Source organism: Limanda limanda, chromosome 14 (genome assembly GCF_963576545.1).
Source record: "Limanda limanda chromosome 14, fLimLim1.1, whole genome shotgun sequence".
NCBI lineage: Eukaryota > Metazoa > Chordata > Actinopteri > Pleuronectiformes > Pleuronectidae > Limanda > Limanda limanda.
The window spans coordinates 19,735,749-19,842,616 of NC_083649.1; the positions used below are offsets into that span (position 1 = coordinate 19,735,749).

General features: G+C 40.6%; 2 protein-coding genes across 2 annotated transcripts; both read left to right on the forward strand.

The window, feature by feature from the left end:
- The first annotated feature begins 24,210 nt into the window (after positions 1 to 24,210).
- gabra3 (gamma-aminobutyric acid type A receptor subunit alpha3) lies at positions 24,211 to 87,518 on the forward strand. The gene is made up of 10 exons (XM_061085572.1): positions 24,211 to 24,296; positions 47,993 to 48,114; positions 51,232 to 51,299; positions 68,501 to 68,721; positions 72,880 to 72,962; positions 74,234 to 74,386; positions 77,498 to 77,650; positions 80,048 to 80,253; positions 87,017 to 87,055; positions 87,198 to 87,518. Exons 1-10 carry the CDS (start codon positions 24,211 to 24,213, stop codon positions 87,516 to 87,518), a joined length of 1,452 nt encoding a protein of 483 aa, XP_060941555.1.
- On the forward strand, positions 65,206 to 66,876 carry LOC133019172 (tripartite motif-containing protein 16-like). Its single transcript, XM_061085564.1, has one exon. It carries the CDS (start codon positions 65,206 to 65,208, stop codon positions 66,874 to 66,876), a length of 1,671 nt encoding a protein of 556 aa, XP_060941547.1.
- Positions 87,519 to 106,868: the final 19,350 nt, after the last annotated feature.

Below are 106,868 nucleotides of genomic sequence, written 5' to 3' on the forward strand. Positions count from 1 at the left end.
TTGATTTTTACATCCACCAAGGAGGTAATACACGTTTTGGTTTGTCTGTCTGCTAGATGGCAGAATTACTCAAAAACTACTGGATGGATTACCAGGAAACTTGGTGGAAGGATGTGTTATGGGTCAGGAGGGAGGAACCCATAACATTTTGGTGTGGATCAGAATGAATGGGCAGTTTCTTTCTCTGCAGTATTTACAACAAATTAGTTCAATCTATGACGGTTTTCTATGACAAGTTCTCGTGTGAGAGAGAGGAACTGCATTGCATGTCACTTGTCTCAAGATTTTAAGTTTCACCTGGCTGGAACCAGGCTGCCAGAGTAGTGTTTATTGATGTTATGTTGTATCCTGCATCAAAAATACAAACTACAAACATGAGCATCAGTTTTTTAAATGCACTAAAAACACCTGAATAAGACCTTTAGCACAGCCATGGGGCCATCTTCTGAATTCTGATCCAAGGTAATCCTTAATGGGGCTACACTTAAACTCTCTTACAGGCCCAGATGTCTTCTGCACACAAATAGCATTTCTGTCAGAGCACTATCCCTCTGATCTTGTATCTGCTCAAGAGTGCATGTTCAGCATGGTCTTTAAAAGCAAAAACAAAACTGATCTTTGAGTCTGTAACTGAGTATTTTGAGGTGCACAAATGCACAAAAATCTATTGAAGTCACAAATAGCAGTCAGACAAGAGGCAGGACGAAAGTACACGTTTGGCAATCAGCAGAGATGGCAGCCTGATGTCTCTGAGCTGGACAGCTAGACCTTGGTTTTGCCTTGATGCATATCCATGAACATCACAGACACACGAGCGGACAAGTCTGTCGCGCGCTGAGACCCACCTTGAACAAGTTTGACTGCATGCCAAGAATGTGAACACACTTATCTGGGAGGACAGGATGACTTGCAGCAGTGGCTGTCTCCCCTGTCACAGGTTAACATGGCCTTTTCCAGCTCTCCTTCAGACGGACAGAAACTCGATAATGTGATGCGTTTCTGTGACACATAACTCTGTTGTTTAAAGTCTCAACAAATATTTATAACGAGGAGAGTTTTCAACCATATTTCAGGCTAGGATTCACCCATCGCATCCTTCGTCGAGTCGGACACTTACCAGCCACTTTCCAAAAGGTGGCAATAACCACTGTCTATTTCAGGCCAACCTTGGAGACCATTGGCTACTGTCTAATAATTTATTAGCCTTTTGGGTAGGGCTGTGCAATTAACCCAAAATGTATCAAAACCGACATTTATAACCTCTAACCAACCTCACTTTGGTTAATTTGGTTGATATCTTCCCCAAAGGGTGCATTAACGACCTGTGTGGTTTCAGCTGTATCACCCTGCTGCATGTCCTCCTTCCTCACTCCCCCGCTGACCTGCACTCACGTTACACTCTACACATTTCTTATAAACACCAACACTTTCTAGTAACCGTATACTGGCCTCATTAAAATTCACTAGAATACAAAGCTTAATCATGATAAAAGAAAATTCAAATGTGCAGTTATTATTCTCCCTCGGTTTTATAACAACCTTTTTTTAATCTAGTTTCAGTGTAACAAACTTGATTTTACTTGATTTTTATTTTACCAATAAGGCAAGCACACACACACACACACACACACACACACACACACACACACACTAAAGTGAAACGAGTAGGCCCTGTTTAGTGTTGTTTGCCAGTTTTCAATAATTGATGAGGAAAGAAATGCATACAAATTTGGTTAGAAGCTGTTGTTGGAGTTTTGAAGAAAGTGCATGAAAATAAATTGTTTGTACCGTTGGCAATACTGGCCAATATTTTACAGAATGACAGAAACTATTAATCGGTTTTCCAGAAAAACTTTCATTTTACAATCTCCCCCGTATTGACTGTATCCACTGAAGCAGGAGTAAGAGTGTGAGTCTTGCCATTGTATTAAAACAGTGCCAACGGTTATTGGATAGGACAAGGGCACTCTGTTTATAATCATCAATACCTTTCAAAAGGCGTTTGCATTTAACGTATCAAGTGCCACACAGCTCACAAATATATGTTTTACAAACAGATCAAAGATACTATGAACACATTAATCCACAATGTGTAAGAAATAATCATAAATAAGTACAAATAGCTGAAATAGCTATTTTTTTTATAATTTCCATGTAAACACCTATATGTCAGGTTGGATTATCCAGCTCGTCGTATCTTTTCAGACCAGCAGTGTCTGGCATCTGTTTAGTCTGACAGTGATTGTGTTTTTTCGAGTCGATAAGCATCTTGTCTGAAGACACTGGTGACAGAAATAGATTCACAGGTCCCCGAGCTTGTTTAAAAACTAGTTTGTCACTTATCTTACACATCTATTGTTAAGATTGAAGACAGGGTTGAATGATGTAACACAGCAGTGTCAGTGGTGTGATGATGAGTGTGGTGAGTCTGATCTGTGCTCAGCTGACTGTGATGGAACACTGAGTCCTCGGCAGATGCCGGCAGGTGTGGGAGTCAGCGGCTGAATTCAGTTATCACTTACAGTTATAAATGCCCTTTAGAAAGCCCAGGATTCTACATATTGTAGGCCTGCACGTCATGTACTTATACCTGTGTTTACCATTAAATATCTTGCCTGCCATATTCCCAGTTTCATAACGAACAAAAAACACTTTAACACCTTCTTACGATAATAATAACGAGATAAAAGAGATCTTTAATTAAGTGTGGGCAGTGCTATATGCCGTGTGGTTCATAACGCTTACACTGCTCAAGCAGATAATCAGACTTCATAGTTTCAATTTAAGCTGTGCCATGCATCACAGTTCTTTCCCTCACGCTAGAACTCCCTCTTTGGTCTGTGTACCTGTCACTTGGACTCTGTTTCATGTGGGATGGATCTTTGTGCGTGTGCACTCCTGTTACCAAATTAGATTAAATTGATTATGTATACTCTAAATTATCCATATTTTATGAAAACCAATTATTTAATATCACTGATCAAGTCTGGTTTGTTGTAGTCATACCTCTGACTGCAAAGAATTTAAATTGTGTGAGGCTGCCCAGATTAGAAAGCAGAGAAACCCTCATCAGTGTGTGTGCGTGCAGATTGCAGAAGCGCTGGAGCTTATTGGCCCCACACTCCAATGGTAGCTTGAAACAGAGTGGCATGAACGCAGCTTAACTGAATCCTGCTCAGCCCAGCTGCAGTCAGTCACACTTGTTGTAGTTGTGTTCATCACAGTCTCTGCCCAACCAGCAAACTCCACCAGAGTGATAAGTTTCTGCACCAGCAGTCAAAGCTGCTTTGATCACCAGAATCACTCTCACCAGTGTGTCAGCCTGTGCAGCAGCAGCAGCAGCAGCAGCAGCCCACACAGAGCACACACAATCACTCTCGTCACAGATACTCTGTCACACTCCGATGACGCAGCCGCGGTCCAAGCAGCCGGCTGCACTCTCTGTCTGCACGGATTGGCCATAGTTGCAGCCAGAGTCGCACTCACCCTTGCTGCGTTCAGCATCGCTGTCGCCAGAGACGTGCTTAACTCAGCCACAATCCGTCATGCTCACTGGAGTGCTGCACAGCCTGAGCAGCTGGCTCTGAACGCTACATGAGACCAAGCAGCCATAGTTGGAGTCACACTTGCCAGAGGCGCCCTCACTGTTGCCATCATTCACACTAAGTGGGATCTTACTGGCCCCACAAAGAGCCCCAGTAAACATCTCATCCACAAAGACTCACAGCAGGACCCAAAGCTGATCACAGGCTTGTTCAAAGTCACGCTCACCCCAGTGGGAGGAAAGTGATTATTATCGAGGCCGAGGAAAAGATATCTGAGAACGGTGGAGGATAATGGAAAAGCTATGAATTTATTTACGTGCATGTACTGACATTCACAGATACAAATTTGAATATATCTTCTATCATCTGCGTGGTGTAATGAGAGGGTAATGAAATTTGATGTGCGTCTCTGGATTTGTGGGATCCACATTTGCAGTGTAAGGTCTTCTGCACAGTACCTGCTCTTGAGATAAGATTAGATTTTTCTTGCAAGCTTAATGTATTTCAGGCAAGACCACCATCATTGCCTGTGGCCAGCGAATGACTTGTTTGATATATAGACATCTATAATAACATCTATGACACTGAAACAGCCGCATTTTACGCTGATTCCCTATATTTCAATACATTTCAATGAATTTCATTCCAATGTCCAAATTGATCACATTTTTGGCATGTATTAAAAAATTGAAAACATGCTGTGTTTTTCACCCTTACACTGTTTAAATATTTACAGTGTTTCCGTCAAGTGTTTTTCATTTTTATCAAGGTTTTGATGCCCTCCGTGGGATCTGTGACACATTCAGATTTTTGTTTCCCCATCATCTGTCTGTATCCCGCTGGAAGCTGGAGCCTAACCACAGCCGCAGATTCAAGATTTATATCCAGAAATTAAAAAAAGGCCGTTGCTGCCGTCATCATAAAAAATTACATCACATCCATTTGGTTGTAATACACATCCTTCAATCTTTACAGTATTGGCCTGAATGAAAAAAAACAAGAAAACATATTCAACACAATTTCTACCTAAGTGCTAAAGACAATCCTATAGAGCTTCAAGGTGAACAGCAGCGTAGATGTTTGATTTATGGCTTAAATTATTCTGCAGGGCCAGTCTAGTGCATGTGCTGAACTCTGCTGCTCTATGTATGGTTATTACCAGAGAGTGGAACCTTGCATTCCAATTACATTTGGGCTATATAGCTGTCATTTATGTTAGTAATGACCAAAGCTTCTCCTGCCACTGAATAACCAGGCTGCCTGTGACTACTTTGCCTGTTAGTGTGATCGATAGCTCCTGATCAAGCCACTTCAGGTTCTAAAGTTGGATAGATTCAGTGACGTTGTGTAAAGGTCTAAGAATACATAAAGCAGGGTGTAACGCGTAAACAAACTGCGCTGTGCATTTTCTAAATTGATTTTCTATTGTACTGACCAATCTTTATCAACTTTTACCTTGAGCTACACACCAATATGTGAATGACCAATGGCCCACAGCTAAATCCATCTGATTGTGTAGATTGTACAGTAGCTTCACTCTACAGATAGCCTTGGTACTGCTGGAGAAGCCAGCAAGAGATCACACTACACTTTGAAAAAATGCAACCGATGCATTCCACCTCCATCCATTGGCCCTATTGTCAAAGAATGAAATTGGTCGTGTTTATCACAGTCCTGCGAGGCCCACAGACACCATCTTTTTTCTCCAAACAACTTTATTATGGATGGTAATTGGGCTGTTAAGAGGATTTCAACAAACCCTGAAACGACTTGCCAACCCTACCTTTAACTTTAGAATTGATACCGTAGCAATATCAATAAAACCCATGTTACTAGATACTTTGTATACTGCAGTGGTTGGCTGTCCACAATATGTTGAACTTGCTGAAAATTCTCAACTGAGTTGGTTTGAGTGGAAAAAGTGAAGGGGATGACTTCATGACAATTCACCACGAGGGGGGATATGAATGTCTGTACTAAATGTCATGGGAATCCATCTCATAGCTGCTGAGATATTTCACCAAAAATTGCAAATGTCAACCCAATGGTGGGACTGTAGGAAATGTTGGGAGATCACCGAAATCATTCGGGTTTATCATCTAGGGCACATGAATGTCTATGCAAAATTCTCGGCCAGTCTGTTTAATCGATGTTGAGATATCACACTGGATAAGTGAAAGCTGTGACATGCTGGAGCTCTGGAGCAAACCGTCACAGGCTTAATCTTTTGTCTGAGCTAAATTTAAAGGCAAACCGGGCCAATTTTTTATGGGACATTTCAGCCTGGACCAAAGTGGCAGAGTGACTCCACATTGCTCTCCATTAGTTCACCCTGCAAGCACGGAGAAATTGCTGCACAATCAGGAGCGACAGCGAATGAATGTCGGCAGAGCAGCTGACATGTTCATGCACAGATCATCTTTGTTCCAATAGTGATACGAGGTGATGTGGGAAGCGTTTGATTGATGGCAATGACATGGAAGTCCCATCGGAGGATAAACAGCCCATCTCATGTTCTCGCAGTGGAGCGTCTTTACTCGGAGAGACACCACAGGACCCGGCAGACATGATGAAGTCAGACGGATGTTTGCACTGTGCGCCCTCTTTATGTTGCTTTCCCTGTTTCTCTGGTGACTTTGGAGGATTAGCTGCCAGTATTGTGAATGGACTGCGGAATTGAAATATTTATGCTGTTACATTTTTCAGACTCACTCTATGACCTAGATATGGCTTTGATTTGAGTCAGGATGGACTAGGTTAAAGGATCACCAATAAATTGGGTTCGGGATATATTCAATTCTTTCATTTATTTCACAAATTAATTCTTTTCAGGTTCCATTTCTAAACACTACTTTTTACCATTTTGGATCAACCAGGCAGTTGATACCCTTCAAACTTAAAACCGCTACCGAAGCACAGATATTGGCTCCACAAAGGAACACGCCTCTTGTGCTTGAGATGTCTGAGTCTATCAGTATATCAAATAAATGGTTCCTTACAAGATGGAGATTGCAGAGAAGATTGGTGATGCAGTCGGAAAAAGGTATTTAGTCATTATGAATGTATTTTCCTTCAAAAGATGACTTTAATGGCAGATACTTAGTCTGAGGGTATAATGTCATTATTTGAAAGATAGTATTTTGTTGATAGCATTTTACTTCTTATTTTAGTTTCTGGATATTACGTTTCCAATTAGTAAGCTTTCTCATTGCCTATACAGCTTATTATTTTGGGTTTCTACGAATAAGGCTTTTGTCTGAATTTCTTATCAATCACATTGGCTCTAACGTCCACACTCAAACTTAACAATGAGGAGCTTTACTGGGCCAGCAGACCCCCTCTGGTCTATACCAGCCCACCAAGCAAAAACGGAACAATCGCACACTGGCGAGATCAAACGATTCTGAAAATGAATTAGGTGACCAGTCAGCAGGTTAATGAAGAAACAATTATTGCCACGGCAAACAAGTGGGACCTGCTGTTACCCATGAATAATACAGGAACCCTCAGGGTCAATTAGCGCAGGGCATCATCAATTCCAACATGATTCCACAGGTTTCCAGCAGCCTGATTTTGACAAAGGCTGGCGGAACAATGTCGTTTTGAACAGAGGGGTCCACTGTGGCCCGGCTCCAAGAGGCTTTCAACCTCATTGTTAATTTTCACCTGCGAGTTCAATCTGCCTGTGGGTACTGTGTCATCTCGTGCAGTGTACCCGCTCTCCCTTCCAAATGCATATCTCAGTACTCCATCTCAATTCCTTCCCACTGCCATTTATCCACTGCTTTGTTATTGCTTGCCGTATCTATTAGATGCATTTTTCGTGACACCCTCATTTGTATTCCCATCGCATCCTTGCAGCAGTAGGTTACCATGCTGACCCGCGATATAATTACCTGCGCCGAAACCAGGCTGAGTCAACGTCACTGCGAACTAATTGGCTAAATATGTGACTAGGCAGAGGACAGGAGAGGAGAGTCATCGTTAAGAGTGTGACAATGTTCTGCTCGGGTTATTTTGCCTTAAAGCTTCTGTATAATGTAGGAGTCACTGTCTTATTAAGTGTAATCCGACTCCAATATCCCTATTCGTACTTTTATCTAAGATACGAGTCTCGTTTCCTTTGCTTTAATCCTGCGTGATAATTAACTGTAAATGGAAAACTCAAATGCTTCCTTCTCTGAGAATGTTTTGTTCGTGGAGGCAGCTGCAGGAACGTTAACAGCCACAACAGATGTTGCCACGCAGCCAACTCCCGCTGAAATAAAACTGTTTTTTTTGCAAGTGGATCAGTTTTAAATTTTGCATGGATGACAGAGGAAGAAAAGAAAAATGTGGCAGATGTGAACTTTTTACTCTTACAGCTCCAGGTAACATTTACCCACTGCAGAGTGTGCAAACCTAACATCCCAAGCAAGAAATGCATTCTCCCCTTTATTCGGTTACATAGAAACATGCTCCTGCTGCACAAAGTCACAGGTTTTGTTCAAGGTTGTGTGTTTTCACAGCACAGGTCTCCACCCTGATGGAAATGCACCAAGAGCACTGGGCAAGTGTGTCTTTCTTCTCATTCCCTTCCTTCTCACTGTAAGCCAGCTTGGTTACCCCTGCTAATGGGCAAAGACTTTGTTCCAGCTGTAATCATAATCCATTGAGGAGATGCAGAACTTGTCACAGTATGAACGGAGATATTCATTTCCGCTCCATGTGGGACCCAGCTCTGCCGGCCATGTAATGCTATCAGCTTTGAAGGAATCTTGTCTGGTTAAGCCTCATACAAATGTGTGTCTGACATTCATTTTCTTGCTAAGAAGTGCTGAGAGGAAATGTCTTTTCGGAATAAAATCCTGGCAGTATCTTTGGGTAACTTTTGATGCAAATTATTAATCAACAAAATTAAATTAACTAATAATTGCAAAAATGTCCGAATGTGGCTTGTATATCTTGAGAGCCATTCCTCTCATCGGCTTCGCACTTGGCATTTGTATTGCTAAGGGTCCAAGAAAGTGCAGTATTGAATTTGATGTAATTTTGACAAACGATACTTTCGATATCGATAAACTATGAATAAACAGGTGAATAGCTCTTTGTGCTGCAGTGGTGGTGCAGCTTCAGGCTTTTGTTTACTGAATCCTACAGCCGGTCTGTACTCTACCGCGGTTCAATCACTTTCACAGTTTCAGAAAGAAAGCTGCTACCAGCTACACCACAGACCAATAGAATGGGCATTAGTAGTCTCTAAAGAAAAGTTGACATAAATCATAATAACTGTATTTAAACTCCAAGGAATGGAATGCTGCATTTACAGTATCAGTCCCTGAGCACTTACAATGCCAATAGATGAGTCTCTTGTTATAACTTATCATTATCAGGTAACTGCTGATTGCACAGTGTATGTTTATAGAATAATGGCACCATGGCTTTTATCTAGATTATCTCTCAGCGTGCACTGTATCTTAGTGTTAGAACAACTGCTGATTATATTATTGTTCTTTTTTTCCTTTTCTTTATAATGGTGGTGAAAGGGTGCGAGCAAAAAATAAGCTTGATAGTTTTACGCCCATTCACATGTGAGGCATTTGCACCTTTAACCTTACAATAGGCTCTAAAATTGTGAACAGGATGTGTTTTTCTTACAGTTATTGCTCACATGTGGCAGATTTACTTTGCTGCCATTAAGTGGAACGCTGCTATTTGAGAGGAGAACATTAAGATGTACCAACTTGGCCATTGAGAGAATGCCAAAGGATAAACAGTGCAAGGTCCGCAGTCAGCAGTGTTGGTTGGGATTCAAACAGAGGAACAAGACCTGAGGTGGTCCGCGTGCACAGGTGGTGAGTGCTAGAGAAGGTATTGCTCTTCACCATGAATCCCTGATGAACTCTGACGGATTTTGCCCACGAGGCAGACGCCCTGTCCCAGGTTTCAGCCGCTTTCCAGTGTTTTTTTCATTTCGTAGCTGTTGTGTGCACAAGAGCAGCTGTTTGGTCTTCTCTGTGTCTGCTTGCCGAAGTCACACTGATTTACATTATCACTCTGATAAGATCTCTTCCTCCCAGTAGCGAAATGGGTTTTATTGCTGGCAAAATCACCCCATTAAGTTCATAATTATGTCGGATTCTAGTCTGGAAACAAAGCTTAGGTATTTTCTCAGTTTCACCCTTCAAATTAGAATTATTTTAAGAAAGAGAGCTGATTAGAACCTGTGAATTATTTATGGAAAATATTGCGTGACTAATGGTTTGCGCTCTATAGAATATGGTCTGTCTTTAATCATCAGGATTATTGTGTGAACACTGTTCATCGGGCTCTGCTGGTATCAGTGACTGAGAACGCACTCCAGTCGTTTCTGTATTGTATACTTTGCAGATTTGATAAATGGTTATCAAATATTGTAGATTCAGCAGTATCTTTAGAGAATAACCCAGCTGTGTGCAAACATGCTCAACTGGGTAAATGTACAGATCTTATTCATTTGGAGCTTGACATGCGGGTGCTGTTGACGGCTTATAGAGATATTGAATCGAGGTGTTTAACAAATCTTTTTCAGTCAGACACAGAAAGGACTGGGTTCTGCTCCCCCACTTTTACATGGGAAATATGAATGAACCAGAATGGCCCTCAGTGGAGCACATGCCTTCGCCAAGGTCCGACAGTTCTCTGATTTCAATCAAGCTGCACCAAACACTCATAGAAATCAGTTCCTAAAATAACATCCATGAATTGTCCCATAGGGAAAATCTGAAAATGGTCTTGCAGTGTTAAAGAAAGGGATACAATAAAATCTGCTTCTGTTCCCTAAATGTGTCAGATTTTTACATTGGGATTCATGCATAATTCCCTATCTCGCTATATTATAGTAAGGGAAAAATAATTCCTCATCAGGATCCTAAACGACATTCTATCACCAGGTTCTGTGCCAATGCGCTCTGTTGGTTTTGTGCCTCAAATCAAACCAGCCAACCAACGAGGAAACGGACAGGGGTGAAAACATAACCTCATTACTGGAGGTAAAAATAGGTGAAATAGATCACGCAGGCCAGGGAGCACTGGGGACTTTGCCTCGGCAGTGAGATATCATGATGATAGGGGAACCGAGTTGACATGTGGATGTGTTTGAACATCCCAAGACCTGCAGGAGTTTGCCCTTCTCTGCCGTCTCTGTCACTGTTCCATCCCTCGTCTCCATTCTGCTGCTGCCCAGCCGTGATGAGAGGTTAAGCCCCCGCACGTCTCGTCTTGTCAAGTATCAAGTCGTCGTCGCCGTCACCCTCAAGTACACTTGGAACACATTTTTGTGTTTGAGTTTCCTTTTACTTTTTGAAATAAAAAGGGTTTGAGCTTCTTGCTCATATCAAATGTAACAGTTTGCAGCGCTGTGACAGCGTTTTGCTTTTAACCACTTTGGCCTCCTTTCGGAAACCACATTTCTGTTGTTCCTGCTCTACTGTTATGTAAATTTACACACACACACAGACACTCACACACAGTAAGAAAACTCCAAATCTGTCACTGTAAGAAACTCCATCTGGTATGTTTTTTTATTAATTTCGTTATGCTAATAAACAGCTCCTGTGCGTCGACAAGTTTAGCCCAGCTTTCACCCCTGAATGTGCAGCCAGTGGAGACTGAGCTTCAAAGTAGCCCAGATCTCAGCCAAACCAGCCAGTGAGGTTCGTCTGCCAAGTTTAGGGTCTTATAAAAACATTTATCAAGTCACTTCACCTTAAATTCAGAGGAGATCAAATATGTTTAGCTTTGATTAAACTGGACCATCAGGGCCACTTGGGCTTTTTCAGTCTAGTTTTATAGTTATTTCCAGTTCTTTGTTTGTATATACTCACTCCGAACATTAATTAGCAAAGCCTTGGCACAGCAAGAGGAAATTGACAGCATGAGATTTATATTGCCTCTGCCCTAAAAACAGCAACAGCTTATTGTCATGTAGTGCCGAGTTCATAATGGATCCTCTGTACTTTTATTACATATCTGAGAGGAACAAACCGAAATCTTGACAAATTATCCCTGCACTAATACAACCGTGATGGGTCCCAGTGGAAACAGTTTTGCCCGGCAGCCCGGTGGACTGATTATCTGGTAGTGATACAGCGTATAATGATCATAACAATGCACATGCCCACAGTCACAAAACAGAGAGAAAGTGTGTCCTCCCTCATTACTGGTCCACCTGTGGTCCCTGTGCAGAGCGTCACGGACAACTGTGCATCCCAACCGGTTTGGACAGAAACATATATCCAATCACGTTGATTACCTCGGCCAACAAGGTTTTGTTTTCATCCCTGTCCGTTTGCCTGCCATCAACATGTATTGACATTTTCACTGATTTCCCAAGGAATTATTCATGAATCTTGATGAGAAAGGCTCATTTATCGAACTGATATCTATGAGTGTGTGAAATTTGGTGCAGCTTGATGGCATTTAAGGGGATTACTGAGCCACGGCACAGATATGTGCTCTACTTTGTGCCGCTCTGATGTTACACTACTAATTATGTCAAACTGGATCAGTCAAATTGATTGATACACTTGGCCAATCAGTGCTAAGTTTGGATACAATTTTTTAGGAGTTTGAGAAGCCATACATAACAATATTAAAGCTGTTTCTTTTAGGTAGGCTAAGCCTGTTAACCTTATTTTTAGTCATCAGTTCCATAGCCTTACTTTCAACTGCATTATTTCAATTGTTTATCCATTCGCTTTATTTTGAGAAATTTCAATTACTTTTAACTATTTTATCATCAAATTTTTTGTTGTTTATTTCATTCATAATAAGGCCAAGCTAAATATGGTGTATTCGTTATCTATTGTTAACTCTTTCAGCTGTTTATCTATAACTTATTTCAATCCCCGGTTGGGAGCGACTGATCTCCAGTCCCTTTTCAACTGAACTCCACTGTATTTGTGATGTACATTTAAGCGTCAGTGTCAGTACGGCAACATAAAATTGTTTAAATAGAAATGACTGAACTTCTACTTACAAATATATACTGGATACAATTATGTGTTTTACACCAATATTTCAAATGAAACGTGAGATAATTTTTGAAATCCTGTTTATGCATTTAGTTGAACAATGAACTGCAAAGATCATTGGTCGACGCACACAGCATGACCGTCACATCAAACAATAGTGACAGGATTTAGGTCTATTTTTAGTTAACAGCCACTTGGATTACATGGCTATAGAGCTGTGTCCTAAATTCAACAATTACTCCAGTCGACAGTGTTTATTGGCTGATGAGGTCCCTTGCTTCACATTCTAGGGTGCACATTAAACGTAGGAGTGGGATTCGTGTTTGTTCCACGAAGCTGTATGATATTACAGTTTGAGATTGTATCTGCTCTCTCCAGTAGGGAACTGTCACATCTGGTTTAAACACATTGTTCAGGAGCATAGTTGTCCAGTCAGATTACTCAGCTAATTTGAATCAAAGGTATTTGAAGCCTTTTAATTCTGTCAAGTGATAGCATTACTCATCGCATATGCTTTCTTTCCCCCACAGACAAAAAACCAACTGACAGTAGAGCGGAAAACAAATGTTGGAAGAGCAGGAAATGGAGAGCTCTTTAGGTCTACTGTCACCTTAGGCGAGCTATTTTTAATTTGCCAACAAAAGCGCATCTATTTCTATTTGTCATTCATTCTAGTTCCGTGTTTGAAGCACAATCTGAGCCCCGGGGACTGCTGAGCCCCTGGTTTGTATGACAGGTACTGGTGAGCCGGGCGCAGAATTGTAGACAGCGGCCGGCAGCCAGTAATTTAATCCGTGTTTGTCTTATTTTTATGGAAAGAATTTGTCGGCAATTGCAAATATGCTTTCCTGATAATTCTTCACTCTGGCCCTAATTGGTGCTTGTGTTGAAGAAACACGAACGGAACAGAACAGAGATGATGTAGATGAAGTTTATAGACTGAGTAATGAGAATAATTAGATCTTTACTTTCTTCTCTTTAGTCCTTTGAAACTTAACTGTTTGTGTTTACTGAGCACATCATTACACCAGTTTGTGCTGTGTCTCTTTAATGAGAACTCATCCTCCCTTTCAACTACAACAAAGTTCTATAACTAGCAGTGGTGAAACAACTCGGTTTGAACCTGACGGAAAAGAAGATTCAATGTTTTTTAAAAGATTTGCTCATACTGGACATTCAGGGTCTTAAAAATGACACAATAATGATCCCCATCTAAGTGGAAATTACTAATATCGGAGGCAATCTATCCGGAAATTAGTAAGGCAATTTGCAGACAGACACTATAATAAGAGGAAATCATACCTCCGTCTCCAGAGGGCATCCTGCAGTTTGTAATAGGGAACATAAAGTCTTGAGATAATGAATAACAATTCAGAATTAATTCCAGCCAGTTTACAAAATGTAGAGAAGGAATTATAGTTGAAAACACTGATGCCTAATATGACACAGGGTTCCCACTACACTCATTTTGCAATAGCACGCCTGCCAACTGCTAAATTATTGCCACAGTTGCTTCAGGATTAGCGCAGACACACATTATGGACCCGGTATCTTCGTACTGCGTCGTATTACCCTGCGGCCTGTTCTCCCTCCACACTCCCCCGCTGACCTGCGCTCACTTAACACATTAACAATAAACACCAACACTAATCAGAAGTTATTAGGACCCGTTTATTACTTGTACTGTTTACTTTTGGTTCGGTTTAATTTGATTCGCTCTACAGTTTATGAGACACCTATTTACACACGAGTCGAATATTTTGTGCGCACACAGTTCCTCTGCCACACACATCACGAGATGCTGACACTCAGGACGTCAGGGTAAAAGTAACCGGTGCAATCTGGATTCATGATGAGACTCCATCGATTACTAAGTAAATAAATGTGATTGTCACAGTGTTTGTGAAGCGACGCCCCGCTGATCCAGCAACATAAATATTAGCACAACAGGTTTTCATAAAGATCATCTTTACGTGTGAGTGATTAGAAAAGAGCAGAGGAGCAGAATCACTTGTTGACCAGCGCCTCCAGGCAGGGGCGGAGCCAATGGGGGCCAGGTAGAGCCCCCCCTGATAGAGTGAAGGCTATAATCAGAGTTATTTCCTTTAAGGCTTCCCTGGAAATCCTGGAAGAAACACTGAAATGTGCAAACAGAAAAACAAGCTGTTGAAACTGCACTTTGTTTCTGTTTCCCACACTGTAAAGTCTAATTAGTTGACCTTACTTAAAAAAAGTATGCAAACTTGTTGCCTCAAAAAAATTAAGCCAAGTTATCTTAAGATTAGTGAGTTAGAAAAGCTTGTTTATTTTAAGTGTGCAGTACTAAATCAAGTAGTACAACTAACAAAAAAAAATTAAGTTCATGTAACTTAATAACCATGCGTACTGTTAATTTTTTTAATTTGTGCGGACTGCTTGATACAAATTTAACCCCGCTTAGAATTACTAAATACCTACAACTTACTACTCACTAATTTTTCAAGTTCACTTAAATTAAACAAACTAATTACCCTGAATGGGTCCTTGTCCTTTTTCTCTCTCTCTCTCCCCTATTTCTTATCTATTTTTAGCTAATAAAGGCAAAAACACCACAAAAATATACTTTAAAAGAACACTCACTAGGTTGATTCAGCTGCATTACAACATTTATTAAAAAAATATAATAATTGCATCATTTACAGATCTAGGCTGAACAATAAACATCACCATTAGCAAACCAGCATAACATGGTACAGACTTGAATGGATTTTTTTTTTTTAAATCCAGACAGGAAGAGAAACACGGGGTCATGCTGCAGCTGACATTTTGTATAAATAAAATATAACAAACATCCTAAAGTCACATTTAAAGCCTGAATCCAAGTGGTTATATTCATTGTCAATGAAATGTTTCTGTCTTTTAATCATTGTTGGACAGTTTTCTTATTCACTCTTTTGACAAGAGTGAGATTAGAGGATCAATGCCACCTTCCATTAAAATATGAAGCAGCATTTATCTTAGCTTAGCACCAAGACTGGTAACAGAGGGAAACGGTTAGCCTGGATTCCTGTGGCGTGAAAAACAGCCACATTTCAACCGTTCAGCTAGTAAAATAAGCATGTAAACAAAATGCCACACTACACCTTTAACATTAAGCCCACAAGCCGTTTGTGTGCACGTCCACTGAACCAAAACTTTCCCCTGGTGGGAATTAAACTACTAACTACGACACTGTTCCAGGGGCTGGTGCCATTCTTTCAGACATAAAAGGCCCTTGTACGTACAGACATGACATCCTTAACAGATAAGTAGAGTCCGTCAATTGAAACAAGCCAGCTCAGTTGCATGAAAGCATCAAACTTTATCTGATAACATGAGAACATTATTATAACTTGCAAATTGCTGACAGCTGATGGCTCTTTACTAGTCTAATCCAGACTGTTCTTCAGAGTTAACAGTTTTGGTGGGAGGTTTTTCTTTCCCAGTCCAAGCATCACAGTCTGAATGAAGTTGAGTGTATTTGCCATGCATTTTGGGTAATCCAAATGCAAAGCAAATGTAAGCCCAAACAACAGACAAACTGCCTGAGGCAAGTTTTTAATACGATCCATGACGATACCTCCCTCCAGAATGATGGCAGTGTAGATGGGCTGGAGGTCCACTGAACTTGGACCCTCTTGAGGACTATCTTCACTGACAACTGTCAGCACACCAACAGTGATGCATTCTAGGGCCTCGTCTCTTGCTGTATCCTACACACACACATTCTTCAGTATTGGCAATTTATGCTTTCTAAAACATTAATTTTTAGTGTTGAAAGCATTTGCTAGAGAATATGGTTTTAAATATGTGTTCACATGGATTGTCCAACAAAATAAATTTGGTATGGTTAAACTGAAGCTATGGTCCACAAGGTCCATATATTCTTGAACAGTGACACCGACCTTTCAACCTAGACTTCTGCTCCTTAGATTTAAAATGAATTAATGTACATTTTTATGTACGGGCTATTTAAATGCTTCTCATATTAGCTGTGGAGTACAAAATGTATGTTGTATATTGTCCAGATAGACTTACATCTTCTGTCAGCACAGGTATAGTTTTATATTAATGCACACCAAACTTTTACTTATGTGCAAGTACTTACAGAGCATGTCTTGAAGAATTCACTGGAGTCGTCACCAAGTAAAATCGGAATGCCTTTGAGGACAACAGAGCGAAGTACTGTCACGTCTGGTGTCTAATGATACAGAGAGAGAGAAAAGACCAGTTAACAGAGTTATTTGGCAGTTCCCTTTTTTGTTTTGAAAATTTCGATGAACCGCGGGGTGTACTGGTCCAGAGCTTCAAAGAAGTCTCCCTCAAGATTCTTACTGGCGATTCTATTAAACTCGGCAAACACCTTAAAAAGTAGAGAGAGGGGTGGGTAGGGATGGAGAGATGGCAGAGGTGTTAACATTCCAACAAGTGTGTTTGGATTTCTAGCCACACACCTTAAATTTATTTTTGACTGGCATTATTTTATTGGTTGAGAACAAAAATATCTTACCTGTCTCTCTGTGAAGAGGGCTGGCCATCGTTCAACCATGTTGTGTACAGCAGGCTCCTTTTTTACAATTTCTTGTCTGCGTAGTGGGAATGATTGGTCCATCATTTGTGAGATGAGAGTGCCATTGGGTTGTTTTTTCTTCATTTCTTCCACGAGAACCTTTCTGGCATTTTCAAGACTTGTTTCATCATGTCCTTCAGGTAAGTTAGGCAGGTAGTTTGCTTCACCTCTTTTTGGCCGTTTGATATTCTTGCTTGAGGATTCTCCTTCTGGGTTGCCTTTACTTCGTTTGCCTCCATTGATTGCTACATCCTCACATCCAGCTTTTCGAAGCTTTGTTCGATAATTGGCCATCTTAAATTTAAGGCTGTTTTTCCAGCCATACCATCTGTGTGGTCCAGGCTCAGTGAGGCAGGGGTGTTTGCTAATCAGTGCTTTTGCAACACTGCTGAAGTCATCATCTCTAGGGTAAGCCTTGAAACTGTACATCGTCTCAGCAAGCTTTTCTAATATGTCATGCTTCATATCTCGTGGTAGAGTCATACGTGTTTCATCCTTCATGAAAGCAAGATCTGCCTGTCTGAGTCTATACTCAACATCAATTGAAAAATTGGGTATGTCAAGGAACTCTGGCCACTGTTGTCTAATCGATGGTGATGCTCTTCCTGTTGACAGGATCTCAGTGTCTGCTGTGCTACACTCAGTGTCTGATGTTGTGGTGGGTGATGACAATGCGCTTAATTGGAGAGTCACAAGAGGGATGATTTTGAGCGTAGCTCTTTCAGGTAGATCGGTTATTTCTGTCAAATTGCAGAGGGAATTATGGAAGTCTTGATCTTCATACTGCAGTTTGAAGTCATACTGCAGTGACAGTTTATCCACCAGTTGCACTTTTAATTCTTCAATAGACTGTGGTCTCTCATTAAAGTTAACTTCCTTATATCATCTTCAGCGATGATGACTCTCAGCAATAACCTTTGGTCCATTTGGTCACATAGCATAAAATGTGACGTTTAAGTGTGACAAGCTGCTTGTCTCCAACTCTGTAAAGTGAAAGAGGGAAAACATCATTTTTTTTCAGGCAACTGGGTGACAGAGAAGGTGGACATATGGCTACTACAGAGCTTCTATGCTCTAAGATGCTCATTATACCATGATGTCATGAGTCTGCAGACAAATATTATGTCTGTATTGATCACCACAATCTTTGCTATTTGTCTGAAATCTGGGAGCCCTGAGCACGATCCAACGGAAATGACCATATCAGCACTGTACTTAATGCCATCTATGCAAACAGAAGCTGCTGCAAGGACTGTGTTCTGGTAGTTATTCCTGAGACAGAGAAAGTTTTTCACATTTTCAGGAAATTAAGCAACCATTACAGACTTCACTCTGTTAATTTCAACAGATGGCTTGAAAAAGGAGGTGGCCGCTAAATGGAAGGCTATCATATGCTGATGCCTGAGAGCTAAAGTAAGGGGTATGTTACAAGAAGAAAGTTTGATTGATAACTGTCAACGCAATCAAATTCACATAAATGGTAAGAATGGTGTGTAAAAGTATGGGCAAACAATGTGTCATCTTAGCTTAATTAAACATCAAGTGATCAGTATATCAATATATTTCTGGGTGCTGTAATTTCAAATTCAGGTTGGAGCTACAGGCTTGGATCATCACTGACAATCAAAACTGCAGCAAATCTGCTTTTTAACCAGCAAAAATGTATGCAAAAAGTAGTAATAATAAAATGTTGTATTGCAAAACAAACGGTGTACAATCCTTTACACATGTATGTGAAATGTTATATCCAAGCATATTGTATTATGCATATAAGTCTGATACATACCTCTTGATTAGTTGAAGTTGAAGGGTATTCATGCACCTGGAAAAAAAATAATATTACCTTTAATTCAATTGGATAAATTAACATTTTACACTTACACACACAAGCGTAAACTAAAAGTAAAAGACAAGCACTTGCTTGTCCAAAGAGGATACAAATCTATTACAGATGTGGTCACTAATTCAACAGTTTTGGAAAGTTTAGTAAGCACATTTCAGTCGGGAAAGTACTGAATACACAAGCAGCAAGAGGGAAAAAAATATAATTTAAACAGTGGCCACTGAGCAGTAAGAGCCGTGCGACACACATCCGCCAGAAGTATATAAATTAAACTAAGCTTTAAGGCAAGTGAAGGATTTTTTAGTCCACATTTTACACAGACAGAAATCCAACCAGCCGAGACTTCAGGGGACCTTGCTTGGCTCAGCACAGCGCTGAAACTCGACGTGCATCCTGGGAAGTAGCGTGTTTTCACCGGGACAGAGTCCCTCTCTCTCGCACGCCCACTCTCACAGCAGAAACCTCCGGTCAAGGGAGCTACGTGGCTAATGCTAACGTGCGTTAGATTAGCTTCCCTGCCAACTATTTATGGAACTCCACAGAAACTAAATAAAACCCGCCTGCACTGTTTCATAACCCACTCACACTGATGACAGGCCGAGTTAAACCCTTAGTTCACCGACTGAGATGTGAAAATAGACCATTAAAGGCGTTTTTCCCACACTGGCCTGCCCTACCAAGGCAAGCTAACGCTACTTAGCATCACGCTAACGCTACTTAGCATCACGCTTACTGCTCACTCATTCATTTAAATGACAATATATAATGACAAGAATACCCCCAGGATCAAATATAACTAGCAGAAAACACAAGGCAAGCCATCAACAGTATTTCCACATTTAGCAGCAGCAGGTAACAGCAACTAACTTATCATATAGAGTGAACCATCACTTACCTGAGATGCAGATGAAAGAGGCTGAGCTGAGTTGAAGCCAAGTAGTTCATGCGCAGTCAAAATGCCAGCAGCCAATCACAGTTCTCCTGTCGAAGGTGTCCAACCAGAGACACAGAGCAGGTGCTCCAAGGCTCCAACACACACTGATTAATCTGCTCACCTCTCTCTCTCTCTCTCTCTCTCTCTCTCTCTCTCTCTCTCTCTCTCTCTCTCTCTCTCTCTCTCTCTCTCTCTCTCTCTCTCTCTCTCTCTCTCTCTCTCTCTCTCTCTCATGCTCCTCTGATGTTTTCTAATCACTCACACTTAGAACTGATCTCAAACAAACACAAAGTAAACGTCAGTCCGTCAGTGAAACGTCAGTGAAAATTTCAATTAAAAACATATGAACACAAAAAGAAATACTTGAAATATTAAAAGTAAAAAGTAGCATACTCAATAGAGGAAAATGGCTCTTGTGATTATTATTGTATATCACGTATATAATTACATATGCAGTGATGTAAAACATATAATGCTTCCCTCTGAAATGTAGTGGAGTAAAAGTAGAAAGTAATATGAAAAAAAACCTCAAGTACTTAAAGTACTTTGTACTTAAATGCAGTATTGAGTAAATGTACTTAGCTACATTCCAACACAGAAAAAAAGCACAATTATCAAAAACTTACTTTTTCTAAATGAATCCAGCTCAAGCAGACTGAGCTGGTGAGATTTTCCAACCACAAATTACAAGTAACTTACTAAAAGCGAGTGTTAATAGCATTTTGATAAAACTGATTTAAGTCAATTTACTATTTTTAATTAAATACGATGTTTGCATTTAGAGTGCAGCTTTTATTGAGCCTTGCAAGATTGGTTTAATTTAACACAGTCTGGAACTTGGCCTGCCCTTCAGCATGAGACATCTGGTCCTAGGGAGATTTTGCTCTAAATGTGTCCACTTTTTGAGAGGGTGTTGGGTGAATGCATGTAGAACAACTTGGGTATTCTCGATTTTCTGGTTGAGATATCCAGGTCAGGTTACCTAGCTGGAAAATGTTTGCTTGTGGGACCATCAGTAATTCGGTTCCATGTTACAAAAGCAACCCACAGTAGTTATTGTCAGTTAAAGACAGAAGATTGATGGATGGATCTTTTATTTACGGCCAGAAGGACTCATGTCAAAGGTCAACAGAGATGACTGTAAACATCTGTGCGTCAATAACACCTTGGGGCTCTTGGGTTTACGATGCTAAATGACAATACATATTGACTCATGTCATGTACCCTGTTAGTTTACATAATAAGTGAAGTCAATGCCACTTGATCTCAACCTGGAGGCTAGCTGCAGAATAGGTTATAAACTGACGTGTTAATGTAAAGGACATGCACCAAACAAAAAAGTCAAAAGACACATCAAATACATTTTTGTGATAATAGTTCTTATCACACTAATGTATGTTAAATTGCTAATTGAAGCTATAAAAACACTGTGAAAAGTCGCGATTAACAACTTAGACCGAATCGTGATTGGTTGCGGGTTTGTATTGCACTACTTCCGGCTCCAAGACATGTGCATGATGACAACATTTGTATCTAGAATCTTTTGGCTGATTTCATGTCAGTGGGAGGAAGTGGTCAAAATATGTCAGCCATTCTGGCATTGAAGCTTTTTTTTGTTACATCTGATGCCTACGCAGAAATCAAGTCTTGTACCGATGATCAGATTATTCATTCAAATTAAGTTTGTACCCTTTGTTGCTCCCCACAAGAATCAAAAATGCAAATTGCAAGAAACTCTGCAGCCCTGGGTATCCACACGTAACAAATAATGGTACGCTAAATCAGAAGTCTTTGGCTCGCACTACTCGCTGCCAGGATCAAGACTTATGTTCTTCATTTAACTCGGTGTTGAGCTACAATCAATATTAAGATGGCTTTTGCACAGTGTTTTCATCTCGGAGCCTTCACTCCTGTGCCGAACGTGAATGGTCACAGGCTGGGGCACTATTATTGTAGCTTTTATATTCCAACATTAGGCTGAAGTGCATCTTTATGTCCGTTCATTTGTTTACTCCTCGTGCGATGATCTGTGTTCTGCAGGAACACTGAGAGCACACTGTTTCGCCCAAGGAGAGTGTTTGATCTCGTCTGTGTATGGTGCAGCAAACCATGGATGAGACTCACAAAAGCACAAGGAAAGCCTTTCAAGTGCGACACAGCTGCTACACACGTGTGTATGCTCGAGTGGCCACGCAAGTGACGTCCCTTAGTCATTTGCAGATATTTGGCTTCCTTTCCCTCATCTTGCTGGGTTTTCTTTATTTTCTTTGCTCTTCTTTTTTTCAGGCAGCATTCAATAGCAAACGTGCCAATTCTGCGTGCATGTATTTTTAATGAGAGGTCATTTAGTCCTTCTGTAAACTGCCAGATTGCAACCTCTTCATGATAATTATCAATAATTACAGTGTCAGAAATATGCAACATCCAGAGAGTGACAATATAGAGGAGGGGATCTACATGTGTACAGCTGCATGATGTTGTTTCAGAGCTTTATATTTATTCACTTGGTTTTGGTTTGGGGATATTTAGATGGGTTGTTTAATATTTAATGTATTCAGTTTGTGTAGCACTACGGACATTGCTTATCCTCATGCCTGTGAGGGTAATAGTTATAGGTATAGATAAGCTTGGGCTGATATGAAAAAAACATGATTATGAGGCTGGCTGGGCGTCACAGTATGTTTAAAAAAAACAGTTTTTGGACCCTGTCCTACACTCATGGGAAAAAAGTGCAATATTCTGCAATGTTGAAGGAGAAACAAACAGAACTGCTTTGAAAAAAACTACTGAAATAGGAAATCAGTGAAGGGTTTCTGATGTTGTAACCACACATCTTAATAAAAACATCACCAAATAACACATTGCAGATAAAATAAGGAACTGCATTTACCAAATATTCCACCCACTCTTATTTCTGAATCAAGAGCTGCTGATTGAACAGGCCTCATTTCTAAATTTCAGTTTTAACAAAAGCAGATATAGAAGAATCATTAAAGAATCCTCATTAATCAGTATAATAGAAGTCAGAAGTGAGACAGCAGCACTGTGGGGACTCACTAAGGCTTAATCCCCGTCCAGCACATTCATAATTAAACTGAATATGAATCCGGTCGGATGTCTTGCTTAATGTCGGTAAAGTTGTTTGAATATCGCAAATAAAACAATATATATGAGTTTTGAAACCAGACTTGTTAACCAGACTTGTTTAGGATCAGCAGGTGGAGACTCAGAAAGACACCGAGCACCGGGAAAAAAATTATAAGCAAACCTAATTACTGTCAGAAAATGATGCAGGTCTACTGCTCAGTGAAACAACTGCTGTGTTTGGGGCTGCTCTATCCAGAAGCTCTAGTTTTCCATAAGAGGTGATATGGGTTTATGCGCAAAGTGATACATATGAATGAAGTTCTGAGTGCCTCTAGTTAGTGTGGAGGTGCTGATGATGGAGTCTGTGTTCCAGCATCGTGACTGAATTAGATCTATGTACAAGTCATACTATTTAGAGATACCTGCATCAGAATAAATATTAAACAGCTGAAAAGGAAAGGTCAGGCATCAGCAATCTCATAAAACACGATTTATTGTTCTATACTGTTACTGTATGGTTTAACACTCTAAAGATCTTTTATCTTTATAAACTGTCGCAGCACTTTACCAGCATCTTAAAGAAACCTATAGTTGTGTATTGTGCTAGATTCATATATTTGTGTTGTTTTTACAGTTATACCTGTAAGACTAATTAATAAAAGTTAAATTATATTTGTTTTTCAAAGGGGTTTAACCTGAGCCAGAACAAACAACGATAGCAAGCATCACTTCATACAGGGTTAACCGCATACAGATGTTAATATACATTATATAATTGTCTTTTTTTTTTAAAATGCACTGGAATTTACTCGGTATCCTTATACGCAAAGTCCAGGGGTCTGAATCGATATCTAACCTCTCCCATATAAACAGAAGCAGTCAACATGTAACTAACGATAGTCATGTATAAGATAAGTAATCAATAATTATTGTGTTGTGCTTCTAACTACTTGTGTGATTGTGATTGTGAGAAAGATAAAACCTCTATGCACATCCTAGTCTTGCCTGTGGCAAAAAACGAATAGCACCTTCATAAAATAACTTTTCTTTTTTTATGATTTTGATATGAACAATTAGAAATAAAGTATCTTCAATGTGTTGGTCATTTGATGTTCATCACCTCTGTTATTATATGTCACTATAAACATCGAAATTAATGGAGTCAAGCCACTGACTAGCTGTTGCTCTTATTTCCATAGGAGTCTTCTGTTTATACGGATATGGCTGCTGCACTTTGGAAGATCAAATCTCTGGACCTGAGCTTGTGGATCTGTCTCCTGCTCCTCAACCTCCTTCCTCACGCCAGGTACCGCCACACACTGCGTCTCTCCACCTCCTTCCCTCCCCTTTCATTCCCTCTTCTCCGCCTCTGCTGTTGATGTTCTCGTGATGTGTTTTGTATTATACACCTTCATTAATCAGGCTCACTGCTGCGGCAGACACTGCGATCAAACCATTAGAAGCGAAAGTTCATCTATATTGCAAGGAGAGGAAAAGCACGACTTGTTTTTGTTATTGCACGGTGAGAAGGTCCCGGGTTTGACTGTCAGTCTGTCGAAAGAAATAACCACATCTTGAAAGAATGGTCTTAGTCAATAAAATAAAATAAAATAAACTGCAGGATTGCAAGGAAAATCTTTATCATTGACCTGAAAGGTAAAGAATATTCTTTGTGTTTTCTCCTACAATCTCAAGGACTTCCCGGACAGCATCGGGCTTTCACATTTTTCAGATATTTTGGACAGGGATTAAAATAGAGCCCATGCCACCTTGTCCTACATAAGGTCTGGAAAAAAACAGCACCAGGGCAAAATAAAGTGAACTTATCCACCCATCTTATCTTCACCAGTCTCAATTTCACTGACTTAAATGAATTAATTTGCATTGTGCAGCACACCACAGCCACGATCTCCATTCACAGCATTTTTAACTCCTGCGTCCTGTGCACATTCTTTCCAGTCGGTGTGTTAAAGTCAGCAAAAAGAAGAAGCTCCAGCTTGTACAAGTCGTTCTAACCACACCGCTCGTGAGTTCAAATGAAGAGATCGCGCAGGTTGCCGTGTTAGCATTGTTGATAAGGTAAGGTGTTGTGGCAGGGAGATGCAGCGGCGTGAAAAATCACTTTAGGATTTCTGCACGCAATAGGAAAGGCTCCCTGCACCAGGTAGAAAGCAGACCGGGGAAGGAAATCGGAACAGTATGACAGGGATTAGCCCAGTTTGCTTTGTCATGGTGCCACTTGGCTCTCTGTGCTTATTAGGAGCACACAGCGCTTGTAATTACATATATTAAATAGGAATGTGGAGCCAGGGGAAGGTGCAGGCCAAACCTGGCAAGAGCTTATGAAATTATTTTTTTGTGATGTTAAGTTTGTGCCTTACTCTTTGTTCTTTTTCACTAATGACCATAGTAGTTCACCTGAACCATTGAGCTGCATTGACAGCTTCATCCACATAAATATATCTTGAATATCATCGGTGTGGGGGTGGTTTTAATAGTTTGGGATAAAATCCTTAGTTCCATGGAAAGGAAATCGTAATGCTACAGTGACCCCATGCACAAAGTCAGTACAGACATCATTGTCCCAGTTTGGTGACTTGACTGAGCATTGACCTTAAACCCTTTCAACACCTTCGGGATGAAATGAGCTCATACATATTACTTTGAATAATCTGCTGCAATTATACAATGTACATTTAATGTAGATATTTTGCAATGTTTGTTTACAATTATATACTAAGTGTCCAGAGCCCTGCAGCCACGTCCCCCAAAGTTTTGTGGGAAATGTTCCCAGAAGAGTAGAGCCTATTGTCGTAGTTTTTGGTTCACAAGGCAAAACATGTGCTTCGTGAGAGGAGGGCGCAGTGACCTTGACGTTTGACCACCACATTCTCATCAGTTCATCCTTGAGTCCAATGGAACATTTGTACAATATTTGAAGTGTTCTTGAGATATTCTTAACCAGATTGGGATGGACTGACAACTCCAAAATAAAAATGTGCCAGTTTGCCACAACAGCAACAAAGATATGTTAAAATTCTGTCGTCAAGCTGACTCACTGCAGACTCTGATCTAGATAAACTCAGCGTAAAGGCCATACTTCTATAATCTACAGATCATATGTAACCACAGGAAATATAAAACATGCTTATACAACATGGATGACATCATGCGTGACACACCACACTGCCCAAACTCTTCCTGCTACCTTGTCAAATAAAACACAGTTATTTAATATATTCAGTTTTGAAACGTGACCTTGGTTTGATTATTCAACATGACGCCATAAAGAAGATTGACGATTGAATTATTGGCATCAGCGCTCTGGATGTTAATGAAAGAAAAAATGCAAAATCAATAGATGTGATGAGAGCAGCAGTTAATAATAGAAATGTATGAAGTCTTGACACATCCAGGAACGAGGAACTGTCACCTCGCTCTTTTCAGCGGGGCTCAATTCATTATGCATGGGCCTAACACAGCAAGTGACAAGGATTTTTGCAAACGTTAATCTTTCTGCTTAAACATGGTGTTGTGCACATATGCAGTCCTTGCAGAGCAGGCTTCACTTAGCACTTTATACTCAGATGAACTTGTGCTGCTGTAAATCAGGCTTCACGTTAGTTCATTTGAGGAAAACATTTGTGTTTGCTGCCTCTGAATAAATTTCAAAAAACAAAGATGAAATTTGCATCCGAAGGTGACAGGCCATCAAAAAATACAAGTTGCTGAAGTTGAGAAATACAAACGTTAGAATGCACAAGCTCCCAGAATATCGAAATATCAGCGGAGCCATTTCTCTCTGAGACCTGCTCCCTCCCTGAAGCCGGCTGTTGCTATCAGCAACCTCTAAATCGGCTTTACTCCAGTTGAAGAAGGAGACTTTTCTAATGGATTCAGGTGTAACAGACAAATCCTCTATATAAGGGCCTGTCATTCTGCACGTCACCAAATTTTCTCATTCCCGGAACACTGGGAGACGAGGCACGATTAAGCTATTATTCCCAAGAATCCATGTATTACATGTAAATGAAGAGAAAGTGTATCTTCACCTACTGAACGTCTTTCATTCCGTCAGCCCGCCTTCCTCCCAGCCCCCACTACTCCAGTCGACACTTAGCGAGTTTGGACAGTCGGGCCATCTTGTTGTCTATTGTGTTTGTAATCTTTTGCCAGGCTGCCGGCTGACGTGTCACATAATCAATAGCTATAAGCATGAGAGTGCTATATGTTCACTTTGCCAATGGATTGGCTCTGAAGTTGCCCAGCCTCTACTCGCCTTCTCACTCCGTCTCGCATGAATTATTCACAGCGTGGCAGAGAGGGGCATCACTTTGAGATGTGACCCGGTCAACAGATAACATTCCGTTTCTGTTGGGTTGTCAAGGTTAATGTGTCACAGGTCCAGACAAGGGTAATGTATTCATGGATGAGCCACTTTGCTGATTGAATGAGCAAGCAAATTGTTTCCTCTTGGAATGGAGAGAAAGGAAAGTCAAAGGTTCACTGGGCGTGACGAATGTTAAATTATCAGTCAATATATGCCTTCTGCTTTTAATTACTGACAACGAAACAGCAGTCGCCCGATATGCTTTAAATGAAAAGTGTTTGAAATTAAGTGGCCAGCAAGGTGTTTTACTCACGAGGTTAACTGGTGAGGGTTACAGTGCAGCAAAACCATCATCTATCTACCAATTCCAGAAATCTATCTGTCTGTGGTTCGCATATCCCAAGAACCACTCATCACACTTGACACGGGTATTGTCAAGTGCCAGGGCCCAAGGCAGAGCACTATCAAATTCAATTGGTAGAATAAGAATGAACAGCTCTTCTTTGCAGCTTCAGGGTTCCCTGGACTGAGTCCTGTCTTTACTTACCGCGGCTCAATTACTGCAGGTCACATTTAGTTTGAGAAAGAAAGCTGTTATCAGCATCAGGCAAACAGCCCATTCCAAACAGGCAGGTTTAGAACAGGTGCTGCACCAGTATCTGCAATTGGGCAAATAATCTGATGAACCTGTCTGGTTCCTTGTATCTCAATTATAACTCATGGCTGACTTCTTAATCCTTTTCATTGATCTGTTTTCTAATTATAGTCTATATCAATAGTTTTTCTCAAATCCTGTTAATATATATTGACTGGTATTTCTAATAAGAAACCACCCCACAGCTGGATTTCTTAAAGAAAGCGCAGACTATATGTCAACAACTGGGAAGATGTTGCTCAGTGGTGCCATGTAAATCCAGCGTCCATCAACCAACTGAAATTCTTTAAACATTCAATCGATCTGTGCTCTAATTAGTTTTGAGTTTCAGTCAATTTCCTATTGATGTAGCAAGTCTGTGGCCAATGATCTTGGAAAGTTAGCATTAGTGGACGTCCCCAGCAGGCGTGAATCAGACTGAAACAGGAATGGATTTCCCAGGAGGTGTCCACACAGCTGTAAACTGAACGCAGACCACTCAGCTCTGGAAATTCTCCAATACTAAGTTGATGTCTCCTAGAATGAACCCTCTCTCCATGAAACAAGTAAATCAAAGTGGGTTTTCTGTTGTTTTAAGATAGCTCAAGTTGTATCTCTGTGTTTTTTTATGTTGGTTATTTCTTGTTTTTCCTCCGGGAAACGGCTCCGATTCACTTCACATTGAGCATTGTCTCTGAAACACAATCATTTCAGTACATCCCATATTCTTTGCCACCAGCAACATCCACCCCCGACTCCCGCTCTGAAGAAGAATCCGAGTCTGAAGCAAAGCTGTGGATAAACACGCCGCTCAATACAGATTAAAATCCCTAAACCTACAGTAACTGCGCCTTTGAATGTGTTGCACAAACTGACTCAGAGTCTTGTAAACAAGGTTTTCCAGAGAAAATGTGAAAGTACAATGACACAAGAGAAATTAATGTACTTTTCTTTCTGATTTACAGCAACATTTGGCCTCTAAATTGTTATTTCATTAAGTGACCCGGATAAAACTATCATGGAAGTATAAACCAACAGTTGCCAAAACATAAAGTCACTTAAGATGCGCAGTAATAAGGAATTCAATATCAAACAAACCAGCTGTATTGCATATTTTAACAACCAAAAGAAATGTGTCAGACTTCTTTGGCAGTTTATCAAACAGCATTTTGGGGGCAACAGACAATTTAATCATTCCTACAGGGAAGCTTGTTATGATTCTCCAGCCTGTGCTTTCAGAAACCAAGTGTTTGGCAGAGTCGAGATAGTAGCTTCTTTTTGAGATACTAAATCACAGCTCAGCAGCTGTTGATCTACTGACTGAATATCCACTTATTATATCGATGCTGCTAGAATGGTAATGACGGTAAGTGATGAGTAATTACCCTTTGATGACTCCATTAGTTCTTGTTGTTGTGCTCGTCCTCCCCACTTACAACTCACCAATGTTTGGTTTGGGGCTCAAGTATTAATGCAGCTTGTGCTCACAGCAGTTCAAGAGGGAAACATGGGAACTCAGTATGGAATGAGATGAACGCACACTGAGCAGGAGGCTAAAGTAGGCCTGATGAAGTAGTATTGAGACCCAGCCAGATTTCACCAGTTTGCTGTAAACATGAGCGAACACAAGTCTAAAGCGACACGTCAGTAGTTGTTAGGAGTTTTGAGCCATTGGCAAAAGTCCAGACTGTGTTGTCTGGAATAATCTAAATGAGTCCAAACAGTCAGATGGCGCCTCAGACTGACATTGCACCCAGCATTCTGTCTTTGGTTAAGACAAAGGTGTTTTTGACAGATGGTCGGACTTAAACATGAAATCCAACCATCTGCCAAAAAGACATTTGTGCTTTTTTCTATAACTCTGCTAAATCATAAAAAATAAAAAACTAGAATAGCACTTAGTAGAGCGTGTACCTCTGCCAAGGCCCAACAGTCCCTTTACAATTCAATCAAGCTGCAGCAAATTTCACACACTAATAGATATAATTTCCCTAAATGTTCCTGACTTTTTGGTTTACCATGATCCATGACTTTCCCCCTATGAAAATCTTGCAATGTTAAAGAAACTAATGCTTTCTTCCCTGACCCATTTCGCATCCTTCTACCAAGTATAATGGAAAACCAATCTGTAGTTTTTGTGTTATCTTGCTTACAACAAACCAATCAATAAGCAAACGGACAGGAGTGAAAACATATCCTCCTTCATGAAGATAACCAGAGAACAGGAAGGGTTTTTAAACTTCAAAATCACTTTGTCAGTTGTTGAAGACAATTACTTGTCAAGCATTATGTCTAATACCTAGTAGACAGAAAGACTATATAAAATGATTGGTATTGTTGTTCATTGTGTGTTAAACATGAGCAAACAGTATTAATTAAAACATACACCGCGATATATTTGAAATCTAATTAGATGTTCTAAAAAAATAATAGATCCATTCTTCAGGGCACCAAAAGAGTCTAGACCCTCAAGATGTTTATTTGTTGTCCCGGTAACATGAAAAATGACTGCATTATATCACACAAAAGAAAACAATTAACGCGTCCGAATTGGGCGTATAACGCTTATCTTTATCCAACTAGCTTTTCTTTCAAGGGACGCTTGGCGACATAAAAGAAAGTCAATTATGCTTTTACTTTCCAAACATAAACTCTGCTGCCCTGTCAGGTTAACCAGTGGCAGTAACTTTTATGGACGTTGTATTACCATAATGCTGAAACACGAGCAAGGACAAAGGATTGTTCAACAGACATGAAATATGGGAGCTTGAGTCCTTCTTGTCCCGGCTCTGGCCGTCGTCCAATAATTAGCTATGTGTGATGACTTCTAGTCTAGTATTGATTACTTTTAAAATGACTTACACATTTATAAGTTGTCAAGCTATAGATTTTTATCTGCATAGAGGCGCAGGGTATTCACTTAGGTCAATTGTGTTAATATACACTTAACTCTAAAGTATTGATTGTGATATTGAAGCTGTCCGATAGGAAGTCATTTCTCTTTCTGATAAAGACGAATGCAATTGAGTGGCTAATAGATGCCAACAGTGCTGCTGATAGACAACACTGTGATAGCAGCTGATTCCTTCACAGTTTATGTTGTACCTGTTGCTGTACCACCTCCTCACAAGGGAAGGTGTGATGTTTGCCACCACGTTGTCATATAGCGATTACATTCAAGCCCTTAAGCTTCTGACGGCATCTCAGGTGTGTGGGATCGCTAATATGCCAATTTATTCTGGTTTACAGTCCACTGGGCCCATTCACCAATTCCCCTGCCTCATTAATCCAGCTCTGCTACCTTCAACTTTCAGATGTGACATGAAATACGTTTCCTTTCATTAATGCCTGTAAAGAGAGCAGAAACTCTGGAAGTTCAAGAATTTATTCATGGCCGAGATAGAAAAGTTAATGTGTGGTGATAAAAAGCAAAATAGAACAAAGTGCAGAATAAACAGACTTAATCATGTCCATTGAAACTTCTGCTTCATTGAGACAAAACATTATGGCCAATAACAACATTGGATGTGTGTGGAGGTGGCACACCCCTAATATTTGTGTAACCCAGATTGATCGGAAAATGAATCCATTCGCATTTTCTTTTCTTTTCCACATTTCTGGAAAATTGGATGAAAACTGATGATGTTCACATTCTTACTCAGGTTAGAAACATCTTCAAAGTCATAGCTTTGCTGTCTAAAGGACTGAAGTTCACCATCATGGAAACATGAATGTATATACCATGATGTCTGCAGGTTTCAGCTATAACAATTCAATTGATTGGAAAATAGTTTAACTACTAAGTTCATTACATTCAAAAGATCATTTTTCGACACATTTGCCAAAATTCCAGCTCCTTTAGAGAGGATTCACTGCGGTTCTCATGTGCCATGATAGTAAACTCCACGGCAAATGTAGTTGTTTCGGGAATAAGACATTTCAGCATTTGTAGATATTTTACAGATCAATTAATGATAATTAATAAATGATCATGTTGTAATGAGCATACTTTCAGTTTCTTTGGTGGTGGGGCTGCAGCTGTGTGGCTCTGCGACTCGAAGGTCATCTGAATGTCCTGAATGTCGCAGTGTGGTTGTGCTGCAGAGCCCCATGTGACTGACACAGGTTGCTACGCACGTGCGGTCACTGCAGTTGTAACGACACCTTACAATGAATGATGAAATATTTCAAGGAAATCAGTCAATGTCACCGTGAAAAACTGAACATTTATGTTTTGTGAACACTGAGGACAACCCCTTTATTCTAAATTATGACAGCATTCCTGTAATATTTATGATTAGAATTAGTACCATACACAAACAAAACAAAGGAAAGAGAGAAATGAAATTGAAAGGAGCAGATCAGTCATAGACGAGGAGAGAGCACATGCGCTTGAGGGATGGAAACCGATGAACGGGATAACACCGCTTGTCAAGGATGCGATTAATGAGAAACAGGAGCTTGAGTATTTTTAGCTTTTGTGCCACCGAGGACCAAACACTGACATACGCTGCCCGGACAGATGGGGATACATATGTTAGCTGTAGGACCTGCAATGTACTGCTGTATGTGACCTTTACCTGTGGCGTCAGCATCAGTAAATCAGGAATATATAGGCTCCATAAAGAAGATACATACAAGCACTCACTGGTCTGTAATTACATGGAGCGTTGAACGGCCTGTAACGACTGGATTTATGTGTCAACATGTTACAATAAACTGATTCATTGGATTCTGTTTGTCCCTACTCCTCTAGATGAGATAACTCTTTTCTCCTGAAATTTCAATCGGATTTTGAATTATAAAAAAAGGGGGGGGGGGGTTGCGTCAAGATCATCAGCTCTTGAATTGGTTTTTAAGCTGCTTTTCCTGAGGCTCTATAGGAAATGATTTGCCATTTGAACTCGTCTGCTAGTCCTGCCATCTACACGAAAAAAAACACATTTTGTAAGAGTCAGCTTTTAAAGTTATAAACGATCTCTTCAATGCTGCTGATGCTGGAGATTTTGTTTCTGTAATTCCTACCAGTGATGTATGCAACGCTTTGGCTTTCTTCTCGAAAGGAGGTGGGTGTCACAACCGTTAAAATATTGATCTTTATTTAAGATGATTTCCTGTTGCTGTAACAAGGGCGTTGCTCAATCGAGCATATTTCATCTGTGGCATTCAAAACAACACACCTACTTTATGTCTCGTAGATGTCTTTATTACACCTTTATTTTTGTCAGTGTTACAATTTTATTAAAACAGATGTAGCAAATATAAGATTTCTTAGTCTGCAAATTTAAATGCTGACTTTGAAATTATTGTTTAAAATGCAATGCCAGGTAAACTGGACATAGCCAACGTAGCTGCCACTATGTTTTGAAGTAAAATGTTGGCAGTTTTTTCATTTTGTGTGAACCTAAACCTCTCGGAGGACAGATAAGGATCCTGTGTGCGGCCTGAATAGACAGTGGAGAGACAGTTCTCTGCTCTCCCTGGGACCTTGGTTGTCATGGCAGTGGATTAAAGCTTGTTAAAGATCAAGGACAACAAGGCGGAGGAAAATTGTTAAAAATCCAAGATCAAGTCAGGCAGAGGCTTTTACAGCGATGGATTGGGGAGTTTAGACTGTGTGGGAGCAGTACACAGGATGTGTGTGCGCTGAATGCAAAGAGGAGACGAGGAGAGGATGGACCAGACCTGTTTGACTAAAGACAGGAACAAATGATGCTCTACAGTAAAAAACCATTCTGCATTTGAGTAGATTTATCTCACTTATCAGACATCTCATCGTGCACACACTGTAAACACACTTTTCTATAACTTCACCAAATATAAACTTCTGCTACAAGCAATTATCGACTCATCTTCCACAAAGACGGCATCCTTTTTCTGAACACCATCAACTGCTGGGTATAGAACAGCAGTGTCGGGCTGTTTGTTGGGGGTACCAGCTGGAAATTAAAAAAAATTCCAATTGACTTTTACTGTCCTCCCTTTGTTTCACTGTCTGAACAGACTGTGCTTGTTAAACACAAGTTTCCAACGCTTTGCTTGCCAATGGTGATCAATGGGCCAAGGAGTCCCTCAAATTGACTTCCACCCCTTGCTTTAAATGGAAATGTTAAACAGATGCTGGGGAGGAGGTGCTGGCCTTCTCTGTCTTTACCGTTGAACTTCTGTTGAAAAACCTTCTCCCTGAGTTGAAACAGTTTTAGTGTCCTCTGCACTGAGCAAGACTCTTTGGAAATCTCTCGACAATGTATGAGATTTATTTTAAGTCAACACAGAGGGTAAAAGTCAGTGCTCTGAAGAGAGCTTCCCTCAGGACACATAGGCTAACTTGGCATACAGTGCAAACACACATTACAAAGTGTGTCCAGTAGACGTGTTACAGGCATTTTCTGAAAATGTCCCCAAGGTTCCTGCCTAACAAAGTGTTCCACGCACAGCCAACTGGGAAAAAGCCTCCGGGGGCGACCCAAAACAAGCAGCCCAGCTGGTATGACAACCTGGGGGCCCCAGAGGAGAAGCTGGCGGAAGTTTGTAGGAAAAATGCATTGATCATTGAGTGGTTATTGTAGGTAAACAGCTCTACAGTGAATCTAGAGTCAAAAGTGTATCGATGGGAGTCACGTATAAATGCAGGGCTGGACCAGATTGCAGATACACAAAAACAATGGCTAGCAAACAAAACTCCTGTAACTAAGCACACAATCCGACAAAGGAGACAGGGGAGACAAGGGAGCAGAAGAGACTAAATACATAAGGGAGGTAGGGATACTCTATATGGCAGGGCGGACACTCACACCAACTACAGGAACATATAAACTAGACAATCTAACAACTAAAAAACAAGTCTATTGACTGCATGTGTCCAAAAATAAATCAAAAGTCCACAAAGTCCTTATAAATCCTTAACCCAGAGCAGAAAAGTGATACAAAAGCCATTGTGCATATCTCTGTACAGTGAGTTCTTAGGTTCAGAAGTATTTTGAGATATTGTAGGCTTGGTCAAATGCTCAAAAGTGGTAATTCACCATCTTAGTCTAACATGTTAGTATGCCAGATGGAAAGTTACATTTATTGCAATCCATCCTGGAGGAGGTAAGTGGCTGTGTGTAACTTTCATGAATATCTGCATGCTAATCCATTCAGTAGTTGCAGAGAAATTCCATTCTGGACAAAAGTATGGATTGACCAATCCCTACAGCTTCACTGCTAGAATGGTTAAGAAATACTTTTTTGCATTATGACAGTCTGCTGCAGTAAAGATATATTATAACCTATTTATATAAAAAGATGTAAGTTCCCCTTCTACAAATTCTTTCAAAATTTGAATATATATCATTTTAGGGCTGCTCCCTTTAAATGCTGAAACCAAAGTGGATAAAAGAAGTAACATGACAAATGTTGTCCTCGATGAACGACCGCAGATACGGCAGTTCTCCCTGGAGTCGGCCTCAGCCACTGTATGTCAGCTGATAATAGATTCCACCCTTCAGCTTCTCTTGTACATATTATCTGCTCAAAACAGGCAAGTGAAAGAAAGGCAGCAACCCCACACAAACCCTATATTTCAAGGAAAACAAGGCCTCCATTGGTAACAGACAATATGCTGCATAATGAGCTGCTGCATAACATTATTAGTTTATTGTTGGTCGACATGAGGCAATGTGAGTGGGAGGATCTGGCAGGGAAGATTAGTTATGTTGTGAAGGTTAACTCATGCATGAATTCAAGTTTGGAATTTACTATTTATTACATAATCAAGAATGTGCTAATTAGACGTCCTCCTCCCCCATGCCGTTTCCACACATTGAAGGATTTAGTTGACAGGAGGATGGAATTAAATATTGGTTGCCACATACCATACACAATAAATAAAACAGTGCCTCCATAACTGCAGCGAGAAAATAAAATCACCCGCTTCCAATATATCCTTTCCACAAGGCTCACTAATCCCGTCCATTCGATTTCGGTCGCCTACAGCACTCAGCAACAAGATAATTCAGTGAGTGCGTCCGGGCACTTTAAGCAGTGGAAGGATATCAGGATTGGTATCAGTCATCCGTGGCACGCCCGTCACTCCATATGGGGGGGACACACCCTCGGAGAGAGGGATGGTGTCGTTGGATGAAGATGTTGAGGCATATTTCCTAAGGTGCTCACTCTGAATTCAGGATGCATGAGCAGCAACAACAGCTGCTGCCAATTTTTTATAGATGAAAAGCGTGTTGGTATGACAGTGACAGAGGCAGAGACAAAGAGGCTGTTTGTTTTAATCCTCTCTTATGCTCTTATCAGAATTCCACAATATCCACCTTTCTCTGTCATTGACATCAAAGGACCTCACCCATTTAGCGCAGCGCTCCTATGACGTTGTCATACTGAAGATGGATGGAGCAGAACTAGAGATGTTGTCTGTTTTTATTACGAGCGTTCATGTTACAAAGTAGTCCACCAGGACTGGGTGCTTGCATGTATTCTGCTATTCAAAGCAGCACTTTGCCAGATGTCTTGTGGGTCCAACCCTGCGTTTTCGTGCCAGAGCGCTCCAAACTGCCACATCTGTGGGGATGCTGGAATGCCCTCATTCAAATTCATGAGCTGGCTGATGATTTCCCATCATCATCAGTTTCGACTCCATGATGTACTAGTCGGTGCGATTTAAAAGTCCAGCCAGGAAACTCTTGACAAACATTTTTACAATCTGACCTTTCTGACTCCTCCATCTATCTAAGGAAACTGCCTGAGTCCATTAGCTTACACTCACAAAGCCAGATCCCTCACTGGCCTTTGTCTTGTTCCAATATTCTCCTTTTAATGGGAATGCATCAGATTGAGGAAGTAAAAACACCTCATGGGACCTTTTCATTGACTGTAGCTACACTGTGCATAGGACAGAGGAGAGCACTGACCATACACTCAGGTCGTATTCGGTCAAGTTTTCTTCTGGCCTCTCCTGCGCCTCCTCTGAGCTCCTGTCTTTGGTAAATAATGAAATGCACGCCCTGCCACGTGGGCAGAGCCGATTTACAAAAATAGTTTCACACTCTTTCAAATATTCAACATCCAGCAGCTGTAGGATGAAGTAACTGACCTCGGGAGTCAAATCAGTCACCGAGTGAAACGTCGGCACACAACCCGCACGCTTGAACTGCGACTTGGACAATTACTCCTCCGTCACTCTGTCAGCATCTTCTGCTCGTACTGCCACCCCAGCAGCTCTCATTACTGCTCACTTCCCTCCAGGGTTCACCCACTCGCTCCACGCCTCCTGTCTGGCAGCAGGCCCCCGTGTGCCCTGAGAGACCACTGCTACATCTCTTCCCTGGCCAAAGCCTGTAATCCCTCACCTGTCAGGCTGGTTAAGTGCACTAACCTTGGATCCACGCCAGCCCACTCGCTCGGCTCTCGCCCGTTCCACTTAACTCAGCGAGTTCGGCCCACACGCGCTTTCTCCCACCACCTCGCAAGTGTTGGACCCCACATTGTCATGTCAGAGAAGATACAGGGTCATCTGTGACCGCTGATAAACACCATCACAGTCTACGTTGTTTCAAGTAAACCTGAGTTAAACAGTTCAACAATATAAAGAGTCTGTGTTGCAGAGTGAAGTTAAAAAACTTCAGGGTTCATCCTGCCAGGTTCATCTGTGATGCCAATGAGATGAACAACTCAATATGTTCCACATACAGACAGACAGACATTTGTGGAATCAGGAGGTTGATGTAAACTACAGTGCACTAATAAATGGTACATATTTGCATATCGGAACATTATATTTTTCATTTCTTCTCCACCATTGAGCTTCGAGGGAGGAAAAAGAAAAATTACCTACGCCTAATTTCAACCAAAGACCACTGCAAAATCCGTGCCTATAAGAAATTGGACTGAGCAATAATTAAAGACATGATTTCTACGGAGCATAGTGTAATGGGAAAATTATTACATATCATGACACAACAAGCAATTATCAATTCTGGATGTTTAATTCAAACCGTCTGCGGACGGTTTACAAAGGTCAAGTCACGACAACAGACTTGACCTCAATGGCACAGAGCTCAAACATCACGGTGACAGATATGAGGGCAATGGCGATGAGCTCTCAAAAGTACACTCCATTTATACAATCAGATCCCTCCTCTCCACAGTAAAATACATTTGTCCAATCAGCTTCTCTCCATGTCGTTTACAGGAAGACCAGACATTGGTCTCTGGCGGTCTCTTTGAAGTTTGAACAAGATGCTAAACGCATCTTGTTCCAGACCCTGTGAGTTTCTCAGAGATCTCCTGTCTCTGCAGGTCACACCTATTAGCCTTTGAAGCTCCCTGCTGCAGAAGACTTAATTGGCCCCTGTTGAGAAACCTTTTGTTCACACTAGACTGAGAAGGCCACGTCTATAAGGCCCTTCAAGAGTATTATGCATAGTGTTAACTTGACCTAAACTCTGACTATGAGTCTTAAACACAGAAATACATCTTTCAGTAAACTTCTTTCTATATAAATGTAATCTGTTACATTTGAACATGTCTAAATACAAAATTCCCATCACAATTCCTCCCTTTTTATCCATCTGGGATCAACATCTTTATAACATCTCATCATTTAGATTGGGAATTTTTCCAGGATATGTGAATTAAAGAAGTAACACTAGTCTTAGTGCAAAAACAATACAACAGAGTTACACAATTGAAAATGATCAGTTTCTACAAACTTCAATAACATATTTTACAATTATTAAAATGATGTGCATCATATTATCAAAATGTTCACTGTGTTGGTGCCACACTTCGTCCTGATCGTGTGTCGAACACCTCCTTGTTGAAGAACATCTTGTTTCAGAGACATCTTGTATGCTCTGACTTTGATGATCAGAAATTTGATGTTGTTCCTGCCAAGCATTCGTGAGCAGGGAAACCATCTCTTTTCCCTTGAATGCTTCTCAGTCGTATAATCATGTGTTGCTGATCTCCTGTTGGTGCGGTTGTGTTCAGCGTGTAGCTCTTCAAATGTGTTGACTCTCCTTGCAACACCTAAAAATTTCAGACTGAAGCTCACACACTGGCACAAAGCACTTCCCGTCCTGTAGATCCACCCCTGGCTCTGGAAATCCTCCTGCGTTGGCCCTCATCTCCAGGTTGACCTCTGCGACCTTCCTGTCATCTGTGTTGAGAGGCATTTGGCTTGCACTCGTTCCATCGACGTCGTCTTCTTCTTCCATCCGCACGTCCTTAAGCACAATCCAGTCTCCTGGTTTCAGGTCACGCAGTCCTCTCTCCATGGATTTAGATAGAATCTCCTCGTCTGCCTGTGGATTTTAAAGAGTACAGGAAACAGTTTAAAACAATATCTACCAGTTTGTTTTTCAATGTGTTTTTCAATGTGTTTGTTATGTTTGTTTTTTACTTCCTTCTCTCTCCACTGTCCCATCCCTGGCGGGATGTGGCATGATGTTGCCTTGTGTTGATACTCATACTCACCAGTATCCATAATGCTATACTTATGAATATGTTACCCTTGTCAGCGGACATCCTTTTGAAATCTTCCATCATGGAATGAGTTCTCCGAACAGTATCTGTTTCACCGCTGGAGAATCCTGTTTAGATGTTTGGGAAACACTTCTGCTTGCATAGAAATCATGTCATAAAACAAAACAGTATTTATTTATTTCCCTAACCTACTTTATTTACTTAATCTTTATTAAACATCTCTATAAATGATTAAACCGTTTGTTTTGAGGTGGATGTCAATCTTGTAGAATCTGGATGTCCTTATTTTATTTGTAACTCAAATTACATAACTCTGTTAAAAAAGTTTTATTGAATATTATTTAGAGTGTTTCTTGTGTACACCCAATAACCCAATTCATCTATATCCAGCATATGTTACTCCTCTCTCTTGACACACTGACTCCAGTCATGTGTCAATCCAACCTAATGAGAAAACATACACAGTTTGAACAAAATCATCCATATCCCACATCAAAAAGTCCATCGACCACCAAACAAAACACAGTCTATCAAGACTACTTAATTCCTAAACTAATAAACCCAAATCTGCATTCTAAAAAAAATTTAGTTCGATGTAGTCTTGCTAACCGCTCCTGTAACCCACATTAAATGTCAGTGTTAAGAATCATTCAAATGCCTTCCATGTCCTCTACAGACTGCATACTGTTTGCAACCAGTAACACAGTCAAGGCAAGACAATGGTGTGAAGTCAATCTCATGAATTTCTTCTTCAGCCCAAATCACATGCAGAACCCCCCATGCAAACAAGCTATCAGTGTAAATCTTGACACTCTCGCCACTAGCATATTTGCATCTCTTTGGTTCATGCATGTAATGATGGGGACGGTTTTCCTTTGTTTCAAACAGAGTCGTAAAACCCCTCTGTCATTCGTTATCACACTGTGATGCTGAAAACCTGTCATCAAACACTTCAGTTTCCCAATATTCAGCTGTTAACCATTTAAATCTGCTCTACTGATAAAGTTAAGAATTTCCTAGTTAAAAACTTTCTATTTGTAAATAGTAATGTCTATCATCCAAAACAATACTGTATCATAGCTGAACCTCCTAGCTGTTGAAAAGTGAATGTTATTTTCTCAAGCAAATATCATTGTTACAGCATATGACACTAGTAGAGTCTTATTTCAAAGTATCACACATATCACATTACTCTGTTCTCTCAGTAGCTGCCATTGCTCTGAGACTTGCTTGAAACTTTGCATCTGTTGCTTTTCCCCTAAAGGAAAAAGTTTTTCTGTTTAAACAAAAGATTACTCATATTCCACAAGAAGATTTCAGATATTCTTTTCTATTGCGTCTGCTCTTCTGATCAGACCAAAATCATATATGTGTCCGTTTCACAAACATGATAGTACCTGTTATCAACTCAGAAAAATCAATAATGTTTACAACAAACTAAAAATGTCATTCAATTACATCAAAGAAATACATTTTCATGCAGAAATGTGTTCAGAAACCCCAATGTGATTTAGCATGAAAGAAAATCGTTTGCGATTAACTTTAAACCTTCCTTTTAAAATCTTTTAATTTGATTAAATGTATTTTCTTTTCTTATAGCCAATGTATCTATCAAAAACTACTGAGACAACACAGTATTTACTATTCTAAATGCAACCAAACTTATTTTATCCTTAATTTACTTACTATATAACCTTTAAACTAAATTTGTCTTACCAAGTGTTTAGATAAATCTAAGTAAATACCATTTGTGCTCTAATTTGATCTCTCCCCTTGCTCTTTGCAAGAGGATGTTAATTTAGAGGTGAGAAATTTGTCTCGGATCATCCATTGATACGCTTGTGTCAGATCCCCCTTTCTCGTTTAAATAAATGCAGATGTTATTCAACTCTGTCTTCCACTACTGCCCTGCTGTTTTAAAATTTAGCATACTATTCTATCTTCCCCCTAAATTTTACCCAGCAGTAAAGTGACAACAGAGATAAATGTTTGTCTTGCATTTAGCCTCTAACCACATTATTAAACCCCAATGATAAAAATGGATCTATCTACAACTTTTGCATATGTTTTTCTATCATTATGAGCTATATAACATTCATTCTAAAAGTAATATCACACTATTCACACATATTTACTGGTGCTTTTAGTTCCTGAACCTAAAAATAGATTTAATTTGTGTGTTTTTAGCAATTAGTTTTATTGATTTCTAATTTAACTATAATAATGTTAACCATATGCTTTATGTGTAACATTAATTCACATGGTGTCTGCAGCTGTGTTCTTACTTATATGAAGTTTTGTTGAACTTCTCTCTCTCCATCATGGTCTGCTCTTGATGGCTGCTCTGTCTCCATGATCTCCCTCTCAGTGGAAATGTATCCAGATCAGAACCTATTTGGAGAGACTGATACCTGGAGATTATTTCGGTTACTTCCTTCTGTATACTGTCTCTTATGTTGACTTCAGTCAACCAACACTCAAATGCTCTCCAGTCTGGCACAAATAGCTCCACATCTCTCCCTCTTGTTGCTTCTTTGCTTCGTTCTTGTTCAATGAGCAATTTGATCTTAAGTTGCTTCAACTGATTTAAAGTTATGTTCCCTGTGTTTGGAAAATCATAGTTTTTTACCCACAAGCCAAACTGTGTAACACTATAATGACCATACTTCAGAACCATATCTTGGACTGTAGGAGAAGAAATCTGTGGTAAATTCATCTCTGTAATGGTTGTTTATCAATTTAAACTCTGATTTATTCAGTAGAATACGAATCTTTTGGGAATTTAAGTTCTACTGATATGGAAAAGACCCTAATGTTTCAGAATTAATTTCTAAAGCCAATTATTTTCCTATTTCTTAAAAAACGTCTATTTTCAAATTCGTTTTAAGATTGATCTGAATCTTTTTCTTTTTCTTTTGATATAAGCCTTTAAAACTTACACATATATCCCAAATATGATTGAAATTATACTCACCTTATTCCAGTGTTGAGAATTCCAAGAAATCCTCTCTCACTCACTCCTCACTTTTTCTTTTTCAGCTGTAATTCTCAGATTAGTCTCATCAAATCATGCATGTTACTTGTATCAAATCATCAACATTTGTGTAACGTTGATAGTAACCTTTCACCTTCAAAACACTTTTTAAGAGACAATGAGAAAAACCCCTTCAGTTATAATATTGCCACTGTAATCACCTCTTGTAATTACTAAGTTTTAATTTTAATTCCTCTAATACAATTCTAAAACTCTGCATGAATCAAATCGCCTTAGAGAAAACTTCATTTCACATTTCTCTTAAACAAGACACATGCAGGTATAAAATGTATGGGAATTTATCAGATTTTTCAACAGATAGCTATGCTGAGACGATACAGACCTGGCCTAGGTCTCTCTGTCACAGCTTTTCCTCCATTTCAAAATAATAATACTATGATATATTTATATTCTACTCTTCTGCTTGTTTACAATAACTATGAGCATGCCGCAGCGCCCAATATTAAAGTAATTTAGCATTAAACTCTTTCGCTAAACCCTGTTTAACATTTTGATCTTTTTTTGAAAAGAATCTTAACCTATTAAGCTTATTGTGAATCCTACACCGGTCTCTAAGACCTCCTTAGTATATACACGTCTGTAACTCACTTCCCTGAATGAGTGAATTTCTTTGGACCTTTTTCCTTAAAAGATCTAAAAACAAGAATTATACTTTACCAGAATGAAACTGCTTGCCTGTCCCAGTCGGTTCTTTAGCCCACCTCAGTGAGCACTCCGGATTCTCAGAACATCAGGCCCACTGAAATAATAAAGGTTTAGTTCCAAACGTACTGCCCCGGCGCAATTACCTACCCTCAGCACCGAGAGCCAGAGTCGCTCACGTGGATGTCACTGCCAACAACAGCCAAATGTAATGGAAAAATTATTACATATCATGACACAACAAGCAATTATCAATTCTGGATGTTTAATTCAAACCGTCTGCGGACGGTTTACAAAGGTCAAGTCACGACAACAGACTTGACCTCAATGGCACAGAGCTCAAACATCACGGTGACAGATATGAGGGCAATGGCGATGAGCTCTCAAAAGTACACTCCATTTATACAATCAGATCCCTCCTCTCCACAGTAAAATACATTTGTCCAATCAGCTTCTCTCCATGTCGTTTACAGGAAGACCAGACATTGGTCTCTGGCGGTCTCTTTGAAGTTTGAACAAGATGCTAAACGCATCTTGTTCCAGACCCTGTGGGTTTCTCAGAGATCTCCTGTCTCTGCAGGTCACACCTATTAGCCTTTGAAGCTCCCTGCTGCAGAAGACTTAATTGGCCCCTGTTGAGAAACCTTTTGTTCACACTAGACTGAGAAGGCCACGTCTATAAGGCCCTTCAAGAGTATTATGCATAGTGTTAACTTGACCTAAACTCTGACTATGAGTCTTAAACACAGAAATACATCTTTCAGTAAACTTCTTTCTATATAAATGTAATCTGTTACATTTGAACATGTCTAAATACAAAATTCCCATCACAATAGCCAATTAAGAAACTTTCTACAGGGTTACATTTTAATGCAGTCTGTCTCTTCTGAGAGAGACTGCACTACAATGAAAGTTCAAAGCCTGTTTGCAGACACAGTATAAAGTTGTTTAATTGTCTGTGTGCTCCAAGATATATAATCCCTGACTTAATATTTCTCTATGTTCTATCTAATTAAATCTCAGTACTGTTGGAGCGCTTAATGTGCCCCTGCTTTATAGTACCTTTCAAATGTAATGATAATGGCTCAATATGAACTCATCAACACACATGCTGTGTGGAAATAAGTCAGACGACAGTATTTTTAACTAAAGACATTCAATGTGTTCAGCTGAATGATAAATAACGGATTTAATACCATTTAACATGCCAGCAAAAATCCATTGTAGCTTTTCATTCCAGTCCAACCAGCCTCAGGTGAACATCGTGCACCACTCACTGCTCCATTAAGTCTGTGTTGGATGCAGCAGTGGTTTTCTTGTCACAAATAGTGAAGCATGACTTCTGAATCTTGCTACTTTTGGAAAATGTCACACTTGTCAGTTTCTGTTACCGTGCGTTCTTGCTGCAAATGGGGTTGTGTTGTCGCAAATCGAACACGGCCGCTGTGCAGCCAGCGTAAATGACGATCGCAACGTTTGACTGCAAATGTCGGCCCATACAACATAACTGCCGGCTACTTTGCCCACTTGAAAATGATAGCTTAATTTCTTGTAGATGCTGACAGTTTTTCACGACATGGAAATTACGACACCATCTTCTCCAACGACGTGTCCTTCTCCCCCTGCCGCCATTTTCACATGCTTGGAAACGTGTCGGTGGTCCCTCCCCTTCCCCAACAAATCCAGAACGGTGACTTTTTGACAGTTTAGAGTGCACCATCCAAGTGCATGTCATCATACTTGTCAGTGTCAACACACCCGTGCACTCAAAAAGGGAAACTGTGGGTATGGAGGTACACAAATTTAGACAGAGCACCTTTACTAAAGGAGCTTTTTTTTCCAGCTTACATTTTGTCTCGTCATATCAGCAAAAATAACATCCGTAACATCCATGGTCGAACGTACACTTTTAACCGTAAGGCTTCAACTTTACAGTGACTGTGAGGGATGATTTAATCAGAAAATATGGCATTCATTCAAAATTAACATTGTTTAAATCCTAAATCTATGACCAGTATAAATAATCTATACACGAAGGTTGCCAAAATTTGCATCTATCCATCTATCAATCCATCCATCTTCCTACTTATTTCAGAAATGTCTCACCGAGAGCTGTTCACCTTATCGGCTTCACACTCTGCATGTGTATTATTAAGGGCTGAATGAAGCATGCTAATGAATTTGGTGCAATTTGAAAACCAGCGACCAGCCGCTTTGTAGCAGCAGCTGCTGAGACTCATCAATGAAAGTAATGCATGATTAGGACAACAGAGCATTAATGACAACAGCAACGACGAGGGATTCTTCAGTTCTGGGTTGTGCTTATTGGGCCAGGCTGCACCGAGCTTTGGATAAACAGGTGAACAGCTCTTTGTGCAGAAGGGGGGGTGCACCTTAAGAGTTCTGTGGACTGAGTCCTACAGCAGCTCTTTACTTGCTGTTACTTGCTGCAGGTCACATCTACAGTTTCAGAAAGAAAACCGCAACCAGCTTGACCAAAGTGCAACCAAACTGTATGTTATGATTGTCTCAATATCCCTGTATTGAGATACTGAATATCAAACAAACTAATAAAATAAAATATAGCAGCTGGAATGATTATGTAACCTGTATTTTTCTAAAAATCATATACCAAAGGAAATCTCCCATCGCTTAGTCCTCATCGGTGAATCTAAACAGCTGTCTGATCTTGGAAGAGGATTGTGTGTGTGTTTGTGTGCGTGTGTGTGTGTTTGTGTGTGTCTGCATGACAGAGTACGAGTGCTTTGGTGAAACACGCAGATGGGACACACCACACGAGTACTTTGTTTTTTTGAAGTGGATATTTAAGTGAGGAGAACAGTTTCTTAGGGACCAAAGGTTTCTCATTAAATTTTGAATTTCCATTGGTGCAAGCAGAGAAGCCTTTTTGTTTGATATATGATTCATGTTAAGCGAGATATTACCTTTTGCAGTCAAACTAGTCCCAGCCATTTCCCAAAGCTTTTTGTATTCCGTGTTTTTGTGTGTCTGAGCCGCCTCGGACATGCACGCCTGTCACTTTTTGATAAGGGGCCTGATTGAAAAGCCAGAAATGTGTATTGCATTCAAATATTCAGCATATTCTAACCCATTTTTGGTTCAGCTTAATTATACAGTGAGGTGCCCATTTGACAACCCGAATATATCAAACTGTGACCGAGTCAATAAGGTTAAAAGGCTCAGGCTCAGTGGACTGCACAGTGGAGATACTGAGCTTTAAGTGTCTGGCATCATCAGGCTAATAATTAGAATGTTCCTCTTTGCATTGTTATCCCAAGGTTTCATCCTGGTTTGTTTTTCATCACCGACGTCACCTTGGTAACAGGCAAGAGCAATTTAACAGGACAGCAAACACTCGCCGAACTGATCTGCATTTTTAATGATTGTGATTTTCCTGTGGCTTCTTCACAATCAACCCTGTTTTTCACCTGATGGATGCTTTATATTTTATAATGTAGATCATAGATTTATAGTTTATTGTCTTCATTGTCCAAAATAATCCTGTTTATTTTTCTCTCTTTCTTTTGGTTGGGGGGGTTCAGAAATCCTTAAGCATTATACCATAAACAACGTGAGCCATTTAGGAGGTGATCTGTGGAACATGAGGGAGCCCTGATGCCTAATTGCTATTTATTTATAGCTCACAAATAATAGCCACTTAGCGAGAATGGAATCATTTGCCCAAACGTCTCAAAATTAGGATGTGCATATTTTGCATGCATTGAAAGTGACCTTTACCTAATGAATGTTTTAATGAAAGGGGTTGTGGCTCAGATGGACTTTTTAAGATGAGTTGTAATTACAGGAGAGATTAAGCCACACAGAAAGCCATTCTAGCAAAGCAATATATTATAGTTTAAAGAAAATTTGAGTTTCCCTTTAAGCCCTCAATTTCTTTAAGCCCTGTCCCCCTACCAGTGTAATGCCGTGCATACGAGAGTGCATGCACATGGAGTGGTTGTTGATGGGGGTTACTCGGATATTACAGGTCGCTCCTCATGGGGATTCTAGTTTAATCAAAGACGGTGCTGATTAACTCATCAGTGCTCCACCTACAGTGAAGTGGCCTTTTCATCTCCCCTACAATATTGTTCTGCAGGGGATTGTGGGCCAAGTAAATTAATAACCAGTGGCTGATAGCATGTGATGTATGCTCTCGCAAAACGCTGCCGAGTGTTTAATATTTGGGAAATGATTCATAAGCAGTTGTGTTTCTTTCTTTGTTTGTTGTTTTTAACTTAAAATATTCAGATTCCAGCCTGTTAAGACAAATATAACAACGCAAACACAACCAGACAGTTATTATACAAATATTGATTAAAGCCCAAGGCTGATCATTGATATAAGATTTTCACTGTGAGAGAAATATAAAACAGCCAGGAGAAATCCGACCAAATTTCGTATTAGAAAAACGTCAAAACATAATCATATTAAATATGTTATGTACTTTACTTAGATTATATTCAAAATAACTTGTTATTTAGTTTTTTAAATTGAAGTCCTGCCTTGGATCACGTTTAATATTTAGAGCAAAGTGTTCTCAAAACATGTATTTTTACTGAAAGCTGGTATACAGTATGCAATGTCTTAATTCATGTATTATTGATGTATCCATCTGTGCGATGGAGTGTCACAACACATAAAGCCCATAAAACTGTGTATTAACTGTGAGAATATAGATTGCATTAAGCACCAAACACCAGGCTTTCACACCACTGTACACTGAAGGCATGTTGATCTCAGTGCTGCACTAATGGAGCAATGTATCAAGGCTTTTATTACACAGAGTGTGTTTTCATGCTTTTGAATCCATCTTCCTCTCTGCATTTCTTCCTCCAGGGCAGTAGTTGGACACAGAGAGCCGCTGCCTGATGATAGCAGAGACAATATCACCATTTTCACCCGGATCCTAGACAGGCTACTGGATGGATACGACAACAGGCTACGTCCTGGGCTGGGAGGTAAGCAACCGTATATGTTCGATAAATCAGAAACTTCTGCAGAGAGGAAGGTTTCAGGCTGCTTCACTGAGCCTCTGTTTTATGACACAGATAACTGGGATAAAAATGCAAATCAGCCCGTACATCCTCTTTTCTCTTTATAGAGATGTTGTTATTATGTATGAAGTCAGTTTACATATTTTATTTAGTTATTATTTTTTTTATTTTTTTTATAGTGGTGACATAAACAAAAGCAAATATTTTGTTCAGATGCAAGCAGCTTGTTTAATATTGATCTTCTTCAGGTTTTTATCAACACACGCTGATCACTACACATATAAATTAATGATAATTTATTCAAAAAGCTGCTTTGGTAAAACCGACTTGTTTATGCAACAGCTGATTCTCTAGATCAGTGTGTGATTTACACTTCCTAAAGATGCCATATTACCCAATGTCCATTGCAAATAAACATCCACAGATCCACTTGGAAGCCACTGAAAATGTGCCATTTTTGAGTTTGATTATCTTAATATACAAACAGGGACGAGTATACAAGACTATGAATACAATTTACAGTGTTAATCAATGAATATTATATATAATCCAAAACTGGATGGGTTTTTTTTTTGCCAGAGAATAAAAACCTCCAAATCGACTGCTAGGTTTTAAAAGATTGACATTAATGTTTTTGCACATTGCTGTAATGTAGTGTTAGTGTAGCTATTTTATTTGTTTCTTTCCACTATTAGATTATTGAACATCATGGATCCAAAAAATCACTCACTCATTCTCTCATTGCAGATGTATTGTTGAGAGTCATGGAAGCAATCTAGCACTGACGTCCGGTTTTCATTTTGTGCAGCACTGTAATAGAAATCTGTTTTCCCCTGGGTGAAGCCTTTGTTCAATCATGCCCAAATGGCAAATAAGCACATATGTCAGTGCAAATCCCTCTAATTGGTGCTTTTTCTATCCAAATATTTGCCCCCGGAGGACGAGAAACCTAACAGCAATCCCACATGCTCCAGCAGGCGTTGCCATCTCTTAGCCAGCCAGCTGGAATGGTCACTTCTGCTCTAATGCTCGCTGCTGAAGACACGAGCGTGGCTACCGGGGCTTCGGCGCCACCAGGCTGGATGACCTGGACTCTGTGGCAGTGCCCAGCGAGAAGAACCAGGCACAAGATGTTAATGTCATATTGTGCCTCTGCTCCAGCCTTCAAGGGCAATGGGATGGCGAGGCTCGCACCAGTCATGGCTCACAGTCATGGAGATTTCCTCATGTAGAGCCCTGACTCTTTGTGGAGCAGTGAAAGCAAACAGGCTATTCCTGGAATAACAGCACAGAGGATCATTTTGTGTTGCAGATAAATTAATCAAATTTATCGGAAAATATGACATTACAGGACGTAGGAGTACCTTTGCAGATTATATTTTCCATGAGCTGATTCAAAGACCTTGATTTAGAGTTTAAACCAATTGTGGCCCTTCTCAGTGTAGCCGGCATGCTCATTCAAAGTCAAGGTCATCTGTCTGCAGACGGAAAAGATAACCAGTCCTGTCCCGTTGGCCGCCCCCCCCGCCCCACCAGTGGCTCCGTCTCAGACCAGACAGAGGCTGGAGAGCACCATTTCATTTAATTTTCCGAGGCATCTATTAGCTCTGCCCTATGCTCTGGTGCCTTGTTGTAAACAGCAACGGGGCAACTCTTTCAGTTTCCCCACCACCAAGGCCTGCCACGCAAACTGCTGACTAGGTGTTGTGATAATCACGTATTTGCGAGCGCTATTTGTGTCACAGGGATGATTAATGTGGAGGTGGATCTGCCCTCTCTCAGGGGGGCCCTTTGCCAGAGGATTGGAGACTTCACCTGTGGGTGGTCGCCGAGACCGGGGACACTGTTATAGCCATGGATCCATTCACTTTTGGAGAAAGGCCTCATCACTCTCTAGTTGTTACACCACTGGGAGCAGCCATTTGTCTCGCCAATAGCTCAAAAGGCTGCTTTACACATTTGCCCCAGAGGAGCTGATTCAGCCCACGCTGAGGAGGGCAAAATTTGATCTGTCACGACTTTCATATCACGCCCTGCTTAATGTTTTATTAAAGTCATTTCAGTCATTTCACATCTCTGAATTAATGTCTCATTTAAAAGTCTTGAGCAACCTCCTGCATAATATTTATTATATTTGATCATTGTTGGCGCATCAAGTATCATCTTTAAACCATTGTGACACAACAGAAGCAATTAATGGGCTTGTAAATGTTAAGTGCAATGACACATGTAATTATAATTACAAGAAATATACAGAAAAGCCTCATAACAGTCATGCCAGATTCATACTACAATAGACTACATCATGTTTAATGTGATTATAATGTGTGTATAGAATGCCCTATTATTTAAAAGAGAAAAGAAACACAGACACACACACACACACACACACACAAACACAAACACACTATAAAGGCTGAGCTGCTTCATTTTATTCCCGAGCCAGTCGTCCCTTAGGGACTGTTAAATGTTTTTGGGGCAGGCTAACTAAAATTATGTTGGGTCAAAAGGGATGTCTCCTCCACAGATATAGACTGAGGCCTGGCTCAAAGCCGATTTTATGCTGTAGTGGACCAAAATAGCTTCAGCCAAACAAATGGTAGTTTCATTGAACAAAAGACTTCATACAGAATCTAAAGGCAATATTTATGCCTCTGAAATGAGGTTGAAAACAGCGCTCTGGGGGTCAGACAGTCGGGAGTGCTGTCCAACAATGCTCGAGTCTACATTGCAGGGAAATGTCTTATGCTGTTAGTCTGGTGTAACGCCCTTAAACCCTCCATCTGTGGGAAAACAACGGCATGGTATAGAAAAAATGATGCACAAAGACCTTACGATTTCAGGTGCTGATCCGTCCTGAGGGAAACAAATCACTTTAATCCTCAGTTTTTCCACAGTTTGAAGAGATCCTCTCACCCTTGATTACGACTGAGTTTCTGTGCGAAGAAGCTCAGTTTAATGCCAGCAGGCAAACTTCGCCTTCATGTACACAAACAATCAGCTTCACAAAAACTGTAGCAAAGCTTTTCGTATGCCGACGACACTGTGATGGGTTCTGTTCCTTGTTGTCTCTTTCCTCAGAGAGTGTGACAGAAGTGAGGACAAACATCTACGTGACGAGTTTCGGGCCGGTGTCAGACACAGACATGGTGAGTTATTTTTCTCCTCTCTGCGCCTCTGCTGTAATCAGCACCGTGAGTCATCAAATCCTAGCAGGTTATTAGGCTTTATCCTGCTGTACTTAAGTTTGACAAAAGTACTTTTGTCGTTTTGGAGTCGGCAACCTTGTGAGATTGCCCCGGCAGAATAATAGAATTTCATTTCAGTCAGGATTTCACACACTGGGAGTTAACAACCATCGCTTCTAAGTTGGAGGAATTATTTAGATATTCCGGCTTCAACAGATACATTTGTATGAGATGATTCTAAGAGGAAAACATATAAAGATACAGCATATATCAGGAATATATATTTATGTGTAGATGGTTATGAAAACACATTATATGTATATCTCGGGTGAAATAAAAAATAAAAATTGTTTTCAAAACAAACACTTCCATCAGGCAGGAAAAGGCTGAATTGAATAGCAAGCAACCAACCTCATGTTTTTCCATGTTTTCTCTGTGGCCACAATGTGACAGACGACAGCTATTTCAGACCAACGTTCTTGCTGTACAATGCTCTCTGCATGTGGTGTTCTACCTGTCCGGTTGATGTTTCTCCTACACATTTCCTCCATGACAAATTTATGGGTTCTGTATTTTATTTTTTACACAGTTTTCTGGCAACTGGCCCATTTTTCTTTACTTCATGCACTTCAGCTGGAAAACCAAATCGACTATTGATGGAGAACTAAAGATGAGAGGGTGTGAAAATGTCATCACAGAAAACGATACATCCTGAGAATCTACCTGAAGTACTATATATATATATATATTAGAATATTATTAACTTGTGATATGATTCTATTGCAGTTGATGGGCATGCACATTTCATTGTTAAGTTACTACTATGCTGGTGTCGAAAAATCAATGGTGTGAAGTTCTTTAAAAGCCAAAAAGACAAGCCAAAGGCCAATCAAGGAAATTACAGTTCAAATCAAGGAGACTTATTGGAGAAATTCTATCACGGGCGCTGGACGCCTCCTTTTAACAGCAGATGCTGGGGATGGTTTACAGTTAGTCTTGGGACCTTATGCAGCATTTGACAGACTTGATCGTGCAGCTCCAATTGACCGCCGTGAGCACTGGGTGGTTTTCTCCGGCTCGGTTCGGAGCTCGCTCGTCAGCCTGTATGACATAGGAAGATTAGTGCTTGCTGGAGAGCTGAGTTGAGTTTTTGTGGTCTCACCAGGGGGGTTTTCACATCAACGGCTCTGGAGAAGCTTACTTTAAGACCCACAGACTCAAACTTTGCATAAGTTGGCAAGTGAGGATCTCTAGAGATCTGATGGACATCTGTAAAGACCATTACAGTGGATCATAAATGAACTCCCTTTTTCAAGTGATGCTTTATAGTAACAGCGATATGAAGCCGATTGCTGGAGACATTTGTTCTAGAGATGTTCCAATGCATTCCATTCCAGTACAGTTAAAAAAAGAAATGCTGGGGTGATCGTTGGCAAGTGCGCAAATATATGTACCGATCCGGTACCTAATCTTAAAAGCATATTAGTTTCACCCAGATAAAACTGTAATGTCCTTTTCCCAGAAATCCCTTCTTCTTCGCTGCTCCGAAATAGCAGTTGCGTTGTTTTTAGAGCAGCGAAAAGGAAGTGATTTGACGTAGCGCAGCCCGAGCACCAAACTGTGGAAACCACATTCATAGAATCAGCCATTGGCACAATAACTTACCATTGCACATTAAATACACTAAACTTAGTGATTCTGGTCTTTACACATATTTGTATCAATACCTATAAAAAAGATATATTCTGCAATTGTTTCATCTTGAAAGAGATTCCCTTTTTCATCTTTCAGCGCTGCATAATAGACGTTGCCCCAACTCAAAAACAAAAATCCTGGGTTTGGACACGACTACTGCCTTGTTTAGACCACCCCTGCCGTTGCAAAGATACACTGTGCTGACCACAGTATGCTGAGCTTGCTTTGTGGGAGACTGTTCACGCTTTTACTTTATCACAATAGCTTTATCTTTTTCAGCAGATATCACCTTTGGGGTCTCTCAGGGCTCAATTCGAGCCCCAATCTTTTATTCTCTTCACATGCTCCACTTGGCAACATCATGAATCAGTGGCCAACAGCACAGAGGACAGTCCGTAGCAAATTTGACGGCTGCACGGGCCACAGAAACCCACTTGTGGTATTGTTTTGTAAACAGGGCCATAGCTAGTGTGGACACAGCTAGTGTGGACACAGCATTTTCTGTGTTCTGTCAAAGGCAAAATAGTGGTTACACACTCACGCTTAGACCTTCATCTCGTAATCAATGTATGAATTGTGTGTGCCAAGGTTTTATCCGTTCCCAGATTTGGACACGTAGCATCAACATATTGATTTTTTTTCATTTTTGCATTGCAGTTTTAGATTTGATATCAGGATTATGCTAATCATTACCCAGGCGAGGCTCCTTCTGGCCTGGGTTTATGCTGCCTTTTCTTGCTCTATGTGCAGTGCACATGTGCTTCTGTAAATACATGGCTTCTGTAAGTCTTCTGTTAGCACATGCAAAGATTACCCATTTGTTTTTAATTCATAGGACACTAGAGCAGTGCCCGTTTTAACCTTGCTTGTTTGCTTGGCCTGCGTTAATGCTCCAGAGCCTACTTCAAAATGAGTCATTGTCAAAAAGATGTGACGCCGATTTTGACCCGCGGTTTGACCCAGATGCCGACCACTGCTGTAGAGTTAATCTGAGGACGTGGAGGAAGACATGGTCAACCCGATCCGCAGACTGTTAGCATAAAGCCCGGCCCCCACTGACCACTACAGATACAGACGTGCCCAGTGCGAAGTCGATAGGACGAACGATTGGCCAGATATGTGTTCCAGACGGAGACATTTGAGGCCATAGTAGGTAGATGTGAATATATGTGGTGTGAATAACAAACCCTTTTACTTTGTCTTACTTGTCAATGCTTTTTGTCTGTATCTGTTTATTACTCTATCTACATGGTTGTTGGCACAGCACAGAGTTCTCAACAGATGTCCCAAAATGTGCGCACTTTGTGTACTATAAAACTGGGGAAGATGTATTCATGTAATTCGGATGAACAATAATGGAGATGCACGACTCATTTTCCGTGCACCGCAGTGAGTTCCTCAGTTGCAGAGCTGTTGTTGTGGGGCTGCAGGTCGACGCCAGGAGCTCTGGGGCCCTTCAAGCGGAGGAGGAAATGAGGGAACAAGACCAACAGTGATACAGTATAATGACCAAATGTTGATATTAAACTGCACTGGGTGCTTGACCCCTGGACCTGAACAATGAACGGGCTGAATTCCACAAATTTGTGCCCATTTCCAAAAGGGAGGGTGGGGAGTAGCTGGAAGGGCGGCTCAGTTTTATTTGAGTTGAGAGAATAAAAAAGGCTGTTACACTCGGCAAGCAGAGAGCTGGACCAGGTTTTACAGAATGGGTAGTTGTGTGATGTACTGAGGGGCGAGGTTTTTTCCATGACTTTTTACAAGCGTATTTGTGCTTTGAAGACAGTCTGCAGGGCTGGTGCTCAGAGCCGATGAAGGCAGATCTGCAGTAGGTCAGGGAAGTGCGATCGTGTTTTCTGGTTCATTGGTTTCCAGACTAGTTCAGAATGAGTCTGGTGTTTTATTCGAGTGTCTAGCAGGACAGCCGCCGTGTATTGAGCATTGCAGTGAACAGATCTGGGAAACATAGGCATGGACCAGTTTTCTAGGTCAGTTAAAAGAAGAGGAAGTAACTAATCCTGGAGGTGTTTCAGAGGTGGAGGGAAGCTTTTTATGATATTTCCTTGATGTGTTCACCAAAGAAAAGTCCTGTTTTGGAGACAATTCACCAGAGTTTAGCAGATTAATGTGGGGCATTTATTGAATCATTAAAATAAAGAGAGGTAAATCAGCTGTATCCTGCCAAGGACATAACAAAAAAATATTTTAACTTTGTCTAAACCTTGTTTTAATGTTGTTACTGTGTCATTATTTTGTCACAGCTAGTTGTTTTCCTCTCGATTCCTTTAATGACCTCATTAACACTTTAATAAGCTTTAAATTGATAGTGCTCCATCTCAAACTAAAATACCACCTATAAATACCCCTGCTTTGGATGCAATGCAGAAAACTGAGCCCTAGATCCCCCCTGCTGGTTCAATATCTGTGGGCTCACTCACTCACACAGGCAGAAACAGAAAACCTATCAAATGAGAAAATGGAAGTATGTTAAGTCAGAAACATTTTATCCTTGTTGATTCTTGTAATTAATTACCTTGAAGCTGCAAAAAGACATTAAGAAATGTATTTAAGGCTTATGTTTTACATATTTAAGGATGAGACCAGATACCTTTACCTTGTTGATCAGCATAACTGTAACATATGAGCTAGAGGAGGCACAGTGAGTCCAAAGGCTGAGATCAGATTCAGATTTTTGGATTGGTTCTAGTTTGGTTCTCTCTGATAACTGATGTTTATATTTGATGTGTGCGGTTTAGTTGTGTTCCTGAAACAAGATTTAGGCTAAAACTAGTCATACACTGCAATTTTAGAAAATTTGGTCTGACTAAAACATGAGTCATGCTCTCAGAAATTGAGTCAAAAAATGCCCCAAGCTGTAGAGGTTCTGTGTGAAACCTAACATCCACGTGCAAACTCGATCATAGAGACAATGCGAGCAACCTGATATTTACCATTTCGTTTTTTATTGGTAAGATGAAACAAAAGTAAAGCAGAGGCTCCATTTTTTCAATACTTTTTGTTGACTACAATGTTTTCTAAGTGGGACATCAACGTGTCAAATTTCATGGCAGTCCAACCAGTCATTACTGGGACTTTACAACTGCAAATGTCATACTCATGGCGTAAAGTGAGGACAAGGCAGGGAAACACAAAAATCAGTAAGATACACTTTCTGGGAACCAGGAAAGTACCAAATCATCTTGTGGTTGCACAGACATTTCACTGGATAAGTGAACATGCTCTGTTGTTGGTGGCACTAGACACGAAATTACCAGTTATTAGGAGCCTCCTCTGGGACAATGAATGGTTGCACCAAACATGTCAATCACTTCAATAGTATAAGTGTGGAGCAAAGTGTTGACTGACCGACATTGCCATTTCTAAAGTCATTTTACAAGCCCGGCTGAAATGTGGAGCAATAAAATGCTTGAAGAAACTGTTACAACTGAAATCTTCCTAGACAGAGCACACTCTATTCCCCAGGCAGCTCATAGTTTATGTTGCGTACAGCCAGTGGTCCAATTACCCATCTCTGCAGCATCAAGTGTCCCAGAAATGACCGCTTCTCACTCAGCCTGAGGGTCAGTTGTTCAGCCTTCACTCAGACCCCAATACGCCACATCTGCCGTTAGTGCACCACTATAACAACAGGAGGGAAGCTAACTGTATAATTGGAGTGAAACTGGAATATTAGGCCAACAACAAAGCTAACCCTCTTCAGAGTTGTGTCTGATCGAGGCAGATTCCTGCAGTGAGTCACACCGAGACGCAGAATGTGGGTTGTGGGTTGCTATCTTGATGCTGATCTCTGGTAAGTATAGGTGGATGTGTTTCTCTACCTCAAAACTCCCTCTTCTCACATTGTCACGTTGATTGTTCTTAGTCTTTTGTTTCCATTTGCCTCCCTCCTTGTCAGAGAGTCTATGTTGTCCCATATCTCACATGTGTGCGGCATCGTGGCACATTTACCTGTCTCCAGGTTTGACAGGACTGTTCTGAGGAACTGGAAGCGGTTAAGGCTGTCAATGGTACTGTGCCGAAGTTTGCTCTGACAATGTCAGTGACAGCTTGATATCAGCAAGGGATGCACGATCTCTGGGGGTAAACATTTCTGGGATATTTGAGATATTCAGCACACAGCCGTTTGCCTAAAATTCAAGTACAAATTTAAAATGCCGGAGCGGTTCAAGGTCTTCTGGAAATAACAGATGGAGGTTAGTGTTGCTAAAATTTAAAGGTGAACTCCTGGATTCTTCCTCGTTCAAAGACATGCAAACCCAATTAAGCCCCTTTTCATGAGAACACACTGAATTTTAAATAAGTATTAGAATTCTAGAACAAAAAAAACTGCAGTCTTAAAATAGGGCTTAATTGTTTCCTCCCACCATACAGGTCACAATGTTCCCTACTGTTACAGTTTGATTCATGTGCTGGTCAGGAACAACTTGAAAACAGAGCACATATAGTCTTATGGCACCATATTTTTGGTGAAAATGCCAGCCACAGGTAAAAGGACCTTTGAAGACTTTAGCGCCCTGCAATCATTGATGAATCAAGCAGGTTCCCAATAGGAGTAAGCTATTGTATTACACTTAAATTTACATGTTCATTTCCTGAGCATTGAGAAAATGACCCCACTGCAGTCGCACCCAAGATGATATTGTCAATTCAGGTCATGTCTTCATGATTCTTTGCCATATGCTGTGCTATTGGAAAAAGCCTCTTGAAATATCTGAGTCCAGGGTTTGTTTTGACCACTCAACTGAACTTTTCTGCTTCTTATTCTTAGACCATCACTATATTACTCTTGCATAGGTGGTAAAAAAAGAGGTTAGTAGTTGTTAAGTCTGTTGTGTCATACTGTATACAGGATAAATAGCTAAATACTCTTTTTTAGTTTGTCTTATTTTTGTATGTATTACCTAGTTTTAATTGCACAAAATGCAAACGTTCTCTAAATGACCATTGTCCAGAACATTAATGTAAAGACTTATTTGTGACACACACACAAAAAAAAATCACCTCTCCACAACTTTGGTGTAGCACAAGAACACAGCATTTGGTGGAAGTTTGGATTGCGTAACCTCGTGACAACGCCTGTACAAGAACTCCACATTTGCAGAGCCCTCTCTTTGATGTTTGACGCTCTCTGTCTCCGTCATTCACACTGAGCACTGCCAACTCCTCCTCCTCCCGCTCTTCATACAGTGTATAAGCTGACAAATTCTGTTGTTACCCAGTCTGAGTGTCCGATGACACTGTTTGTGTTTGTGTCTGGCTGTCTGCGAGAGAGAAGTGAGCAGCGGAGTCACTGTGTGTGTGTGTGTTTATGCGTTGTTAACTTTCCCTCAAGTTCCCCGACTATCAAACAGAATCTACACATTTTCTTTGTAGTAATCAACAGCTGACAGTGTTCAATTTGCCCCCGGTCAAAACGTGATCCCTACAAGCAGTTTCCACTGAAATAAAATAATATTGTCAGGAGGCCCACTCGTGGTGCCCTTGAAGGTGTGTGTCGATTTGAGATGAAACCACAGATTTGGCAAATTACTGTTATCAGGTTCCCTTTTGGCAAACAGATTAAATCTGAATTATTATTAAACAGGCATTTTAGGCTTTCACACCAAATTGTCTTGCTGGTCACTTTTATTCTTGTCACGTGATCATCAACTTTATACTGTGTACATGAAGATTCTGCAACCACCACACTTGCCACTGCACATAAATGAAGCCAATTTTGCGCTTGTCATTTAGAGCCAGAGTCTGGACAGCGGTGATTTATGGTATCAAATAACTGAAACAATAAAACCAAACTACTGGAAAAATGAACCCTTGAACATACATCAGCGTGATAAAAACTACCTAAAATGACAGAAACGTTCATGAATTTGGCAGGTACTTTGACTTTTTGGTTTAGTTTGGTCCATGTCCCATCCCAGATTGAGGAGGTGGGGTTTAAGTCCAATGCTGCGGCCAGCTGTCTGGCTTCCCTTTTGAAGAGCTGTCATGTCGTGCATCTTTTTAGAATTTCAGCTCATTACTGTGACATCAGACTAAGTATTGGTGATAAATATTTTCTGCAAAGTTTTTCTTACATGAATGCGCAACCACTAATACACATAAATAAAAGACGGTGTGGGCAGCTATGTGCCTGCACACCAGAAACCAACTATTACAAAATGTCTCTGTCATTTCCCTCTTGAATGTGAAACAACTTGAGTTTTTGTTTTTGGGAACAGTTCAGCATTGCTCCATAATTTACTGTTTTTACTGGCTTATGTTATTGCATAAACACATTCGCTGCGACATATTCTTAATTTGTTTGCTACCATTTAATTCCAGGGCTGATTACATCTGTGGAACAAAATGTTAGTGTCTGAAGTGGAACACAATTAACTGCAAAAGCCTGTTTATGCCTCAGAGCTGACGAGGCCGGAAAACACCGAAGATAATTGGAGTTGGTGTGGGATTCACAGCTCATTGAAAGTCTCGCACAGGTTACACCTCCAGCTGGGGGAGGTGGATGGCACACAAGATGCGAAGCGAGGAAGAATAATTGACAACAGGAGAGCAAGAAAGGACCAGTAATTAAGACATTAATCAAATCTTGGAGGAATCCTTCCAATGCCCAGAGTGTGAAGTTCACCGGAGCCAGGTCAAATTGATACGCTGCCGCCAGGAAGTGGTCTGTCTCATTACCATGCCGGCTAATCGCAATGCTATCTCTGGTTGCTGTCAAAAAGTAGTCTTCATGACATATATCAAATGTATTTTTTTTTCTCAATCAATTGGGGAAAGAGCTCACACAGTGTAATATTTCGTCAGGGCAGGGGCACTAAATCAAACCTGTCAAACCAGTCAGCTAATGTAGATAAACAAAAATGCGTATGTCAAAAAATTGGACAACAAGTTTCTCTCAGGGAAATGGCAATTTCCGGGAATTAGCAACTTGTTTGGGTCCCTGTCGCTTCAGAGATATCCAGTTGTTCTTTATGTAACACATTACATTAAGCAGAATTTAATTAGTTGCGAGATTACGCAGATAAAAAGTAAGATCTGCATAGATGATCAGATCTGTTACGTAAAACCAAATTAAAACTAAAATGTGATGGAATAACTAGATGTTTAGGATTTAATGAACTCATTAATTTAAGATAAAAGGCTGCATCCATATTTTATCATTCATTAGACACACCCTTCCTGCCATTATCATAGAAGCAGACGTTGTCATTTTTTAACGTCAAGGCTCATTTACCCAAGTCTACTGTACATCCTACCTTAACTGCCAATTTATCAGACGCTCTGTTTCCTCATTTCCTTCACATCATTCTCTCAGCGCTGCAGCCCTGCTGTTAGCTGGTTCCCTGCAATGCTCTTTGTGTTCCTGACTTGCCTCTTCTCTCGCTTGTTTTGTATCCCCCACTCTTATCGGTTTCCTTTTCTGCAAAGCAATGCTTCCTTATTTACTGTGTTCACTACTTAACCCCTGACTTGAACATGTGGTAGACCCATTTAGTTAAATAGCATAAAAGAGAGGGACTGTAAAACATATCCATATAAACAAATAACCACTGGCGCTGCATCGAAAGAAAGACCAGGTTAATGAGAATCCTAAACTGTACAAGAATATTGTAATCATTAGTTGTCTGTTTTTCAGCTATTTTTCAACAACATCTAATTGGACTCTATTAGATTTAACCTGATTTGACCAATTTAAACCTCTCCACCTGTGATACAGTGGAGGCTGACATACATGAAAGCCTAGTGTTTGCACTTTGAAGTTTACAGTGTGTGTGTAGGCCTGCTGCGAGTGGGTCGGCAGCGAGCAAAAGAGACAGCACCTTCAAAATCATGAAAAGTCATCGTTTCAGCACGTCTGGCAGCCAAGTGCTTGAAGTGTTCTTTACCTTTGTTGGTCTTTTGTCATATGTTTCCATCTCTGTGTTTCCTGCTTCTCACTATAGTCAATGAAAGCAAAGGACAAAATAATCTTAAAGGATAAGATTGATTTTAGATTTGGAAGGGCTACAGTCAGTTTAGGATTAACCAAATTTTAAAATACGGCCATCTGTAAAGGAGCTGTATTGCTAAATGATTAGTCCATCGATAGAATATGAATAGATGAAAGTTTGATGTATAAATAAATCCTTCTTCATGAGGTAGATATCTGCCTCTTAAGCCTCTAAACGCTGCACGATGTTCAACAGCTATGTGTGTTAACTCTGGCAGGTAGCTTACGGAAGGTTTATCAGAGCTTTGTAGCCGTACAAGCTGCAGAGTCAGGGGATAATTCTCAGTGGGTCTGACCCCTTTCACAACACACACTTTCTTTTGATCAGTTGTTATCCAAAATCATTGATTTCAGCAGCTTGAAGTCATTTATCAAGCAGGAAAAAGCGAAACATTTGCTTGTCCTGGCTTTTCAAACACGGATCTGCTTCTTTACTCAGTTTTTTATCACTGTCAACAGCCAGGCTTTGCTTTGAGACTGTTGTCTGGACACAACAAGGTGTTTAAAACCAGAATGGCAAACAGTAGACCGTGTACCTCCGCCATTGCCCAACAGTCTCAGAATGAAACCACACTGAAATTCCGTAGATCCAGATGTTTATTTGGATCTGCACCAAATTGCACAAACTCATAAATATCACAAACATGCCGGATATATTCACATTAAGGTCTATGAAATTTTATCTGAGAAATCCACCCTGGTTTGGATCCGCACCAAAGTTATAAAAGTTCTTGGTCGAGTAGTTTTTGCAAAATCCTGTTAAAAATTAAACCAACAACAATCGGATAGGGGTGAAAACAAGGCCTCATTTGCAGAAGTAAATATGAACTGGGGCTCTGGAAACAAACGATGGCCATTCTTCCCTTTTTAAAAGTTATGTTTACATCATTGGTAATTCTAGGAACATAAATATAAATAGTTAATTAATAGATTCTGGTTAAATATAAATGTTTTACAGTTGTAGAGTTGTTGAAACTTTATTTAGGAGTGCCTCGGTGACCCAGTACTTGCAGACACATAAAACTTATCTGCAATGTCCCACTTTCACTCCGTCCAGGGATGGCTATGGCATGTCATCCCCCTTTTTCTCTCTCCCCTCCATCCTCTGCTTTCCAATAAAGGCACGCTGCCAAAAATATATATAGCATATAGGCATATAAAAGGGATCTGTTTGTGTATTCATAAATCTGTTTGTAACCCTGCCAACCAGGTGTCATAAATGTGTTTTAAAATGGCATTTAAAATTACAGTTGCTTGCTATACAGTAAATCCATCAGTGATCCTCGGGGCCATAAAAGGAAATCTGAAATCTAGTTTTGGGCCGAAGTTCCACTCTGTCAAGGAGAAATCAATCACTCTGTCCCTGGAGGAACACGAGCTGACATTGGAAGTGATTGTGCCATTTTGCCTTACATGGAAATCGACAATGCTTCTTCCACATCCCTGTCTTTCAATTCAAATTAATTCCCAGTGTTTACAGGGGATTTCTGTTCAGAAGGAAAACAAATGATTGCACCGCCCAGCTGGTCCCAGCACACTGTTGTCTCTGTATTCATCACTGGATGTTTTACACTGAATGGGATGTGATTTGGCCCCTCACACAGAAAGAATTGGAGGGAGATAAAGTGCCTAACATGAGAATAACTGTGTCGATGGGGATTTAAATGGTCTTTCTGTGCCAGGAGGGAACCAACTTTCTTGGAGTGTTGCCTGAAAGTTCAGGAACAAGACACAGAGGACACTGCACAATAGATCACAATATAGCGTGTGTCTGATGAACTAAATATGATAAAATAATCGTTGCAGTAGCTTCGTTTTTAAAATTATTTGGACCTTGGCAGAGAGAGCAGCAGCTTTTTCACACCTTTATGAGTGTGAGACTCTCCGTGGGCTTTATTAAAAGCACTGCGGTGAAGGCAGATGCGCGGCAATCATTTGATGGTTCTGTCGGTGTGCACTCCATCAGGAGGTCAATCACATCAATTAACAGGAGCCCAGCGTGCGCAGTTTAGAGGAGCCCTGTTGATTTGTGTTGAGTGGGAGCCGTGCACCTCTCCTGCTGAGGGTGATGGCCTCCTGTTGTTAAAGCAGCTGAGAAATGACTTGATGTGTTTTTCCCCCCCTCGTGGAGCCAGTTACAGCCGACTGGCGAGCAACCGCAGCTCGTGAGCTTGTCCGCGGTACGAGCGGGAGGCACAAAGACAATCAGAGAGAAAACACATATGCTGTGTTTTTATTGATCGCTGATAATGTGTACTGTTGCGGGAGATACAGAGAGCTTCCATCCATCTGACTCCGTTCAGACAGCTGCACTCAGTCGGCATCGCTGCTGTACCAGGCAGAACAGGGAAAGGCTGTTGCTAGGACACCGACTCCTACTGAAAGAGTAATGTGAAACAAATTCCTTTTGACTGGCTACTTCCTGAATTCGTTTTTATTAACTTTTTCATGTGTTGATGACAATACAGAAAGACTGCTTTGCTGCGTATTAATTAGTGCCCGAGCACCTCCGGTGGGAGGCCCTATTGTATTTCGAAGGATTTGCATTTCCCTTTTGGGCTTTTTCAGGCCTAGACGCTCAAATTCTTACCAAACTTTGCAGGAAATTCAAAACCCCAAAAAGTTATTGTATTCTGGAGTTATTTGAAATGGGCGTGGAAAAATGTCTCAACAGCACCATCTAAGGAAAACCCTCTCAGTTAGCTTTCACCGATCTTCACAAAAATCGTAGCCCAGGTGTATCATGACTAGACAAAAAAAAAAGTCTGAGGTGCTATGGGAAAAACCTGACAGGAAGCCCGCCATTTTGGCTGTTTTCTAAAATTTTCTTTGACGTACTTGTCCCAGGCTTTTTCATCAGATCAACTTCATATGGAGATGAGTGTCCTCACAACAAGATGGAGATATAAACTACCTTGAATTTCGAGTTTTCATCAGACGATGTGACCGTGGCGTGGTGTAAAAGTTTGATTACACGCCATCAAAACACGATGTTCTGTATCTCAGACATACATGGTCCAATCGAGTCCAAACTAGACATGTAAGACAAGAGTCCCGACCTGATGACATCTACACAGAAATTATGAATTAAAATCACAGCGCCCCCTGGTGACAAGGGGAAACGTGTTGTCTTTGGAACATCTTCCTCTTGGAAGTATTCCTCCTCATCACTGACTGCAACCATGTCAAACTGTGTCAAAAGTGTTTCAAGACCTTGATAATGGCATAAGATTAATGTGACTATTCGTCAAATGCCATATCAGTGGCGTGGCGTCAAAGATCATCAATTCGCCGTTAAACACTAAATTGCTGTAACTTCGGTGTTCATGCTTCAGTCTCCCTCAAAATACATTTGTGTATATGGTTTTAAGGAATGGGCGTGACAAAATAACTGACGTGCGCCCCCTAAAGTGAAGCCCCGGCACTAAGATTGGCCGACATGTACAAAAATCAAAAGGGACATTTGTGTTTTCATGACAAACAAATAAGTCTGATGAACTTGTCCTTGGGCTTTCATTAGATCAACTTCAACTTCTGTGAATGTCATCTCAACAAGATGGAGATATAAAATACCTCGGTATATATGATTTAATCACACGGCGTCAGCATGGCGTGACATGCCAAAAAAGAGGGATTCATTATAAGTCCTCTGTGCATTGTTCTTTCAGCCTCAAACCTCAGTCACACATTTACAGTCCCGCCCTGATCAGATCCATATCAATATTGACTCATCATTACAGCGCCACCTGCTGGCTACAGGAAGTGACATGTTTTAAACTTTGATGAATTGCTATTGGCTGCTTTCGATATACAGCTCAAATGAGCTTTAGATATAAAAGAACACTTTAAAGGAATCACTAAGCAAATAATTCTTTGTTGTCAGTTTGCTTTAATGTCACAGTGTCAGTGATGTTAGTAACCTTTGATGTCTTAGGTGTAAAGGTGAAAGATTCATAAGATCTGAAGAGAGAAAAGAGTGTTTTTGACCTGAACAGAAGGCCAGTATAGAGATAGCGATAGACCATACTGTTGCTCTTAATAGTGTTAATTAGTGTGTTAAAACGTGGGAAAAAGAGGAAGTGAACGAGAGAGGGAGGAGCAGAGATCTGTTTCTGTTCGGAAGGAAGTTAAACTATTCTACAGTCACTGGCAGCAGCTGAAATGGAGCAGCAAGAAAATCCACTTGACAGAGAAAGATTCTCCTGTTCGATCTGTGTGGATCTACTGAAGGATCCGGTGACTACTGGCTGTGGACACAGCTACTGTAAGAGCTGTATTAACACCCACTTGGACAAAGAGGAGGAGAGAGGAAGCTACAGCTGCCCTGAGTGTAGACAGACCTTCACACCGAGGCCTGTCCTGGAGAAAAACACCATGTTAGCTGATTTAGTGGAGGAGCTGAAGAAGACTGGACTCCAAGCTGCTCCTGCTGATCACTGCTGTGCTGGACCTCAAAATGTGGCCTGTGATGTCTGCACTGGGAGAAAACAGAAGGCTCTCAATTCCTGTTTGGTTTGTTTGGCCTCTTATTGTGAGAAACACCTCCAGCCTCATTTTCAGTCAGCTCCATTGAAAAAGCACAAGCTGGTGGAGCCCTCTGAGAAGCTCCATGAGAACATCTGCTCTCGTCACGATGAGGTGATGAAGATGTTCTGCCGCACTGATCAGCAGTGTATCTGTTATCTCTGCTCTTTGGAGGAACATAAAGACCACGACACAGTGTCAGCTGCAGCAGAAAGGACTGAGAGGCAGAGAGAGCTCGGGCTGAGGAGACAAACAATCCAGCAGAGAGTCCAGGACACAGAGAAAGATGTGAAACTGCTTCCACAGGAGGAGGAGGCCGTCAATGGCTCTGCTGATAAAGCAGTGGAGGACAGTGAGGAGATCTTCACTGAGATGATCCGTCTGCTGGAGAAAAGAAGCTCTGATGTGGAGCAGCAGATCAGATCCCAGCAGGAAACTGAAGCGGGACGAGTCAGAGAGCTTCAGGAGAGACTGGAGCAGGAGATCACTGAGCTGAAGAGGAAAGACCATGAACTGAAGCAGCTCTCAGACACAGAGGATCACAACAAGTTTCTACACAACTACCCCTCACTGTCACCACTCAGTGACTCTACACACCCATCCAGCTTCAGGATCCGTCCTCTGAAGAACTTTGAGGACGTGACAGCAGCTGTGTCACAGGTCAGAGGTCGACTACAGGACATTCTGAGTGAGACAGGGACAGAGATTTTACAGATTGTGTCTCGAGTGGATGTTTTACTGCGACAACCAGAGCCAGAGACCAGAGCTGACTTCTTAAGATATTCACAGGAAATCACACTGGATCCAAACACAGCACACAGACGTCTGTTATTATCTGAGGGAAACAGAAAAGTAACAGGAACGATTGAAGAACAGTCTTATTCTAATCACCCAGACAGATTCCCTTATTGGTATCAGGTCCTGAGTAGAGAGAGTCTGACTGGACGTTGTTACTGGGAGGTGGAGGTGGGGGTGGCAGTTGGTGTAGCAGTCACATACAAGAATATCAGCAGAGCAGGAAACTCACTTCAATATCAATTTGGATCAAATGATAAATCTTGGTCATTATGTTGTGTTGTAAACAGATATAACTTTAATTACAACAACATCTGGACTCCACTGTCAGGTCCTGTGTCCTCCAGAGTAGGAGTGTACCTGGATCACAGTGCAGGTGTTCTGTCCTTCTTCAGCGTCTCTGACACCATGACTCTCCTCCACAGAGTCCAGACCACATTCACTCAGCCTCTCTATGCTGGAGTTTATGTTTATTGTTCTGGATCCACAGCTGAGTTCTGTAAACTCAAATAGACTTGAGTCATTAAAAGCAGTGATTTAGATTCTGTGTTTAAATCATTTACTTCTTTTGTCTACATGTTTGTTGATCAAAGTTCGTCGTGGTGACGTTTCTGCTCCGCACAGAGATCAGCTGTCAATCAAACACTGACCTTCCTTTATCACACATATTTAGTTCTCACTTTGTAAAAACTGAAATCTATAATTACACTGACATTCAGATGGTTTTAAGGAAGGGGCGTGGCAAAATAACTGACTAGTGCCCCCTAAAGGGCAGCCCCTGCACTACTATGGGCCCGACATCTACAAAAATCTATAGGGACATGTGTCTTTTCATAACAAAGAAATAAGTCTCTTGGATAGATATGCTAGACCAAACAGGGAGCCCACCATTTTGACTTTAATGGCTATTTTGGCCATTTTCCACATTTGTACCTTGACGAACTTGTCATACGGCTTTCATCAGATCAACTTCAACTTCTCATTTGATTTCATCACATGGTGGGACCGTGGCGTGGCATCAAAGTTTGATTACACACCATCAAAACGTAAACTTCTGTATCTCTGGCATATTTGGTCCAATCGGGTCCAAACTAGACATGTAAGACAAGAGTCACGTCTTGAAGACATCTACACAGAAAACATGACTTGAAATCACAGCGCCACCTGCTGGCTACAGGAAGTGACATGTTTTATACTTTGATGAACTGCTCCTGGGTGCAAAACAGCTCAGTCAACTCAATGGATCATGGTCAGAATTGTGACATTTCCTCAAACCGTGTAAACATTGATGTGCGGCGACGGATCAACCTTCGTAGCACATCAATGACAGCATTGTCTCCTTTGGCGAAGGACACGATGTTGTCATAACTCCAGTGTGTATTGTCCTATCACCACCAAACTTCTGTCACATGATCAGAGACTAAGCCTGAACAGCTCTATGTGTCAATATTTCCTCAGTGTCATAGCGCCACCTACTGATTCCCCATGAAACAGGAAGTATTTTGTAAATCCACTCTGCATTATCCAACCGGCTCCGAAATATTGACCTATGATCACAATCCTGACCTGAACAGCTCCATATATTAATATCAGTTCAGAGTCATAGTGCCACCTACTGATCAGTGTGAAAATTAAGTCGTTGTAAAAAAACGCATGCAACGCGGAGACGAGCGCTTGGTCATCGTTCGCTCTCTCCACCGACCGCAACAGACTTCAACTTGCGGGTGCTCGGGCCCGTTAGTGCCCGATTATATTTGGTTTAATAATTTGTGGCTCATGGACCACAATGATCGAAAAGATGCCAATCTGTCAATGAAGACAGTATGTTGAATATGCTGGGTATTTATTTAACTGTCCATAGCACTTGCAGCCTATAAGAGTTTTACAAAGAGTAAAGTAGTCAATGAACGCGTCACTGCTAAAATGTTGACTTATTGAAACATGATTGGTCCATTTCAATAAGTGTTCCGATGTCCATGAGGTTTCATTACCATTATTCATTAAAACAATGCTTTAGTGTCTGCTGTGGAAATCTTAAAGAGTAAAATGGATTTATCACCTCCATGCAACCAGTACTGAGTCCCATCTCTCCAAACTGTCATGTTGCCAAATAATCCCATGGCCTCTCTTCCCTCAGGAGTACACCATCGATGTCTTCTTCCGTCAGAGTTGGCGGGACGAGAGGCTTAAGTTCGATGGGCCCATGCAGGTTTTACCCCTCAACAACCTCCTGGCCAGTAAGATCTGGACTCCTGATACCTTCTTTCACAATGGAAAGAAATCTGTGGCCCACAACATGACGACTCCCAACAAACTGCTACGACTGGTTGACAACGGCACGCTTCTCTACACGATGAGGTGAGCCTTCATTCACACTGGCAACAGGGCCACTTCCCTGTTGAAGAGGTTACGTGACAAGACTTAGAGTCTATGGCTCTGCTTGCATCTCAATGAGGCTGTACTCAAGGTGCTTTCACACCACATAACAGATGTGAAAGGTGCCATGAAGCACGGACAACATTCAGTCAAACAATTTGGTCTTAGTTCAGCTAAAACAGAATTTGCATTATGAAAACACGTTTTATGATAGAATGAACCAAGTGCAGGAAATTGAGACAGTATTAAACAAAATAAGAAGAGAAAGAAGCTGAAGCCTCTCACCGGATTGCTTATGTCAATGATTTTGCTGGAAGTAAAAAACAATAATGATTCTACAGTAGCAACAAAATTAACGAAGTGAACTAGTTAAAATGGAAAGAATGAGTACAAGGAGTAAATTGACAACACACCAATGTCTAATGCACGGCCGTCTACAAACCAATCAATGTCAAGTATAGGTAGATGCAGCCCACTTATAGGTGAAGATGACAGGACGTATGTATACAGTATGTCGCACAAAAGTTCCTATTTTACTCCCTAAATAGCTATTTGAAACCAAAACTAACCGGATCAAATGTAAATTATGAAACAGAGACATGAACCTTTGTTTAAATGTTGGTCACAGATGTGCTGTCAGCTAAATGAGAACATGCAAAAACATCATGCCAACATGACGTTGACAGTCGGTGTAACTCCCCTCACTGGTGACTGAAAGCACCGATGATCCAGTCCACTATGACACCACAGAAAACAGCTCTGCTAAAAACAGCTGCACGCTGACACATTAACATAAAATACTTTGCTTGTAAAGACCTAGTTTTCTGCTGAGCTTAACATAACAGCTTGAACAACCAGCAAACTGAAGGCAGAGACAGAACCAGCACCAGATGTAACATTCTAATGAAAGCAGATCCAGGATTGATCAACTTAGAAAAGAAAAACTTTACCAGCATAGACAATTAATATATGAACTTCTGAACTGAAACAAACTAAATGATTCAAATTAAAAAAAAAGGGGTTGTACAGTTTACCTCTGATAAGAATGTCACTGTAGTATTGGACAAATTGTAATTTTGAACTGATGATGGTGCCATGTGGAAAGGTTAAGGGATCACCCAACTTATTACAATTCATCCTGAGCAGATTATGAATATCAATTTCATAACAATTCATCTCGCAGGTTGTTGAGACCTTTCACTTGAACAGCTCATATGTCAACCTCCAAGCCTCGGTGCCAGAGGGATTAAACCTTCAGCTGTGTGGAGCTGATGCAGCAGCTCCTTGATTCATTTCATCAGTCCGAATGTCAGACTGTGCCGCCAGTCTGGGCCACATGTGTTTCAAAGACAGCTCAGAAAATAATAATCATTTGATCAAAGAGATGCCGCTGTGTCTATGTCGTGCCTAAAGTGGACTGTAAATAGCTGCCGAGACAGTCAGAGCCGGCAAATGCTATTATCTACATGACTGGAGCAAAAATAATTCATTGGTTTCAACTCATCTAATCACTGCATCTGTCAGTCAGTCGGCATTCGCTGTGAGCTTTGCGTCAGGAAATGGAAGAAAAGAAATGTTACGGTCATCCAAATGGTCAGTATTGATTTTCCAAGGGGTGAAAGAGGGAGAGTTTCACATTGTGGCTCCACATGAGTGGATTGGATGTGGTGGCCGTCCTGCCAAGGCCAAGAATGACATTTGCGCACTAATGGAGTATCGCAAGGACAGATGTGCCTGCGTCACTAAGTAAATGTCTGGTGAGATGATAAAGAGATTGTATGAGGACACAGAGTAAGATAAACCACCGTCAGACATTTTGGAACCAGCTCATTGGTCCTTATATTCCTGTCTGAGGCTGCATTTTTTTGGGGGGGGGATTTCAAGCTACCGAACCCATTTCTGGAGTCACTATCTTTTGTGTTGCACTGACACTGTGGTTTATTCACGGTATAAAAAGCTGCAAATGATTAATTTAGACTATTGCTTTTTTTCAAATGTATCCTACAAAATATATGTATTGTTAAAGGAAGTCTGCAGAGAAGAGATTGATAACGTTGGCTTTACTCGGCACACTTCACATGTATCAGGCTTTAGAATGGGAAATAAATCCATTTGTTTTAATAGGATGTCGAGTGTGGAGTACATCACCACAGAACCCTGTGTTGACCGGCACTCCTTAATAAAGAGCTGCTTCAATCCATTTAATCAGCGCGTCGACAGCATCTGCACTGACGGATGCGGTGAAGGCCTCCGCTCTGCAGGATTGCATCATTATCTTTGGATTGAGGGAGCTGGTATTGTCTGCCCGTGCTGCTGCTGTCCTGTGCTGGAATGAATGATAGAGAATATCAATTTGTGAATAATGTAAAATACTCAAAGAAGACCGTGGTGGATATTTTTAGGTCAAACTTTTAGCAAGAATGTATTTGTTCACAACCACTCAGCCACATTTGACAATATCCATTTCAAAGTGTTGAAGGAGATTTTTAAAGAAAAACTAGGATCCATTGGACCAATGCTGCATAACTAAACACTCAGTGCTGTGCAAATACAGTTGGTGCAATACTGCCTTATAGAAGAATTATTTCTGGATTTTGAACACATAGAATTTTGAATATACACTTTATTGTGTGATGTACAGTCTTGCAGTGCTAGTGGATCCTCACCTTGATCCTGACTGTAACACCTATTTGATGATTTGCCAGGACTTCTGATCTGGCGTCACACAATGAGGTTAACACTGAATTCTCAACTTTTCAGTCAGAGACAAATTCGGTTTTGTTTATTTAAAAATGATCTGTAACTCTTCCAATCACCCTCAGCGTTACCTTGTTTTTTAGCTAAGAGCTGCTAACAGCTGTGGCTCAACACACCAGCACACGTGACGGACACAGAACTGAAAAAGATCAAACAGAATACCAACATCTCAGGATGAAGACACCTGTGAAGATGTCAAATTGACAACACAATGAGATTCCAAAGCTTTTGGTGATAAGGGCTGACACAGAAATATCATTCCAGAGAACGTGAACGCCTCTGACTTAGACCATCTCCTGCTGCTTTCATTTCCCGATATGAAAAACTGCTATATTAGCATATTTTTTTCTCTTAATATCTTTTAGTCATAACGCAGACAGTTTGCTTAGTCATCTCTGATCAAAACAACTCTCTTAGTGCTGTCTGATCCATACGTGGCACAGTTTAGGGACGAGATGAATTTGGTCTATTAGATGTCAGTTTAAGTGCTGTATGATATGAAGCGGTGCGTTGCTCACGTGTGATTTATTTTGTAACATGATAATTTGCGTAGTTGCTGAGACACTTATCAGTAATGAGGCAGCACCAGAGAGCAGTCAAGGGGGGGGGGGGGGGGCAATGAGAGCACAGGGTTGTTGCATTATAACACAAGGAGCTAATGAGAAACTATACACTGGTCTGTGATGTTGATAGTTTTAATTTTACAGCATGAAATAGCGTTTACACTGACAAGACAAGTTAAAACTTCTCATTAAATCACTTTTTTTTTAATCATAAAAACTGTAAACAAACCGAGCCACAAAATACACTCAATATCTAAGCATGATGCGTATTCCTCATAAAGCAACTACATTTACCTACTTTAATATCCGGCTCTACTCCCAGTTGCTCAAATAACGCAGTTCTGGATTGATGCCTGGTCTATAAATGTTTTAACTGAGTTACAATAACCCTGTTTGTTGTCCATTTATAAGCAACCCAGTCCACCGTGGGGTGTTTTTATGGGCTGCGGTTTTGTTTGAACTCAGCAAATTTAATCCTAATGTTGTTTAAATATGTATGAGTGACATAATATGCAGAATTTCTCTGTTTACTGAGAGTGCATTTTGCAGCTCGGCTATGGGACCAAATAATATAAACTCCGGTGCTCTCTGGACATTGTGTGTCTGAGTGCAGCCCTCCAGATTTTTTGTGTGTTTTTTTCAAACATACATACCGTGGCTTTTAAATGACTGAAGTGGGCATTGTGTCATGTTTACAATCCAAGTTTTGATTTTGCCAGTGTCAGTTTTCGGTGCATGATAAATACAGTCGTATCACCTCTGATAATGCTGACACTGCGGCATCACAACTGAAATATTGATTCTCCCCTTGTCCCCTCAGGTTGACCATTCATGCCGAGTGCCCCATGCACCTGGAGGATTTCCCAATGGATGCACATGCCTGTCCTCTGAAGTTTGGAAGTTGTAAGTCAGTCAACAAAGCCATGGGAAAGCAGGAGCTCGATATGAAACAGTGCTGCAGGAACAGTGGGGGGGGGGGGGGGGGTTCTCTGCAGGTTTCGGCACCTCTGTTCAGGAATAAACTTCGCAACTGCACTCACTGAGGAATATGAGAGAAGGGGATAACTGTCATTCTGAGATGTGTTTCTTGTAGCAACGCAGCAAAATTAGTCAACCTTCAGCTTAGAGTGAGCGCTCCCTCGATACAAACCAGGCTATGGATTTAACACACTGAAATATGTTCAGGTTATTCAGTACGGATTTACATATCTAGCATATGGACTCACTGCAGCTAAAGTGTATGAGTGGTGCTATATACTGTGTTTTTTTAAAGGGATAGTTCACCCAGATACGAAAATGTCCTCATTATCTCCTCACCCCTTTACCGATGGACGAGTGGGATAATAGTTTGAGTCCACAAAACACTTTTGGAGTCTCAGGGCTAAACAGTGTTAGAGCAGAATCCAATGCAATTGAAGTAACTAGTGGCCGCTTCTTCAGATGTAATAAAACAGACAAAACACAACATGCCTCCTTACTGCTGGTGTGGTGTCATCTAAGTGTCCCCTAGCCCCGACGTTCATATTCCACTCGAAACGGCCTCATTACACCGTTTTATTCATATAATTAAGAAGCTTCTTGAACTTCAGTTTGTTCAGTACATCTCGGTTCTCAAAAAGACTCTACAACCATGCTAGCAACTTTAGGACAGTGGCTGATGCTTCCCTCCTCTGATTGGTCACTTTGAACACTCCAGTTCCCGAGACTAGACAAAGGCCACAGTGTTGCCTTTATGCAAACTGTCCGGCGTCCATGTTGTGTGGAAGAACACGAAGCGCTGTTCAGATGACTAAAGATTATACAAAATAAACACAACACAAAATAAAGAGTTTTCTATTGCACCGAGTAATAAAGGTTAGAGTATATCATGAAACAATGTGTTTTTCCATATCGTTAAACTAAATGTATTGTTATATCCTATAGTCCAATCACAAGGTTGGTAGGAATCAACCTCTGTGTTATATATAATATATAATTATATATAATATAATTGACTGAGACTATAGATCACTAAACAATCACTCTCTCACTACTGTATTGACAAGAAGATTTTCTGAAGATGACTGCTCTACGGCAACATTTTTAACCACAGCAACTGTTGATGTGTTCTACAATGTGGACAGAAAAGATAAAGTTGACTCCAACCAAATGTAACCATCTTTTTTTTTGCTCAGATGCATACACGAACAATGAGGTGATCTACCTGTGGACTCAGGGAGACGAGAGGTCTGTTGCTGTGGCCCCAGACGGCTCAAGGTTGAACCAGTATGACCTGCTGGGACACGTTATTGGCAAAGAGACCATCAGCTCCAGCACAGGTAGAAGAGGTGACCCCCTTCAGCTCAAGTAGTAGACGGCTTTTCCTGAAATTCAACCTGATGTTGTGCGTTTCAACAATCCAAACACCACACTGAGCTTTTACGGCTTCAGTGTACAGGTGTATTCATGGCAGTTTGACAGCTGTAGTGGACACACCAAATTCTAATATGATTGGGGGGTGGGGGGGTGGGGTACTGCAAAGAGTGAAACAAAGTTAGTGCATCATCACTTCTCCTTTACTTTCCGTTGACATACAGACCTCACTGTATCGGCACTCTTCTGTGGGTTTTCATAAAGTTACAATCTGCACTTTTCTTCACTTTCTGCCATTTTACGTTCAGCTTGCATTATATGGCTCCATCGAGAAAAATTATGACTGTTATCAGTTTTCTGGGAAAACTATTCAGCATATTTACAGAGGTACTAGAAGCGTGCCAGAGGTGAAAGCCTTATTTCCATTCTGTTGTGGGCTAACAGCCCAGAGTCGACTTTATGAGCACTGAGATAAAGGACAAATATCCTTCCCCGTACTTTTGATTACATATTCATTTGATTCTTCTCAACAACGTTGTGGAGGAACCATTTTATCTGACAAACACAGTCACATCACTTTTTATCCATTTCCCCATTGATAGACTTAAAGCTTATGGCGGCGTGAAGTACCAAGGTAACAGGGTAGCGACGTATAATAGTATAGGCAAAAACATTCCCTGCAATATTCCTGCAACATAAAATAGAGAAATATGTATTATTAATATAATACATTTTGATGATACATATTAGTAGTGATCATTTACAAGAAAATGTAAGTAGTCAGGGTACTTTGATAGAGATCTATCGGGGGAATAACATCAATAAAACATTTCCAATGTCAATTTAGATAACAGGATTTAGGTAACACGGATAAATCGCTGAACTACTGATTGCTGCAGAGCTGAAGATAAAAGGTTGCTTCAACGGGGCAGTAGGTAATTACTGAAAGAGTGCGTCGCTTACAACACAGCAACACCGACTTTCATTTTGAGAGATTTCCCCTCCGTTGTGAAGCCGTTTGCTCGTGTGGCTCTCAGGAGCTGAGCGTCACAGATATGTCTGACTGTGTTCGGAGACTAAAAGCTTTGTTGGATGACACAGTGCCTGTTTTCCAAGGAGGCAGAAAGCTGTTGAAATGATAGAACTCGTGTAACTCCGCGGGGAAAACTTTCCTTGAGCACATCTTGTGTGCTGGTTTGAACTTGCATCTGGCAAATTTTGAGGGAATTTTTGAAGGAACAAGATCATCTAAAGTCTGACTAAAAGAGCCAATGGAGTCGACCTGACCACTTTCATAAACAAGTTCAGCTTGAGGATGTCAGATTTTTATTTAAACTTAATGGAGTGCAGGGAAGCCGAGGGACTGGCTGGATTTGAGCCAGTTCAGCTCTGGTTAGAATCTGCTCATAAAAAAAAGCACCTCAGGGAGTGAAAGGCTGTTTTTCTCATATCTTTGCAACACAGATTACAGACATGGCAACGAGAGCTGGTGCTTAGGGGGGACTGTGATTGTGTCCATTCACTGCCATCGCCGACAAAATCTGAGCGGAAGGAAATGTTTTATATCGAGAGGCTAGAGTGATGCAGGCGGAGGTTCTTTTTAACAACAGCAGCAAAGAAATCCATAGGAAAATGTGAGTGTGGGTTTAAAAGGAACACTCCACTGAAAATCTATATTTTGAAGTTAAGGTCTGACGTTGGCTTGAAGGGTGGCTCCGAAAAGGTTGTATAGCCGTTCCACATGGAAAGTGTTTTTTTTAAAAAAGCTTTTTTGACATCCATCACTCGGACATCTCACCAACAGCTAGGATCCAGTTCATCAAATATTTCACTGCGGAAGCACTCGACTCACCAGAGATCCCCTGCACCACAAATCTATTTTTTCCTCCCACCCACTTAGGTCCCAGATCATTAAATGGTATCTGTAAGGACTGCTTTAGGGTCCTGGTGTCAGTGACTATGTTTACATGGACCCATATATTCTGAGTATTGACTTTATCCACAATAAAAGCTTATTTCAATAGTGGTTTACATGAGCTGCTCATAGAATATTTAATGTTTATTACCATTTACATGCTACAGTCTGATTATGACTCAGCTTAAAATTACAGCCACTACATCACAATGTCGGCTGTAATATACCACCTCCACCCCTCCGTGGATGGATGCGCCCCTCGAGCCATTATCTATACCGCTTATCCTTCTGAGGGTCACACAGTTTTCCTCCTGTATAATCCTCATGCAGCCTGGTTGAAAACTATTTGTGTCCAGTAACTTTCTGCCATCAATCAGCCTGGTGTCTGGCTGCTGTCCTTTCAGCTCCCGGGAGCTGCTGACAGACAAAGATGAGGACAAAGATGCTGAGCACTGGTCAGAGTCGGTGTAGATTAAAGAATCCAATGCCTCAGTTTCGGTTAATGTTGATTCCCAGCAATGCTGCTCCTCTGGCAGCTGGAGTCAGGCCAGCAAACTTTCAGAGTCACCTTTGTAGCTAAACAAAGAACTCATTCAGTGGTAATTTTTATTGCTGGCCAAGGAGATATTTAGTGATATTAAATTTGAAAGGATCAATCTTTTAGAAACAGTATTTACATATATTATTTTCTATACCTCCAGTGCCCTTTTCTGTTAACTTTTGAATTTCATCGTAAGGTTTCCTCTCGCGTGTTGGGTAGTGCAGTGTGTTAGGAATAGAGAGGATATGCCCTTTTGACATCTTCAGTTCATTTTTTACGATGAGAGATTCATTTATTCAATTCGGCCACTCTTTCCAATTCTCCTCTTGATGCCTTTCTAAGTCATCCTAGATGAAATTGAAGTGAAATCGAAGGCATTTATGTGTCTTTTATACAAATTGCCCATCAAGACGACCTTGGAAATATTATTTTCTCCAACATTTTCTGTTGCCATGTGGTTAAATGGCTCATCTTAAGGACCTAGACCTATGAGCTATACTTTGATGATGCAAACGCACACATTAATGGTTTTGAATGTTTCAGCTTGTGGTGCTCCCAGCTGTTGTGCATGGCTGAATCAATAATCATGACCCTGTGTGTTTCTCTCCATGTTTCTTTCCTCCCCCTCAGGAGAATATGTAGTGATGACAACATATTTCCATTTGAAAAGGAAAATTGGCTATTTTGTGATTCAGACCTACCTGCCGTGCATCATGACTGTCATACTGTCTCAGGTCTCGTTCTGGTTGAACAGAGAGTCGGTTCCTGCTCGCACTGTGTTCGGTGAGTGTCGTCTTGCGTCTTTAATCCAATTTTGAAAAAATGCACTAAATGACTAATGTGAGATCAGTTGTTGAAGCTTTAAGAGAAAAACATGCGCAGAGCTGATGATGATTCAGCATTATGCCAAACAAGTGGAGGGTTTCCCATTGAAAAGTTCTAAATAACATGAAAACCTATTGGCCTTTTGCACATGCTTATGAATGAGTCATGTTTTTTTTCCCCCAGAGCTTCTATCCCAGTATTGATTTGTTCCTACTTCTGTAAATACAACAACACTAATTAATCAGAGAGAAGTTGGAAAGTCTGGAACGGGAAAAATGCGGCAGGTGATCTACAAGGTGCTGCATCTGTCAAAGAGGATGTTTGGCTACTTTGTCAACTACAGAGCAGCCAGTCTGGTTTAAAGTGTTATTACTTACCAAGCCCGAGGTGATTTAGATAGAGCCGGGCACGTCACATAATCCCACTGAAGTACCAGTGGACTAAAAAGGGTCCGATTGCACGTTTCTATTGGTGGAACAAACTAAATCAATTCATTTTAATAGAAATGGCACAAGATCAAATCGCCACTTCTTCAGAAAGGGTTTTTGAAGAGGACAACAAATCCTTTAACCAAAACCACTTTCAGGTCTATCTTATATTTTGCAAATAATATGCGGAAGGGTTTTAGTAAAAAAATAAATAATAATAAGCTGCACAAAATGCATTTGATTGTATTTGACATTTCCCCCTTGTTTCATATGTGCCACTTCACTGTGTTATCCTCCCTATGTACCGTGAATAATAATAGAATGTGCTGCATAATCTATGAAAGAGCCCCTGACCTGTGTTTGTTGAATAATTTGCATTTTGATTTGGAAATGAGGCACACAAATGTATGCACGTACACTCACACACACACACGCACACAATCAGAGTGACAGACGTTAAATAAGATGCAAAGCAAGGGATTGTTTGGGAAATAAAAATGTAAGTTACAAAAGCTTATTTTTCCATGCATTTACAATAATAATTTACCTTCAGTTCTCCACAAACAGACCCGCAAGAGTATTTCTCCCCCAGCAGTCGTCTCAAAAATCATTTCAGTCCCGAGTAATTCTATTTGTAGAGAACAATTTCCTTCACACGAGGAGAGGAGCTGTAATCAGTGTCATTTTCTCAGTGGAATGATTGAAACATCTACTGTGAAGGACAAGGTTCCCTCAACTGTTCACGTCTCATATTTTCTCTTCTCATTATATCGCAGCATAAAACTGATTCTTAGTGTCTCTTTGTTCCTCCAAAACTAAAGTCATTCATCAGTTCTGTTTTCTGGTTGATTTTAAGTTGTATTTTGAAGGGTTATCTGGTATAAGAGCCTGATACATTTGATTTACATTCCCTGATATTAATCCAGATCGTAACACCCAAAAGAAATGAAACTCTTGCACCCCCTTTAAATATTGGAATGTCATCAAATTATGCAAATAAATAACCAAAATTATCATATTTAGAATAATGATAATGTTTGTCCTTTGAGTAAATAGTTACACAGTATAGAGTTAGTATACTGTGCGTCTATTTTCACTCAGATGAGAAAGATTAGAACTGATAAAATACTTTATTTTACACGGTTGGACACTATTACATTTAATTCCCAGGGGTGTTGAATGTAGAAATGTGTCGCACTTTTAAAAGACTGTATTTCAAAAAATGCGTTTCCAGATTAATTAGGAAGAAGATGGAGGTCTGTTTAAACCTAATACATTATCCTGCACTAGATGTATGCAGGTCACTACCATCTTTCTTGTTTTTTTGTATTATGTAAAGGACGTTTCAGTTTTTCCGTGGTTGTGCTGGGAAAAGTATTCATTATTTTTCACTGTATATATTTTGGACTCCAGTAGACACGGCTCTACAAGGGCATCTATTGGTGCTCGTAAAAACATGTCAGACCGGTTTAAACAAAAGTAAACAACCTGGAACATTCACTTTAATGGTTCATTGTATTGAGAAGCTACTTCCTGCTCGAACCTACAAGACCGACCCAGCAAACTCACACTGTTTATGCATCACTGAACTTTGTTAGTGTGGCTCCACTGTCTGATTTCTCACAGCCGATGATTATGTAAAGTTGAGTCTCTGCAATGCAGTGGACCATTCTGTTAGGCTCCTAACTTTTTACTCTTTAAAGCCCAGTAGAGTAATTTACATGATTGAGCTAAATTGGATAATTTAAGCTTGTCTTGACCTTCTGTTACATGGCTTGAGTGGACACAGTTTAAAAGCTGCAGAAAAAAAGTTTCTAAAATCTTTAGATCCTTTTGCAAACTTGAATTCAAAGTTGTGAGAAAACGAACTTTCCTTTGAGTGTTTCCCAAAAGAACCTGTTTGCTAATGTTGTTATTTCATCCTCAGGGGTCACCACTGTCCTAACCATGACCACCCTGAGCATCAGTGCTAGAAACTCCCTCCCTAAGGTGGCCTATGCCACGGCCATGGACTGGTTCATGGCCGTGTGCTATGCCTTTGTCTTCTCTGCCTTGATTGAGTTTGCCACAGTCAACTACTTCACCAAGCGCAGCTGGGCATGGGATGGGAAAAAAGAGGGCATGGAAATAAGGGTGAGTGATTCTTAATTAACATGTTTTCATATTTAAAAAAAATGAATTTATGGACATGACTTGCCTGCATTTATGATTCATCAGTGTGCACTAGCATTAAAAAGCATCCTAAAAAACTAAAAGGTTTTCAGGAAGGAGTTTCTCTCTCCATTTATTTTCTTGCTTATTAAATTGCAGAATAATTTTCCTCATCGTTTGCTTTGATAAACGTGTTAAAAACGCTCAGAGTTTCTTAGAGAGTCCTCATTTTACACTGAAGGAGTGACGAGGGCAAATTGCACTTTGGGAACATTGATAGAAAATTCCTCCCTTAACACAGCCTGGAGTACTCTATAAAGACTATAAAGAGAGCTTTTATTTATTCATTAAGAGCCAAATGGAACAGGGACAGTGGGGCGGAACAGTGAGAGCAAAAAAAAAAGCAGAGGTAAACTCCCAGAGATGCTGGCCCTGATTTATGATGGCAGCATATGTTCAAGTCTCATCCTTAAGTCACGGAAACTCAATCTCCCCGGAAAAAATGGCAGCCTTGCATCTCGTCTGCAAATTAGAGGCTTGCAGATTAAAAACTGAGCATTCGTCTTTTAAAATCAATCACCCGAAGCTGACGCTTTTATTTGAAGCATGAAATCTGATCGTGCACAGTTTACAGGGTTTTTTCTTTGGTCCGAGCTGATGTTGCCATTGTTTATGAAGCAATAAGATGGTGAGTGAATTAAAATCAAGGTAGGAAAAGCAGAAGAATAGATTGTGCACACAGTAGTTTTATTTGGAGGATGCAGGGGTCAGAAACAAGACGCGTTTCTATGAAGTTGATGTGAAGTCATAAATAAAAAGTGATCAGTGTCTCACGATAGACACAGTTCTTACATTTACAATGATTCCTTTGATGTGTTATGGCTGATCACATCCAGTGAAATAGATTGGAGGCATGAGACGGTATCAGAGCACAAAGAAGCAAGAAAGAAAAATAAAGCACTTGGTCCTGCTCTGAACTTATGAAATATCCATATTTGTCTTGATTAATTGATTAGTTTTGCTTCACCATACACTTCAAAGGCATTTATTTGTTTCTGTAATGAATGGAACAAATGTATTGTCCATATGGATTCAATGAATGACACAATTAGGTGATGACAGTCTTCTGGGCTTTAACTGACATTGAATATAAATGTTTATATTTACATCTGCTAAATCTAACTGAGTGGTTTGCCCATTTGAGACTAGCTACTAGCTGGTAAATGTGCACGGTGCCGAGTGTCAACTGTCAACAATTTAAACTTTTAAATGTAATTTACAGCACAATTCGCACAACTGCATGTGGTTGTTTTTCCAAAGGCACACGTACATTACTGTGAGAAAGGAAGCTGGCAAACACCATGATTTATTTGCATCAACATCCATTGCTTTATATTAAATTATGCTTTTCTAGAAGTCTAATTGAGGCGAAGTAAGGAGGCAAAGATTAGGAGAGGAAACTGTCGTTGCTGCTCTCACATAAAAATGCTGGAACACTTCTGTCACGGACGCCACATGAAGAAAATGGCACAGCCACAAACCTATTTTCTGCCATTTATGAACAAACTGTTTGACACAATCAGTGCAGCCTTTTTCAGTTTTTTTTAAATATACTTTGACATTTTGTCCTCTGAGTGATGGGCAGGAATGTATATTGCTGCCATGGAACTTTTCAGTTGGTGGGGATCATTTGCAGCGATTCACTGCAGCAGAGTGGAGAGTTACTTTTTTTTTTTTCTCTCTTCCTCCTTTTGATGCCTCGTCTTAATGGCAACAGCCTGAGCTGCCTTCTCAGGGGCTGTGCTGAGCATGCAGTTGTCATGATAGATAAAAAAGAATGGGGTCACAGAGGGAGACATGGCACTCCCATAACACTCCCCCGCCAGAATGAGCTACTGGAAAGCAAAGGCATCTCACTACACTTTCTTTTTTTTTCATTTTTAATGTATTTGGAATAAAGGGTGGAAAAAATCCATAGGAGGAGAAGCTAAGAGAAAATAGTGTTTTTAAGCTCATTTTGAAAAATACAAGCTCTTCATCTGAGGCAAGGCCACTACTCTTAGTTCCACACCAGAATAAAAGACTTCACTGCCCCCCCGGGTTTTTTATTTCCAGGTTTGAAGACAGCGATAGTTAATGTGCACCAACTTACTTTGCAGGATTCTGGAGGGTCTTAGCCTTTTTCTTTTGCTTAACATTCTTTTTGACAAGCGCTCTACCTCATTAGCGCTCTGTCACCAGCTAAAGGTGTGCTTATTACAGAAATCAGCCGGTGGGGAGTTTGGTTGAAATAAAAGCCTGCGTATTCTGGGGCTCTCTCCATGACACACGATTAAATTATTATTATTACAAAAATTTACAACGCTGGTTTCATCAGCAGAGACTGGAGCAGTGGTTCATTGTGCGGTGGGCTTCACCACCAGAACCAGGGAATCATCACGGCTTCAAATTTACGCCTCATAATCTGGTATTTCCAGATCTGCTGCATAGATGACTACATCTACAGATGTTTTAACGCAACAGGGTTTGTTAGACAATGGTGGAGACGCAGCCTGTCAGCATCATTCCTAGTCACATTTGGTAGAGCAGAGCTTGACACTGTTACTCACTTAGGCGCTGCAGGAACAACGGGGAAGCTGCTGCAGCTTGTTTGCTAGCGTAAGTTAACTTTTCTCTTTCGGAGGTTAGTGTGCTCAGGTGGAAAAACAAATTTAGTTGCCTTTCCTCGAGGCATCTTGTGACTAAACTTCTATAATGAAAATTTCCCATGCCATTGTTTGAGCTAGAGGAATCTTTATGCACAAATATTTGCCAGAGTTTTCTCTATCCTTATAATACAGCAGGATGAAGTGGTTATATCCCGCTAACCATGCTGAACTATGCTTTTGTTAACCCCATTGTCACCAGACACAGGCTTTTATTACTCCACCAGAGTCCTGCACGGTTAAAGTTTTGCAAACTTGCACCCGCAAGGCTCCATAAACCAACCTGTTACCAGAAAGGTTTCTGTGATGTGTCTTGTGGCTTTCAAAAGCTAATATGTTTTGGCCCTTTTTACGAGCAGCAAAGCCCCTGAGAACATGATTCCCAACTGGCCACTGTTGGGAATTGATGGAAGTGGGGGGGTGAAAGGTGGCTTTATAAGCGTATACTATAGAATAAATTCTTGTGACTGACTAGGATTCATAGAAGCTTATTTTGTTTTAATTTCATATTGCTCCAGAAAAGACACATACATAATTCCCTCCTGCTGCCCACAAAAAAAGATAAACACAAGACGGAGTGAAAGGGAAGCAGAAGTGTTTCATAGAAACTGTGTTTGCCTTGATTTTGGTTTACAAAGCAAGTTTGATTTTGACTTTGACACACGCTGCAGGGATGACATAAAGCTCACGCCGCCACCAAGTGTCATATTTACAAAAAAATGGCATCGCAAGTACCAATAAAAGACACAACAGGGACTCTACATCTCCATAAAAAACGCGTCTGCATGCCCACACACCCACATGCTCACATACTTGAGGCTATTAAAAATGCCAACACCTCATCTCCAACCTTAAACCGGCACAGACTGTCACAAGGTTCAGTTCTATGCACACATGCCCACGCTGAACTCCAAACAGCAGGACACAGCGAGGCACAATTACCCCCGGGGTACTTAATCACACTCGTAAGGAAATTCTGATGCATCAATTTGCAGAAGTAACAAAGACAAGGTCAATAGATGCATTGTATTCCGGGGTTATTTGTGCCTGCAGCCAACCAAATTACTTTGAATAGTGTACAAGAGTCTTTGGCCGGAAGTGAAATATGTGCTTTGTCACATTAGGTTGATAAAAACATGCAAACAGCCGGATGCCATGTGTGGTTTCTCTAATAATTAGACCATATAAATTACTGCAGAGGACAGCGCAGTCAAACAACAACAGGACATTACTTTGCTTTGCTCTTTGGTCAGGTTAATGGGAAAAGAACCTCCTCGGCGCCAGGGACTCGCGGCGCGTTTAGGGGCCTACGCTTAAAGTCGTAAGACACATTACAGCAGTCATTGGCTTCTCCTGCTGATGTAAGCAATCACTGTGATGGAGGAGTCTCATGGCGGCGTTAGATGTGGAGGAGTCGATAACGTGGGAAAGTATGTGGTTATCCATGGCGACTCTTTCTCACCCTATACTAATTGACTTGAGATAGACCCCTTCAGGCTGCGGCTCGCCATTTCCCCCCCACTTAATGCAATCAGCTGCCTCCGAGCGTTTCTCTCTCTCCACGAGACTCGCTGCTCTTTTGCACTGATCCCATTCAACATGTTTCCACCTCAATTCGGCTGCCTCCATCAACCTCAGACAGAAGGTCTGAAATTTAAAAGTGACTTAATAAGCTCATTATTTTTACCCACTGCGGATATTTTTCCACTGCTTGTCACATTTGACATGAACAAGTGGTCTCCCGGTGAGATTTATGCACACTGCTTATGATGGGCAATCTTCCTATCACTAGGTGCGTGTGCAGGGCGTGAAGGCTGCATTGCTGATCTGCTGCCTCTCGTGGGTATATGTTAGGGGGGGGGGCGTTTCTGCTGCGTGAGGTTCCTGGTATAACTACTGCGTTTCCTTGAATAAAAGTAGATATATGTACTCAACTATGTCCGGACTCTATAAAACCGTGTAACTACCAGTCCTGTAATAACAATCAAAACCTTTTATTAAACAAATGAATGGATTCAGTCAACGGACACGGTAGAGTGGTTTTACCTTGAAACAGGTATTGGAATATTTATGTTAGTGACATATTCCACAAATTTGCGAAGGATTGCACACAGTACGCTGAGAACACAGACGAGACCTTGACTCTCTAGAAGAACAGTGTGGCTGCTCTAAACTGATAACGTGGCGAAATGAAAAAATAAGTGCATGCGCTGCTCACGCACCCAGCTCGGCCCCGGGGATGAAAAAGTATATCACAATCTCCGTAACACAATCATGATTCACAATCGGAATTACAGTATTCCTTTCAAATTTTGAAATATACTCCAGACACAGAGTATATTTCAAATCGGCTGACGGACTCACTTGGATCTATTTGCACCATTTTAACACAGTATTGCATTAAAGTCAGTATTGTCATGTGCATTAGTGTCTGGAGTCTGACGTTGTCCCACACCTTTGAATGGCACCATATCCTTAATCTAGATAGAATGTAATCGCTCAGTCACCTTTTATTGCTCTTATCGCATTTTAGCGACTGCTCCAATGCATCAGTCAGTGTTAACTGTGGGCCTCATGAGATGCAGATGAGATACCGACCTGGGCGGAACACTCTCAGCGTGTTCCTCTGGATTGGTCCTTTTTGAGGAGGTTGTTGCATTCGAGGTGACTGATCATTACATAACTAATTTTTACAGATAACTTTGCTTGAAAATATATCTGACTGCCATGCTATTAGCTCACGTAGAATCATTTTTCAAGACATAGGGTATAATTTGGCCAGTGAGCAAAGCCACCTAGTCGTCAATCATTCTGTTGGTTTATGAACGTGGTGTAGATCTGTGTTATTTGGTTCGATCAAGTTTGTACAGTGATAAAATCTGTTTGTTTCACTTCAAACATAGATCATAGTCTTCATCATCAAATACAATATAAACCAATCAGATATGCACCCTCACACTGGTCTACCTCTCTTGCCTTGTTGCATGTATGGCCACATCCCTGCCTCCATTTGTGAGTGTGTGCGAACATGTAGGATGAAGACCAGGCAAAACCGCTGCTGATAAGCGGTGTGCCCAAAGACAGGGAGGCAGTTTGGAGGAGGGGAAGAGGGCACATTAGTTATGCAAATTAAAACGATGGAGTGAAGGGAAAAGGGAGGACAATTAAATGAGGATGAAAAAGTAGAACAAAAATGAAAGCCCGGCTCAGAGCAAAAGCGAAACAGGGGAGCAGTGAAAGTGAAACTCTTGTCGCAGGACACGTTCGACTTCAGTTGCGCCGCAGATCTCAAAGTGGCCACTGTGGGGATGAACGCTGTGAGGAAAATTAGCCCAGTGTCCCAGACTCACGTAGTGTCTGCCACGCAGGAAACTCTGCCCGGTGATTAATCTCTGTGCCCTACTTGTTCCCTCATTCACCGTGTGCACGGCCCTGTACGCTCTTAGGCTGACAGCATCCTCTGCTGATGTAAGTTTAGCTGTCTGAGCGGACCAATTTAGCAAATAAATCTCAGTCTCCCTGTGTGATTTCAATATAAAAGACAGTAATGATTTCTCTGTAGTAGCAGGGAAGAAAGCCGTTGCTCCAGCCAGCTTTATCATCACACAGCCTTTGTCGTGTTTGTTTTGTCGCAAGCTGTTTGCCTGAAGAGGCCTGGCTGCTCTCATTGACACAGTCTGTCAGACATGTTTTCAGGCACTGTTATTTTGCTTTGTTTCTAATCCTGCTCTGTGCTGCTACTGCTAGCAGTATCAGACGCCAGGCCAGCCTGGTTCTGCAATGATACAAAATGCAATTGTCCCCATTTCAACGCACATGATTTAACCAAACTGATAATTTTGTCATGACATTTTTAATCATGACCATTTTTTTCTGCAATCCACATTTGTATGGTGCAGATTTGTATTGACAATATTAATAGTGTAAAATGGTGTAAAAGAAAAAAGTAGTACTAGCTAGATAGTGATGAATAGAGTATGTAAGATTGGTAATTTTAATATAATTGGTAAACTTTTTTTCTTTTCTACTTTTCTTTTCAGGAACCGTTTCAGGCTAACATGGCCAGGATTAACGATATGGTTAGGCTTTTGTTTTGTTCTTGTGTGTGTCGTGTCTCGTGGTGTTGCTTCTATTTCCTCTTTATGAGTTCAAATGGAAGTATTGTTAAGTCTGGTGCTTCGCCCCTGACGACCTTTACTTTATTGCCTTCTTCCTTTTCAGAGAAGAGAATCTGCGACTTTGTCCAAAAAGGCAAACAACACCTTCAACATTGTCGGAACCACATACGCCATCAACGTTGCTAAAGACCAAGGTTTGACGACCATTTCCAAGAGTGCCACTGCAGCGGCGGCCAAACACCAGTATACGCATAAAATGGAGGACCCCTACATGGAGGCCAAGCAGTCCTACAACCGTGTCAGCAAAGTGGACAAGATATCACGCATAATATTCCCAGTTCTGTTCTTCATCTTCAACTTAGGCTACTGGGCCACATACGTCAACAGAAAGCCTGCTATCATGGAGGAAAACAACCAAAACTGAATTTGACTGAATGCTAGGCCTGATCTGGTTTGGTTCACAGTGTAGACAGGTTGCAGAAGGCCAAGTCCATTGCATCTTATTGTGTGTTTCTGACTGTGTGTGTGTATGAGTGTGCGCGTGTGTTTTGTGTGTCTGTCTTTTCTTAAGAGTTTGATATTTTGCACGTCTGTATAGATGGAAGGCAAATTTGAACATACAATAGATTCACATCCAGTAGCGGACGTTGGAGGGAGCACATCCTCACATCTGGCTGTGTTTGTGTAGCTTTTCTTTTCTCCCCTCCATACTTAGCTCTGGCCCTTTTCCCTTTTGTGAGTAACCAAATCGTTCCTTTGCTGTATCTTGAATGCTTGCTGTTTTGTAGGGGTAGTCAAATTGTATTTTTACTATGTTTTGACATAGTGAAAATACTTTGCTTGTAATAAGTTAGAGCAAGCATGCGTTGAAGTTTTCATTGTAGCTCATTACCACTGATACGGTTTTGACAGATCCATTAAGTTAAAAACATGCATGCACGCACGCACGCACGCACACATACGCACAGTGATGCATCAGAATTTGTTGGTCGTGTTACTGTGCTCTGTTAGCCGGGGCAGGCTGTATAGTTCCATAGGAACATCATTAATAATCTTCAATGTCTGGCCTTCGGCTTGCGCTGAATCTTTACAGACCCAATGCAGTATCATCTGGAATTGCTTTCGCGTCCCATGGGGCTGCCTGTACATTTTCTAGTCCAGTGGCTCTTATTGTTTTAACTGGCTGACTGTGTTCAATGACAGAGAAGCTATGTGCCTTGGTGAATACACACATCATAGAGAAAAAAGGCTTTGACACACTCACACTTGCATACACAGCACACACATGCACAAAAGGTCTGTGTGTACATTACATGTAAACATACACGGGTATCCACAGGCTCTGTGCACTGTTGTATGTGGCTATGCCCCGCCCCCCCACCCACGGCCCATGGGCTTGGGCACCGAGTGTAAAATTGCTCATTAGTGTGGAAGGGTAACAGACCTCTGCCTGTGAAAAGACAAAGCGAAGAGATTAGAAAGATCCAGCGTAGTCCAGAACAATTATCATGTGCATTTATGTTTTGGCTCCCGGTGTGGCGTCTCAATGAGCCGAGCAGTCACAACAAACTACCACCATTACCTCAGACTGAAGTCGAATTCTGAATAGCAGATTATTAAAACCCTTTCCATGGAAATGCAAATAACACTAGATGTTTTATGCATTAAATCATAACAGACACTTTCTTTCTTTAAGTATACAGTGGGCAGGAACCCCGCTGCCTTGATCTCTGTTATTTCTCTGCATCAGTCTCTGCAGCTGTTTGGCTCCATTATGATTTTTTTCTGCATTTCTGCCTCATCATAAGAAAGAGTTTGATTCAAGTTGTACTTCTGCCCTTTTATACTTGATTGTGTAAAAGTATATTGGTGTTGATTCGCTTGTCTACAAACAGTATATGCTGTTCTGGTTTTGTGTTTTGTAGTAGACAACAAAGGCCAACGTGTCACACTGTATTTCTGAACACGTTTTGGAGATACTTTATCACCACTGGAGACTATCACACTGCACAATGCAATGAAATCCACGAAGAGAAAAAGGTTACTTGTGTCTCAAACAATAAAATGATAAACTAGATTTATCCTTTGTGATCACAACAAAGAGCAAACCAGCCAAACTGATTCTTTTTCAACGAGATGGACATTTTATTCGTCTCCAGATGTGGCAGCTGTCTCCAAATTGTGTTTTCCATTTGTTTTGTGATGAATTTGGTATGCATCTATACAAATGTTATATAATTATAAGGCTATTTCTTTTGCTGGATGCACTCTGGTATATTTTGCATTATCCCGAATTGAGGACTCTTTGACGGCCACTGCACCTTAGACCCAGCTGCAGTGGATCTCCTTAAACTGTATCCTCAGTGGTATAAACTTAGGAGAATGACTGAACTGTGTGTTGACCTGTCTGTAGATGTGTTAATACCACAAACCATGTATCAATGTATCAGTCATTGGTTAATGCATGACCATCTGTACATGTGTGTGTCTGCAACCTCTGATAACAGCATCCGTCACACTAAATTCGGGCATAGTATCTATGTTTCTGTAGTTCATCCCAGTTACTCCTGAATTACCTACTCAGCCTCTGCAGCTTCTCACTCTTCAACTCCAATTATTTGTGAGAATTGATGTAATGCTAATAATTTACAGATGTTCTGAAGGTGTTTTTACCCTCATCTGGTAGTGCATTGATTTTAGGTCAAATTCAACATACACACACTGAACACACACACACACACCTACACAACCGTCTTCTTCATCTATCACCTGGGTAAACAACTTCAGATCTGTTCAAACTAAGGTTTGATGTGAAAATGAAAGTTAGCATTATTTTTTGTTGTTCATTAGTATAACTGATGAATAACAGATTGGACACTTATTCATTTATTTCATCATGATTAAATGTTGTGGTTGGTGGTATCAGTCTCACCCACTCTGAAGCGCATCCCACGTGCATGTGGACCATGGAGACCTCACAGTACATGTTGTTTATTTGATTCATCCACTGACTCTCTCCTGGAAAACCATATTCATATTCAACCTAGAATTGCACTTAGTAGAGAGCACATACCAAGGCCCAACAGCCCCCCTAAATTCAACTAAAATGCAGACACTCATAAATATCAGTTCCTTAAATGGGCCTGATTATTTATAATAAGATCCATGAATTATTCCCTTGACAAATGGTGAAAAATGAGGATAAAACGCATCTCGTAATGTAAGAGAAAGTGAAACAAATTAACGTATCTGGATAAAACTTTAATAGCTTCTTCCCTGACCCATTCCATATCCTTCCACCAAGTTTTGTGGAAATCAGTATAGTTGGGTCTGTGTAAGCACGCTTACAATCCAACTAACAAACAAAAGGACAGGGGTGAAAACATAACCTCCTTCATGGAGGCAAACAAAACAATAGACAGACCGACATGATCAACTTATTAAACTCATTTTATAGTGAAAATATGTGGTCAAATATTTAATATTTCAACACCATGTGGGAAAATAAAGAGTCATAACAGGGCTGACACAGGGTCTCTTATAGATGAAATACTACCGTGAGGAGCCCAGTCTCAAACTGATTCATGATACACATCTGCTGTGGGTGTTCAAAGCCGGCTACCCGCTGCTAATTTAGGATCTGATGACACACAGTGCTAATGTTTATGCATGATTCCTCTGAGTAATGTGATCGTCGTACTTTGGCTAAGTCGTTTTGAGCATCAGCCGCTGGGTATTTTAACTGGAACTCTGAAATAACATACCTCAGAGATGGTAATAAAAAAAAATCAACCCCAAGCAGACCGGCTCACCTCTGACCAGCTGACAAGATCAGTATTAAGTGGTACCGAAGATGCATTCAGAAAGGAATTTCATCCGTGTTCAAACTGTTCGTTGAGAGTGTAGTAGATGTGATGAATGCAATTTTATCCCGCACGCATTTGTAGTTAGGGACTTTAAAATATCAAATTAGTCGTATTAATAAGGAAAATATTCCCCCATAAAAGTTATTGGAACTATATGAAAAAGTGTTTCCTCAGTATCTCGCTTTCTGAAATGGTTTACAAGGAGATTCATTTAGATGTCGGTGTTTACTCCATTTGTGATGTGACACTTGAATGTTTATTATGTATTTGTTCACGTTTCTATGTTCATATTTATTTCTGTATGTCTTGTTATCTTTTTCATGATAGCTCCAAAAGGTTTAAAACAAATTTTCCTGAGAATATGATAAAAAATGATCTACAGAGAAGAAAGAAAAGTAAAGTTAAGACACACGGCCACACAACCACAACCTCTGCAGCTGAACTACAGAAGGACTGATAACTGGCCATGGCAAAGAAAAAGAAAAAAATTGCAAAATTGAAAGATGATGGATTATATTTGAAAAAAGAAATTTAAACTAGACAGTATTTTTATTTGTATGCATGCATACTGAACCTATAGAATTTTTTGACATCTTCATTCCTGAGGGGTTTGGATGAACAGAACTCTACTGTATTGTTGCCATTCTGTTTGGTTGTGATTGTATTATTCATGTGAGAAGTATTTTCAACACAGGGCCAGAGTTAACTTCAGCAGAAACATGTCATCCTATAAGATATATATTAAGAGTATATTACTATATGAATACATTTATGCTATTCAGTAAAGTATTAAATATTATATGTTTTATACAACATAACCGCTACAGAATTGATGCAAATCTCTCAATGGTAGAAAGCTGTAGACAAATAGATTAAGGAAACAAATTATTAAACTAAGTGGCAACAAACTGACAAGTGTTACCAGGTTGTGAATTTGTAGATATTGTGAAATCAATTCAGATCGTTTTTTGTGAATATTGATATGTCAGGTCATTTATTTTTACATCTGATAAGTACTGCTGTCTTACTTTGAGCTCTGTAACACTACGTGTTATGGCGGTTATAAGACGTACACTAGAGATAATATACATAAAGCTACTTACAAGATCAGTACCCTGTGTGCACTTTTCAAACCTTACTGTGAATTAGCAGCTGTCTGCAAACAGAGTTGTACACGCCGTGTTTCGCTCTACTGCAATTTCACTGCATGTCCCGACGCATTGGGATCGAAAAGACCTTCTACACAAAGGCAGCTCCAGGAGATTAGTGGACTGTCTTTGGTGGGAGGTCGTTCTCTATATGCTCAGTGACTGGACTCTGTATGTTGCCCTGTCTCGTTCATGTGCTTACTGTATGAGATGTAGCAAATGGAAATGGGGATTAAAAAGGACGTTGCATTTTATCTCTGAGTGAAAAAGATCCTTCTTGGTCGCGATCCAGCCACAAAGGTGTAAGGATTCATGAGATGTTCCTGTAGAGGCTCATTTGAAAAGTGGTTTTGTCTGTTTCTTTGTGTCGCTGACTTTGATAACATGAACACAAATATCCCAATATTAACCCGATTAATACGAATAAGAAGCTGCCATGTATGCTGCATTTTTTGCTGCTCTCCAATCACCCACACCCAGAACCGATCTCCACAATAAACCGATGAACTCACATCCATGGTCCTGGATAAATGGGGCGTCGCTTCTTCTGCAACAACAAAGTTTAAACACAGCGTTGCGTCACAATCTGCGGAAAGAAACTCTCTCCAGAACGAGTGGCTGCTCGTCTCTGTCGCTCTGTTTAAATAAGTGTCTCATAAACTCCAGAGCAGACCAAACAAACGCAAAGCAAACCCATGAACCACTGACCAGGCGGCAGGACGTTGCATGATAAAAGGACACCAGACATGTTATATGGGCCTCCCAAATCCCAAAGTAGTGATTCTGCAGCACAGTGTCGCTATTGTTTGGTACCGACACAAAAAAAAAGTACCCTGACATTTCAACTCACAATATCTGTCGCAATATGTTGCACACAAAACAGAGAAACTAGCCAAAGCGCAACACATGGCTTACACATGCATTTTCATAGGCTCACTTTTTATACGGTATACCCGATGCTGTGCCTCAGAATAGCAGTTAATTAATATTGATGGAGCCCTGCAGATTTGAACAAATCAGTTTCTTCCCAAAGGTATCTCAGGGGGCCGGATTTCAGAAATTGAGTTTCCCTGTGACAGCACCTGATGGATACCCACATATAGAAAAGCATTGTTTTTGCAGAATCTAACATGTACACATATTATAAAGCCGCTGTGGTGCAGCAATTCACATTCACAAAACTTTACTGTCTAAACCTGAGATTGAACTGAAATAGACAAAAATGGATCAAATAATGATAAATGTCTGTAGAGAGCAATGAACAAAGCAGAGGGCTTTTCAATTTGGACATTACTGAGTATTTGTGGTCTAAAGACTTTGAAGGTTAGTGTAGCTGCCTGGCTCTGGTCCAATGCTGACTGCCCTGTAGCTGCATTCAGCTGCCCAGGAATGCTAATGTTTCAGGCAAAAACACTTAATTTCTCTCAGCATGAAAATGAGCTTTGTAAAGCCCCCTACATGCACATATTAGGTTGTTTGCTTGCTTGTGCTTCCTATGATAAATGAAACAATACACTGTGCTTTTAGAGGCTAATCCTCACACCAATTTATAGGACCATGTCATGTTTTGTGTTTGTGAGCTGCACCACAGTTGTGTTTATTATCTGGTCACAAAAAGAATAAAGATAAAATTAGTGGAGTTGAAGGCATTCTTTTTTTAGGGCAATAGCTCTATTTATATTAAATACAGCTATTGCCCAAGTACAAAAATTAGCATAGAATGTGAAATTTGACAAGTCTTCAACACAAATAACCGCATAGGTAGAAAATGGTAATTCACAGTTCATAACATGAAAGGCAAAAACATACGCATTATTAGAGTGGCACTCAGTCGAGTGCATAACTCTACCAAGGCCCAGAGGGCCCTTATGAAACGACATTTGAATTTACTAGATCCAGATGTTTATTTGGATCTACACCAACGTACACACACACACACTCAAGATCCATGAATCATTCTTTGAGAAATGAATGAAAATGTGGAAAATCGTTTAAGAAACTGATTTAAAAAAGATGCAAACAAACCTGGACGAAACAAATGGTAAATGGTCAGTATTTATATAGAACATTTCTAGTGTGTTGATGAACACTCAGAGCACTTCACACTACATTTTGGCCATTCACCCATTCACACACACACATTCATAAAGTGCATCTATGTGCAGCACTTTCTCTATCACACACCCACACACTGCCGGCACAGCCGTCAGGGGCAATTTGGGGTTCAGTATCTTGCCCGAGGACACTTTGGACAAGGACACTTTGGATGAGGACACTTTGAAGAACCTTCAGGACCGCACACGGCCCACTCTACTCCTGAGCCTCATCTGAGATAAAATTTCCAACAATTACATGAACGTGTGTTTTGACATAGACAGCAATCTGACATCCCAGAAGAGATGTTTTCATGCGAACGAAAGGCCCATTTACATTTCATATAAGTCAACTATGCATTAAACAAGTGTAGCTTTAAACAAATAGTACAAACTGAGAGCTCAGATATTATGTGAAAACCCATGGACCCAGTAAAAACATGCAAATAGCACTAATGTGCTTCTTTCTGTGAGATAGAGTCAGTATTGTGATGAAGGCAGTTAAGGGGTTGGCCATCTTAGGGACGTGAAAACAACACGCACTAAAGAAGGAAGTCAATGTCTAATCTCCACTGACTTATGAGGGTGGTGCAGAGCAATCCTGTCAGACATAACAGATGTTTCCCCTTCTGCCCACCACTCTTTACTGATGTTTATTTGTGGGGTTACTGACAAAGGGTCTCCGTGCTTTTGTCTTGCTGTTCTTTACAGTGAATAAAGAGAAACACTTCCCTGTGTCTGTGGACTTTAGTAAATGCACTCCTGATTTAAGTTAATGAAAAACATCAGAGAGGAGACTGAGGCTGCAGTAATGGTCTGGTTCACCAAAGGCTATTTGGGAGAGTCTTCGATCTCAGCGACACACAGCGCTGCACAGGGGACGACACCTTCACACCACAGCCAGCTGGCGGAGGCACTTGTGATGTGGCTCAAAGTTGCAGAAACTTTTTCAGACAACCAACTCACATGAAACCGAATTATATGAACGCTGAATGCACCTAATTACATTTTTGTGTAAGCCCTGGCCTCGTTAGGCTCGAACCAAATTCAGCACGGCACAAACTGAGACAGTAATGAGCCCCACCACAGCAGAATCACATTAGACGACCCAATGCCAAATGATGTAGAATCCATTAAGAGGGAGATGACACCAGCTGCCGTGTGGCCACTGCCTAACAAAACGCATCCAAACGGTGCAGGGAATAAATTGTCCGATGATTGAGATGGGAGAAAAAAATCTAAACCCAGCCTTCAAGTGGGTATGCATCAATAAACATGTCAGCCACTGTATAAAACACACTGTTAACCAACGCACATAAAACTGAGGCGAATAATCTCTGCTCATGTTATAATGTGCTAATTAATGAGTTTTATGTTGCCAGTAAGTGTATCAAAGTGGAGCAGTAACATACATTACATTACACTGTATAGCACTTAATAACCATGTAAATGTAGCTGTCACTTTAACGTGTTACTTTTAACTATGAAGTCAATGGGGAGAATGTGAATGTGACAGCCTGGCATTTCCCATGACGCCAATATTGCAGGAAAGTACTTGGGGATGAATTCCGTACCAGAGAACATGACAACAGAAGTACACAAAATTTGAAAGAACATGGGGACCTGCTTTGGTACAGTGCAATATATCTTTCCGTCCACAGCAATACTGACCTACCTGGCTTCATCAGTGGACGTAGTACAGTATATTACTCTTTTCACCTGTTGTTCAAGTCAAATTCCTTTGTATTATATGTCCTGTCAACACTTTGTTATTTACCTGAACATGGCATCAGACACATGCAGGAATCCAACAGACTTAGTGATCCAAAAGCTAAATCCTCCAAAACAGCCACAAAAAAAAACTAAACGGCTCACAACATCTTGGATTTGTACTGCATGGTTTGGCAACAAGCTGCAGCACTTAGCTTAGGTTCTATTATTTACCAACCCACAGGCTTAGATCTTCAGATAAAGCCCTGGTAGATATCTGTCTGCCAAGACCGACGGCCAAAGGTGACGTGGCCTTGCTGTCAGGGCCTCAACCCGGTGGAATGGTTTACCTGAGAAACTTGAAACGTCATTTTACTGGAATGTTTTAAGCTATTTATTTATGTATATTTAATTTATTTGTATTAATATATATCATTGTGTACATTTTTCTGTTGCCATTACGTTGTCATTCTGTAACTCTATTTTGGACAGTGGGTAACAAACGGGCTAAAACTTCTCTTTATGCACAGCTCTTTCTCCCATAGCACTCCCTCTGCCACATCCATACCTGTCCCCCTCCAAACAATGGCAGGTGGGAACTAATAGCTCCATGGCATCATTATTATTATTTATCCCTGCAACATCTGAGTCATGTTGGACTCTATAACTCTAATTGTGTTTCCATAACTCTAAGTCAGTGGTTCCCAAACTTTTTACAGTCATGTACCCCTTCAGACATTCAATCTCCAGCTACATACCCCCCCCCCCCCCCCCCCCCCCGCCTTTTCCCCCAGCATTGCCCCAGCCATATCCGCGGCAGGGATAATTAAGTCCTCCACAATAGTGTGGGGCTTGCCAGTCTCAGCGGCTCAGTAGCTCACCATATAGGACACTTCCAGCCCCTTCCTATTAACGGTGTCTGTTTCTCTTATACAAGTTTTGCTGGTCGAAAGTCCTCTTAATTCCCGTCCTCTTAAATATTTATAGCTCAGTTTGAAAATGTAATGGGCTTTTTCACTTTGAAAACGCAAATAAAATGTTCTCCCCGTGTACCCCCTGAACCACTTTGCGTACCCCTTGGGGTACATGTACCCCAGTTTGGGAACCGATGCTCTAAGTTATTACGCAAGTCTCTCAAAAACCAAAAAGGCAAAAGCTTGAAAAAACCTCTTGCACAACTAAAAACAGTGCGATAACAGCACTCGTGTTAAATTACCATATTAGAGCACGCAGATGCTAAGAAGGTGAGAGCATGTGGCACGAGGAGCAAGTAGCCAGCAGCAATATTTAGACAAACTGATCATGTTTGCTGGCATGAATATCAAATCCTTTTCTCACCTGGCTTGTTGACATGAAGTTGTAGAGTCATGATTATCAAGAGCGGACATGAGCCTCCTGGGTGAGGCCCAACATGTGACCGAGCTGAGCCGGCATGAAGTTCTCCCAACAGCGGCCGTCCTGAAGATACAGTCCAGGGCAGGTGAGCTCACTAGCATAAGCCAAGTAAAGTCACACGTTTCTAATATGAATCAAAAAGATGGCACTGCAGTTACAGGCCGTTAAACAAATGGCGATGTTCATTGTTGCAGCAGGAAAATCAACAGGTGGGTTTGACCCCGATGCTTTTAGTTGTGTTGGTTCTTGAGCGAGTTGCCAGGTTTGCTTGACAAAACAAGCCAATGGACAATCAAAGAACAGCCATTACCAGCACTCATTATTTGACATCGCCATTAAAGTCCCATAGCATCACTATCGTTGCCAAATATGTTGTACAAAGACAGCATAAAAAGCATTTATGTTTATTGGGCCAACATTAAAAGCAGTTAATCCTCAACCTAGGTCCTTTAATCGTCTTGTTTAATTAGACAATATATATTATACATAAAATATACCTCTGTGAACGTGGTATGTGACGGCTGCTGCACCTTAAATGTGAGGATTTCAGTTTTATTTACCATTAAAACAACAGACAGTTTACATTGCTTTAGCCCACTTTATTAAGTGAGGTAAAAAAAATGTGTTGATGACTTTCCTGTCAGTGTCTTGTAGTTGACCATCCTCCCTGCAACCTGGCAAAGACTGAGCTCCTGCACCACCACAGCTTACCCAGGAGGCTGAATGATTGGAGTGCACCACTCTGCTGTAGACTGAAGGGGGGGGGTTCTCAGGAGCCGCCTTCATCTGTTCCATAGCTGTTTAAAGAGGACTGTCTTTTCTCCCCTGCAATAATCTATGGACTGGCCAGCATTCACTATATAAACCCACAGTCAGGAGCTAAGATGGTGTCATATGGTCTGAGGAGCAGTCAGTATGGTAAGTTATGTTTATTTTACTTATGTTTAAGCTCTAGAGCAGTATTTTGTTTTTTAGTAAATGTATCACGTTTATTTTTTACCCATCTTAAATTTTTAAAGTAGTAGTGTGTGAATGAAATGCTCTCCTAGTTGTAATGCCTACCCTGGTTTTTCACATGGTGACACACATTAAAATGTTACTTTTTGTTCCATCGTCCCCTTTTCCCTCCTCTGCCGTGGTTGGACAACATGGATTTACTGTTTATATTCAAATGCATTTACTGTAGTTAATGCAATACCTTATTTCAACTGAAACACCTTATTGTGTTATATGTTTGAGTGACATGCCTATAATTGATACATGTGTAAATTGTATGTTTAGTTTGTAAATGTATTTACTCTTAGCACTTTTATTCATCTTGTCAACCTATCAGTGGTTGTGAATGAAGACAAATGAAATATAAATGTGAATTAAATAAACAATTGCAATAACTCGCTGGTAAGACATGACACCCAGTGACATTCTGAATGAAGAAATTTGTTGCAGTTGACTGCAAGTTGTGATATTGCTACTTTTACAAAATAATTTAAATTTGTCTATCACAAATATTAGAGTCATACGTATAGACAAATCTTAAATAACATTCCCAACTGTCTCTCAAGGTTAAACTTATACACTCAAGATATTCCAAAAAATAACAGTTACACTATTACCATAGTTGTATCTCCAGGGAAATCATATTTGGTGTAAAATACATTCAAACTAAATCAACTGTGCAAAATAAGCACTCTGTATTTAAATTTGAGTGACAGTCACTGCGGTTATATGTGTCCGATTGAAACCCGATTTCTGGCGTTGTCGGGTTTCAATCGAAGATCCATTTCATGTAACTCCACAAATCTAGATTTCTTGTGTCCGACTGAAGTCGGATAACCACCCCCAGATAAGTACATCGGATTTGGCTGTATATCGGACAACGCGCGCATGTAACTCTGGAAGCTAGACAACAACTGGAGATGACGTCTTTGCGCGTGCTTGAGATCCTGTTTATGCCATCATGTAAACGTAGTGACTGACCAAAATCTTTCACTGTGGCAGACTTTCTTTTGCTTACTATTGACATGTGAACTGAAAACATTTTAAAACAACTTGTTTGTGAAAGTAGTAGGCAACTCTGTCCATGAGAAAATATAGAGTTCTTTATGGATTATGACCTTAGACCGGCAACTCTCAAACATACAATAACAGAGAGTGTCCATTAAGCAGATTAGACTGTTGTAAAGGTGCTTTAGAATGCAAGTTGTGGCTGATAACAGAGACTATAGATATCACTCGGACTGACATTTAAAGTTTCAGTCATGCTGCAACATCTATAATGTCCTGAAAGTCTCTAGCTCATGCCCACTAATGTCTCTGACAACAACATGTAGGGCAGTATTATTATCTTAAATCACGCACCATGTAGTGATCGAGTGCACGGCCTTGACATATTCAAGTCTTGGCTTCTCCTCAGTCAAGTCTGATTGTTCTCTACAGCCTGCTTCCATCCACCCCACTCAGCTTCAACCATTCAGGTGATTTTTTTGATTTTTTTATACTAATTGTTCTACCAGAGTACAAATGTAATCCCATTTGCACATGAATCCCTTCAATAATTCAGTCTTCAATGGTGAGTCCAGCCACGACTGGAAGGGTAATGCCCAGCTTGAATTGACATTATTCACTCAGCCACTTGTCATTTGGACAAATGAAATAATCTTTTCCTTGTCCAAGAGCACATTTATCCCCAGAGGAGAAACGTGTCTGTATCTGCGTCACACTCTTTTCCCACAAATGGATCCTATAGAAAATGTAGCATACATCAGAATTACCTTTATTTTTGACCCATTGTAATAAAGTAATTATCCAAGACTTTTGACCTCCTTTCCTCAGTTCCATACAGTAACAATGGTGCACAGTCCGTAAATTACAGAATAATTATAGTGTGCGTCACTATCTAAACTCTTGTGTTGGTTATTGTGTCCTTTTCAATAGACCTCAAATCCAAGTGCTCTCAGAATATGCTCTAACACACAACGTGGTGTGAGCCTGGACTATCTATCATTTGTTCTCTTTGTTTTCTCACCCCACCCAGGGCTCCTCTGCTTTGATGACACCTTGTAATATTAGCACTCGCGTTGTTTACTGAACCTCAGCTCAGCGTCGCAGTTCTTCACTGGAGGAGACGCCACTCGTCCCCAGTGCTCGCTGCTTTTCAGCAATTCGTTCAGGTACCTGGATCCTTCCTGGCAGACAATGTGCCTGAAGGGCTCGTTCAGAGCAGGGTTTTGTTGCTTTGTTGTGAATTATATTGCTTATATTGTGAAGAAGAAAAAAACACTTGTGCTGCGTCCATTGAAGTCTGCTCCAAGCTGCTCCAGATGTGATGGATGATTTGTAATTACTGGAAAGTAGGAAGTGTTCATTTGAAAAATAAAGGAGTGGAATTGTGTCACTGTAAAACTTAATTTGTTGGTCCATTGTTATTAAGTAACCAGCTATATTTAAAAGTGAAAGACTTGCGATGAGATGACACCAGCCACGACATCGTCACTTCTGCTGTATTGACAGGCGTCACTTATACCTCCACCAAGGAGGTTATGTTTTCATTGGCATGATTATGCAAAACTTATTGAACTGATATTATTGACACTGTGTTGAAAGGGTGGGTTATGGGTTGAGGAACAACAACTTTACATAGGCATCTGGACTCACTCAACTTCTGAAGACACCATTACCTCCATAAATGAGAATCTTCACAGGGATCCAGGAATTTGTTGGTTTCTTTAACATTGAGAGAAAGACAAATAATACAAATTATTTAATAATAGATCTTTAAGTGGGAAAACCATCCATATGTAGAGTGCTAATATCTATGAACAGATGAAATTGAAAGCAGACCGTAGAAGATTTCTCTGTGGTAAATCTGTCTGATCTCAATATGTGATATGGTGATTAAGTGGCCAACCTCTCATCAGGCAAAATGATACAGAATCTCATAAAATCCAATGACAATGAATAATGTAATACAGCATTCTTTGAAATTAGTGGCAAAATAAACATAAGTTATAGTTAAAAACGATCGAGAAATAGACATTTGGTAAAAGTAAGTTTTGAGTCTGAATTCAACAGGTAAACTATTCAGTAGTGATTTCTGGGTCCCCCTCTTGTTTTACCTAACGTTGATAGGAACGACTGAAACAGGGATTCAGTGATCCGTGACTCTCACAACTTTGTCCAGGGGCGTATTTACAAAACATCCTACTCTGACAAACGTCTTCAGACCAGACCGATTTTCGACCTCAGCCTTCATTTTGATCTACAAAACCATGACCATTTGTGACTGTATCTTGGACGGTTGGGACACTGTCGTAGTGACAGTCCAAACAGGATTTTTGTTTCATGTCCTTTCAATATCTGGTTTCATTGTAAACTGTTCTGCAATAACCAAATAATCCCTCGGTTTATAAAAGATCCAGTTTTTTTGAAGCAATCCTCTCTCAGACGATAGCGTTTGATGGTTTTGTCATTTTATCTGCAGGGGAAGAGATCGCCTTGTAATCTGTGTTGATTTCTCAAGCATACAAGAGCAGAGCGACTGGTCCACACATTACAATGAGGCCATTAATCTGCCTTTCAGGCCTGACGCAGCATTGTGCTGCCACTGGGACGAACAAAGGCCCTGTGGCTTCCGTTTTGAAATAAATATGTTATGACCTGAAGGAAACTTTACTTGGAGAAAAGTTTACTTGCCTCTTCTTTTACCTTCAGGGCATGTGGAGATGCCGGATAGACCCCGATCTGTGCTTGAACAAGACAAACGTTACACAGACATCGATTTAACAGCGTTCCATTTTTGTAATCTCACAGCTACAGAGAGCTGCTTCAAAATAAGTAAATTCTCCGTTTGTGAAATGGCGAAAAGACATAATGAGACTGGGAGGAAAAGGAGTTCTACTGAAGCCTCTGCAGTCGTTTCAGCAGATCCATCAGTATGGAATAATATGGAACTGATTAGGTATCTTCCTCGACTCAGCCTGACTGTATCTCCGGGAGTCTAATTTTATACTCTACCCATGATCCTCGGCTTGGGCTTTGCATCGATTAGCGAGGTAGAATTGACTGTGTTGGCATGTTTCGTTGTAGCACACTGGAACAGTCGTGGTACATTAGATTAGCCGTGGAGTGGAAAGCTCGGATGCCCCGCAGTCAGAATGGGGTATGTCCTCACGGAGCGAACAACTCAACAGCTGTACTCCTCCTTGGGAAGATAACATAGCAGGAGCAGCAGAAACAGAGAGGCGGAGGAGAGGTTTTCATAAAGGCGATGAGGGAAAATGAAATACAGCATATTGTAGGTAATAAGAAAATGCACTGGTCCTGAATTTTAATATTCCCTGCCACTTGTGTGTCTTCTCGGAACGGCTGGAGGATTCGATTGCAACGAGATGAATTACATTAACATATAACTCATAAATACAGCTTTCTTCCTTTTCCCGCACACTGGAGCCTTATTGTTCTTTGCTGGTCACTGCTTGGACTGTTGCTTCCCGCAGCTCCGACTGAGACGCAGATTAGAGAGTGCTCCAGCGAGCTGTGCACAAATCTCACCCCTGATGGTGCCAACCTCTTCAGTTTGGGTTTGTGTCGTCTGTGCGCCTAAAGTCAGTCCACGTCACATCTCCTGAGATGATACTCCTGACATCCTCACCCATTCAGCTCCCTTCCTCCAAGCCCCCCCCCACCCCCACCCCGCACCCGACCTCCCCCAGGAGACGCATGGCTGAGCAGGCTTATTCTCCTCTTGGGGTGTTCCCCATGCATGACTGATGTTTAGATTAATATTCTTGACTGATTCCTGTTCCGTTGTGAGTAGAGGAGCACGGCCTATCAGAGCACAGCCGCCCCCTCAGGAGTCCATTGATTTTCACACTACTGACAAACCTGGAACTCCGGGACCAACAAAACACTTGTTGTCCATTTGCACGCCGTCTCCTCGGGCCCAGCTGTCCACATCTGCTTTCATAGTGTCACTCGTTCTGTCTTTCACCTGCATGCTGAGTTTCCTTTACAAAGTGAGCACGCTGCCTGACATCTATGTCAACCAGATCCTCTTAGGGATTGATAATATTGCTGATCTCCCCGCTGCCATCCCACATTAAAAGGATTGTAAGGTTATTAAACACATAAAGTATATTACTAAACAGTAATATACTGTTTAGTAATATTTATACTTGGAAAAATAAAAATCTAGAAATCAGTACATAAAGCATTAAGTACTCAAAAGGCACTTCTGGCAAGAATGAGTGTTATAATATGGGAAATATATTTAAGTGTGTATTTACAGAAGTCAGTATTCATGATTGAAAATCAACAATTACTATATATTATATCACCTCAATATTAACAGCTATGTACCACTTCAGATTGTCCAAACATTTCCTTGTTCTTTCATTCTCATATTCATACAGACGACATTGGTCTTCAAATATATAACAGGCTATCTACATTTAATTGCAAAATACAATATTATAAAGTTAGAGGGGAAAGCAGCATTGAAGTCAGCAAGCGTTATTTTTTATTCCCATAAGAGATGTAGGTCTGTATCACAGAAAAGGGCTGTAATATGAACCTTAATTAAAAGATACAAAATGAAGATTAATAAAAGAGGTATCTTCTTTTAAATGTCAGACAAAAGCGTATTTTTTTCGTGATGAATATTTCTAAATTTTCTTTTCTTCTATTTTTTGTCTTATAATTTTATTTATTTTCATTACTATGCCTTCTGTATTTTAACCACTGGGTTTATGTTGTGCATCACTTTGTACTTTGTGTTTAAAAGTGCTCTATAAATAAAGTTATCACAAAGAAAGCTATCATATGTGGTTTGGCAGCTGCACAATTTGATTTGGGCTCCAAAAACTCTTTTGCATTTGCAATGTGAGAATGAATAAAATACTGTCTGCAGCCTTTCATGTGAGTGCACATCAAACAGCTAAGGAGCTATAGTCCCTTAAACAATGGCTCTAAGAAGGTTAGGATTTGCAGTGAAGCAGGGCTTGTTTAAATATGCCTCATAAAGTCTCATTTGGAATGAAGGCTCAAATCCAAACAGCGAGGGGAAAATGGTAATATCGCCCCCTGGTGTTACTTAAAACCTTATGAAATATGGTAAAATCTCTGCTGCAGTGTGATTCACATCCAAAGTGAAAAATTCCCTCTTATGAAGTTAGTGATGTGAATTATATGCGTTAGGTTTTATCCCTGGCATAATTTTACAGTGTGCTGAACAGCAAACCACCTGACAAACAGCACTGACAGGTGTGATATGGGATTTCATGCTTCGCTCACTGTCTGTCTCTGTTTGTGTCGGACATGATCCATTTTATATTTGAACAAGCGGTTGATTTGCTTGTGACGATACTTGGCTCGTGATTTTTGCAGCATTTAGAGATAAAGAGGCAAACCAGCTTTGAATTTGAATGTTTCAGGTCAACTCAAAGCTTAAATAGAGTTCTATGGGCAACGTATCTTTTTCGTGGACATAAAAACCCAACAGAAATATTTTTACAGCATCAGAGGAACACAGTTATTATAAGAGAAATTTATATGAGGGGGATGCTGGGAGGATTCTGTGATCAATATTGCAGAATAAATCTAATAAAACCCAAAGGCATAGAAATAACGAATATCATTTGCACTCTATAGCAAGAACAAGCAAATTCCAAGTGTTTCCATCATACAAGTACTGTAACATTTTATTTTTCAGAGACTAAATCATCAACATTATTTATTCCTCACATGTGAAAACGGTGGAAAATTACAGGTTTTTCCCGGAGAGAGCTGTTGAGCAGAAATATTGCATTCATATTTCTCCCTAGACCGTCATCTTCTGCTTTCAGTTTCTCCTGACAAACTAGGCTTGAATTTATACAAGCAAACTTTAAGTTCATTAAAGAGCTTGAGAAATATTTAGCATCTATAAGTGAGGCTGTGCTGCAGTTTTTCCTCCACATCCAGCTGTTCCTGCTCAATCTTCTACTAATTGGTCTCTTTCCACCAGACCTTAAGGGTCTTGATTTCACTAAGTTGCTCCAATCTTTTTTTCCTGGAGGAATTCAGCAGCTCAAGCAAGGAGGCCAACTCATTTTTTTTTTTAACTAAGGATCACATGCTGCGAGGCCATTTAACCTTGTTTCTGCTCCTCTCCTCATGCAATGGGGGGGAGGCCGGGCTCTGTAGCCCAACACAGGCTCGTAACCGGCGTTAGTTTTCCCTTATGAGAGTTCGAAAACATGCTGTATTAAAATGTTTCTTAAAAGAATGCTGGAAATTGGATCATTCTTATTTTAACAGGCAAGAACCAGTGGAAAGAGTCTGCTGGTGAGATGTTTTTCATTTTGTCAGCGGTGTCTTTACTCCTGAATGAAGGCCTGATTCGCCTCAGCAACCTTTTGGGAGACGTCCAGGTTGATTCTCTTTAATATTTTTCTTTTCAAGACGAAGATATGAGCCAAAGATAATGTGACTTTTGAGTCATATAGCTCTCACATGATGACACTAGTTTTAATTAGAAACTAGTGGAACACAAACCTTGCAAAGAAAATACTCTATATCAGTGGTTCTCAGGTGGGGGTCTGTGGCACATTGCCAGGGGGTGCATGAAAAGTTTCCAGATTTATCCAATAAAATGATCGTGATATATGATTATTCTGTGTTGACATGGTGAAGATATTCACCATGAGAACATCAACTGTACATAAAGGTAAAATAATTGTTATCTACATAGGAATTAAATGAAGTTTGTGTTGAAATCTTCAGGATAGTTGGATCACTGTGAGTACGACCTGTCATTTTTGTCCTTTGTATTTATTCATTTTTCACTCACCTATTTTCTTCCTAATGAGTCGTCTCTGAGTATTTACCAGAGATTCATGTCATTAACAAGATGCCATATTTTCATATAAAGCTCATTATTGTTGCAGAAAGGAGAAAACAAAAAAAAGACAGAATGGCCCTTTACTTCTCAACAGGAAAAGGAGGAGCGAGGGAGATGATAAGTTGGACACACCTGTGAGCCAGAAAGGAGAGGTAAAATCATACAAAGGCAGCATGGAGTGGAAACATGTGAAGTGAGAGAAACTGTAGGAAGGAGATCACAAAAAAGATAAACTAGTTTCTGGAAATTTGATCCAAGAACCGGCTGGATTTACTTTACAATCGTGTAAGTGGGTTTTAAAAACCCATCTAACCTGTTCGGATTGGAACCTGATCCCCTCTCTCTTGGAAGAACCATACAAGCTAATTCTCCCTATTTAAACTCTCCTGGCTTCACTGAATCCATTTGCCTCTAGAAAATTCACCCCTCATCTTCCCTCTACCTGGAGATTCAAGGACCACCAAAAAGAACACACATTTCCCTCACTTAACCTTTTCATTGGACCCTAACGTCCCTCTCCAACAACTACACACACACACACACACACACACACACACTAATCAAACTATTAATGAATTTGAATGGAAAATCATAACACACTCCCCACACACACATAATCTCACACTTCATCTGAACTCGGACTATACTCACCATGAACTCTTAATAGACACTTCTTTCATATGT

Bases quoted from the DNA above. Each gene is read 5' to 3' on its own strand.
- gabra3 (XM_061085572.1), top strand. From the start codon at position 24,211: ATGGCTGCTGCACTTTGGAAGATCAAATCTCTGGACCTGAGCTTGTGG. The intron at 48,115-51,231 runs GTAAGCAACCGT...CTCTTTCCTCAG, and splicing joins GCTACGTCCTGGGCTGGGAG to AGAGTGTGACAGAAGTGAGG. The intron at 77,651-80,047 runs GTGAGTGTCGTC...TTTCATCCTCAG, and splicing joins TCCTGCTCGCACTGTGTTCG to GGGTCACCACTGTCCTAACC.
- LOC133019172 (XM_061085564.1), top strand. From the start codon at position 65,206: ATGGAGCAGCAAGAAAATCCACTTGACAGAGAAAGATTCTCCTGTTCG.